This window comes from Lontra canadensis, unplaced genomic scaffold (assembly GCF_010015895.1).
Source record: "Lontra canadensis isolate GAN:19392208 unplaced genomic scaffold, GSC_riverotter_1.0 scaffold144, whole genome shotgun sequence".
Lineage (NCBI taxonomy): Eukaryota > Metazoa > Chordata > Mammalia > Carnivora > Mustelidae > Lontra > Lontra canadensis.
The window spans coordinates 829,569-956,974 of NW_022631138.1; the positions used below are offsets into that span (position 1 = coordinate 829,569).

The window sequence follows — 127,406 nt, forward strand, 5'->3', positions numbered from 1 at the left end:
GAATTTGAAATATGACAAATTTTACATTCTTTGAAATGTTGCAATGCTGTTTACGGACTTAGATTTCTTCCTAAAGCCCCAAGTTGAAAGCAGGTATGCAGTTACATACAAGCATCTGAGGGTCCCAAAGCTCTAATACATTACTTACATAAAATTCCAGAGATGAGAGTCCTTCTTGACACCCAGATCCTAATAACTAAATATTTCTGAACTCATGTACAGTCCTCTAACATGGACATTTGGGTGCCTGCTGGGAAGAGCAGTCACCTGACCTTGGGGACAATTCCATTCACTAGACTGAGGAATCATCTAAAAGTCTGGATCAGGGGTGTCTGGGTGGCTCTGTTAGTCGGGCATCAGCCTTCAGCTTGGGTCATGGTCCCAGGGTCCTGGGATCAAGCCCCACGTTGGGATCCCTGCCCAGTGGGGAGTCCGCTTCTCCCTCCCCCTCTGCCTGCCGCTCCCCCTGCTTGTGCTCTCTCTGTCAAATAAGTAAATAAATTTTTAAAAAAGATTTTATTTATTTGACAGAAAGAGACACAGCAAGAGAGTGGAACACAAGCAGGGGGAGTGGGAGAGGGAGAGAGGCAGGGTTCCCGCTGAGCAGGGAACCTGATGCAGGGCTCGATTCCAGGACTCTGGGATCATGACCTGAGCTGAAGGCAGATGTTTAATGACTGAGCCACCCAGGTGCCCCAGTAAATTAAAAAAAAAAAAAAAAAGTCTGGATCAGGAATTGATTGTAGCCCATTCAAGCAAGCAAACTTACATAAAAAAATATGTACCTAAATACCAGCATGAGTTCTTTTGATAAGACTCTATTTCGATGTTTCATACCAATTCCACTTTTACTATCTCCCTAATACTTTCGAATTATTTTTATTATAATTAAATGTACCTATAAAGATAATGTAATGAATGTTTTCACTAAGCCCCACGTAGTTTTCCCACTTTGTCCCAACGTGCAATAAACTTTATTAATTTCTGTGTGTTCCCGGATGGCAAAGGGTCGGGAAGATGTAAGGTTGGTGTAGCAGGTTCCGACCCCTAACCCACCCCACCTTACTTCATTCCTACAGCAGAGCGGCCAGAAGGAGAGCAAACGGCCCAGGCCAAAGCCTCTGACTTCGGGCCAACTGCTTCTCAAAAAACATGAACAGAAAAAGGAATGGCCTGTAGTAACCATTTATGCTTTAGTGTGAATTTATTTCTAGAGCATCCTTTCACCTCTACTTGTGAAATAAAAGGCGAATGTTTCATTTAAACTTCACCAGTCAGATCCCAGGAGTTTGGCTGGTTTCAACCATGCAAGTGTTTTGACTAGAGCTCTAGAATACTCTGGTCTAATTCAACACAGAGAACACAGGTCTGTTGGGAATGGTTTGCACCGGAGGCCTGAGTGGAGCCAGCTGCTTCCTGGGGGAGGCCCACTGCTTTACAGACAAATCTGCCCCCAGAGCTGGGGCCATTCACACCCTGCTTTATCTGGCTGTCTTCTGGAACACGTGGGAGGTATGACTAGCCCGTTTGTCACACAAGCCAACCTGGTTACCGTTGGCTCCTCAAACAGGGCTGCTCTGAGCTCCGGGACCCATCCTTACACTGTTCCCTATCCTAACTGCCCTCCCTACCTGGCCGCATCTTATCCTTTAAAACTCTAGCCGGTGGCTCTAGGCCTGGAAAGGGTATGTGGCTGATGGCTGATCATTCTGGTAACTTCCTCCAGGTCCCATTTTCTAGGCAACCCCTCATAAATTCCGCCCCTCTACTTCCAGCTGGAGTCACTGCCTTGTCCCTATAGGACATGAGCCCTCTGGTCCCTACCATACCCACCCCACGTTCTTAAGAGCAGGCGGGCTGGGCCCAGGGCTGAGCATGCAGGAGATGTACAGCAAAAATGCCTGCAACACAACTAAACCTGAATTTTTGCTGCAAGCAGACATCACGGTTGCTCCCAGAAGGTATGTGCTCCTGCAGAGCTCTGCCCTTGCCTGAAGATCCCAGCTTCTCCCACTGCTGTGTCTCCTGAATCCATACCAAAGGAGCCTGGCTTGGCGGGACCCCTGGGATTCGACTCGGGAGGCAAGCACTGCCCTCTTAGTACGTGAAAGTGGCTTGGGGGTCTCCCTCTTCGATTCTCCTTTCAACCCTCCCTGTCTGCCTCCCTAGGACGAGGAAGTGGCCCCAGACAGCCTTTGTGGACACCTTCACACGCACCTCAGTACACAGCGAAGTAGCCTGAGGCAGACAGAAGGCACGTACCCAAAACCGTGGGTGTTGGTGCGTGCTGGAGTAGCTTTTCCCTCCCTGGTGAGATTCCCCAAAGATCCCACCTGGGTCCTGCAACTTCTGATGGGCCACCGGCTGTCACCGGGACCTCTGTGGGTATTAGAGTGGATCCCAGACGCCACCCAGTGGCGTATCTGGGTAATTGCACTGAACGCTTTCATCCCTTTTCCCATCTCCATCTGGCTCCCGAATGATTATCCATTAAAAAAGAGTCTTAAGGGGCACCTGGGTGGCTCAGTGGTTAAAGCCTCTGCCTTCGGCTCAGGTCATGATCTCAGGGTCATGGATTCGAGCCTCACATGGGGCTCTCTGCTCAGCAGGGAGCCTGCCTCCTCCTCCTCTCTCTCTCTGCTTGCCTCTCTGCCTACTTGTGATCTGTCTGTCAAATAAATAAAAATCTGTAAAATAAATAAATAAAATTTTTTTTAAAAAAATGAGTCTTAACTCAGGAAGGAGAAATAGTTCCATCATCTTAATGGTGGTGAGGTTGTTTTCTATCATTGCGGAAGGAAGGGACGTGACCTCAGGGGTGTCTCATGGGTTCCTGCCAGTTTCGATCAAACAAGTCTATGTTTCGAGGGCTCCCAAACCTACTGCCCATGCTGTTTCTCCCTGTGCCCCACAGCCGCCCCTTTCCCTGTGTGCTCCTTGAGATGACCTGACATAAACACGCCTTGACAGTCCTACAGATTGGTATGAACACTTTTTAACCCAGCTGGACCTGGAACCAACTTCCCCTTGGCATGACCTCATGCTGATATCTCTCCATCTTGAAGTGTTATCCTTAGACATTATGGTGTGGGGGAACCCACGAATCCCAGCTTATGGAGAGGACAGGTTCGGAAGCAGCAGCATGCCTTGCCTGAGTTCACAGAAAGATGCGGAAGCAGCATCCTCTGGACTCTCCTCCCTGCCCTCCACTATCTCCCAATTCAGGATCCGGGGCAGGTACCTTGTGGAGTTGACCTTGAGACAACTGTCCGCTGCATTTCCTTCTTCCCAGAGGTCAGAGTGGGTGCCCATGTAAGGAATCAACACCTGACAAAGAGCAGCTGCCCCCAGCTCCAGGGCTTTCCATGCAGAGAATACAGAGGACCCTGCCTCGTCACACTCAAGGACACAGCTGTACCTGGCCCACAATCCTCGTGCTTCTCAAGCTTGGGTCAGACAGTTTTGGAGGCCAGGTTTGAGTAGCTGCCTCAGAAGGGTTCCCTGATAGAGGGTCATTAATCTTTTCATTAGCCCTACTGCGTGCTGGACTCAGAACCAGCAAGGTAGCCAAGCCGGGTAGCTCTGATCAGACATGGCGCTGCCTGGCTCGGGGCCCCACAGCCTGCCAGAGATGGCCTGGCCCTGGTGGTGGTGACTGGACTTACCTCACTGTGGTTGAGGTTCTAGGGTTTTAGGATGCAAGGAGCTAAACTGCCCCATGGGAGTCCGGGAGTAGAGGACCGAACAGAGAACAACTTTTTCTGCTCAGGATGTCAGACTGTGGGTTGGAGGTGAAGACAGGGAGGGCTCAGGAACCAGCTCTGCCTTCAGTCCCTGCAGACTGGCTATGGCCTTTGCAAGTCCTCATCCTGGTCAACCGTACAGGAGCAGAACTGAGACTGGTGGGCGCCAGCCAGGGAGGGTAGGGTAGGGCAATGATGGTAAAATATCCAAAAGCCAAAGCCCTGCCCTTGAAGGTCTCGTAGTCTAGTCAGGGAGACCCTGAGGCACATGGGGCAACTCTGCAACAGCGGCACACACCCCTGGAGCAGAGGCAAGCCAAGGAGAGAGTAATTAACTCTAGGGGACAAGAAAGATCTCTTGCAAGGCTAACAAGGGTTTTTCCTGTGCAAGAGGGACTGGGCCTTCGTGTTCCCAGGAGGAGGGAACATAATGTCTGGCACGGGCATGGAGGCAACAGCAGGACTGAGCTGGCCCCGTCCTGACATGGCGCCACCATGGGGGCAGGGAGGGACAGAATTTGACCCATGGCTGGAAGAATGGCCAAGTGTTCCTGGGGGTGGTCCCTGGCTATGGGAACCCAGGTCCCACGATACCCAGTGATGAGGGACTGGAAGGTCTCTGGGCTTGGGAAGAGCCCTACAGACAGGAAGCTGGCCTCCAGGACGGGAAGGTGCTGGCAGACTGGGTGGTACGGCCACTGTAGTGAACTTGGGGGAGCTGGGGCTCAGGGTCTGGTCCACTGTGGGTCATGGATGGGTGCCTTGCATTGTGGCAAGCGAGAAGGATGGCACTCTGTCAGGAAGAGTGGGAATGACACAGAGGGCGGGGCAAGGGGTTCACTGTGTCTATGGGGGCCTCTTCGCCTCCCAGGCCCAGCTAGTGCACCTCCAGCTTTGCCTAAGCTGGGAATTTGGTTTCTGGAACTTGCACTCAAACTGTCCTTACTGAAGTGGAAATGGCACAGGCTCCAAGCCCTGGAGACAAACTCGGCCTCCCTTGCAGCTGCCCCAGGAGCAAGGCTGGTGGGCTGGGCCCTCAGACCCTCCCCTGGGTGTTTGGGTGAAACTGCTCTCAGGATGTGTGGGCCAGTTCCAGCTGCTAACATCACAAAAGTGACCAACTTAATACTTCTTACTGTACAAACAACTTTTATTTGGATATGGCTACTTGGTAAATATTGAACAGTAATCATCCCGGGCAATAAAATGAGGGGTAAATGGTGGCTTTTCAAGATAACGTGGTGGTTGGAGAGTTGAGTGGTCAACAAGAAGAAGCCAGAATTTTCTCTTTGGTGGCTCCCTGTACCTGCCCCCCACCCCCACCAGGAACAGCAAAAAAATTGGTACAAAACTGTAAGCCCCAGAATCGGCTGAAACTAGTTCCTTTCTTGTAATAATTTATTTCATTTCAAACTAGAGCAGACACGTGTGGTTGTGGGACTGCGTCCCACTCGCCGGGGTCAGGAGGCCTGGTGCTCAGACAGAGGATGGGGGCTGGAAGCCTTGCATGGAGGAACACAGGCCAGAGGGCGCAGCTTCCTTCTGAAAACCATTTACTTTGACATCAAGCACCTTGATTTTACATTTCTGTATGCATAACACCCCCCCTTTTGTTTGAAAATGACCCCAAATCTTGGAGGCCTTTGCATGTTGGGGTTTGCAAACCCTTCCCCGAATGAGGCCTCACGCAGCTGGTGCCACTTGGGGGGACGCAGGAGGCCACGGGGGCACATGGAAGAGCACGGACCCTGGGACAGGAGTCCTTTCTGGCCTCCTGACATATCCCACAGTGTGGGACAGAAGCCCATAGAAGAATCCTTGCCTGGAACGTCCTGCCTCATTTCCTTGATGGTCTTTTCTGAGGGAAAAGGTGGCTTCGCGTCCTCAGGAAGCAGGTTTCTGGAGGCCTGGCACAGGTGTCCTGCAGCCTTGCAGTTTTCTGACAGGCTTGACTTGTGGAGAAGCAGGCCGCCCCTTCCCCCCATCCTGCCCCTCCCCCAGGTCTTACTACATAACAATTTTGTAGTCAGTCACTTATTTTCCTCACAAAACTATCCTCAAAGTTGCTTTTATGAAGATTTTCCTTGGATCCCAAAACTGGGGAGAAAAGGGAAGGAGGAGTGGAATGGGGGGGAGTGGGCTGTGTGGCTCGTCCCCCATCAGCTCCCTGGGGGGCATGGGAGAGCGGATTTGGACCACCGCTCCAAAACAAGGTCAGAACCATGCGTCAGGAACAAGGTCTGTGGGTCTTCTTCTGAAGGCATCGGCAGCACCATTTTGATTTTAACAAAACAAGACTAAGTGTTCCCTTAAACCTGCTCTGGGGGAACCTCACTGCTGAGGTAGAATCCCCAAACAGGTGTGACAAATGGCAGACATGGGATTCTCCCCAGTGAGGATGTTGGATACCAGTTTTCCAGGAGAGTGAGGTTCCTTGGGAGAAGGGACAGTTACTTGCCCAGGCAAAACCCAAACCAACCAAACAAGCAAACAACACCCCCGCCCCCCAATCTTTTTCATATTCTCCATAATGAATTAAAATGTCCAAACGGAGACGCCAGAGTGCGACTTCGTCCCTCAGTGTGAGAAGCTGGTCTGTCCTCAGCCCCCTGAGGGTCTTGCTGATGTTCTGTTTGTCACCCACGCGGCCGACGTTGAGTGCGAGCTTCAGGAGCCCATATTAGGTGCTGCTGGGGTTCCCCACCCCGCGCCCGGCTCCTGCCGCTTCAGTGGTAGTAGATGCTGAAGGCGTGGAGGATGTAGAGCAGGGCAGTGATGAAGGCGAAGAACTGGAAGGAGACGGGAGGCTCCTGTGTCAGCGATGGCCAGGGCCAACGGCCGTCCCCACCCCTTCCCTGCAGGTCGGGAGGTCGAGTGTCCTGACCCTGCTCCCCCTGCCTGCCCCACACCCTGCCCTGCCCCACTCCTCTCCTTGATATTCGCCGTCCCCGGGCACCCTCCTGGGTTCTGGCTCCGACTCTCCTGGGCACACGTGTCCTCCTGATCCTGGGCAGAGAGCAGGCTAGCTCCATCCCTGCCCTGGGTCCTGTCTCCCTCACTGTCCCCTTGTCCCAGCCTGGCTGGACTCCAATGACTTCCCCTACGTGTCCACCCAGTAGCCCAGCACCCTGCTCTGAGCGCCCTGCTTGCCAGCACCCCGTGAGGGCTCTGGAGGCCCCTCCAGCTCTCAGTGGTCCAGAACGGACTGCTGAGCTTTCCTCTCCAGCCTCACTCGCTCAGGGGGTCTTCAGGAACCCCATCTCATCCCGCTGCCTGACAGAAACCAGCCTGACGCCTCCCTTCCCCCACGGCCACGTCCAAAGCCATCCCCAAACTCATCTGCATGTACTGCCTGACCACCTCTTGTACGCTCACTTCTCCCTTGTCTCGGCTGCCGTCATCCCTCCCCAAGATTTCTCCGGGCCTCAGCTCGCCCACTTCTGCTCCCTCATCCCGTCTAATCTGTCCCAAGAGGAAGATGTGATGGAGCCGCTCCTGTCATATGTTTGAAACTGTGTGAGGAGTCCCTGCTTCTCAGGATAGAGGCCACTGCCCTTAACAGGCCTTCCAGGGCTGGATGACCATTCCAGCCTCGAATCGCCCCACTGTCCGCTCACACCCTGTCCTCATTCATCCACTCACTCGTTCAACAAACATCTTTCAAGCACCTGCTGTACTTCAAAAATGACAGTTGCCCTAACAGCGAACAAAACGTTCAAAAATATCTACCCTCACGGTGCTCACATTCCAGCGGCAGGAGCAGAAAGCAAGCAAGATAAACCGGGAGAGTAGCAGGTTCGATGGGGATAAGTGCCCGGGAGAAAATAAGCCAGAGACAAACAGGGAGGGGGAAGGACGAGGCGTCCCCGAGAAGGTGGTCTGCTGGTGAGAAGGGAACAGAAGGTGGCAAGGGGTTTGGCTCCTGGAGCAGGGGTGTCCCTGCGAGGGAGAGGCGAGAGCAGGTGTCGTGTGTTCAGGCGTGGCTGGAGGCGGCCGGCGGCTGGAGCAGACCGACAGTGAGCAGCAGGACAGAGCTCAGAGGGCACCGGGCCAGACTGTGGAAGGGCGGCGTGTGGATCCTGCTGGAGCCAGGAGTTCAGGGGAGTTAGAATAGTTTGACGAGGAGGGAAAGGAGGCAGACGGGCCGCAAAGGCAGCTGAATACGTGTAGCCGTCCTTTGTGCCTGCCGGGCACCCCATTCTTACTGTGGAGAATGGCCCCCCACGCCCCACCCCTTCCTCCTGCCACCTGATCCTTGCAGGAGCCCCGACACTGACACAGGCCATGACCTTTCTGGTGCCAGTGACTGGTTGCTGTGGGGCTTACCACAGTGTGGGTGTTAGATCCTTTCTGAGAAGTTTTCAAGGGGGGAATAAGGAAGGTCACAGGCTACTAGAGGAGGAAGCTGCTGGCTGTGAGCGAGCTGCCACGTGAGGGCGCCATTCCCCCACAGGAGAAGAGAGGTCGCCGCTGGCTAGGAAGGCAGGTGAACCGGCGGGGTCTCTGGTCCTAGTGGACCTAAGGCCTTGAGGGTCCTGCTCTCCCTACGGCTGGCTGGACCACCTGGCCCCTGGATTCCATCAGCCAACAGTTATCCCTGTGCACTTCCATCACTGAAATAAAAGGACACTGACTCCGTTCGGCCACGCTGAGGAATTCCGGCTCCATTCCGCAAGCAGAGGGGCCATGGAAGAGCTTTCAATAGGAGAGAGAGAAGCGTTCCAATTTGTGTTTTAGAAAAAAGGTTCTGAGGGTGGTATAGCGGGTGTATGGGTGAGTAAGCCTGAGGCGGGAAAAGCAGAAAGTGAGAGATGACCCCTGAACCTGAACAGCACATGGCTGTTGACATGTGCGTGTGTGCACACACAAACACACACACAGACACAGACACACATAAACAGGCACAGACACATATAGATACAGACAGACAGACACATACAGACACAGACAGACACACATAGATAGGCATAGATACACACAGACACACATAGACAGACAGAGACACACCCAGACACAGATACACAGACACATAGACAGACGCAGACACAAACACAGACACACACGTCTACAGTACACACACAGAGATACAGATAGACACACACACACACATACACACACACACACACACACACACACACAAACATATACACACAGCTTCTCCTGTCCTCCAAGGCCCCGTCAGCCTGAGGCTTGGTGTCATCTGTCCGCAGGGGCAGAATGGAATCTCTGGCAAGGTGTCCCCCCAACCCAGCGGCTCTGAGTTCTGTCCCACGCTTACCGAGGCTGCGGTGTTGATGAAGTAGTTCTTCAGGTCGTGCATCTCAGACATGATGGTGGCGTGTGCCTGCAGGACCGCGGCACTCATGTACAGGATGCCGGTGGTGCCGTGGTACAGGCTGTCCTGGAAAGGCAGAGGGGGCCATGGCCGGCGTCGCGGGGGCACGGAAGCAGGTGGACACTTGCCCCTCGCACCATACAGCAGGGAGGAGCAGGCCAAAGAGCCCGGCCTGTACCCCAGACTCCTGCTCTTTCCTTCTGCAGTGTTTCTGATAAACTCAAGATGCAGTGAACCATGGCGGATTAACAAAATGCCAATAGTGACAGCCATCCGAGCCAGCATTTGGCTGAGTGCTTATTCGTGCTAAGCCTTTCCTCCTGTACCTCATGTAAGCTTGCCAGCTATGGGGTCGGCACCACTTAACATTAGTGCCATTTTGAAGAAGTAGGAGCTCAAGGTCAAGGTCTAGGAATAAAGAGCCAAGTCAGGATTTGAACCTAGGCCAGATGAACTCCAAGCTTGTGCTCTTAACCATTAGCGTTACGAAGACCTGCTATGTCCTAACAGTATGTCATGCCACCTCATTCATTCCCACAGCTAACGCCAAAAGGCTGCAGCTCTGGGTACCCCGATGTGCAGGTGATGAGACTGGGGCTGAGCTAACACGTGGCGGAGTGGGTAGAGTCAGGCTTATCCGACTCCAGATTCCAGCGGCTGAGTCTCTGCGCTGAACGCTCAGCCGCGTGCTTTCTTCAACCCGAGAATGTCAGGCAGTCATTTAAAAGGGCTATCAATTCCGGAAGGAATGTCATCACTGGCGTTTTACAATCTCTAATGAGATACTCAGTTTGGGGGAAGCTCATGAAGAGGTGAAAAAAAGCATGAGGGAAATAGTTGATGGGGTGTAAGCCTGTCACACTGGAGATGTTAATGCCAGAAAAGTTCACCCATCTGTCATTCAGGGACTTGGAGGAGCAAGTCACATCACACTGGGAAGAAGCAAACAAAACCCAAAAACATCAGACCTTCTATAGGACAGCTGACCCGCCTTCTTCAACCAGTCACTGGCAGGGAGAGCCATTCTGGGTTATAGGTACCCAAGAACCATGACTGCCAAGGGCAACGCATGGCCCCTGGGAGGGTCCCGATCAAACAGGTCAATGGTAAAGAGACTTTTCAGGTGTAACCGAGTAAATCTGATCATGCCTGGGTCTTAGGTGATACGGAGGAATGATTGTTAGTAACTTTATATAAGCATGATGACCTAAGAATCTGTGCATATTTTTTTGGAGTCATACTGAAGTGTGTAGAATGGAACAACATGATGTTTTGGGTTTGCTTTAAAATTCTTTAGGAAAAAAAGTCTAGGTGCAGCAAGTGTGGGAAAATGTTAATAGTGCAGGAATCTGGGTTGTGGTTTCTGGAGGGTCTATGATGTGATGTTTACTACTTTTGTGTATGTTTTAAAATGTTCCATACGAAACTTTTTAAATGGTTTTCAAGATACGGGAAATGAAAGCAATTTAATGACATAATGTTAATGAAAGAATTGACACCAAAATTGTTGGTTCAGCATGATTATATATACACTTTTACATAAAATGCACAAGGAATAGGGGAATCGCTATAGGACTGGGGTGATTCCCCCCCCCCACTATCATGTCCTTCAATCCAACTCCAATGATTTAACCATAAATAAAGCTTAAGGGGAAATGAGTCAAGATGTGCTTGATAGAGAATATGTAGGAAGGAAGACAATGGAGGGGAATACGACGAAACATTTACTGTGACAAAGGAGTGCTTTCATTCTGCCTTACTAGTAAACGCATTAAGATAAAAAAGCCTTGGTTCCATAGTGGCCCAGCCATGACAAGGCCTCTGGTCCCTGGTGTCTGGTCTCTGGTCCCAGCCTGCCCCCCCACCCCCCGTGCCCAACTCCCGTCCCAGCCCAGAAGGACCTTTGTCCTCACAATGCCCAGAACGGACATCTGGAGAAGCCCCAGGGTCTGGATCACTCCCTCCGGTTCTTACCAGGACTTGCCAGGACTCATATCTTTTGTAAAATCCAAACAGGTAAGACAACAGGAACATCAGGGAGATGAGAAAGGAGGTGATCGAGACATACATCACCCATCCTTGCAGCAACGGATTTGCTACGTGGGTGACAGCTACCAGGATCCAGACCCAGCAGCCAAATATCTGCAAGAAGAAACCATAAAAGAACTTTAAGTTGCTCATGTAGGGCGTACTTCCCTTTGCACAGCATCTCTCTTCTCTTCCATCTGGTTAAAAGCTCTTCAGGTGAAGTTAGGTGGAACAAGAGGGAAATGGGGAAGGAAGCCTGGCCCCGGGAGAAGAGTAGATTTTTTTCTTTTTTTGAAAAGTCAAGTGGTTAACATAGAGGTATTAAAAAATAAAAGAAGACTTGACATCCTCAGTGGACCACCTCCCTTTTACCCCCAACCCCACGCCATTGTGTGGCATGTTTTCTGTTGCTCCTTTTCACTATGGAATACTATTTCCTTTTCCTGGCTCCCTTTACCTACTCACAGTGCCAGCCTGGCCCTGTGGGCATTTGGTTTGGGCCCCTGGGTTATAGTATCTGACACCCTGGGCAATACCATTCCAGTTTGATCACCTCTCAGCCCTGTCCAGGCTGTTACTATCCCCTTGGTGGAGAAACCAACCCTTCTCCCTGTTCTCTCTGGGCTCTGCATTTGTTTGCTCTTGTGCTGGGTTTATACCCATATGGGTCAGGCCAGGGAAAGAATTAAGTAAATGTCCACATGGTAGCATGTCCAGTTAGAGGCCTGAGGGAGCACCAAGTGGTTTTGTTGTTATTAGTTTGTCTCAGAGTTTCTTTCTTTTTTTAAAAGATTATTTATTTATTTATTTGACAGAGAGAGAGAGAGAGAGAGAGATAACAAGTAGGTAGAGAGGCAGGCAGAGAGAGAGGGGGAAGCAGGCTCCCTGCTGAGCAGAGATTCCCCATGCAGGGCTCGATCCCAGGACCCTGAGACCTTGGCCTGAGCCAAAGGCAGAGGCCTAACACTCTGAGCCACCCAGGCACCCCTGTTTCAGACTTTCTAGGCTCCTCTCCTTCCTGGGTTCTCCTTAGGATGTCCCTGTGAGCCTCCTCGGTCCTCCCTCTTCTCACTCCTGTTAAATCTATGGACCCTATTAAATCTGTGCTCCTGTTCAATCTAAGCACCATATAGGCCGGCAATCTCAGGCCTTCAGTCCCACACATTCACTGGCCCACTTGGAAGTCTCCATTCAGATATTCCACTGCAGGGGCCAACCATGCTCTGGCAGGACCCTGAGGATGAATGCCTTATTAAATTTTGTACCCTGAGCACCTCATTCACCCCTCAAGCTCCTCAAAAGCAACAAATTACAAAATCTGAACTCATTGCCATTCCTCAAATCCCTCAGAACCTATTCTCCTCAGCACCTTCTGAAAATGACCCTTCTGAGGGAGAGAGAGATGGGATTGAGAATGAATGTACTGAGACCTCCAAAGACAGTGGTAAAGTTCTATTTCTTAGATGGCACAGTGGGTAATTTTTTCTTTTATAAAGCAACAAAATAATTTTGAAAAAAAAAAAGAGAGAGAGAGAATGGTTTGGACAATGAGACCACTGGAGATTTGGAATAATGGGGAGAGGGAGCCATCCTTGGTGTGGAGGAATCACACTGCCAGATTTTAAAACTTTCTGTAAAGTTACAGTAATCAAAAGAGTTGTCTGTGCAGGTGGCTCACATTTCTGCCCATCTCAGGAGATAGCTCATCCCCTTCCCCAGTTCTGTTGATTCCACACAAATTTTAGAAGCAGATTTTTTGTATCTACAATATCTATCTGTTGGGATTTTGGGTTAAATCTATAGATCAGTTTGGGGGAGAATTGACATCTTTACTATGATGAGTTTTCCAATCCATGAACATGGTATACTTCTCCAATAATTGAGATGTTCTTTGACTTCTTTTATCAATATTTTGTTCTTTTTAGCATACTGATACTATACACACTTCCTATATGTATGCCTAAACATTTCGTTTTGGGAAGCTATTGTCAATAGTATCATTTTTTACAAATTTCATTTCCTAAGTGTTCAATACCAGTAGATAGAAACATGATCAATTTTTTGTGTATTAATATTGTATCTTACAACTTGCTAAACTCACTTATCAGCTCAAGAAGGGTTTTTTGTTGTTGCAGTTGTTGTTGTTGTCATTTGGCATATTCCTTGGGATTTTTTATGTATCTCATTAGGTTTTAATTTTTTATGATTACAGATAGGATTGAGTTTACTGGGGCTCCTGGGTGGCTCAGTGGGTTAAAGCCTCTGCCTTCAGCTCAGGTCATGATCCCAGGGTCCTAGGATCGAGCCCCGCATCGGGCTCTCTGTTCAGTGGGGAGCCTGCTTCTCCCTCTTTCTGCCTGTTTCTCTGCCTGCTTGTGATCTCGGTCTGTCAAACAAATAAAATCTTAAAAAAAAAAAAAGATTGAATTTACTTTCATGTTTTTTATCTTCTGTAACATTGTAAGCTGTTTTTTATTGGTTACAAATTTCTTGTGGGTTTGCCTCTTTCTTACTGATTCAGAGTGATTCTTTCTCATAGTGTGGATCTCATTGACTGTTACAATTATTGCAAATATGTTCCTTCAGGATGTGTCTCACACATTTTGATGAAATGAGTTCTTAATTTTAACGTAATTGAATATGTTCATCTGTTCCTTTATAGACGGATTCCATACAGATGGAATTTAAGAAATCTTTCCCTGCCTTGAATCATGAAGATATTCTTGTATCTCAGATATTCCTCCTAGGATCACTTTCTTTCTTCCTGCAGTACAATCATTAGTAGTTTCTTTAGGAAAGGTCAGTTGGTAGTATTCAGTTTGTCATAAAAATGTTATTTTTGCCCTGATCATTGTTTTCTTTCAGCACTTTTAAGATATTTTCCCACTGTGTTCTACAACCTTCTATATTATTCCATTGTTCCAGCTGCCATTGTTCCTGCTGCTCTTCTGGAGGAATCTACCTTCGGTGTCTGGTTGCTTTGGGAGTCTTCTGTCTTTGGCCTTCTGCAGTTTATGCAGTAGTTATACCATGTATTGAAGTGTGGGTGTCTTTATATTAATTTTTCTTGGTATCAATTTCATATTCAATAGCTGATAATTCCATTTCCTCAGTCTTGGTATTGTTTCTGCAGTTTTGAATGACTGTGGAGGCAGCTTATTTCTGAATGATGCCAGATGAAACAAGTCCACACAACTTCTGTCTAGCTCAGCTGAAAGATATGCAATGTTCGGCTCTGATTTTCATAACATATCCCTGGCTTTATGGGACTAGCAGTTCTCATCTTACAAATAAACAATACATAGACAGAGATATGACAAACGTCCCCTGCGAGGCTTCTACTGCTGTTGCCCTGGAGATGAAAAGCACTTTTGAATTTATAGAGATTTCGTAGGTTCTTAAGAAGAGAAAAGGAACAGGAGATGAGAAGCCAAAATCGACTAAGAGGGAGACAACAAAGTTCTTATGGGCTGGACACCACTGGAAGCTTGGACTCCAATTAAAACACCAGCTCCGGGAGCACATTTCCCCAGATTTATTTTATTTCATTTATTTTTAAAAGATTTATTGTTGTTGTTGTTTATTTATTTGAGAGAGAGAGAATGAGAGAGAGAGAGCACATGAGAGGTCAGCAGACTCCCCACTGAGGAGGGAGCCTGATGTGGGACTTGATTCCAGGACTCCAGGATTATGACCTGAGCCAAAGGCAGCTGCTGAACCAACTGAGCCGCCTAGGTGCCCTATTTTAGAGAGAGTGAGAGAGAGAGAGAGAGAGAGCGCGAGCATGAGCTGGGTTCAGGGGGCAGAGACAGAGGGAGAGAGAGAGAGAATCGTAAGCATCAATATGGGGCTTGATCTCATGACCCTGAGATTATGACTTGAGCCAAAATCAAGAGTGGATGCTTAACCACCCAGGTGCCCACACATTCTCCCAGATCTTAATAATCCAGAATTTCGGAAATCTTAGGTTGGGCCTGGGCCTGACTGTGAGTGAGTTGGCAGCTTGCTCTAAAGAACGGTTGTTAAAGGACAGAAGCCACTGCCCCCACCCCAGAACTGGGCTCTTTTGTATTGATCTCAGTGACAGGGGCTGCACCTGCCAAGCATCCTCCCTACCCACACTTGGGACTTGCATAAAATTGCCGGCGCACTGTCAACACCCAAACAGTGCTGGCTTTTCGTGCGAATGGTATTTGGGATTTAGTGACTGCACCAGAACTTGTAAAATTTGGGGCTCACACCAGACCTCTGAGGGCAGAGAATGCTCTGGGCCGTTCTCCACTACACGCCGGGTGCCTAGCATGGGGCCTGAACCAAAGTGGGTGGGGATGGAGTCAAAGAACATTCTTTAGAACGAATCTGTGGTGACATCACCACCGCCTCACCAGGTGCTTTACAGCTGCGTATCTTTCAGGCTCAAATGGCCTCATTTAGTCTCCACGCAATTTTAACTCGCTCGGGTTTTCTGAGACCAGAGAGCGACCACTTGATTCCTGCCCCTGATCACTGCCAGTTCACCTCTGCTAGACCTGGGGGGGTGGGCCAGGGGCCTCAGGGCCACTGTGCTTGTCAGTGCCTGCAGAGGGGTCCGCCCCGGCCCCCCCTCCTACCATCAGAGGCTGCTCTGGGCAGACATTGCCAAATGTACACTATTTACACGTCGGTGCTAAATTCTCACCACAGGGTGTGAGGTGATGCGGTCCTGGAGGGGCCCGAGGCTAAGGTCACACAGGACGTGGGGTAAGACAGCTCTGGACCTCTTCTCACAACCGAGCTCACCCTTGAGGGCGGTGGCCTGTGAGCATTTAGGTATCTACTCAAATTGCATGAGAATTTTCTGAAATGGCTTTAGTGTTGCATAATCCACGTGACACAGAGGAATGTTATTTTTTTATTTCCACACCCTCTACCTTCTGGACAGAAGGAGGAACCAGGGCCAAGGGCAAACTCCAGGTAAATTTAAACCCAGTATTTGTTATCTCATTTCTGCCCCGAGCAGTCTAGGTTGGATTCTTTTAAAGGTAAGGCAGTTTCAAGTTGTTGTCTTTATTTATTTATTTTTTTAACTCTTATTTAGCTTTCCAAATTTTCTTGGCAGGCTAAACTGCTCTTTTATTTTAACCTTCAGTTTGTATTTCCCAAGAGCAGGAGATATTTTGAGATGTTTGGGGCTGGCCCTCAAACTGGAAGAATGGTTGATTGTAGTAAGATATCGGGATCGAGCGGATTCCAAGAGCAGCTTTGTTCAGAACCTCTTTCTTCCTTCCTTCCTTCCTTTCTTTCTTTCTTTCTTTCTTTCTTTCTTTCTTTCTCTTTCTTTCTTTCTTTCTTTCTTAAATATTTTATTTATTTATTTGACAGAGACACACAGTGAGAGAGGGAACACAAGCAGGGGAAGTGGGAGAGGGGGAAGCAGGCTTCCCTCGGAGCAGGGAGCACAATGTGGGGCTAGATCCCAGGACCCTGGGATCATGACCTGAGCCGAAGGCAGACCCTTAACGACTGAGCCACCCAGGTGCCCCTCAGAACCTATTTCTTATGAACAAACACAGATCAGTCGTCTATCCATTGTCCAAAGGCTGACTCGAAATTTGAAGAGATCTGTTCAGGTGGGATGGAGCTTAACATTTGGTTTGGCCACTGATTCTTCCCTGGAGCAATGGCGAACAGCTCCTTGGGTGTGGAGAGCTGGTTAAAGCACTAGGATACAAGAGCAGAGCCGCATTGTCGAGACAGTTCTCTGGGAGAAATGCTGATTCCAGGGCCAGGGCAGAGAAGTTCGGCCCAAGCATCTTACCACACCAGACAGTGAGAGAACTTTTAAAGGTACCCAGGGTTAGGTCAGGAGGATTCAGAAGGCTCTTGATGACCAAAGATGGGATAATAGAACCTCAAATAAGGAGGACAGTCATGGATCGAAATGTAGCAACGAACTTGAAATCCACGGGCTGAAAACGATACTTCGAGAAAAGCGCAGTTTGGGTCACTTTTGGGGTGGGGGGATGCTTATTATTTTGGAAGGCAGCTATGCTCATCATTATACCACCAGTGTTTATTACTATGCAAACTGCTTCACAAGGAAAAGAATCAACAAAAAATATGGGGTAGGGGTAAGGAGATTCTGAAAGACATGTGTACCTGGGGCTTCCCCTTAGAGCTGTGCTTTGAGTCCTGTCACTCCCAGACTCTTTGAGAAATCACTGGGGTCTGGATCCTGCCCCAGAGATTCTGCCTGAGCCAGTGAGAGAGATTTTCTTTTTAAAAGTTCCCCAGAGGGTGCAGTTTGGTCTGAGAACCCCTGGAGCTTGTCTCTTTGTTTCCCATCCTACCCACTGGTTGATGTGGCTGGGCACACAGTACCGTTCCTCCCTCTGGGTTCTGATTCCAGCTCTGCCTGCTGGGCGGATTACTTGACTCATCAGTACCTCCATGTCGCAGTCCACCAAACAGACGAGGTGGGGATCACCGCTTTCATCTGATTCTTATGAGAACTAGCTAAGTCCTCCTGGCACACAGAGAGTCTGGGGTAACCACTGTTGACCATGCTAGCCATAACCATATGGAATGGTACAGAAGACAGGAGAGAACGTTCCCCAACAAAGACCCAGAGGAGGGAGTGTCCAAGGCCAGTCTTCCTGAGGTAAGGGAAGTTCGCTTCTGGGAGAGCTGGGAGACCAATCAGCTGGGTGAGTGAGAGAACATTCAGGGGCTCAAATCCTTCTGAGGGGTTGATGAAAGTTTTCATCACCTAGAAAGATGTACCTATGTACATGCACGATTTTTATCTACAGATCTGGGGACTCACAGACCCTCAAAGCCCCTGTATAGCTCCCAGGTTGAAATCCATTGCCATCTCCAGGTTAAGTAAGAGTGCCATCAACTGCTGTATTATTTTGACAGTATCAATCAAAACATGAAACACACATATTGTGTGATCCAATAATTTCACTTTTTGGAATCTGTCCTATAAATAACACACAGGAACAAAATGATAAATGTACAACATTGTTTATTGGAGCCTTTCTGGTTACAGAAAAGATAAGATACATCCTAAATATTCAACCAGAGAGGACCAGTCAAAGCAATTATGTCTGCCCAGTGGAACACTCGGCAGCCTTCAAAAAGAATGAAAAAAAAAAAAATCCTTGTATACCAAATGGAACAAACTCAAGAACGGTATAAGGCTCAGACCAGTGTGTCCAATGTGCTACGATTTATGTAGATAAAGGAGAAAATGTGTGTGTGTGTGTGTGTGTGTGTGTGTGTATCTGCTTTTGTTTATAGACACACAGACAATTTCCAGATTGAGACCCAATAAACCAATCATGTCCCAGGCTCCCGGGAGAACTGCTCGACAGGGTTTTGAGTGTTTAAATGAATCAAAAAGAACCCCCCAATGTTTACATTTACGAAGATAGAAGATGCTGTGCTGGATGTTGGAGGCTTGCTTCAAAGGTCAGGACTTTTTAATGGGAAAGTCAGGAGAACCACCGGTTCTTTGGGGAGGATGACTCTGTCCACCCGGATGGAGCATCTGGGAGCTGAGGCCTCCGATGTGCAGGGCAGAGGAATGTCATGCCCTGAGAGGTTCTAGAGAAAGACGCTGCCCTCGATATGACCCCATGTGAAAGGCCAAGCAAGGTAAAAAGGAGGCCTGGTTTCTGATGTGCACCGCCCGGGCTCCTGGCTGGGGCAGGGCGGTGTGGGCTCGGGCGGGGCAGGTCAGGGGCTGGGAGCCTGGGAGGAGCACCAGGGCGATACCCCGGTGGCAGGTTTTTCTGCATAGCTGGGCAGTATCTCAGCATGGCGGAGTTCCCCACCAGCACTGCCATCCTCTTCTTGCCACCTGTCTTCACGTTCAGGAAGTGCTGCCTCTCCTTCCCTTCCCTGGAACTTGTCGGAACGCACGCAGGCTCTCCCACAAAGCCTCAGAAACTTCAGGCTGGGAGGGAAAGGCCCAAATCGGGACAGTGAGGTCTAGGAGGTCCCAGGTATCAAGCGATGTTCTGGCCTTGCCCACGGTGGGAACCGGGACTCCCTGAAGACTCCCTTGGGATGAAGGACTCCATAGTGCCTTACACTCAGGAGCCCTTGGCCCATGAGGTGTAAGTGCGGCGTCTCTTGGCCATCGCAGACCTCTCTTTTAGAAAATTGTATAAAATACGCAGAACGAAATTTACCATCTTAACCTTTTTTTTTTTTTTTGGTCATCTTAACCATTTTTAAGTGTACAGTTCAATGGCATTAATTCCCAGGATTGTGCGGCTGTCACCACCATTCATGTCCGGAATGCTTTCCATCTTGCACAACTGAAAACTCTGTGCCCGTCGCACATTCACTCGCCACGTCTCCCCTTCCCCCCAGTCCCTGTCTTTCTTATTTTTGTATTTATGTATTTATTATTTAGTTTTTTGTAAGTAGGCTCCTCAAAGCATGGAGTCCAGATGGGGCTGAGATCAACACCTGAGCTAATACCAGGAGTCAGATGCTTCACTGACGGAGTCATCCACGTGCTCCCCTGTCCCAATTTTTGGTCTCTGTGAATTTGTTCACTCTAAGTAGATCCCGTGAGTGGAACCATATAGGATTTGTCTTCTTGAGACTGGCTCATTTCACTGAACAGAATGTCCTCAAGGTTCATTCATGTTGTGGTCTGTGTCAGACTTTCCTTCCTTTTTAAAGACTGAATGATGTTCCGTTACGTGAATATACCACATATCTGTTTTTCTTAGCCATTCGTCCATTGACGGATGCATGGGCTGCTTCCACTTTTTGGCTGTTGTGAATAGTGCTGCTAAGAACTTGAAGGTTACGGTACGGTATGGTGATGAACACAGCATAATAATAATGATGATGATAATAAGTAATGAAAAAAATAAAAGGGAAACACAAGACAAAACCCATCCTGGGACTGTGCTTTGGACCCCACAAAATACACCTTCAAACAGATACACCCCCGTGTTTGTGCCACTGTGGCTGGAGACAGTGTGCCTTGGGAGCGTGACATTGTCAACTCAAAATGCCTCAACCCCACGGCGGTTTTAATGACTCCAACCAAAACTATATGGCAGGAGGTAGAGCTGTTGCTAGTTTTCAATGGGAAGATTTTAAATTGGTTATAAAAATAATTGTAATAGTAGAGGAATTTTCTGTTATGTTACCTTCCCTCCTAAGCCCTGTGTTTAGGCATACATATTTTCTATAAAGGTATAAAGCATGATGAACATACGTTTTGTATTCTACTTTTAATATTTTGTATTTTGCTACAGGGCTTCAATAAAATTGATTCTTGTTACTCAAGATAGTTCTACAGAGTTGGCCTGAACACAGAATCCATGAACCCCAGACCCTTGCTCCCAAGGTAAAGAGGAATTAAGTTTCCTGCAAACCTTTGGCCACAGTATTTTCAACAACTGATTAACACATACCTTTACTTTAGGTGTGTTTCTGTTTAAAGACACCTCATTTAATATATAGTGTTGGTTCACTAACCCCGGATTCTTGGCCAACAGCACTATACACTCAACGAACGTGTGTTGTCACTGAAAGGCAAATAAATCACAGCCTTCCCAAGCTGAAACACTAGGTCAAACTTCAGCACTAACTCAGGGGCTATTTTAAACAGCAAAATCACCAACAAAAAGCCCCCAAATATGAAAGACGTGGCACCAGATAAACTTTGAAAAGGACACTTGCTTGCAGTGTGAGAGCGGAAACAGGGAGAGTGTCAACTGGTTTGGCCTCAAGCGGGAACACACACACATCAGACAACCCACACTTCCTGCTGCTCTGCACACGAAAGTGCAGTGAGTACTGATTTGCGGGTTGCAAAGAAATTTCAGTGAAAAGGTAAATTTGCAAATAGAGAATCCGTGCGTAACGAGGATCGACTGTACATTTTTCTTTTAGAGAGAGAGAGAGAGCATGAGTCGGGGTGGAGGGGCAAAATGAGAGAGAGAGAGAATCTCAAGCAGACTCCCCACTGGGCACAGACCCTGACTTAGGGCTCGGTGCCAGGACGCCAAGATCACCACCTGAGCTGAAATCAGGAGTTGGACGCTTAACTGACTGAGCCACCCAGGTGCCCCAAGGATTGATTGCACTTTCCAAGCCACAGTTACATTCCGCCAAGTCCGTAAACATCATGTACCCCATTAGGCCCCTGTCTCTAGCTTTCCCCAACATAGACGATGCCCCAGTGAATAATGTTGCAGAGATGGTTGTCTCCATTTAAATTGTGTCCTCAAACTCCCCAACTGGGCTTACTGGTAGGAGATATGGGAAGGAACAGGGTGTAGGGGGTGACTTTCTGACATTCACTAGGCTCATTACTTGCCCTGGCTGGGACACTAGTGTGACTTCGCCCAGCTCTTCCAGGGGGACGCCTTTGGGGGACCCCTGGGAAAGGGATCTTTCTGCCTCAGGAGACCCAGATGAGATAGTCCCCGTTCTCACTCTGGCCATTGCTGTGCCTGGTAGTAGGCCTGGAACTATGAAATGGAAGAGGAGAGAGGCGGCGAGAAAAAGCCTGGGTCCTGGGGACACAGCTCTGATGCGGAAAAATCAGTGCTGAGGTACAGCTGGCGGGCTCTGACTTCCTAGCACGTGACATAGTCCCCCTCCCTTCTGTCCAAGCCAGCTGGGGCCAGCGACAGCCCTTGTCACAGCACTGCTAGGGACCAGCTGGGACCCAGGACCTCACCCCTCTTCGAACACCTGGCTGGCTCCCAGTGCCCCTCAGACCAAACTCAGGCCGCGGCCCAGCAAGCCCAGCCTGCCTCACCCTCTCCTTCTGGGTGGGTCTCCCTGAGCCTCAATCAGCATCCCCAGCCCTGGGGCTTCCCAACGTGGGCTGAGATTCACTCGTGGGTGGTGAAATCCATTTAGTTAGCAACAGCATTAAAAGATTAAGTAGACTAGATTAGCAAACTGGAGTACATTGCCCATGGGAAAGGGAAAGAGTGTCCTGAATCTGTTCTTTCAACACATACACACACACACACACACACACACACACACGTGTGTACCAGGTTGCCATGAAAATCTCTCTCTTCTGTGGGCCATAGGCGGTGTGTGGAGACCTTTGCTCCAGAACGCCTTCCTTCCTCTAGCCAAGGACCTCTGCCTGTGCTAGTGTGCACCCCCGTCCCCGTTCTTTCCTCCATGGCTCTGTCCCTGGGACTGAAGACAGCCTGGCTGCTGCAGCAGGAGCCCCCCAGGGACCTGGGGCCACAGTGGGGCCTGTGTGGGGAGTGGGCAGTGGGCAGGGGGAGCCTGGGACAGGAAGGGAGCAGAAACGCTGCTGACAGGACAAGGACATGAAGTATCCCATATCTGCAGTGACAGAAACTCAGTGTGGAGGAGCTGGGGCCCTCACAGCTGGGTGGTGCTGGCCTCCTCTCCTCTAGGGCGCCTCGGGAGCCAGGCGCTCCTGGGCCGCTTGACCGGTGGCGGGCCTCTATGCGGGCAGCCTGGAGACCCTAGCGCCCATGCGGGTGCTGTCCACAGCCCACGAGGTGGCTCCCAGGCCTGAACCTGGGGCCTGGCAGCCTGTGAAGCTTCTAGACAAGAATCCTTCCCTCCTTCTTACAGGGGAGGAGACCTGAGAGGCCAAGGGACCTACCCAGTTACCCCTGGGAGCACGCCAGGCCTGGACTGGACTCCTGTACCCAGACACATCTAGCATTGTATGGGAGTTCAATGCTCCTTAATTTCACCTAGGACACTTCCAAACACTGAGTCACTACATCCTGATTCAGAGTGAGAATTTTCTCTGTGGCTTTAAGGTTAGCAGGAAATTATGGCCCAGGCCCCCTGGCCTCCAGTGAAGGCCCGTGTCTTATCCGGTCCACTCCAGGAACAATAGTGCTGGCCAGAGCTCCATCCACCATCGCTCCTGGCAGAAGGAGTCCTATAACGAGCCCTTGGTACCTATAAGTGCTCTCAGGACGGGGCTGGCCGCAGGCCAGGGAAAGGCTGTGCCTACCTTGGGATTTGTGCTCGGGAGAGGCAGGATGCCAAGGCCCAGGAGGGGCTGGTGAGTCAGCGGGGCCTCCTCTGCCTTCCTCTCCTCCCTCCTGGCTTCCTCCCCCAGGACCGCGCCCACCCATTTAGACCTCAGTACCCTCATGGACCCAGCTTTTTATTGACTGAGCAGTACAGATTTACAGAAAGTATGATAATAAAAACATTCTTATCCATCCAAAGTCTAAAGAGTTTTTTCCTTCTTATCTCTTAAGACAAAACAAAACAAAGCTAAGACTTTAGGGAAAAAATGTTTCTACTTTTTTTTTTTTTTAAACTTGTGTACCTTAGACAAGTTAGCAAGTAGAGATAAAAGATGAAAAAGCAGATAAATGCATCCCACTCCCCAGTCCCCATGGTGGCCTGGTGGACAGGCTCCCTCCCACCATGTTCTCTTTCTCCTTGGTTTCCACAATTTATTAATCTCGTGTTCCTTCACATGTTTCCAGAAGGTTGCTAGATGAACCCAAGAGTTGGGCTCAGGGGAGGTGCCCCACCTCCTGCTTCCCTCAGGAACCCACAGACATTTGGCGACCAATGGCTATGATCCTGAACTTTGTCAGGCGCTGAGGACCCAAGGAGATGACCATTCATTCATCTAGTCCTCACTGACTCCTGCTCAGCTCCTCCTCCCCCACTTGTCTATGACCAGACCTTTCAGGGCAGAACCCAGACCAGGATCACCTCCTCCAGGAAGCCATTCTTGACTGCGAAGTCCCCAGTGCACCTCTTGGTGACCTCCCTCATGGTTACTGTCTTTCTCCTCTACCTTCTCCCCAGGCCCCAAGCTCCTGGATGGACTCTGCCCTGTGGTTTTTGTGTCCCCTGTGCAGGACACAGAGCTTAGCACAAAGTGGGTGGTCTGTACATGCTGCTGGCTTGAGGAGGCGGCGGGAGGTGGGCTGCTGGACCCTCCACTCCCTAGCTGCTCAGTCTCGTCATCTGTCTGGGCCTGATTCCTATGCAGGTGGCACCAGCTGACAACTTCAGGGCCTGCCACTGTGTCTCAACCACAGACTGGCATTTTCTGCCAGGAGCCAGGACAGAATGGAGACAAACACCCATTTGTTTCATCCCCTCCCTTTTCCTGCTCCATTACCTCACAGGCTCGAGAAATTCTCCAGATTGGCTGCATCTTTCCTCAGAGAGAGGAGAGGATTCCCTGGGAGGTTTCCTACCCCTTTGCCTTCTCCCCTGGCGTGTAGGAAGGACTAGACAAACACGTGCTGTCAGTGAGGGTGGTGTTCCACTAGGCACACTGCACCCCCCCACATCCATCCAGCATCCCCTGGGCCAAGAGAGGGTACAGAAGGGCATGGTGGGTGGGGGCAGGTACTGTGAGCAGCACAGAAGCAGAAAAGCAAAGCTCAGAGAATCCCTTTGGGGAGAGGAGCTGAGGTGGGCTTCCTTGATATAGGTCAGAAGACTCTGGATTTCCAAACCTAGGGTATCTGGGCCTACTCTCTGACCCACGTGGAACCTTCTAGGTATAGCTTGAGGCAGGAGAGTGGGCCCAAGAAGCCTTAAGAAGCTGTGCCGCCTCGGTATAGGGCCAGGCCCTGTGTGGGCCCCAAGCAGACATTTTTATTCTGGCTGAGACGGGGGAGATCTGACCTAGTGGTGACATCTGAGGGGCAGGGCTGGCTGGCACGGGTAGGAGGATGCAAGGGAGGGACTAGGAGAGAAGAGAGGGGTAAAGGCCAGGGAACCTGGGTGTGGCCTCTCCACCCCGCCCTATTCTGGCCTGCTTCCTGCTACTTGCCAATCTGGACAACACTCCAGAAACTTCTCCTGCCTCCCACAGATCTGCCTTACCCCAGGGGAAAGTCCTCTAGGCAAAAGCTCCTGGAAGGGCACTGGCAGCAGGCGGGGCACTTCTTACTGGTGAGACTGCTTATCTGGGGCTCCCTGCATTCCAGCAGGTCAGAATGTGCCAGGCCCCTCCCTGCTACCCAGGGAGGCCCTGGGTTATTTCTTTTGGAGCACCTGTTAGTTAAGTGAAATCCTCCCGGTGGGCCGACCTGCCGGCCGTAGCTGGGTGTCTACCTTCTCAGAACTGAGAGAGTCCGCTAGTTCAGAGAAAGCTGTGCATGGTTTGGCCATGGTCAGGGGAAGGAAAGGACCAAAAGTCCAGACTCAGGCAGAGGGGAATGTGGAGATGGGGATGGTGCCAGTTCATTCCCAGGGTCTCGCGGCTCCAGCCCACCCTTCTGTGGTCTGCTCTGTGACAGGGACAGGAACTCTGTAAGCCACAATGCTCAGCTCCCTTAGAAGTTGGATTTTTGCTAGGATCTGGCAAAGGGGCGCGGGGCTGGAAGGGACCTGGAATGGGAGGAGAGGGATGGGTACTTCCTGTTGCCTGGTCCAGGTCTTGCTATCACTCCAGCAGCAGCAGTAGCACTTGGCTCCAACCCCAAGGTCCCTGTGTCCCTCCTCTGTCGTGCCCATTCCCTCACAGCACCCGCCACATAGAGGCCAGAGAAGCAGCAGGCGGGTCTTACTCTGGAGGCCCGAGCACTGGTCCCCCTCCCTAGACTCCAAACACTTCATGTGCTTCTTCTCTGGCTTTAGCATCTCCTTTCTGCTCGTTCGGCTTCTCAACGGTGGCAGAAACATTTCCCTGTACTGAATCTCCTCTGTGGGCAGCACCCATGGCGACCTCTGTCTCCTCCCGTGCCCTGACAGCACCCTGACAGCGCAGCTCCATTCGCGAGTCTCCTGGACTAGTCTCCGTCCGCCCCATGAGTCGTCACCCCCAGAAGGTAGGGGTGGTGTCTGCCTTTGTCTTTATATCCCCATGCTTGGCCCCAAGTAGGTGCTCAGTAAGTACTTGCTGAGGGAATACACAGGATTAAACATGGCCATCTCCTCTTTCCTCACAGCCGGATTTCTTCTATCTGTGATCCTCCTGGTCAGAGGAAGTGCTTGTCTGAACCAGCACACATCTAATCCCTCAATCCATACCGTTCAAGAAGACCAAGACTCCGCCTTGAGCAAGCTTAACCTGACAACTCCCGAGCTCTCAGAGCCTTCAGCAGTTGGGGCTGTGTGCCCTGGCTTTTCACTCTTTCCTATCTTGGGGTGTTCGCCACATGTTCACACGCCGCTCCCTTAAGACGGGGGTCCTAATTTACCTCATCCCCCTTCTTAAGACCTTCACGCTCCTGTGGCCCCTGAGAGCAGAGCGCTGGTTCGCATCTCAGTGAACACCTGTTGGTTCACAGTTGGAAGTTGCTCACAGGAGACCCACACTTTCTACGGAAAGGTCCAGACGACCAACAACAATAAAATACGTGGGCTCACATTTCTAGAGTGGTTGGACATGCTATTGTGTCTTGGAAATGTCCTTATTGAACCCCCAGAGCTGTCTAATGAGATCTTTACTGCTACTCTTTCCATTACTGCGGCTCAGAGTGGTTAAAGAATCTGCCCAGGTTCTCACAGTGATGAAGCAGCACAGCCAGGCTCTTGACCCAGCACCGACTGATTCTGTTACTGAACTTGAGCACACTGGCATCCTTGAGAGTAAGGCTGGGGCTGGTGAAGGGCAGTCAGTGTGGGTCCAGGCAACCTAGGGAGGTTGACATCGACTGCTTCTCACATTGCCCCTCCTGCCCTTCCCTCCCAGGGCCTTGCTCCTCCCCTGCCTCACACTCTGCAATCTTTTTTTTTTTTTTAAAGATTTTAATTATTTATTTGACAGAGAGAGATCACAAGCAGGCAGAGAGGCAGGCAGAGAGAGAGGGGGAAGCAGGTTCCCCGCAGAGCAGAGAGCCCGAGGTGGGGCTCGATCCCAGGACCCTGGGATCATAACCTGAGCCGAAGGCAGAGGCTTCACCCACTAAGCCACCCAGGCGCTCTAATGCTCTGCAATCTTTCCTCCCTGTCCCTGTTTTCTCATCCAGGAGGCATCCTGGGAGCACGGTGGTGGGAACCAATGGCACCCTGGGCCTGGAGATCGCTAGCTCCCTTGTCCTACAGGAGCAGGGTGGGGGTAAGTTGCATGGTGGTGAGGTGGGGTGTGTAAAGGAGGGACAAAAGCAACAAAGATGATGTAAAGATTACAAAGATGAAGTAAAACGGGTAAACTGAATAAACTTTTGGGTAAGCACTCCCCACAGTATGGAGAATTGAATGGGAAGCACTGAAAACAGGGGAAAAGATTTCTCCTTTTGGAAACTCAATGCACGGGAATGATGTGAGAGGGGAGGGTGTCTACTCTCAGCCCCCACGGTAACTTCAGTCAGCACGGGTGACCAGAGACAGCTCTGGGGGTCAGGAAGTTTTCAGATAGGCTTTTATTTATTTATTTATTTTACAGGGTGGGGAGGGGCAGAGGGAAAGGAAGAGAAAGAATCCCAAGCAGACTCTCTGCTAAGCTAAGCCGAGAGCCCCATGAGGGGCTAGATCCCATGATCCTGAGATCATGACCTGAGCTGAAATCAAGAGTCAGTTATTTAACCAACTGAGCCCCCCCAGATGCCTCTCAGACAGGCTTTTACATATAAACAGAGCAGAAGAAGAAGCAGGGTAAAAATAAGGTGAAGCTTATATATTTATACATATACATATACATATGTATATATGTATATATATATGTATATATATATGTATATAAATATATATATGTATATATATGTATATAAATATATATACATATATTTATACATATACATATATACATATATATACTATATACTATATATATATAAACTTATATACTCTATCTATATATATATATATATATATATACACTTATATATACTTACTATATTAAGTAAAATATAAAGGTGAACTTCCCCAGCTCAAGGATTCTGGAATGAGCTTCTAGGGGAATCAGAGTATTTCCCTCTGGCCACCAAGCACGCAAGTTAAGAAGCTGAGAACATTAAACACCAGTGTGTCTGAATTGTTTCACCTTTTACTGGCTGACTCTAGAAATCTTAGCTGTTTCTTTTTAAATAAACATCGAATCAATTAAGTTAACTAATGAAGAGATTAAAGTCAAAAAACATCTTGGATTCTGATTCATATAGCACTCCCCAGGTCACAGTCGCCTGGGTCAGCTCTCGGCATTCCCCGTCCACTTATAAAAAAGCTGATGAGTTAGCTCACAGCACACAGGCAATCTCCATCCCTTAGCCACCTGCACACTGTGTGCTCAGAAGAGCGGGCATTGGGGGTGGGGGGAGGGGCGTGCGGTGCTGTGACTCACCTGGTCCCCAGCCCCGCCCAGCACTAGCACCAGCAGGCTCTCACACTCTCCGAATGAAAGACAGACGGAACACACCATGCCCGTTCTCACCTTAAAATGCACTGTTCCACACCTGGAGATTACGTTTTGAAATCTGTATCATTTTCAAGTGAGAAATCTGAACTCAACAGTAAACCGAACAAAATATGAATTTTAGTGTTAAAAATCTCAATCTCTTTCACTGCTGGTAGGAAAGGAAAATGGTGCTGGCATTCTGGAAAACAGTTTGTCAGTTTCTTAATAAAACGAGAGCGTACACTTATTGTATGCAACCCAACAATCACACTCGGGCACTCTCCTGGAGGGGTGAAAGCAAGACCCACACTAATGTATGCGAATGTTCCTAGGATTAGATTTAGAAGAGTTAAAAACTGTAAGCAACCATGGTGTGTCTCAACGGGTCCATGGTGAAACCAACAATGGTATGTCCATGCCATGGAATACTATGCAGCCATCAAAGGAACTACTGACGCACAAAACTTGGGCAGACGTCCAAGGGTGTTATGCTGTGTGTGAGAGGCCAGTCTCAAAAGGCCACATACTCTGTGACTCCATTTATTTATATAACTTTTTTTAAAAAAGATTTATTTATTTATTTTAGAGAGAGAGAAAGAGAGCGAGCATGAGCATGGGGAGGGGCAGAGGGAGAGAGGATCTCAGGCAGACTTTGAATTGAGGGTGGAACCCAACACGGGGCTCGATCTCAGCACGCTGAGATCACAACTTGAACTGAAACCAAGAGTCGGACGCTTAACCGACTGAGCCCCCCTGGCACCCCTGTTTATATAACTTTTTCTTGAAATAACAAAATTATAGAGATGAAATTAGTGGCTTCCAGGGGTTCTGGAGGGGATAAGGGAAGACTGGGTGGGGACTGGTTGACTGTAAAAAGGAAGCGGGAGGAAGATCTCTGTGGTGACGGAATAGTTCTCTTGATCGTGGTGGTGGTGTGAGAAGATGGCACAGACAGGTGGACATACCTGACCAACGTGGGTTACTTGGTTTTGATGGGACAAGCATTACAAAACCATTGGGAGAAGGTGGGGGAAGTCTATGGGAGACCTCTCTGAACTATATTCACAACTGCCTATGAATCTCTAATTACTGCAAAATAAATGTTTAAAATGTGCATTTTAACACTAAAGAGTCTAAAATAAAGCAACTTTGGCAAAGATCTGTATGAGCAGACTCCGGGGGCCGAGCCGGTAGGGAACATGCAGACCCTCTTGCCACCCTAGTTTGTCACTGTCGTTACTGCGAAAGAGCCCGAGCCGGCCCCCTGCTGCTCTCCAGACCTCACAGTGGGAGCTTGGTGAGCAGGGGCTGGAGGGAAGTGAGCCTGCAGACACCACCAATGTCCACCCTGGGCCACCCCTGTCACAGACTACATCTGAATCCAGGAATGGATTTCACTTGCTAATTGCCCTTTTTCCCTGGCCTGAGCTCCTGGTTTTAGGATCCACTCTCTAGACTCATGTCCTTAGAAAAACATATGGCTGCCTAGGATGCCTCAGGCCCCAGGACTGAGAATCTGCTGGGACCCCAAGGCCTAGTGCTCCGTGGCCAGCCCCAGTGTGTGGCAGCAGGCAGCGTGGCCAGGTGACCAGGGACAGAGAGGTTCCTGGTAGGCTGATTCTCACCCTCCTCTCCAGCCCAGCGTATCTTCTGCTCAGTGGGATCAGAATCAACCAACCAACTTGATATTCTCCCTCCTCTCCCGTTTACCTCTCATCCCTGGCCCCAGATACGAGGCAGGCATACTTGAGTCTATAGTCTGTGCTAGGAACACTCACTTAAGAAGAAGATGATGCAAAATAGCATGTACAGAATAACTCTGTTAAATACAAACGTATATGCACATGAATATGGATTATATTATTATCCATATGTATAAATTATACTTACTTCTATACATATTTTCTGAATATTCCACAATGAATAAGGATCACTTGTGAATTAAAACTAAAATCGTAGGGGCACCTGGGTGGTGCAGTCGGTTAAGGGTCCCAATCTTGAGTTCGGCTCAGGTCGTGATCTCAAGGTCCTACGATCGAGCCCCATGTCAGCTTCCCTACTCAGCGTGTGGTCTACTTGAGATTTTCTCTCCCTCTCCCTCTGCCCCTCCCACTCATGCTCTCTCTTTCTAAATAAATAAATAAATAAATAAATCTTTAAAAAAAAACCCCTAAAATTGTAAATAAGGAAACATCAGACAAGGCCAAATGAAAGGACATTTGCAAAATAACTGATCTCTGTTCTTCAAAAGTGTAAAGATACAGACTGAAGGAGTCAGAGGAGGTAAGACTCCCAAATGCAATGCTGAATCCTGGACTGGAAACTGGACCAGAAAAATGACATGAGGGGCACCTGGGTGGCTCAGTGGGTTAAAGCCTCTGCCTTCGGCTCAGGTCATGATTCCAGGGTCTTAGGATCAAGCCCCACATCGGGCTCTCTGCTCAGCAGGGAGCCTGTTCCTGCCTCTCTCTCTGCCTGCCTCTCTGCTTACTTGTGATCTCTCTCTCTGTCAAGAAGATAGATAAATAAAATCTTAAAAAAAAAAAAAGAAAAATGACATGGGGGGGGGCAATCAGCACAATTTGAATGAAGTTTTTTAGAGCAGCTGATCAATGAAAGTATCCGTGCTGATTTCCTGATTTTGATAGTTGTATTGCCCAAGATGTAGCCTTTAAGGAAAGCTGAGTAAAGAGTGTATGGAACACTCTGTCCTATTCACACAGCTTTGCTATAAATCTAAAATTACTTCCAAAGAAAAATAAATGAGTACAACTGAGCCAGTGACAGTTGTATCTAGGAGTATCTAGGAGTCCCACCTCCTAGATACTTAAGGCTCCAGAGCACCCGCCTATGCATACAGAGCCCAGCCCCATGGGGCCGGGTGCAGGCAATGGGCCCATCATGACAAGGTTATCCCGGGTCTTTCCGGGTTCTGTTAGCCCCTTCCCTCCAGGCTCCTGCCTGCTGGGCTCTCCTGGACTCCAGGCCTTCCCTGTTCTTGGCCCCCAGCCTGGAAATCCAGCCTGTCCTTTGAGGTCCAGCACCAAAATCAGCCCCTCCATGGTAGGTCTGGACCCCTCCCTGACTTGACAAGGTCAGATTGTCTCTCCTTGCTGATGTCACAGCCCAGGACAGTCACTGTCTCAAACACAGTCTGACCGTGGAGGAGTGCTCAGGAATCTGTCTCTGGCATTCAGGGAACCTGGGAAGGCAGGGCCCTCCACCAGGGGCTTGCAAGATTGGGATTAAGCCTGTGCTCAGTATGCAGTGGTGATGTGAACCGCAATCCTTGAGATTCATGTGGTTGTTCTGAGGTGAGGGACACGCCTGGGTCCGAGCACAGAGAACTTGTGAGAGCACTCAGATGTCATCAGTCTGGCGGGATGCCTGTGCTTATGCCCTCCCCCACTCCTCCCTGCCCTCGGGGGGCAGGCTTGGCAGAAACCTGCCTTTTGGGTGGGGTTTTAGCCGGAGCCACCCAAATGCTGGGTGCACACTGCCTGGTGTCCCTTTCTTGGTGCCATCCATGGGCTTGCTTTAACCTGTTTGCCACAGGGTCACTCGCTCGGTCCCAGCCTTCAGGCAGATGACGAGAGGGGGCTGGTCACGTCAGATTGAAAGCTGGAACAACCTTCCACCTTCCCCTCCCAGACCTGGGGTCAGCACTGCCAAATTCAGAGCCAGTAAGCGTGTCACCCACAAGCTAGATATTTTAGGACGTGTTCAAAACACAAACAGATTCCTTTGCCCTGAATGGTTCCCCAGAATTCAGTGGCCCTGTGAGTAGAAAGGGGATGGTGGTGGCTGGCTCAGATGGACACCGTGTCTACAGAGCCCGGCAGACTGCCACATGCAAGAGCCACTCCCAGCCCCTGGCAGGGGTTCGAGTGGCAACCCAGCTGCAGGGCATCTCAGAGAATGTCACACAGTGACAGGTCCCCGTGTGCCACAGGGGTGCCTCACACAAATGTTTTATGGCAGATGTTGTCACAAACTACCTCTTGCACAGAGTCTACAAGTCAAAGTTCAAAGTCAGCGCACATGACTATTAATACTGTAAGACCTCCTCTCAGAAGGAAAGACAGAGTCACCCCCCACCCACCACCGTTTTTGAACTTTAGAAAAAGCAGAAACAAGCAAGTAGTTGGAGAGAAGACATCATAGAAAAGTCCATTGCCAGCATCTTTCTGAGGACCCGGGACACTTTAGCAGCATCCCCCTTACCCCTCACTGACCCCTCCGATCACCAGGGGCCTGCCTGTCACCTACAGTGAGTGGGTTTGTTTTGGAAGCAGGAAACCCACCCCATACTGCAGGAGTTGGGAGGAGCACCTGGAGGGATTAGGGACCACCCCGGGTGAGTCTGGTGGGGGAGATCGGAAACCACCGCAGCCAGAGCCCCGTCCCCCTTTCCTGGGGAGTGCTGGCTTCTCCCCGGCCCTCCCCTTCCGCAGATGACCCACGCGGCAGCACTCACCAGCTCGGGCAAGAAGAAGGCGTAGGGGATGGTGAAGAACAGCAGGACCCCCAGGGGCACCTGGGGCGGGGCGTAGCTGGTGGGGGGCGGCAGGTCCGGGGAGGCCATCTCTCGCCCGCTGCCTGGTGCCCTTGGCTCCGCACGGGTGGCCCGCGCCGCCGTCAAATATCACCTCCTGCCCGACACACCCATCGGACGTCGCCTGGGAGGAAAAAAAAAAAGTTCCAGCCGAGCAGGTCCTTCCACTGGCTGCAGCCAACAGACTCCTCAGTGAAACGCGAATGCGGATTCAGATTTGCATCCGATGGGCCCTGGCTCCCAGGGCAGAGACACTGAGGCACTGAGGGCAGGAATCTCTTTCTACCCTTTTCCCCCTCGAGAATTTTGAATCCGGGAGCGGATTACTCCAGGGATGCCAGCTACAGCCACCACCCCTCCTGTGGCCAGAGTCTAGGCGAAGGCCACCTGCTTTGACCAGGATTGTTTTTGGAGGACCTACTATGAGCTAAGCGATCCGCAGGCAGACTCTGGAGCTCCCCACAGCGCGCTCAAGGCGATATCATCTCTTTCCCAAGTGAGGAGACAGAGAATCTGTTAGGTTTAGTTAAGGTCACAAAGCTGGTCACAGACAATGCTGGGTCTTAAATCCGGCCGACCCTGCTGCCTGGGGGGCCACCCTCTGTCTCAAACAGGGAGAGAAGCCGTCCTCGCTTCCAGCTCCTGTCCCCAGGAAACTGGCGTTTCCTTCTCTCCCTGCATCCCCTTCACCACCGTCCTCTCCTCTCTGCTCACACAGCAGATGGAGGAGTCCTCTCTCCCTAGGAGAAGTCCACCCCAGCAGGCACCTGAGAAGGGCTCAGTTGGCTGGGTGCTGTCCCAAGTTTGAGCCTTTCTTCCTCCCTGCCACGGCCCCCAGTCAGTATCGCCAGGAGCTGGGCTTGGGGCCAGGCAGTTCCTTCCTGCCCCCCGCCCACCCGCTGGCCACTCAGGGGGGCTGTGACCCAGTGGCCAAACAATTCCTCTCACTCTAAAGACAGGTCCTGGAGACTTGAGGCCTCTTCTCCTCTACCTTAGAGTTGACCGTCTGCAGAAAGGCCTGGAACCCCAAGAATCTGCTTGGGGTGCCTGGGATTGGGGTCATTTCTCCCTGCCCTCCATGGTCAATTTCAGCCCCGGGGAAGTCCAGTTTGGGAGATGCTCCTTCGTGAGGAGGGGATGTGGGAAGGATTACCATCCTGGGGTCACTAGTGTCTTCCACAAGAGGCCAGTATCTGTTCATTAGCAAGAGCTATGCATTCCAGGGCCTGCCCTCCCGGGCACAGGTCAGTCAGTGGGACAGCCAGCTGGGACTTTGCCTGGTCTAGGGACAGTGAGCGGAGAGTGGGGTTTTGGACAAATGAAGCCCAAAGCAAAGCGTTGCAAGGAGAGGCGAAGAGCACACTGACTAAACATCAAGCCAGCCTGGTCATTCCTTCCCGTCAGGCCCGCGGAGACCTGGGGGGAAAGTGAGGCCCTTATTCCATCTGCCATCTGACCCCACCTCATTCGCAGGATGAACTCAAGCTAAGCGGGCATTGCCTCAGGAATTCCACCTCTTGTCACCTCTCCTGCAGGTTGTATAAGCTCCATGACACGCTTCTGGCCTGTAGGATACTTGGACTTGACCACTGACAATACAGCATCCTAGGAGCAGCTTAGGGAAAGCAAGAAGGAACATGTGGTCCTTAGGCACAGTTCTCATCTATGAAGCAGCGGGAATAGTAGAACCTTAGATGCTGACAGAGCCTGAGCCACTTTCACTTCCTGAGGCAATTAGTGTATTAAGAAATGAAGATGGGGTGGCACCTGGGTGGCTCAGTCGGTTGAGTGTCTGCCTTCGGCTCAGGTCATGATCCCAGGGTTCTGGGATCCAGCCCTGCATCTGGCTCCCTGCTCAGCGGGAAACCTGCTTCTCCCTCTCCCACTTCCCCTGCTTGTGTTCCCTCTCCGGCTGTCTCTCTCTCCGTCAAATAAATAAATAAAATCTTAAAAAAAAGAGAGAAAGAGAAATCAACATGGAGGCTCTTGGGGGCCCAGTTGGTTGAGCGACCAACTCTTGATTTTGGCTCAGGTCATGATCTCAGGGTCGTGAGATGGAACCTTGATTCGGGCTCTGTGTCTAGCTTGGAGCCTGCTTGGGATTCTCTCTCTCCCTATCTCTGCCTCTCCTCCCCTCTCTCTTGCACTCTCTCCCACTAAGGAAAGAAAGAAAAGAAAAGAAAAGAAAAGAAAAGAAAAGAAAAGAAAAGAAAAGAAAAGAAAAGAAAAGAAAAGAAAAGAAAAGAAAGAAGAGAAGAGAAGAGAAAAGAAAAGAAAAGAAAAGAAAAGAAAGAAAGAAAGAAAAAAAGAAAGAAAGAGAGAGAGAGAAAGAAAGAAGAAAGAAGAAAGGAAGAAAGAAAGAAAGAAAGAAAGAAAGGAAGAAAGGAAGGAAGGGAGGAAGATGTGACAAAACGTGGTTATAAAAACCTGGGCATATTTTCAATATTTTACATATAACCAAGTGATGCTGTATCATCTGTGACAAAGCATAGCACACTCGACTTAGGCAGTTGGTGAGAAAGCTATAGGATTCATAATGCACCCTAGGGAGCCAGAACCCCACAGGGACAGCAGTTTAGAGCTGTAAGAACAGCTGCAACTGGGAAGAAATAGAAAACAGCTCACACGTTCCTGAAATGGTTCTGATTTTTGTATTGTATTCCTGGAGGAGGTATGACAGAACGCTCCAGGAGGCACTCCCGACGGCCGTCCTGCCGACATGTGTTTCAGAAGGAGGCAGTATCCCAGATGCATCAGGTCTGGCTGAGTATCAGCAAAGGGCTTCAGATAATCAGACCACGTGATCAGTGTGATACCAGTCCCCAACCCCTAACCCCACCCCCCACCCCCTTTGCCTAGGACGGCAGGGTGAGAGGAAGCTCTTGGAAATGATTCTTGGGTCATGTCTTCTTCCCCCTTCTGGGTTTTTTTTTTTTTTCCCCTTCTTTCTTTTTGGATCGGTTTTTATACTTCTAGCTTACGTCCCAGGACACTTCTTAACCAACGTACTGTTAAACATTCTATGTAAAAAGTTATATTATCAGAGAATGTATTAGGAAATAAATCTTTTTCATAGAAAAGCTTAAAGAAAAATGAACAAAAGGACACTTCTGCCATGCTTTCTGTGCCATAGAGCAGATTTAAGTTTTGTGCAAGTTAATATTTTTAAAGTAACAATAAAATTTTGAAGCAGGGTAAAGAGAGACATCTCTGGGGCTATGGGTATATAAGCCCTTGAAGACAAGGTCAGCAGTCTGCTGTGAGGCTGTGGGGGAATGCCAGGGCCCAGGAGAGGGGTCTTCCAGACTCTTCTGCAAAGCGCCTGCTGGTTTCCACTTCCTGGACGGAGAATTGGCATTAATCTTGAAAATTGCACAATAGTCCTCAACGCTCCTGATTCCTGTTATCGTGGTGTCCATGCTCTCTTTTGTTCATGAGGGTGGGTTAAAGGGGATGACGCATACGAAAGCACTTGGGACAGTTCAGGCATATGGCAGATGCTTAGTAAGTACTTGCTTATTTTTCTAATTCTAATCCTGAAATCACTTCTCTTCTGGCTTTCTTTCCTCTCCACAACAGAACCTCCCCTGTTCATACTTCCACCCTGATTTTTAAAAATAGTTTCAAAATTGTTTTTATTGGTGCATAATACCCTTATAGAAAAAGTACACAAAACACACAGACCATGAAACTGCCACCCAGGCATAGCCCGTTGCCAGACTCCCAGTCATTTCTCCCGCCCTCCTCCTAAATACCTGCTCTCAAGCCGTCTTAACCCTGTAGGCTGGTTTTGCCTGTTTTTGAATGGATTCCTTTGTGTCTGGCTTCTTTCACTCCTCAGCCTGAGGTCTCTGAAACTCATCCATCACTGTGTCCTGCTGTGGCTCATTCACTGCTGCCTGGTGTCCCACTTTATGAATATGGTAAAATTCATCAACCTGTTGTTTTTTGGACATTTGAGTTCTTTCAGTTGGGGTTCTAATGAAGAACAAGACTATGAACAATATTATGAACATTCTAGAACATGTCTTTCAGGGTATCTATGTATACATTTTTTTTTAAGATTTTATTTATTTGAGAGAGATGGGGAGAGTGAGTGAGCATGAGCAGGGGGAGGGGCAGAGGGAGAAGCAGACTCCCCACTGAGCGTGGAGCCTGATGCAGGACTCAATCCCAGGACCCTGAGATTATGACCTGAGCCAAAGTCAGATGCTTAACCCACTTGGCCACCCAGATGCCTCTGGGTCATGTGGTGTGTGTTTTTTGCAGATGACGTCAAGTTATTTTACAAAGTGGTTTAAACTATTTATATTCCCACCAGCAATGTATGCAAGTACTATTGCTAGTAACTGATATCTGCATGTGTATTATAAGACACTTGGTGTCTACATGGTATATATTTTTTCCAGCCTTTTATTTTGCTTCTCACCCTTTAGCTTTTACTTATGTTTATAGGGGTTTTGCTGCACTCGTGATTTAAATGGGTCTTTTTTCTTTCAAAAATCCCTTCTGAAGTCTGCTACTTTCAATAGGTTTAGACTTTACATTGAATAGAATTATTGGTATGTCTGGATTTAGGTCTACCATTTTATTTTTTTGTTTGTTTGCTTTGTGTTTCATTTCTTTGCTTCCTCTTTCCTGCATTCCTTTGGATTTTGGGAATATTTTAGTGTTCCACTTTAACTCGTCTACTGAGTTTTGACTACGTCTCTTCACACTGTTTATTTTGAAGTTTGCTCCAGGAGTTATACAATATTCGCAGTTAACTTTCCAGTCTACTCAGAATTAATATTTTGTCACTTCAGAGGAAGGGCAGAAACCTTATGACATGTAGGTCCGCTTTACCTTCTTGTTTTCCAGTCACAACTGTCGTTTGTAGTGTGTATATGCAAACATTCAAACTCCACCAGACAATGTTATGACTTTTGCTTTCAACTATCATACACGTTTTAAAGAACTTAGAGGAAAAATACTGAGTCCGTGCAATGAATGTTTTCTGTTTGGTTATTGTATTTATTCCCCAGACTTCAATTCAGTTGTTTTGTATTGTTTATTTCTCTGATGAGACTATCTTCCTATTTATTTCAAGATTTGCCTGTATATCTTGGAACATGATTATAATAGTTCCTTTAATGTCTCAATTTTAACTCTTGTGTCATCCCAGAATTATCTCTTGGTTGTCCTTTTGTCTTTTTGTTTGGGAGATATGGTGATTTTCCTGGGTCTTCAAATATCATGTAATTTTGGATTATATTTGGACCTTGGGAATACTGTTAGGAGATTCTGGGTCTTGTTTAAATCCTACACAAATGTTGATTTTTTGGTTTATCAGGCAAATGTCTGCTTAGGTTCCTGCTGCAAGTTGCTCTTTGTCATCTCTGGGCTGTAACCCCTGACCAATGTTTTCAAGGTTTTGCAGTGTGATTCCAACGTGCTCAGTGTGTGTGTGTGTGTGTGTGCACGTGTGCACACGTGTGCACTCTTCCGGGACTTGGGACCAATCTGGGACCCTGGAGCTCAGTTCCAAACCCTTTAGTATGCTGTGTAGGGTCAGTTTTGGGGGTAGCTCAGGCATTCATGGGCTATTTTAAGGAATTGTTTTCTCGAGCTCTCTTCTTTCCATGATTTCTCCAATGCTTTCCAATTCCCAGGAAACCCTGCTCCCCTCTCCTCTCACCTTGGTCTTCTGGCTAAAAAGTCAGGGTTTTAGTTTCTCTGCTCTGCCAACACACACACACCCACACCCACACACCCCAAGAGACAGAGGGATGGAAACCGAGACCGACAGAGACAGATGGGGGGGGAGCATCAGGGATTTCCCCCCAGTGCTCTTAGGACCCCCATTTCTATGGTGGGAGAGAAGGTCTCCCCTGAGTCCTCGTCACCTGTCTGGCTGTCACTGGCTTTCACCACTACTGTCACTAGATAGCTGGGGGCTGGGCTAGGGAAGAATGAGAAAAGCAAATAGAAACCTCTGACCAGGAGGGGCTCTCTTTCCCATCCCTCAGACCGAAACTGAGGGCTCCTTCTGCAGATAGGTTTGGTTTGTAAGCTGTGCACTGTTCTGGTTTCATGGTGTCTCTGAGCCAAGCCTGGGGATAGAAGAGGAAAGAAAATGGATAAGTCACCACTATTCTCTATTTGCCCGGAACCAGAACTACACCAGCCTGTTCGGATTCTCTGAACAGCATTTATCCCCACCTAGTATATTTCTTGTTTATGGATTCATTTGCATATTGTTTGCCTCCGTGCCCTTCCCACCCCTCCGTATGATGTTGGCTTCAGTCTTGTTCATATTGAAAACTGCCGAGAACACAGTTGGCACTCAATAAATGTTTTCGAATAACTGGGTCTACACTTTCAGTTATAACAACTCTGGAGACAACTGCTTATATTTCTGACTCCTCTGCCTCAACCTCTCTGCCCACCAATACACCATCTCATACATTTTTCAGAAAAGATTTACTGGTTGCCTGACATAAGGAGTAGGCCAGGAGAAAGCTAGAGATGGTTGGGGACAGGAGAGCCGCTGTAGCCACTTGGACTCTTCCTATTGCAAGGGTTAGGAGAACCATCTAATGTGAAAAATGGAGGGAATATATTACTTTAGGCAAGTGAGAAGTTCAGAGGGAAGGCTGCCTTCAGGTGAGGCTGGATCCAGTGACTCAAACAATGCTTCCGTGGGTCTAGATCCATTCTGCCTGTCAGCTCCGCCTGTCACAGTCCTTGCAGTTGGCCTTGTTCTTAACCCCATTCAGTGCTACCGCCACCTACACACAGTTGTAAACTCTGTCTTCCTGGTGGCAATGTTCCTGCAGCACACAGTGGCTTCAAGTCTCATCTGTCCCACTACACCAGGCAGCAGATGAAAGTGCTCTGGTGAGTAAATCTCCTGGGATTGATTTGCTCTCTGTTGGTCCATTCCCCAGTCCCCTGGTTGTGACAGGGGAATGGGATACGCTGATCCACTTGGGGCAATCAGAGCACCCCTGGAGCTGGGATAGAAGGGTGCATGTGTGCGTGTGTGCGTGCATGTGTGTGTCAACGCAGTTCCTCTAGAAAGAGAAGATGCATAAAGCTACCAGGAGAGAAGCATACAGATGCTGAGCAGCAAAAACCCCAGCTGGCTACTACAATAACTTTCCATGGCAGATAAAGGCACACAGCTCTTCCCCTTAATGCGACAGGGACACCCATACCCCTACTAGCTCCAGTCTCTTGATTCAGACACAGCTGGACTGTAGCGACTACTGTCTCTACAAATAAAGGTCACCTCGACTTTCAGATCAGGGAGTTAGCATGCACAAGGATAGGCCCACACTTGGGAGGGGGGCTCTGGTTCATGCTGTCTCTGAGGCCATTGGGCAGGACAGAGTCTGGCTCCCAGGATCTGTGTGGGCTCTGGGCAGGCACAGAACACGTCAGGGCCAAAGGGTAGCTTCAAGGAAAGAGGAAGGACTCACTGCGACAGAGATACCTACCTGGAGGAGAGCTCAGAAAGCTTGGAGCCTTTTTCAGCAATCCCCCAAAATGGCTTCTTCAAAAGGACAAAGTTCTGCAAAGTTAATCTCTGCTGACAAAGCCAGACACAAGTGAGCAGGTTAAGGTCCAGTCTGTCTTCCGAGCATGAGGAATAGACTAAGTGATAGACACACTACCAAAGTCCTGAAATTGAGCTGTATTCCATTAACGATTTTCACTTTAGGTTGCTGCCTACAGACCTGCGCGCCCTCATCTGGTGCGCCATTGGGGAGGCGTACAGCCCAAGGCCGCCATTTTCCTCAGTCAGAGGGCGCAGCCCTTCACCTGCCACTCACTTAGGGCCCCACTCACCTTCCCTCTCCAAATCTATTTGACGACTATGTTCGAGTATCAGCAGTTGACAGTGAGTCTGGTGTTGAAAGATACTCGGTTGTCAAACCCCTGCGTTCCTGAGCTGCAGAGTGGGTGGCGGGAGCTCGGATAATCAGGCACACGTCCGAACACTGACTGGAATCAAGCTGGTCCCCAAGGGTCAGACAGTGGAGTTGGGAGAGAAAGGAGGCAGATCAGGAAAAATAGCTACCCCGGCCACTTACTTGGGTCTGCTGTGGTGCTATGAACAGTCTGGGCCAAGGCAGTGTTGGAATGTGGTGAAACAACAATAAAAAGACACAAGGAGAGGCTCTTCTAAAGGCCTGTGCTCTTCCTTCGTGGTTTTTGTGTGTGATTACTGTCTACCTCATGCTTCGTAAGTTAGGACAGGGATCGGGTCAGGGCTGCCCCCCGCCCCGCCACCCCGCGTCCTCAAAGCTGAATTCTGTGCCCAGAGCATAGTAGGTGCTCAGGGAGTACCCGCTGAATGAATAAAGGAACGGAGGATACAAACCTCAGATGCACAGGGCCTTAAGGAAGGCGGGCGCAGGCTCTGGTTCTTTGCTTTGAGGAAACAAAACAGAAAGCAGCTGGGTGATAGCTAGCGCTGATCACCTCCACGCCCCAAGAGAACCTCCCAACTTGGAAGGCTTCACACAAGAGGAAGCGGGGCCAGGTCACGGCAAAGGATATCCTATAATCCTGCAAAGTGAAAAGCCCTTGGCTGGTGGATGACACTTCCAGATCCCTCCCTCTACTGATGGGTTTCCCAGATGCTACTTGGTTGGCAAGTTAAACCTGCTCTGTTTGCGTGTGGTGTATTTCCAATGGTTCCCTGCGAGTTGTTCTGGCCCCATACCTCACACCAGAAAATCCACTCGAGACTGAGACCGTCCCTGCTCTTCAGTCCACGCCCTGTCCCCTCACCATCCAGCCCATGCACACAGACAAAGGAATGATTTTTCACCTCCAGCGGATTTGAGGGATCTGACACTCAGTCATTCATAAGAGGCGGGGAGGTTGGGGGGAAGAGGGCCATGTAGTTTCCAGTGTCAAATCCCTGCCCTGCACCCCAGTGGTTCTGAGGCGCGGAGTCCCCATGGCCTCACAGGAAGACAACACATATGGGGTCATTCGCCAAAGGCCTGCTAACTCCCCATTGCTGCTCCCCCACTAAGGCTCTCACAATTAATTCTGTGTTGCCAAGTCACGCTCCTTGAAACAGACCCCAGGACTCACTTCCAGGATGTTTTTGGCTGCCTGACAACCTCTTCCTGTTTTGGAAGCTAGAAAGTGACATTTAAAAAGCCAGAGAGGTTTCATTATTTTTTTTTTTTTAAAAGATTCCATTGACCTAGGAGAGAATGTGGAGTCTCTCAATGGCAGAGACGGGCTCACCCCTGAGGAACTGTTGCCTCCACTTACATTAACTGCCTTCATGTCTCCTCGCTTTTTGGCCTAATCATTTTTAAACTGTTTTCTCCCATGTTCCCGTATTTTCCTCGTGTGTCAGAGACTATGAAGTTGCTCCTATTTGTTAATCATGACACATTTCAAATGAACACAGAAGACAGTCTGAAAATGCATTCCAAAGAAAGCTTGTTCTTTTCATGCGTACATTTCGCTGAAAGGAATTCACCAGCAATATTTTCTTTCATTCAAAATGCCCAACCTCTGGTTTAATACTAAGCAAAGTGATTAAAAAGAATAAAAAGGTAGAATAGGGAATTAAAGATTCTACAAAGCGGCCCCTGGGTGGCTCAGTGGATTAAAGCCTCTGCCTTTGGCTCAGGTCATGATCCCTGGGTCCTATGATCAAGTCCCATATTGGGCTCCCTGCTTAGCGGGGAGATTTCTCCATTTCTTTCTGCCCCTCTCCCCAGCTTGTGCTCTCTCTCTCTCCCACTCACTATCTTTCTCAAGCAAATAAATAAAATCTAAAAAAAGAGTAAAGATTCTACAAAAATATGACCTTCACAATGGAGAGTGACCTGGTTTCATGGTGCCTTCAAACAAGACTACAGGGACCTTAGATGAGGCAGCTTAGTGACAGAATGGGGAAAAGTCCCTGCACACACTCTCACCACCTCCATTTGGAAAGGCAGGAACCCCTTTCCCTTCAAGCAGGACTTGGGGAGGCAGTGCCTGGGAAGGGGATGGGCCAGCTGTATCATGATGGCCATATGAATGGTGTCTGGACGTCCAGTTGCCCACATGGCACAGAGGGGAGACAGAGAGATTTCCAGAAAACCCTTCTTGGAGTTTTAGTGAAATCACTTTTTCAAGGCCAAGTTTCCTTGTCAGATTTGTGGCTGGGAACCCTGTCACACCGTGTTAATTTCTGAGATGAAGGCCCAAGTTGGATTTAGATTAAGGGTCTAGGGCAAGCTAAGACGAAGCTGAGGAGTTACATGATATGATGGCTCTCTACCAGTAAATGCCTCTTCTAAGGCAGCTTGCAGGCAGAAAAAGTACCTCAGTTTGTACTCGGGCTATTTAGGTTAAACTCAAATTGGTCATGTTTTTTGTCAAATGGTCCACTCATGTTTTATTTGCACATGCAATTCCTCAACCTTTGTCTTGATGAGAGGAGTATCTTTGGTTGCAGAAAATTATACTTGATAGCTTTACTTGGGATATTAGCTGCACTGTTTACTAGCTCTGACTTTGGACAAGGTGCTTAACCTCCCTGACCTGTCGCTTCAGCAGTATTACAGGAACAAACCGGTACCTACTTCTGATAGTAGTTGTGGGGATTAACCTAGTTAGCTGTGAACATGCACAGTAGGAATTTCATAAATGCCAGCTGTACTATTACTACTAACAGTGAAGGCTTGGTACAACTCACCAGCAGTCAGAAGTTTATCTGAAATGCAACAAAACCTTTGTTCTTTGGCAGAGGGGTGGGTTAACTCATTCCTCAAAGCCTGAAAGCCTTTTTTTTTTTTTTTGAAAGAACACTATAATATGGACTTGAGATTGATTGATTGATTTTTAAAGATTTTATTTATTTATTTGACAGAGAGGCAGAGAGAGAACAAGCAGGCAGAGCAGCAGGCAGAGGGAGAGGGAGAAGCAGGCTTTCCGCTGAGCAGGGAGCCCGATGCGGGGCTCGATCCCAGGACTCTGAGATCATGACCTGAGCTGAAGGCAGACGCTTTACTGACTGAGCCACCCAGGTGCCCTGAGATTTATTTATTTTATTTGAGAGAAAGAGTGTGCACGTCTACGAGAGAGAGAGAGAGAGAGAGAGAGAGAAGAGGGGCAGAGGGAAAGACTCTTCAAGCAGACTCCCTGCTAAGTGTGGGGTCTGACGTGGGGCTGGATCCCACAACCCATGAGATCAGGACCTGAGCTGAAACCAAGAGTCAGGTGCTCAACCAGCTCAGCCACCAGGCGCCCCTGAGCACTTATACGGACTTGAAAAGGCAAAAACAGATCTCTCTTTTATATCTAATTAGGAAAAGCACTTTCAAATACTAGATTGTATTAAGTGATTAACAGCACAATTTTCTCTGATTTCCCCTTCATTTCACAGTATAAATTTTATTAGCAATAATCATACATTCATATATGCTAGATACTAGCCTCTTACCAGAGGTGATTTGCAATTATTTTCTCCCATTCTGTGGACTGTATTTTCACTTTCTTTTTCTGAATTATTTTTTTTCATCATGATGAGTGCACTCTTTAATTTTCATACCCTATTTCCCCTGTCCCCACTACTTTACTTAGGGTAACCATTACTTTGTTCTCTGTAGTTAAGATTCTCTTTCTTGGTTTGTCTCTCTTTTCTCCCTTGCTCACTTATTTTCTTAAGTTCCCCACGAGTGGGATCATATAGCATTTGTCTTTCTCTGACTAATTTACCTCAGCATTATACCCTCTAGATCCATCCATGTTGTTGCAAATGGCAGGATTTCATTCTTTTTTATGGCTGTAAAATATTCCATTGTATGTATATACCACATAATAAAATATTATTTTATATCATTATCCATATTCATCCAATATCATTATCCATTCATCTATTGATGGACACTTGGGCTCTTTCCGTAGTTTAGCTATTGTGAATAAATGTTGCTCTAAACATAGAGGTGTCCTTTGGAATTAGTTTTTGTGTTTTGGGAGTAAATACCCAATAGTGCAATTACTGGACTGTAGAGTAGTTCTATTTTTAATTTTTTGAGGAACTTCCGTACCGTTTTCCACAGTGGCTGTGCCAGTTTGCACTCCCACCAACAGTGCACAAGGGTTCCCCTTTCTCCACATCCTCATCAACACTTGTTTCTTGTGTTTTTGATTTTAGCTATTCTGATAGGTATGAGGTGATATTTCATTGTATTTTGATTTGCATTTCCCTGATAATGAGTGATGTGCAGCATCTTTTTTTGTGTCTTTTGGCCATCTGGATGTCGTCTGGAGAAATCTCTGTTCATGTCTTCTGACCATTTTTTAACTGGATTGTTTTTTGGGTACTAAGTTATACCAACTTTTTATATGTTTTGGATATTAACCCTTTATTGGATATCTCATTTGCAAGTATCTTCTCCCATTCGGTAGGTTGCCTTTTAGTTCTGTTGTTTCCTTCACTGTGCAGAAGCTTTTTATTTTGATGTAGTCCCAACAGCTTATTTGTATTTTCACTTTCTTGAATAATCATAAATTTAGCTTTTGATAAAATCTTGCTTTTATACAAATCTATGGATACAGTCAACTTAAATTTAAGTTAGTTGGTTTTGAAAAAAATTCTCTCTAAATTTCAATAATGGCACTCCATATAAAATGTATTTTATTGTGTTAACACATATTCAAATTATCAGGTAAGTATTTCTTATAGAATGTGGTCTGTACAAAAAAGAATAAAGCCCAAGTGATAACATGACAGTTACTTTTGGTCCTGTCATTTTATTCAGGTCATCAAGGAGGGTCCATCAGATTCAGTGGGAAGCTGAGAATCAAGGGCCACCACTGTCAGGCTGTGTTCTTTCTTATTTCACCCAAGAAGTCATATGTCTGCTCTGAAATGTCGAAAGGTTCGTGGACTCCATCTGGTGACAGCAGAGCTTGGAGGGCGCCCTCGTTTTCTTGGTTTTGCTTAAGGAAGTCAGCAATAACCTTCCACCGGGCAGCCTCTGTCTCCTCTTCTGCCCACCTGAACGGGGGCAGGAGTGTGGAGTGCAGAAGAGGGATCACACAGTCATGGTAGACGAGGAGAAACGTGGCCTTCAGGAACTCTTTGTCTCTCTGGGAAAACACCACCACCACAGATAAATGTGAAATGATCCATATCGTTACTTTTTAAGTGTTAAATACTATGAACTCCGTAAACTAAAATCCATCTAAGGGGTGGGGTGGAGGGTGCCATTAGTGTGTGGCAAGGAACAGGCTCTGAACCAGCTGCTCAGTCAGGAAACAGCACTCTCTGAAGGAGAAGCAAGCAAGAGTCACTATGGGGGAGAGATGAGCTGTTCCCCCTCGGAACCTGGGAAAGACTCGGGACCAGGGTGTCTCCTAAGCTCCCCTGAGGGTGTCTCACACATTCCATTGAGGACACCGGGGTGCTGAAATCTAATTCTGGTGACAAGGGTGTGGTTCTAGGTAAACATAACTAAAACACAATGTGAAGTCAGCTGTAGTCACTTAATTAGATTACAGCATATCAGAGACAATGTCAAGTTGATGTAAGAGAAGGGTGGCATGAAATCCAGAGAAAGGAGACCCCAGGAGTAAGAATGTGTAGACTCTTTCCAGAAAGCAAGAGTGCTGCAGTATGGACACGATCAGTCAAGCCCTGACACTGACAGGCTGGGGCGGGACTCTCAGGAAGCATGGCAGTCTGAAGGAGAGATATCTATACACAGCAGATCCACACATATGCGGCCCCTCCAAGCAGCCACGTGTGGGGGGGCCATTTCTACAGGTCTGAGGCCCAGCACCTTGTCCACTGCTGTCCTAGAAAAGCATTAAACCTGCCAGTTTTGGCAAAGGTCAAGTGAGATGGTACGGTCAAATGGAAGTGCAAATAAGGATACAACACAATTTAACAATAAATTGTGTGTGTATCTGCGTGTGTAAAACCACATATATTATGTATAATACACAGTTTATACTTCTTAAAAATTTTTGGGAGTTTTAGTTTGCTCTCCCATGTTCCTTGTAGATAATTAACACTTTAGACCTGAAGTCCAAAAACCATGGACCATGAGTCAAATGCAGCCCCTCTACCTGTTTTTGTAATAAAGTTTTAGAGAAACACAGGCTGGCTCAGAGTTCACACGCAGTCTGAGCTGCCTTCGTGCGGCACCGGCAGAGGTGAGTGTATTGTACCAGAGACCGTACAGCCTGCAAACTCCAAATATTTACTGTGTGACTCTTTATAGAAAAAGTTGGTCAACCCTGGGTCAGAGCTGTGAAGCCATTACTCACTGGTTAATACAAGCTCTGTTGGGTAATCACCAAGCTTCTATGGTGACATAAGCATGAGCCATACATTTTTTCAGTGTATTACACAGGGTAGGCCAATTTCCCTTTTCCTTCTCCTTACGTGATATGGACTTTGAGAGCTAGAAGAATTTTTTTAAAGTAAGAGAAAGAGGATAGTCAACTGGAGACTTTCTTTAGAAACTTCTCCTCGAATAACACTCAGTGATCTGAAACAATTGTTTTGATCAAGTGTTTCTTTGGGAAACATTGGGAATTGCTCACCCGTACTCTTCTTGGAACATGTCTCTGCAACCACGATGACACAGATTAACTGGCTAAGAGGGATTATGACTATGGTTACTTTGGCTAAGACAGAGGTATTATTAGCATGCGTAAGCAAACAGTGAGCACTGCAAATATTCAGTTCAGTGTGGAAAATCACATTACCTTCTCTGATCTTTTTAATGTGCTTTCTTTCTCAGCCCATGAACTCTAAAAGGCAAATCAATACGTTATATTAATCCCAGTGTTCACAAGCCTATGCCACACTTCTGCAACTTCATGATAATTAAATGTATGGACAGGGTTAAAAACACTCTACACAGGGCCCTACACGTGTAAGAAGTGAATCTGTAGGCACCTGCTGTTAACGACCAGAACCAGACCCACTGGGCAGTGAAAGCTACCGTGGAACCATCATGATTCTTCCAAGTTAGAACTAATTTAAGAAGAGTATCAGTGAAACATCAACATATCCATGAAAATGCAGAAACATAGTGCCTGAACAGTAAGATACTACTAAGGTTTTAAGGTCAGACAATAATGAAAATAGAGAACTTTGCCAAATACCACATTTCTCTGAAATTCTGTCTACGGTGATGATGACAGGGATCGGGGGAGAGAAAATGAAGTACAGCTTTGCAAACATCCCAATCTGCCCACAAAGCTTCATACAAGCTTCTTTAAAAAAATTAAAAGTAAAACAAAAACAAAAACCCAGCATTCAATTAATCCCACAGAAATATGAATTGAAGACTTTCTCAGCTCCAGTTCTGGGCAAACTGTGAGCAAGGGGGGAATGTGTCCATTACTCCAGGCCTCTGTTTTGTGCCTGCCTGCAGGAATTTTCCTTTTGGTGCCTAATGTCACAGATCCCATGAAAGCATCAGCCCTTGTCTCAGTACGGAGGTCCGGGGGTGAAGATGACATATGGCACCAAGAACAAGAGTATCCCTGAAATGAAGGAGACATTTCCTTCCAAGAGATCACAGGCTGTACCCCTAATGAGCCACGTCTTGGGATGGTCCCATTTACCATGATCTGTTACCATGAATGGTCAGTTATTACCATGGAAGAGCTACTTTATGAGACTGGGGTCCACCAACCTATTGACTGCTGCACCTGTGGGTCCTGGAGAGTTTGAAGAAGACCCTTAGAGAGCCAGTGTGCTTTACTAAACAGGCAGGTACTATTATTATTATTATTATTAAAATACCACCAACAAACTAAACTTAGCTAAGTTGACGCTAGGAGGCTCACATACTTGATGATGTAAACTTTAAAAAAGGTATCTGGCTTCACATGACCATCACTTAGCAACTTTAGACTTAACATCTGGTAAAATGTGCCTATTGTTTGTTGTGTCAAGGTCCCACTTCATTTTTCACTGAGCTACCAGCAAGCAGTAAGGTGTTTCACTTATAGTAACTCAGTGGTGAAGAACAAACATGTGTGTGTTGGGGGGGGCGGGGGGAGTCACTACTCTACACCAAGACCTACTTCTTCCTTCCTTCTGGAGCAAACAGAAGACTCCATCTCCCAGCTCTCTGGAAGTTAAGTGGGGACATATGACAGGTCAATGAAATGTGAGCAGAAATGGCCTATGCCCCCTCAGGGCAAAGGCAGCGGAAAGTCAAAGGACAATCCTCTATTCTCTTTTTTTTTCCTACATGTGCAACTGGCAACAGAGGAAGCCACTTGTTCTAGATGATGCTATAAGGAAGTGGAGCCTCCACCAGCCTGCATGCTTGCGTGACTATGGAGAAGGGTCCTCTACTGATTCATGCTGGAAAGTTACCATGAGTGAGAAATCAACCCGTATTAGCTACCACCTCTCAGGCCGGCTTATCCTAAGTAACAAGGTATGCTGTGAAGACAGGGCTCAAGAGTATAGGAATAAAACACTCTTTTTTTATTTTTATTATTTACTGTACAGATAATTAACTATGGAAAAGTGAGATACAGATAAACAAAATAACTCATGACCCAGAGGTCATCAATATTACCTTTCTAGAGTATATTCTTCAAGATAGTTTTATAGGCAGATATATAAATGTAAATAAATATATTTAAATACACTTACTACAACTCAAATGGTTTTTTTTTTGCCCCCACTTGAATAATGTCCGTGCACAACTTTACCGATATGCCTTTTCTTGAGCCTATGGGGGATCTGGACGCACCCAGAGCTGACCTGCAGTGCACTTGTCCGGGCTATCTGCTCATCAGGAAATGCCACTTTAGATGAGATTAGTGCTAAAGCTCCAGGTTCTAAGAGTGTTACACACCTGGAGAAAAATGCCAGCACCTACAGAGTGCCGTAGCCACAGTGAGCTCTTGCAAAATACTTGTTGAATGAATCAATGGACCTGTGTTCTGTATAATGAATAGATATTAGGATACTAATGAGTTTATAGAGGAAAAAAGAGAAATTCTGCATTACCTAATGCTAGTGTCAAATGAACTTGTCTGAAATTATGGATAGTCATATGCCATTAAGTCTTTTTGCAGAAAACTTTATTGTTACTGTTGACATGCCAAACCTAGTCAAACCAACACATGAAATCAGCTTGAAAGTCTAGTAAAAGTCTTTGTTGGTGATTGCTTCTATCTCTCTGTCAGGCCCACAGGATTTCTATCTTTATTGAAAGGAATTACCTCCTAGCACAGCTCACCTCCCTCCTGCACAGGTACTTTTCTGCCCATGTATCAGAGGCTTTCCGAAAGCAGAACAGATTACCCATCGCCTTCCATACACCCTCTTCACGGGCAATGTGAGACTCCGATCCACTTTGCCCACCTGCCAACGGCATTCTACAGGCCAAACTGGATCCTTTGCTCTTCTTAAGAGCAAACAGAATACTCTCTATTCCTTCCTGCTCCAAAATGTTGGCTCGTTGCTGATCCTTCTACCTGTGATGTCTTCTCTCTCATCTCAGCATGTCAAAATCTGACTTGGCCCCAGCTTTTTATTAGGTCTATCTCACCGAGGAGTTCTTATGAAATAAATTCCTGATCCTCATTTGCTGCCCTCTCTAAATCTTCAAGGACCTGAATTATACATCCCTGGTGGCACTTATCATGGAATTGGAGAACTATCCTGCAGGCATAATGGACTCCTATTATTTGTTGACTCTGATATCTTAAGTTCAAAAAATGGCTGAAATTAGAGATTTCATAGGTTTGAAACTAATACTCAGTTGCTATTTCATATAGCAGATAGTATATGTTGAATCAAAATAAAAAATGATACGCATGCCCTGATTCTTCACTGAAAGGTCAGTCGATTTATCTAACAAACCATTTTGGATTTTTGCTCTTAGGACACAATCAGTGGCTATCTTAAGTCACGGAATAAACAAGAGTCAACCATCAGGTTTCCATCATGATGTGTGCTACCCACCCTGAGTGCGTCCATCATGTCGGGCTGCTCCAAGAGCTTGGGGAAAGTGGCCAACACAGGGTTACTAATTAAATCTGAAATACAAAAGAACAAAAAGAATTTTATATAAACTTCATCCAATGTATTTGACTGCAACAGACATAAAAACATTCATTCAGATGAAAATTACTGTGCCACATGATTTGTCGATAACACATTCTACAGAGTCTGACCTCTAGGAGGGCTCAAAGCTGTCTGCTCAACTTCCAACCACCCCTACATTCATATCCCAGGGAGTTCTGAAATGAGTCTTGTACCAAGTAGATAGAGCTTTTAGGGTGAAAGTAAAGTAGCTCTGAACAGAATAAAACTAGAAAAATTTTGTTCTTCTTTCTTTGCTGTTTTCCAACCTCTCTTTCCTCCTTATGATATAACTGTGGTATGGTAAAGGAACTAGTTAGAGAACTTATACAACTCAACACCAAAAAGCCAAATAATCCAATTAAAAAATGGGCAGAAGACCCCAAAGATACAGATGTAGTGAAAAGAAGGGCCATCTGTACTCCAATGTTTATAGCAGCAACGGCCACGGTCGCCAAACTGTGGAAAGAACCAAGATGTCCTTCAACGGACGAATGGATAAGGAAGATGTGGTCCATATACACTATGGAGCATTATGCCTCCATCAGAAAGGATGAATACCCAACTTTTGTAGCAACATGGACAGGACTGGAAGAGATTATGCTGAGTGAAATAAGTCAAGCAGAGAGAGTCAATTATCATATGGTTTCACTTATTTGTGGAATATAACAAATAACATGGAGGACATGGGGAGATGGAGAGGAGAAGGGAATTGAGGGAAATTGGAAGGGGAGGTGAACCATGAGAGACTATGGACTCTGAAAAACAATCTGAGGGTTTTGAAGGGGTGGGGGATGGGAGGTTGGGGGAACGAGGTGGTGGGTATTAGAGAGGGCACGGATTGCATGGAGCACTGGGTGTGGTACAAAAACAATGAATACTGTTACGCTGAAAAGAAATTTAAAAAAAATGGGCAGAAGATATAAACAGACATTTCTCCAAAGATGACATACAGATGGACAGCAGACACATGAAAAGATGCTCAATATCACTAATCATCAAGGACATGAAAATCAAAACCACAGGAGAGGGGCACCTGGGTGGCTCAGTCAGTTAAGTGTCCAACTCTTGATTTCAGCTCAGATCATGATCTCAGAATCACAAGATCGAGCCCTGCATCAGGATCCATGCTGGGTGTGGAGTCTGCGTCAGATTTTTTTCTCTCCCTCCCCCTTTGTCCCTTCCCCACTCACTTGCACTCTTTCTCTCTCTCTCTAAAAAAAACAACAAACAACAATGAGATATCACCTCACACCTGTCGCAATGGCTAAAATAAAAAACACAAGAAACAAGAAGTACTGGCAAGGATGTGGAGAAAATAGAACCCCCATGCACTATTGGTGGGAATGCAAATTGGTGCAGATACTGTGGGAAACAATGTAGACGTTCTTCAAAAAGTTAAAAATGGAATTTTCATATGATCCAGCAATTCTGCTAGTAGGTATTTACCCAAAGAATCTGAAAACACTAATTTGAAAAGGTATACGTGCCCCCATGTTTACTGCAGCATTATTCACAATACCCAAATTATGGAAGCAGCCCAGTATCCACAGACGGATGAATGGATAAAGAAGAGATACACACACAGACATACACACATGAAAACACAAATACACAGGAATATTAGTCAGCCATAAAAAAGAACGAAATCTTGCCATCTGTAACAACATGGGTGGATCTAGAAGGTATAATGCTAAGCAAAGTAAGTCATATAATTTCACTCACATGTCGAAGTTAAGAAACAAAACAAATGAACAAAGAAAAAAAGAGACAAACTAAGAAACAAACTAAGAAAAAAAGAGACAAACTAAGAAACTATAGAGAACAGATGGTTACCAGATGGGAGATGGGTGGGGGGGATGGGTGAAATAGATGAAGGGATTGAAGAGTACACTTACGCACTGAGTAAGGTATAAAATTGTTGAATTGCTATACGATATACCTGAAACTAATATAACATTGTATATTAACTATACAGGAATTAAAAAAAAAAAGAGAGATGGAACCAGTTAGGTTCCCCTAACTGGCACCAGTTAGGCACCCCTGCTCTCAGAAGGCTGAGCAGGAACCAGTAAGTGCTGGGGGGCAGGAGATGCGGGACAGGCTACTCAGGCCTGATTCGCGTTCACCAGAGCTCAGGGAAGGAACCCAAAACTGGTGTTTGGGGTCAATGGATGGTGGTGGATGAAAATGAAAGGAATCAGGAGTTGAGGATTCTAGCCATAGGCCTAAATACCATGTAGGAGAATACTGATATTCCACAAGAAATAATGGCACATGAAAGCCCGTGCAAAGAAGCACAGCGGGAAGGACACTCCTGAAATGGCATGGGCAATACAGTCTACGGTCTTGTGTCCCCAGTAGAGAAAAATCCTTCCTCTAGGTCTTACCTTCCTCCAGGTTTATTCTGATGGTCAGATTCAAATGATGACAACAGTTCTGAGTCACCTCCTCCCAACAGAAAAGCTAATAAGCCTTATCCTAAGAAGCCATATCATTCATGAAGTTTTTCTAGAGTCATTGATATAAATTCGAAGGCAAGAGATGATGAAAAATCTTAAAGTGTCTTTCCCTTGGAGTTATAATTATTCCTTGAGAAATGGTGGTACTTCCCTGATGTACAGTTCCATTTCTATCTCCCTATCGGGTGCTAAGTTCCTGGGAAAGGACTCCAGTCTAACAACTCTACTTGTCCACAAGTGCTAGGGTTCTTGGTTTTACTCACTCTGCTCTAGCCACGCTGGCTTGTTTTCAACTGTGATGCCTCCAGTTTACTTGGGTTGTCTTGCCTCGGGTATTCAAGATACACTGGCCCCTCTGCCCAGACACGTTTTTCCCAGAGACCTCTAACTCCTCTCTCAGGCCTTATCTTAATTATTAATTGCCTAGAGACTTCCCCGAGTCTTCCTAGAGTATGCTTCTGTTGGCCTTCTTCCTTTAGAACACTTATTTTTAGAAGGTTGGAAAGGATTATTCATATAATTTTGTGTTTGAAGTCTGTCATTACACCAGAGTAGGGAGGCCCATGCCTGTCACATCCATCACTGGGCCTAGTACAATGCCTGGCATATAGGAGGCATGTGATACACATCTGCTTACTGATTCACTGAATTCAAAGACTATTCATTAAAATTAAGCTTTTTATTTTAGAGGCAATTTCTGAAAAAGATTTTAGTTATTTTCTCCAAGGGAGGGGGAGGTAGGAGCAGAGGGAGAGGGACAAGCAGACTCTGTGCTGAGCATGGAGCCCAACACGGGGCTCAGTCCCAGGACCATGAGATCATGACCTGAGCCAAAACCAAGAGTTGGATGCTAACCAACTGAGTCACCCAGGCACCCCTAGAGTTAATTACTATAACACACATATATCTTTTTTCAAGTTCAATCATGTATGACAACTCATTGATTTTTAAAATTATTTTTTAACAGTTTACTGGAAAAAGTTTCAAGCTCACAAAGAAGTTGCAAGAATAAAAATAGAACACCTGAATATCTCTTGCCTTTATTCAATTTTTCTTAATCTGTTGATATTTAAACTTCATGCATAAGAACCAGTTATTTTGGATGATTTTGGTCTCTTACCAAAAAGATGATGTACATGTCAAACATGTGGTAAAAACAGGTTATTCAAGCCATTGAGGGGAAAGAGAATTATTTCTGAGTTTTAAGATCTCAAATTTCCAGAATCTATAATGTGAAAATATGTATATTGTAAAGAACTGAATATATACTGAGCTCACACCAGATATACACAGGAGTGCAATGGAGTACGATGTGCATCTGAGGTATTTGATTAACACTGATGCTAGCCTAAATATTTTATTCCACATGTCACCTTCAGAAGCAGAAGATAAAGGATGGCATAGGTTACACATACTCAAAGCACGATGCATTATTGTACATAAGGAAATTGCAAAGACCCTTACCAGCACTTTGCATGGTCATCCTGTCTTTTAGGAGTACATCTCCAAGAATTTGGCGATAAAATATCAACAAATGAATGGAACACATACTTCCAATTAATGTTTCTGGCAGTAAACTGTTAAAGAAAAAGAACATGTATTCATTAAACAACCCCTTACAATCCAACTTATAGTGTTTCTGGAAATATATACTTACTACTTTAATGAACAATTCCAAGTTTTGCTTCATTACGGAAAAAAATGTTTAACAATTTTAAAGAAAATTTCCAGTATGAGTTGCCTACAGAAAACTAGTATTTCTTTTTATTTTTAAACTAGTATTTCTATGTGTACACCTTCAAGTCTGAACTCTGTTTTGCCATTCTGGTGTTTCCATTTTAGCATATACACCCATGTTAAATGTTAAATAAAAAAGAAAAGCCATCAATTACGTGTTTGGAGAAGAAAGGGACTAGTCAGCTGCAAGTTTTGACAAAGCTACGTGCCCACCCCTCCCAACATGATGAATGAACAGGAAACAGGAATTCAGACTATTCATGGTGCTGGGTGGAATCTGGGAGGGTGAGGCAGACCTGGACTGAATTCTGACTTTGCTTCTTCATAGCTCTTGTGGCTTTGGGTTAATTAATTATTGTCCTTGTGTTTTGGTTTCCTCATTTGTAGAAGGCAGACAGTAATACCTGCTGTAATGTCTGCTCCATAGTAAGGGCTCAAAAACCAAAGAAAATTTCAATATTGATGGTAAGTTGGTATCAGTTTAAAATAGATTGTTGTAACTTTAAGATGTTATATGTATTCCCCATGATAACCACAAAGAAAAAAAAATCTATAGAATATACACAAAAGAAATGAAAAAGGAATTAAAATGTGTCACTACGAAAAATTTATCAAACACAAAGGAAGGCATTAAGGGAAGAACTGAGGCACAGCCAGCCAGAAGTCTCCCAGAAGATGTACAAAAAACAAATAACAAAATAACAAGACCAAGTCGTTCCCTATCAGTGATTACTTTAAACATAAATGAATTAAACTCCCTAATCAAAAGACACAGATCAGCAGAATGAACAGAAAAACAGGATCTAACTATATTTTATCTACAAGAAGCTCACTTTAGATCTATGGACACTCATAGGTTGAAAATGAAAGGACAGACAAAGACACTCCATGCAAATAAGAGAGCAGGGGTGGCTACAATAATATCAGACAAAACAAACTTAAAGTTAAAAAAACTGTTAAAAGAGATGAAGGATATTATATGATGGTAAAAGGGTCGGTGCACAAAAAAGATATAAAAATTATAACATATGCAGCAAATATTCGAGATCCTAAATATATGAAGCAGACATCAACAACCATAGTAGGAGACTCTATTACACCACTTTCAATAAAGAACCACCAAACAAAAGATCAATAAGGAAATAGAAGACAACACTGCAGACCAACAGTAACTAAGACATACACAGAACACTTTGCTCAGTAATAGCACAACACACATTTTTCTCAAGTATACATGGAACATTCTCCAGGACAGGCTACATGATACCAGTCTTAATGTTAGGCTGTTAGGCTACATATTTTAGCTTACATATGTTAGGCTACAACACCAGTCTTAATAATTTAAAAGACTGAACTCATACAAAAGTATCTTTTCTGATCCCAATGGAATGAAATTAGAAATCAATAGCTGAAGGAAAACTAGAAAATTCACAAATATGTGGAGATTAAACATCATACTCTCAAGCAATCAATGGCACAAAGAGGAACTCACAAGGAAAATTAAAAAAATATCTTGAGACAAATAAAATGAAAACATAACATACCAAAACTTATGGGATGAAGTGAAAGCAGTGCTAAGAGGAAAGTTTATAGCTATAAATGCTTACAATCTTCTTTATTAAGAAAGATCTCAAATCAACCACCTAACTTTAAACCTTAAGGAAGTAGGACAGAAAAAAACAAATGAAACCTAAATGTAGCAAAAGGAAAGAAACAATAAAGATTAGAGCAGAGATGAACAAAACAAAAGAAAACAACAGAGAATATCAGTGAAAACAACAGTGGGCTCTTTGCAAAGATCAACAAAATTGACACCGTTAGCTAGAGGACTAAGAAAAAAGGAGAGAAGATCCAAGTTACAAAATCAGAAATGAAGAGATGTTACTACTGATTTTCCAAAAATAAAAAAAGGATTGTAAGATAGTACTAAGAGTAATTGTATATCCACAAGTTGGGTAATCTAGATGAGATGGACAAATTCCTAGAAACACAAAACCTACCAAGGCTGAATCAGGAATAAATAGAAAATCTGAATAAATTTATAACTAGTAAGGAGATTGAATCAATAATCAATAATCAAAGACCCAGTGAAAAAAAACCCATGACCAGATGGCTTCACTGGTTTATACACAGCATGAACAAGTGGAATCTATTCCAGGAATGCAAGGACAGTTCAACATTAAAAAATCAAATCAGTGTGATACGCGACATTAACAGAATGAAGGAAAAAACCCATAGGATCTTCTCAACTGATACTGACAAAGAATTTTACAAAATTCAATACCTTTTCATAATAAAAACACTCAACAATCTTAGGAATAGAAGAAAACTACCTCCATATAATTAAGGCCGTATATGAAAATCCCACAGCTAACATCATATTCAATGGTGAAAAGCCATTAGCTTTTTCTTTAAGATCAGAAATAACACAAGGATTCCTGCTTTCACTACTTTTATTCAACACAGTACTAGAAGTCCTAGCCAGAGCCCCAGGCAAAAAAAAAGGAACAAAAGGCATCCAAATTAGAAAAGAAGAAGTAAACTTATCTCTGTTCACAGACAACATGGTCTTATATATGGAAAACTCTAAAGATTCCACAAAAAACCTGTTCAAATAAACAAATTCAGCAAAGCTGAAGGATATAGAATTAGCATACAAAAATTAGTCATGTTTCTATACACTAATAAAGAACAACATGAAAAGAAAATTACAACCAGTTCCATACACAACAGCATCAAAAAGAAGAAAATATTTTTATAAAATAGAACCAAAATTTCAATATTATTTCAGAAATAATAATCTGGAAACATGACAAGTGAGTGAAAATCCTGACACACGACACGTGCTAAATGCCTCCTGTGAATTCACTGAGCACAAGATCTAAAGTTAGAAGATACTCAAGAAAATGTCTTGAATCATTCTAAATATACATTTTCTAAGTATTATTTTTGGAAATACATGAACTCTGTCATTAAGCATGAAGAATGACCACACAGGAAATCTTGAAAACCTTGCAAACCATGTGCTTAATCAAGGAGGAAGTATCTTCAGACTAAGAAATCCAACAAAAGTTAAAAAAGAGACTTTTAACTTTTGTAAATTAATCCTTTATTTTTTTTAAGATTTTATTTGTTTATTTGACACAGAGAGATCATTAATAGACAGAGAGGCAGGCAGAGAGAGAGGGGGAAGCAGGCTCCCTGCCGAGCAGAGAGCCCGATGCGGGGCTCGATCCCAGGACCCTGAGATCATGACCTGAGCTGAAGGCAGAGGCTTAACCCACTGAGCCACCCAGGCGCCCCAATCCTTTATTTTAATTCCAGAATAAGTGTTTTATTTTATTATTTTTTAAAAGACTTTTTTTTTTTTTGACAGAGAGAGGGAGAGAGAACACAAGCAGGCAGAGTGGCAGGCAGAGGGAGAGAGAGAAGCAGGCTCTCTGCTGAGCAAGGAGCCAGATGTGGGACTTGATCCCAGGACCCTGGGATCATGACCTGAGCCGAAGGCAGCCATTTAACCGACTGAGCCACCCAGGTGTCCCCAGAATAAGTATTTTAGAAGGGAGCATTGGTCGCAGAGGTTAACGGTCAGGCTTCCTGCCCTGAAAGAGGTTGGACGAGAACAGAATGAACGTAATCCCCGTGGTGATGCAAGAGCAATGGATTCCCCAGGCGTAGTTTCACGGAGTTTTGTAAGTATCCTTGACCACTTCTTAATCCCTGAACTTCTAGAAACATCTAAAAAATGCCAGACAGCTTCTCTGCCGTTCATATAGGGCATGTGGCACACAAAGTTAGAAATCATTGTTTTCCACTGCTGCTATGCTGCTATGATGCTGGTCTTGTGTCTGACCTGGATTTCAAAGACTGGCCGTGGAGAATCAGTTAGGCTCCCCTGAGGCCACCACTTGCCTGTTGAGGGCTCAACTGTGATTCCTAAGGTTTGTTCCACATCCTGCCCTCTGGTCTATGGCCATTTTGGGCAGTGTTTCAGCTGCATGCCCAAACCATGGCTCATGCTGAAGAATAGCCCATGATTTTGCTAGAGGAAGGGGTGTAACCTTCCTTCCATTTTTCCCTCTCCTCTCACAGACCCGCCTGCTTGGTCTGGCTGCCATCGTTACCAGCCTGCAGTAGAGGCCTTCGTTCCTCCCACAGCCGGGGCGCTCCCTTCCTTCGACATGAGGCAGGACTGCTGCACTTTATTAGTTTTTTTTTTTAGGGAAATCCTCTGAATTTCCCAAATCTAAGATGACCAGAAAATTCTGGGCTCCTGAGGTTGGCTCAGTTGAAGAAGTAAAAATGTGCTTCTTACTGATCTCACAGATAGACCAGCAAACTCTGACGGTGGAAGTGCAGTGAATGTAATCATGGGCCCCGGGCTAGTAACAGGATTACCTCATTTATTTTTAGAAACAATACAGTGGAAGTGAAAGAGGAAAAAAATGGGAGACATCATAAAAGGCAAAGACAAACAGGTTTATGGCAAATTTATACATATGCACACAGCCTACTTCTACAGACTGGTATTTTTTGGGATTCTGAACTCATGCACTGGGAATCTGGGTCGAAATTCAGTGCTTTCCCTCACCTGGGGCTTAAAAGCATACCTTTGGCCAAATCACATCAGGGTAAAAAAACCCCATTGAAAAATGCCTCCAAAATCAGAATGGCAAGTCTTGCGGAAACTGAAAGATCTCTTTGCTCCCTCTTTGATCTCATGCTGAGAGGGTCACCATGATTACAACTGTCTCCATGAAAGCAGTCCCACGGGCAGGATTCTGGTGCTATTTCTTTGGAAAGGAGACAAGTCTACATGGGTTAATTTTCATTTTTGAGGGTCTCTGGATATCCAATGGTATGCACAGGCAAGACTGCTGGCTGGTGAGAGGTTAGTATAAGCCAGCTAGCAAGGGCATGGGGAAAAATGGGCGGGAGGGCAAACTCTCACTGGGCTTCCCACCCTTGGGTCTGCGCGCATTGTTGTATGTCGCTTAGCATAATGTTAAAAGCCTCTGTTCTTTCTCCTTGAAGCAGAGGAGTCTGGCCAAACAAAGGTGAAGTTCTTGAGCAAAGGAGGATGGGGAGAGAGGTGGGATGTACTTTTGAAGGAGAGGAGGAGGGCTGCTGGTACCATTATGTGCCTTCCTCTCCCAGTCACTGGAAGGTGGCAGTCAGGGGTGGGGAAGGGGCTGAGATGGATCACCTCCAGGGTGTGCAGCTCAGGGCAGAGATGCCCCAAAACACGCATGCTGGTGTCCAGTCTCTCACTCTGGACCCACAGCACAGCCCTCACACCACAGCACCTGGGCTCTGCAGGGAGGCAGGGGCCTCTGGATTCTCTGTGCCCATGACCTGGTCTCTGTGAGAGCCAGCCCCAGCCTAGGCTGCACCAGAGAGTACCCCCAAGCCAGGCATATACATTTCTGGATCACGCGAAGTAGAGTGGCAATGGTCAGGTCCCCCTCTGGGCTGTAGGAGGAGAAAAGAGCACACACCAAGACAAGGTACAGGCATGTTAGGGACAGCAGGAGGCAGAGCAGAGGTCCTAAGAAGTACACTTTTACCTAGCAGGAAGATTTCCACTTAGAAATTCTTCAGCAAACATTTTTTGGGTACCTAGTGTGTACTGTGATCAAACAAGCACCTTGGTTCCTGGGGTCTGGAGGGCAAGGACTCGGGACCCCTCTCTGAGAACCAGCATACAGGGGCGCCTGGGTGGCTCAGTGGTTTAAAGCCTCTGCCTTCAGCTCAGGTCATGATCCCAGGGTCCTGGGATCGAGCCCCGCATCGGGCTTTCTGCTCAGCAGGAAGCCTGCTTCCCCCTCTCTCTCTGCCTGCCTCTCTGCTTACTTGTGATCTCTGTCAAATTAAAAAAAAAAAAAAAAAAAAAAAAAAAAGAACCAGCATACAGAACATTCACTGCTTTGGAAGCAAGGGGCCTGCCTACCTGACCTGTGTATAGCCCAGACAAATCTGATCTCTCGATTGTAAAAGTGTCTTGGAACCAGTATCTGGGGGCAAAGCAGCACTATTAAGATCTATGCTTGAAAGACACACTTGGGAGTACTTGGGGACTCTTGGAAGCTTACCAATGAGATGAGGAGTGGGAGGCTGCAGAAGCAGGAAGAATGAAGTCAAACAGGATTTTGGCTTTTCTTTTACAAAGACTGCTACTGTGCTTCTTTTTTTTAAATCTTGAAAAATAACAATTTTCCAAGGAAATACTGGCCAAAAAAAGGGAATTTGCAAGTGCTATAAACATCCGGGGGTGAGGGGAAGGACAGTCAAGAGAATGAATAATATCCATGAACACATTATTAATGGTTATTGAAAGATTTAATTGTCAATACTAGAATTATAAGACACATTTCAGTATCAGATATAAGAACAAGGAATATGGAAACTAGGAGCATGATCCAGAATGAGAAAAGCAACAATTCAGGAGGCTATGTCAAGTTTTCGTCTATTACTCTGTTTCTTAGTGATCAGCAAGCAAGAAGCAGGTAATGGTGGGACAGGTCAACTTCATCAGTTTCTGTTCCCAGGCCCTGCTCTTCCCTTCCACCCCTCTTGTCCACCATATGCCCTCTATACTTAGGTTCCTTTTCTCCATGGCTTCCCATCTTCACATGCGCACATCTCTCCCATCCTTCAAAGCCTGTTTCAAATCCCTCCTATTCTTACCAGCTATAGAGCCCATCTTCATTTAAACCAATTTTATGACATATTGTACCATGGACCTGGAATTATATTTGCATTAATCTATACATATGATAATAATAGTAAATAACTACAGCTAAAACTTACTGTGTTTTACTCTGTGCCATATCCTATAAAAACAATCTAGGTGTTTTATATACTTTCTTTTCATTGAACCTCATTATAGCTTCACGGAGTTGATATTATTATGCCCATTTAAAGATGGAGACATTGGGATCCTGAGAAAGATAGTTAAATAACTTGTTCAAGAGGCTACTGAGTTGGAAGGTGACAGATCTGGAACCTACTAGTGTAAAAGTTCCTTGCAATAGGTGATTAAAAGTACATTTATCATGATGTATGGAATGTATGGAAGTGTTAAATCACTATATTGTACACCTGAGATGGATGTAGTGCTGTATGTTAATTATACCGGCATTAAAAAAAATCTAAAAAGAGCTTTATAAATCAATAAGAGAAAACTAAAAAGTAAAATAAATTTTAAAAAGCCCCCTAAAGAAAATGCAAATTAAAACCACCATGAGATACCATTGCTCACTTACTAAAATTGCCATAATAGAAAAAAAATAGATAATACCAAGAATATGATTAATACATTACTGCTGGGAGTGTAAAATGCTATAGCCACTTTGGGAAACAGTTTGGCAGTTTTTTATAAAATTAGAAGGACACGAGATGACCCAGCAATCCTGCTCCTAGGTATTTACATCTCCGAGAAATAAAGTCAGATGGCCACACACAAGAAACTCATATGTAAATATTTAGAGTGGCTTTATACATAAATGCCCAAACTCAGAAACAATCCAGATGTCTATCACTTGGTGAATGCACACATGCATCATGGTCTATCCATCAAATGGAACACTATTTAGAACAAAGAAGAACAACTTCTGCTACATGCAATGGCACGGATGACCCTCCAGTGCAGCAGTATGCTGGGTGAAGGCAGGCAGACTCAGTAGGCTACATACTGAAGGACTCCATTTGTATGACATTCTGGAAAAGGCAAAACTGCTTGGAATAAAAATGGCCAATAGACACATGAAAAAATGTTCAGCATCACTTGGCATAAGGGAAATATAAATCAAAACCACAATGATACACCACCTCACACAGGTCAGAATGTCTAAAGTTACTAAGTCAGGAAACGGCAGATGTTGGTAAGGATGTGGAGAAAGGGGAATCCTTTTGCATTGTTGGTGGCAATGAAAATTGTCCAGCCACTATGGGAAACAGTATGGAGGGTCCTCAAAAGTTAAAAACAGAGCTCTCCTATGACCCAGGAATTACACTACTGGGTATTTATCGCTGATTGAAAGGGGCACCTGCACCCTGATATTTATAGCAGCAACATTCACAATAGCTAAACTATGGAAAGAGCCCAGATGTTCATTGACAGATGAATGGATAAAGAAGATGTGGTATGTCTGGGTGTGGTACATAAACAATGAATCTCAGAACACTGAAAAAAAATTAAATTACAACAAAAGAAAGAAAAAAATGATGTGGTATGTATGTATATACAATGGAATATTGCTCTGCCATCAGAAAATGAAATCTTACTATTTGCAACAACATGAAAAGAACTAGGGGGTGTTATGCTAAGCAAAATAAGTCAGTCAGAGAAAGGCAATTATCGTACAATTTCACTCATACGTGGAATTTAGGAAACAAAACAGAGGATTATAGGGGAAGGGAGGGGAAAAAAATAAGACAAAATCAGAGAGGGAGACAACCATGAGAGACTCTTAACTACAGGAAACAAACCGAGGGTTGCTGGAAGGAAGGTGGGAAGGGGGATCGGGTATAACTGGGGGACAGGCATTAAAGAGGGCACATGATGTGATGAGCCCTGTGACGAGCATAGTTCTATGCAGCTGATAAATCACTAAACTCTACCTCTGAAACTAAAAAGTGAAAACTGAAAAACAAAAACCAAATGGCTGGGAAAGAAGAGAGATGAGTGGCTGCCTGAGGCTGCGGCTGGGGAGCTGACCACAAAGGAGATAGCTGTTTAGAGTGAAGGGAATGTTCTCCATCTTGGTTGTGGTGGTAGTTACATGACTGTACACATTGATCAAGACTCAGAGAACTGTAAACCTAAAAAAGTAAGTTTTATTGCATGTAATATATACCTCAACTAACCTGATATTAAAAAAAAAATTCCCTGACGATAGGATCGTGGTTGTCAAGCTCAAATTAGCCAAGTTTCTCTACTATTTCTGACCAAATGTATCACTTGAGCTAACAGTAAACAAAAGAGTAAGCTGATTTGAATTTTCCTACCATTCCATTTCTCTTCTGATCCTTGGCAGATGAATTAAAGAGGAAAAAACTAACCAAAAAAAGATGACCATGCAGGAGGAGAAGCCAAAAGCAGAGATGGTCTATAAATGCTGAAGGACCTCAAGTTCACTGGCCAGGTGAGTGGGTACCAACCTCAGCAAGTCTCTTGATCTTCTGTTCAAAGATCTCAGTTTTACTAGGAGTTGAGGCTGCCTTCTCATTGTCATCATCTGATGGAAAACACTCCCATGTGCTTCCAAAAAAAAATCAAAAATAAATGTCAAAACTTGAAGTGCTTGAGACGGTGAGTATAATAAAACAACATACTTTTTACAATAAAACAAAGATTTGGGGTAAAAAAATCATAATTGTATGAAAAGGAGGAGTCCCTCACATACCTTGATTGAGCTGATAACAAGATAAGGCATGGCATTAAAGCCTCCCGGCCTCCCTAAGGGTATCTGACTGGCCCCTGGAGCTACCACAACACCAGATGCATTGGCAGCACTGTGGCCAGATTTTATAAAGGGAAAAAGGAAGTTTAAAAAGCATGCCCGCAGGGGCGGTTGGGTAGCTCAGTCATTAAGCATCTGCCTTCCGATCAGGTCATGATCCCAGGATCCTGGGATTGAGCCCTGCATCAGGCTCCCTGCTCAGTGGGAAGCCTGCTTCTCCCTCTCCCACTCCCCCTGCTTGTATTCCCTTTTTCACTGTCTCTGTCAAATAAATAAATAAAATCCCAATTTTTTTTTTTTTTTTTTTAAAAGCATGCCCAACTCCAGGTAGATCCAACTGCTTCCCAGGTCCCAAACCCTTTCCTGTTCAAGAAGGTGGGCCTGGCATTGCCAGGGCGGCAACAATGCTATGTGTTCTAAGTCATGAAACAAGGAGAGTCCAAAATCTGTCAGGAGCTGAGCTCTGCAAGGCAAGGATCGTATCTGTCTTACTTTCCATTTTCCCATTATGTAGCACAGTGCCTGGCCAATGAATGTATTAAAAGATGCTCAATATTTGTGGAAGGTAACTCGGCATGTATACCACAATTTGAAATGTCTACGTCTTTTAACCCAGCAACAGGCAACCTCGGAATTAGTCTATGTCATTAATTCTGTGCCGGTTGCAAGTATCAGCCCAGTGTTCAAGGAGAAGCATTAATCAACGGTCCTCAAGCTTACCAATTTCCTACATTAGAGTCTTGTATATGCTACCAAGAAAAGAAGCACTTAGATCAAAATAATTAGGATTTTACTGTCAAATGACTTATTTTAAAAAAATGTGAATTCAGTAAAGAATGTTATACTTATTAGAATATACTTTGCTGATGCATAGTCTGTGTACTTTTTCAGGAAAGGAGAGAAAGCAATGCCTAATAGTTGTACCTCTTCTGGATATGGAAGGGTCCACTTCAACACCTTTTTCATAAGGGGTGCCACCATTCAAGAAGAGTTCATATGTTCTATGAAAGAATAGCAAAGACCACATGTTTTCATTTTGAAACAATGAAATCAGTAGTGAAATATTTTTTTAGCACAGATAACATGCCCAGACATTTATTTGTCTCATTGGTAAATGAGAATGAAAGTTCTTGATTCCTCTAAATAAAGTTTTTTTCTTTTAACTTCTAACTGTAGAAAATACATTTTCCCCATTAAAATGAGAAAAAATAATGGATGCCATTAAAGGGCTTTGATTTTAATGACTTACGTTCAGGAATGTATTAATGATGTATTTTAAATATATTTTTCAAATGTTTAAATGGCATAGAAATGATAAGTAAAGAAAACAAAACAGGGGCGTCTGGGTGGCTCAGTCAGTTCCGCATCTGCCTTCGGCTCAGGTCATGATCTCGGGGTCCTGGGATCCGCCTAGTGGAGTCAGGCTCCCTGCTGAGTGGTGAGTCTGCTTTTCCCTTTTCCCCTGCGCTTCCTCTGCTCTTGCTCTCTCTCAAATAAATAAATAAAACCTTAAAAAAAAAAAAAAACCCAAACCAAAAAAAACCCTAAAACATCCGTCCCCACATCCCCTCTAGTGTGGTAAGGCCCTTGCCCTACCTTTTTCTATGCAAATGTAAACAAATATATATAAACAGTAGATCTCAAAACGGACACATTTTCTTTCCAAGTTGCCTATTACGTAAGTACAGAAAGTAGAAAATAAAAGCCCCCTTCAATCCCACTGTGGTACTCCCTAGTTCTGTTCCTCAGAGGCAACCTCTGGGAACACTTTACACAGGCCTGCCCACATATGCACACGAATACAGTTTTTCATGAACAAAAGTGGAGCCACAGTACACATACTATTCTGTAACTTGCTTTTTCCATATAATAATATACACCGGAAATGTTTCTGTATCAATACACGGGCTTCTACCTCACTTAGAAAAATAGCTGTGACTTCCCTTTTGGAAAGATGGAGTAGACATCCTTTTCCCTCCCACTAGGTACAGCTAAAAACCCTAGACATTCTTAAAAACAAAACAAAACTAGACAAATTTAAGTCACAAGCGGTCTGGACTTTTACGTTCTGGGAGGGCGTGCCCCTCCCCCGCTCACAGGGATGATGTGGGAGCAGGACAAGTGGAGTCTGGACTTTCACCCCTGCCCTGTGGTAAAGAGGCCATGCCCACCCCTGGGGTGTAAGCAGAAGTTATAGAAGGCAGGGAACATTATCTCAATTAATCCTCATAATAACCCTTAGGGGTAGGAACTTTTACAATCTCCCATTCTGAAGAGAGGAAATTGGGGCTTGCAGGCAAGAAACCTGGAACCTGGCTTATAGTTACACAGACAGATCCGGGGGCGAGCCCTGAATGGTATACTTCCAAACCTTGGATCTTAATTACCATCCTGATGACTGCCCATGTATATCTCCTCTGTGAATTTCTCGTTTATATCTTATTAGATTTTTTTGTGTATGCCCATTTAAAAACTTGGACTATCTTTTTCTTATTCATTTTTGAGAACCCATTTCATATAAGGGATAAAAATCTGACCATTATGTATATAACGCAGATATTTGGTACCTGTCAGCCTTTTGGTCTTAAATTTTAAATTCATTTACAGGGGGGCACCTGGGTGGCTCAGTTGTTAAGCATCTGCCTTCAGATCAGGTCATGATCCCAGGGTCCTGGGATCGAGCCCCGCATCGGGCCCCCTGCTCTGCAGGAAGCCTGCTTCTCCCTCTCCCACTCCCTCTGCTTCTGTTCCCTCTCTCGTTGTGTCTCTCTCTGCCAAATAAATAAATAAAAATCTTGAAAATAAAAAAGTCTGACACTCGTAAAAAAAAAAAAAAATTCATTTACAGGGACTTCCATTACAATTTCAGTGTATCACCTATAGGAGAAAGGTAGAGTCACAGAGGACCTGGGGACCCTGGACTTAGCTTTCCTACTCTTTGGAGAGAATCAGGTTCTGTTTCAGCACTGTGACATGTGCTAATACCATAGAAAATTACTGAAAAACATTTCCAGCAGACAGTAAACAACTTTTATTATTTGTTTGATTTTTTTTTTTTTTTTTTGAAAGAGAGAGAGAGCCAGCGAAGGAGCAAGCAGGGGTGGGAGAGGAACAGAGGGAGGAGAGGGAGAGAGAGAATCCCAAGCAGGCTCCACGCTCAGAGCAAAGCCAGATGCAGGGCTCAGTCTCACCATCTTGAGTTCATGACCTGCGCCACAACCAAGTCGGATGGATGCTCAAATGATTGAACCACCCAGGGCCCACTGCGTAAACATCTTTTAAAACACCTGTTCTGTAAGTGGCATTTCTTCCTCTTTAAGATGACCCTGTTCATGCTGTTTTCATATATCACTCAAAGAACATTAAAACTTCTCCCCCAAGTTTTTGAAATGCTAACTCATTACACACTCTGCAAACCTGACATATCCAGATTCTAAATAATGAATTTCTACAAAATTATTCATTTGGAAGGAATATATAGGCAACTTACTTCGCTGGAATAGGAATTCCACTGGCATCAAAAAGTTTAAGAAACACCCAGCCACAACTTAGTTCTCCTCTTTCACCGGTTGACTAGGAAATAAACAGGCATACAAAACTTAATATGTGAACCAGTCAAATTTAAAAGCACATACCAAGTCCTTTAAAGGGAACAAAATTAGCATTCACTTCTTGGACTAAAAAATTCTTCACAAGAAAATAAAGTGAAACACAGTGGGTCCCATTTTCCTTGCCAGCCAGATGGCAAAGGTAGTATGTAAAGTGAAAATCCTATCTTGTCAAATTACTTTTGAAAATCCCGGGGCACCTGGGTGGCTCAGTGGGTTAAAGCCTCTGCCTTTAGCTTGGGTCATGGTCCCAGCTTCCTGCGATCGAGCCCCACATTGGGCTCTCTGCTCTGCGGGTAGCCTGCTTCCTCCTCTCTCTCTGTCTGCCTCTCTGCTTGCTTGTGATTTCTGTCTGTCCAATAAATAAATAAAATCAAAAAAAAAAAAAAAGAAAGAAAAAAGAAAGAAAATCCCTTAAACCTGACAATGTGGCAACTGCTGCTATTGTTTCTTGAATGATATAAACATTCTGTGGAATGATCTAAACCGCATAAGTACTACATGGGACTATGCAGCTTTGTCTCAGTGAGAGATGGAATGCACAGATTAAATCATTTTTAATTTTTTAATCATCCATCAGATCTTTATCTCTACCTACTGAAGGCCACTGGGGACTTGCTTGGGGCCCTGCACCCCTCTCCTGTCCTACCCACCCATAACACAGATGGGTGCATCTACCTTAAAGAAATGAAAGGATGGTGTAATACTATTAATATAATAGCAGTTGGTTTTCTGGGTCACCTTGAGGCCAAGCATATATACTAGACCTAGCAAGGTATTATTAGAATGTGGAGACATTTATATTTTATATGTTATAAAAATAGTTTGCATATATAATATCATGTCAATTAAGTCCCTTAATTAGAGCTGTCAGCCACAAGGTTAAGTATACCCTGACCCTCTAGGACAGAGGTAAAACACCGTGGGAGTGCCACGGAACATCTCTCATCACTTTCTGTAAAGTCTCATCCTTTTCAAATCTTCATTCGAAGATCTGAAGTGCCCTCAAGCTATACATATAAACAAATATACTTTTATTGTAAGTGCTACTGAGAAAGCAGCACTATGTATAAACTAGAACCACAATTCCCATTCCTCAAGAGATTAAAATTTTATTACACATAAAAGCCTCATTTTACTTGTAAATATAGACTTTTTTTTTTTAACTTCCCTTTTACTGATACGTTAGAAAGGATTATCTTTCAACTGACATACATTGCGAATATAAGAAATTCCAAGTTCAAATAATATTCCAAGATCTGGAGATGAAGAATTGGATCTGATAAAACAATCGCCATCAAGCAAGCAAGGCAAGATGCCAGTAACCTGGAATGATAAAGAAAACGAAGTTACAAATAAAAATTTAAAATGGGAGGGAGGTTTCAGCTCTACTCATTTGTGCATAGTTTATACCTTTGCATCATAATAATGGTCCTTTTAAAGGAAACAGAGAGCAGATGGATGGGACCCATCCACAGCAATAATTTTACGTTAAAAAAATTTAAGTTTTGGGCACCTGGGTGGCTCAGTAGGTTAAGCCTCTGCCTTCTGCTCAGGTCATGATCTCAGGGGCGTGGGATCCAGCCCCGCATCAGGCTCTCTGCTCAGCAGGGAGCCTGCTTCCCCCTCTCTCACTATCTGCCTGCCTCTCTGCCTACTTATAATATCTGTCTGTCAAATAAATAAATAAATAAAACATTTAAAAAAAAAATTTAAGTTTTGTGTTGAGGGAAATACCTTTATCTTCATTCACTCTTTGGTGAGAATAGAGGCTAGTGTGAAACATGTATGGTACCTAAGTCCACAGAGGTGTTATAAAAATAGCTTGCATATATAATAAGATATTAATATTAATCCTTGTTTTTTGTAAACAGAACCAAAATTGAAGACTTCATGCACACATTTGCTCAACTTTTCCAAGGTGTGCCTTGCAAATTTTCCTTTCCTTTCTCTTTCGCTCATTCCTTTTCCTCTCTCTGGACAACCACACCCCTCTATCTTGCCTACAAAATTCTCCCCAGCCCTCAAAGTCTGTTTTCTCTTCTACAAAACCTTCCCTGAGCCTGAGGATTGGAATTAAGGTTACCCTCCCCTGCGCTTTCACAACCCTTGGGAGTCCCGCAACCATGACATTTTGCCCTTATGGTGGTTATCAACACACCCCACCCCCATAGGGCTATTCTAAGGATTAAATGAGCTCATACATCATGCCCAGGAGGCCCTACCACCATGCCTGGCACGTGGACACAGCTCCATAAACATAGGCTATTGTTATTATAGCCATATATGTTTCTTCTCTACCAACATGTAAGTTCCCACAGTGCCTAGGAAGAATGTCTTGCACCTAACAGATGCTTAATTTCTCTCAAAAAGGAACAATTTCTTAATATTTATTCTTCCAAACAGTTTGTTTTTACATCCAGAAAAAAATTAGAAAATTCAAACCTAAATGCTTCATAAACACAGAGATGCACCATCAGAACTGTGAGGTGTTATGCCGAGATACAAGCAGTAGGGCGCTTAGATCAAACTGGACTTTCAGGAGATGCGCGACAGGCAAGCGGGGGCACGTGCAGCACACACGCCAGGTGGCTGGGTCTCCTCTATGCTCTGTGTCCTCTCTTTGAACCCCTACTGCTTGAAGATCTTCAGGTGCAGTAAGAGAAAGGTTCACAGAGGGTTTTTAGGGTGCAGTGCCCCAAGGGAATTAGTTATGGGAAATGAATACTAAAGTCATGAAACTTTAGAGGTAGGAAAAAAGTTAAGTAAAATAAACCAGAGACAATATTATAACAAGAACATCCAGATATCAAATCTTCATGTTCACGTACATCTATGTCATAGAGACTCTGAGGTTTGAAGTCACCTAACCTCATTCCAGTCTTTTTTTTGTTCCAGGCTTGACAGTGACTGGATATAATGTACCAGCCCCGGGCGTCACCCTTGATTTTATCTGAAAAAAGCCCAGCTTTCATTAGCACAGTTGATTTCATTTGTGAAAAACACTTCCTAAATTTATCTCTCTGTTTTCATTTTCATCAGGGGGCATTTCCTAGAATTGAACCCCGAAATCCATGGAATGAGATGATTCATAGGAATTATTACTCTGATGAGTCAGAAACAAAAGTAATTTTTATGAAAGTCTTCAAAGAATATTAATCTAAAGATTCAAATCTGGCCCCATATATTCTGTGCTTAACATAAATACGTTATTACAGGGATACACATGGACAGCTTTGCTTCAGAAATTAATTGCCTATCACTTAACAGGTAAAAGATGTTCCTGTTTCATTCCATTCTCTTAGCAGATTCCTTACCTGGGGAGAAAAGGTCCACGTTTTGGGCTTTTTAGGTTGCCATGTGGCTCTGACTGTGTGGATATTGCTCAGAACCTGAAATGAGATTTCGAGATTTCCTTATTAGAGATGATGTTTTATAGAGCACTCTAAAACATCCTCACTTCTAGGGGTGCCTGGCTGGCTGGGTAGGTCAGGCATCTGATTTCTGATTTGGGGTCAGGTCATGATTGTAGGGTCCTAGAATCAAGCCCTGAGTTCCATGCTTGGGTGGGGATGGTCTGCTTGAAGATTTTTCTCCATCTCCCTCTGTCCCTCCCCCTGCTGTCTCAAATAAATAAAATTTAAAAAAAATTTAAAAAGAAAAAAAAAACAAACTGGTCACCACTTCTACAACCCAAACAGTTAACACTGAACAGGCCACATACTGCGCAGAGCCGAGGGCCTCCCGGGGGTTCTTTCACTTCTTAGTTTGTGCAACTCTGTGACTGTTTTCTTTTTACATCAAGGACATACAGAACTTTAAAAATGAGTAACAAAAAGCTATTGTGGTACTAATTTATAAAATAACAAAAGAACTGATAAATTCAGACTCAGATCTTGGCACTAGTAATAAATTATAGTAAGTGGAATGCTTACTATCTGGAACAGGTTTATCAGAAAAGGAAGTGAAATTCCAGATACAAATGACCTTTTAAGAAATGTGACCCAGAAGAGCATTTTATGGTAGCCCATCACCCTGCAACTAAGGACAGATAATGCTGATAATAGCCCAGATATACAGCCTCAGTTTTCTTCAAGATCTCTAGCCGCATACATTATATTCTTCCTGAGACTTATCTCTTGTAAAATGCTACTGTAAGAAGTCAGTCCTACAATGTACAAAAAACAATGAATACAAAAGAAGCAAAAACTGAAGAGTTCAAATTCCACAAAGATATGGCTAAAATTGCCATCTTCCAAAGAAACAGAAAACATAAAATTTTTATTTTATTTTATTTTATTTAAGGTTATCCATTTATTTTAAGTAATCTCTATACCCAATATGAGGCTTGAACTCATGACGCCAGGATCAAAAGTTGCATGCTCTTCTTCTTCTTCTTTTTTTTAAAGATTTTATTTATTTATTTGACAGAGAGAGATATCACACGTAGGCAGAGAGGCAGGCAGGGAGAGAGGGGGAAGCAGGCTCCCTTCCTGAGCAGAGAGCCCGACCCTGAGATCATGACCTGAGCCAAGGGCAGAGGTTTAACCCACTGAACCATCCAGGTGCCCCAAAAGTTGCATACTCTTCCATCTGAGCCAGCCAAGTGCCCCTATAATTTTTATTTTAGGTAACAGTATTTTAGTATAGCACTGTTAAAACTAAGCTTTAAAAATAAGTAGATAGGGGCAGCTGGGTGGCTCAGTTGGTTAAGCGACTGCCTTCAGCTCAGTTCATGATCCTGGAGTCCTGAGATTGAGTCCCACATCAGGCTCCCTGCGCGGCAGGGAGTCTGCTTCTCCTTCTGACCCTCCTCTCACTCTCTCTCTCTCATTCTCTCTCAAATAAATAAATAAAATCTTTAAAAAAATAAGTAGACATAGTTTCTACTTATGAGTCCTATGAGTTCAGATTCAAATCACTGCCCTCTATGTCCCTGTTGGTAGGCAACTAGGATTATCTTGTGGGCAGCAGAGTTGTTTTCCAAAAAAGAAAGCCCTCATTTCTTTCATATATATATATATATATATATACACACACACACACACACACACACATATAAGTTTATATATATATATATAAGCTAATATATATAGGAATTTATTTAAACTCTTCCTAAAACAATATATATTCTCAGCCTGGACTCTTGGAGTACAAACGTGTTTTGATTATTACCTGGTATTCAGTATAAGACTGTATCTTATCTACTCTAAGGTTCCTCTTAGTTTTTCAGGAAGTGTTTCCCACTTCTTATAATCAAAAAGTCCTTTGCAATCATTGAAACTGAGATCTCACACTATCTCTGCTTTTCTCTTTCCAACTTGGAGAATTCTGATTTTGATTCAGGAGAAGCTTCTTCTGCTTGACAATTCTACATCTTTCTTGACTTACAGATTCTGAGAGCTAAAGAGGACTTAGTCCAAATACCTCATCATACATTTGAGAAAACTGCAGCTAGACAGGATGAATGACTGGCTCAGAATCTCTCTGTTTTCTGCATAAAACCAGAACTCAAAGGATGAGGTAATCAAGGACTCAAAAAGTTTAGAACTTCCGCTTAGTAAACTGCATTGAGAATACATAAGGACTCCCAATCAAGATGGTGCGCTGAATTTATGGTCTAACATAGCTGCTCTGCTCCAAACATAAAGGAGTGGTGGTTAAAGAGAGAGAGTAGCACTCAAATGTAAGGTGAATACGTCAGTGGACCACACACAGAAAACAGAAAAAAGAAAGTTGCAGAGGGTACAAGGAAATGATGCCATTTTATAAGGCATGAGAATACTAAAAATTAGGCTGTATAAAATTAATAAAATAAAATTCAGGATAGGGGTTACCCATATGGAAGTTTGAGGAAAGCAAAAGGATGTGGGAGGGGTATACTGAGGGTTTCAATCATACTTGCAGCATTTATTTTTAAATTAATAGACTTTTTAAAGAGAAGTCTTAAGATTACGGAAAAATTGAGCAGAAAGCACTTATTTCTTTGTTTTAAAAGTCAGCGTATATATTACAAACTGTGGGGCTTCAACAGAACTCGGTGATAAGGCCATGGGTGCCTGTTATGTCATTCTTTGCAAACTTTTATATTGAAATAGTTCATTTTTTAAAAAAATATTTTATTTATTGATTTGACAGAGAGAGAGAGAAAGAGAGAGCACAAGCATGGGGAGGCAGAGGAGAGGGAGAAGCAGGCTCCTGGCCGAGCAGGGAGCCAGATGCAGAACCCAATCCTAGGCCCTTGACCCAAGTCGAAGGCAGATGCCTAACTGTCTGAGCCACCTAGGTGCCTGAAATAGTTCATATTTTAAAAAATACTGCTAATTCCAATAAAAATAAGATGGAGTATAAAACTGATATAAAAGGAAACAAGTAAACAAATTGGAAAATTATAATGTCCCAAAATAAGAAAGATTCTAAATATGAGATTTGGGCTTGTGTTCTATTTCTCTTATTATTGGCAAAACAGATGGGTAATTGGTTGATGTATTATTTTTTAATGGGTACTGAAGGGTTTTCAATTTATTTTTTCAAAAGGATGAAACACACAATGGTGGTAAGTCTGAAATGTGTCAAACATATCAGACAAGTTAAAAGAAACATACAGTGAACTCCCTTACACTCATCACCTAGATTCTACCATTAACATTTTACTATACTCGCTTTAACACATATATCATTTATCATCTATCCATCCTTCAATTCATCTTATTTTTTAATTTATTTTTTTTAAGAAGGCTGGAGCACAACATGAGGCCTGAACCCAGGACCCTAAGATCAAAATCTGAGCTGAAATCAAGAGTCAAGAAACGCAACCCACTGAGTCACCCAGGCTTCCCCATCTCATTTTTTGATGCACTGAAACCTGCAGACATTAGTAAACTTCTCCCTAAATTAGCATGCATAACTCGAGTTCATTATTTATTCACTTTTTGATGTAAAATTTGATATAATGAAATTTACAAGCCTTATTTTTATTTTATATGTAATGCCCAATAAGGAAACATGAAAGCAGACTGGCTAGGAATCATAGGTCCTGAAGAATGACTCAGTGAGTGCTGTCAATGGAGGCCTAGTGAGGAATCTGAACTTCTACTAGGGCTCCGAAGTCAGGAAGCACATTGTCCTCTCAGGGGTGTGAACAGAAGCCAAGTGGGGAACCTGGACTTCCATTCTCACTTGGAGTAATGAGGTGGCACCACCTTCCCTTGATAGCATGGTGTCAGAAGTGTGCTAAAGTGAAAATTAAAATAAGATCCAGAAACTCCTAACACCCACAATGCCCAAGATCCAATAAGAAAAAAAAACCCCACTCATCATACCACAAATCAGGAAAATCTCAACTTGAATGCAAAAAGACAATCAACAGACACCAACACTGAGATGACTTTGAAAAGAAAAATGTTGGAATTACCTGACAAGCATTTTAAAGCAGACACTGAAAAATACTTCAGTAAGCAACTACAGACATGTCTGAAAAAATGTAAAATACAGAAGAAATACAAAGTGTCAAGAAAGAAATAAGGAAATCTCAACAAAGAAATAGAAGATAAAATGAAGAACCTAGTGGAAATTCTAGAACTGAAAAATATAATAACCACAGTTAAAAACACACATGTGCACAAACACACAACTGCTGGACAGACTCAAATGCTGAATAAAAAAGAGAGAAAAGAATTAGTGAAGTTGAAGATAGGAAAATATAAATTATGCATTCTGAACAACTAAGATAAAATTGATGGAAAAAAGTAAACAGAGCCTCAGGAATGGGTGGGACTATAACAAAAGATCTCACGTTCATGTCATCAGAGTCCTAGAAAAGAGTCTGGAGCTAGGAAAGTGTTCAAGAATATAATGGCTAAAATATCCCCAAGTTTGGCAAAGGACACAATCCTACAGTTCAAGAAGCTGAGCAAACCTTAAACAGGATAAACCCAAGAAATCCATGCCCAAGAACAAGTACAAAAACTAAACACACATTTCTTGAAAGCAGTGAGAAATAACACTTAGATTTACCAACAGGGAAACACATTCTAGTGACAGTGGATTTCCCATCAGAAACCATAGAAGGAAGTGGAACAATATTTCTCAAGTGCTTAAAAAAAAAAAAAAAACGCCAGAATTCCATATCTAGTGAAAATATTCTTCAGGAATGAAAGGGAAACACATTCTTGGATAAAGAAAAACGAAGAGAAATTGTAGCTGACACAAAAAATGGTTAAAGGGAATTCTCTAAACAGGATATGATCTTTGAACATCAGGAAGGGAGGAAGGAAGAACAATGAAAAGAGTAAAAGTGACGGTAAATACCCTCTTGAGTGTTCTAAATTATGCTTAGTTGCTGAAGTAAATACAATACTGTGTGATGTGGTTGTCAGTGTATGTAGCGTTTTAATAACAAGGCTTTTTAAATGGAACTAGGGAAGCCCTCAAGTAAAGAGCAATGAGTATTTATGTAACGATTAAATATCTTCTAAAACTTGTCCATTGGAAATCCAATATAAATTAGTTACATAAATTCACTTCTATTATTTTTAAATGAATCACTTCTATTAATCTGATTTAATTAATCTGATTATTTAAATAAAATTTCAGTCTTTAGGTTCTCATATATGAGACTAGGAAGAGCTAAAGTGAAGTGTCAAACCAGATCTGAGCAAAGAAGGCAATTCATCTTTTCTTGGTCATTGATGACACCTACTGGCTTCTTAGTGGCAGTGGCTTTGTACAGGGCGTGTAGAAAATGAGGGAGGGATCACTATAATGGCACAAGTACAGAAAAAAAGAAAGAAAGGCACTGGGAGCAGGAAGTATACTCAGCATGCGCAAAGCTAAACCCACAAACTCCTCCAAACCTGATAGGCTCTTGATGTTCCTATCTCATTGAATGTCACGGCCATCCACCCAGATGCGGGTCATGGTGGACACCCCACTCTTCCTCACCCACCATTTGCAAGCCATTACCAAACTGTGGTTTTTACAGTCTAAACATCCTTCTGGCCATAGTTCTCCTCTCCATTTCTACCTCCCTAGTCTAAGTTGTTAGCCTCATATCTCATCTATCCACATGTGACATGTTCTATGTATGTTCTAAGTGTTTTACTGGCTATATTAACTCATTTCATCCTCAGAGGGGCCCCAAGAGATGTGTACCAGATGTCAAAGGGGAAAGGGAAAGGCCAAGTAATCTGGTCAGGGTCTTACACCAGGCTGGTGGAACCACAGTTAAACTGGGGCAAATGGCTCCAGATTTTTTTTTTTTTTTTTTTTGAGACAACATTGCTACTGACATTTGACCACCACACTTTGCCATAGCCCCTAAATGGTCTACTCATGTATCCTCTGGGCCCCCTCTAATTCATCTCCAAAGAAGAGCCAGAGATATTCTTAAAGCATAAATCTAAAACTGTATCACTTCCTCCAATGACTTTCCCTGTTTTTAGGAGAAAGACAAAGCTCCCTCACATCATGGCTTACAATGTCTTACACTGTGCTCCTTCCTGACATCTCCCATTTCATTCCATCCTATACTTCCCCTTGTTCTCTCCACTTGGCCACACTGGCCTTCCCTAAGTCGTTTCCCACTAAGGCCTTTGCTTGTGCTGCTCCTTTGGCCAGGTTCACACTCCCTTTTCCTTTCACCCTCTTAAGGCCTATTCATCCCTAGATCTCAACCTAAGCATCATCTTCTCAGGAGGGAGCTTAGACTATCAATTTGAAAATTCTTTTCTAATGTAACTGGAGTTGTAAATTTCCATCTAAGCAATGCTTTATCAACACTCCACAAATTATGTGACACGTTTTCACTTTTTGTTCAGCTCCACTATTTTCTAATTTCCCTGGAAACTTCCTTTTAATCCATTAATTTCCAAGTATTTAAGGATTTTTTTCAGTTATCTTTCTGTGACTGATTTCTAATTCAATTCCACGCAATCAAAGACAATTCATTGTATGATTTCAATTCTTTTAAATTTGTTCAGGGCCATCTCTCTTGGCGAATGTTCCACAAGCACTTGAACGAATGAGTATTTTATTATTTTGGGGTGAACTGCTGTACAAATGTTTATTAGATCCAGTTTGTCGATGGTGTTAATTCAGTTCTTCTATATACTTAACTAATTTTCTGTTTGCTTGTCCCACAGTTTCCTGAGAGAGAAGTGGTAAGTTTTCAACTATAACTATGGCTTTGCCTGTTTCTCCTTTCAGTTTATCAAGTTTTACTTCATGTATTTTGAAGCTCTAATGTTAGGTATATACATATTTAGAATTATTATGTCCTCTTGGTGAGCTGTCTCTTTTATCATATAATATGTTTCTTTATTCCTGCTAATTTTCCTTGTTCTGAATATTACTATCTTTTTGAATAATCTACCCTTTTCATCCTTCTCCTTTTAACCTGCCTATATTTATTATATTTAAGGTGGGTTTCTTATACATATATAGAAATGGATCTTTCTACATATACATATATAGTAGGCTCTCTCTCACTGTGATTTTAACTTGCATTTCCTTGAGGACTTCTTATATGTTATATACATATCTTTTTATGTCTCTTGGTTTTTGATATATTTGTTTAAGTGCCTGTTCTCAGGTCTTCTGCCAATTTAAAAAACTGAGTTGTCTTTTTTTCCTTGGACATTCTTAATTTGTTCCTGATCTTAGGGGGAAAGTATTCAAAATTTCACCAGGAAGTATGATGATGTCAGCTTTAGTTTTCTCTTATTGCCCTTTACCAATTTGAGGAAGTTCCCTTCTGTTCCTACTTTGTTGAGAATTTTTTAAAAATCATGAATGGGTATTGAAATTTGTCCAATGCCTTTTCTATATCTTTTGAGATGACCACGTAACTTTTCTACTTTGGTTCTGTTAATATGGCAAATTACAATGATTTATTTTCTAGTGTTAAATGTTGGTTACACAAGTATGTACAACTGAATTCCTGAAATAAACTCCAGTTAGTCATGATATAGTGTCCTTTTTATATATTGCTAGATTCAATGTGCTAATATTTTGTTTAGGGTTTTAGTGTCTACATTCATGAGGGATACTGGTCTTATAATTTCCCTTTCTTATAATGTCTTGTTATGTTTTGGTATCATGTTTTTCCTGGCCTTATAAAATGAGTTGGGAAGCATTTCCTCTTTATCTGTTCTTTGGAAGAGTTTATATACTATTGCTATTATTTCTTCCTTAAATGTTTAGAGAAATTCACCAGTGAAGCCATATGGGCCTAGAGTTCTCTTTGTTGGAAGATTTTTAATTACATTTTCAATTTTGTTTTTAACAGAGGTTGCACCTTTTCTATTTCTTCTTATGTCAGTTTTGGTAAATTATGATTTTCAAGGCATTTAGCTATTTATCTGCACTGTCAATTTATTGGCATAAGGATGTTTATGATATCCCTGTATCATCCTTTTAATGTCTGTGGATCTGTGGTGAGATCTCCATTTTCATGTCAGATAATGATCATTTGTTTTCTTTTTCTCTTTTTAAAATTTCTTTATCAGTGTTAATAAGCATTTTTCAATTTTATAATTTTCTAAAAAAAATAAACTTTTGCCTTTTAAAATTTTCTCTTTCATTCACCTGTTTTCTATTTCATTAAATTCTACTCTTTTTTGGCATTTTAATTTAGGTTTGTTTTATTTAAGCTTAGCTTTTTTTCATTGAATTCTACTCTTATCTCTAATATTTCCTCCATTCTACTTTCTTCTGGTTTAACTCACTCTTCCTTTTCTAGCCTCTTGAGTTGGTAGCTTAGATCACTGGTTTTAAATCCTTCTTTTTGTCTATTCAGTTAAAGCTATAAATTTCCAGCTAAGCACTGTATTTAAGCTGTATCTTATAAACAAAATCAATTAATTTTTAAAGAGTCATTTAGAGTCTTTGGTTTGGGGTAAAAATATTCTCTTAGGAATTGGGGAGGAGTGAAATGGAAAAGGACACAAAGAAACTCTGTAAGGCGATGGTAATGCTCCATATCTTGATTTGGGTGTTGTATATACAGGTATGTACATTTGTCAAAAACATAATACTCTGTACCCTCAAGACCTGAACCATGTACAATACTAGAAGATCAGCATCAGTACCTTTTTCATAAGTGAGAAATCTAAGGCTTCAGAGGAGTTCACTGTGATATATAGATATGAACATCATGCACTTAGCAATGGAAAGAGCCAGGAATTAAGCCTATGTCATCAGAACCCTTATGGTTTACATTCTACCACATATTATTTTATATGTATACACACATATATACAGCGAGAGAGAAAGAGAAAGAGAAATTAAGAGGGAGACAAAGACACAGACATACCCCAAGCAGTGCATGTTTAATATGTGGCTTTAAGAATATTATCTTTCCAACTGCTGTGAACTGATTTACTCCTCAGTAAACTCACCTTATTACCATCAAATAGACAGAGGCGTACATGTCTACTGAGAACCTGGATGCTCATTCCTGGAAGAGGAATCATTTTACAGCTCCAGAGGGTCAGAATGAATGAAACACGACTTGGTCTTGACCTAATCTAAGAGCGAAATTAGTTATAAAAAAGGTTTATTTTATGGTTTATAAGACAAATTCATTTTCAAGGCATCTTTTATAAATACTTAAAATGTACATACAATAAAAAAGGATGAAAGAAAAAAAATTTATACCTAAATATACATATGAAAAGTTTCAATAGACTGTTCAACTTAAAATAAAAACCTTAGGTAAATTTTCCATAAACCTTTATATTTGAAATATTTGCATTTTGGGGGTAAATACACAAAAATCATAATGAAAAAACAGTACAATCAGGTAAAATGGAGGATGTGACTATGGAATCAGTGTATTCCGGGTTCATTCTTAGAGTTCATATACAATGTGGGTAAGTGTAGAAGGTCACCATAGCATAATAACCAGTGACACCCAGCATTAGTATTATCCAGCTGGCTCCTCCTTGTTTTAATTCTAAGCATGTACCTACAATGTTCCTTGGCTTCTTACACAGATGTTTTGACAGAATGCACTGACCGTTGGATAAGATTATTCAGTTCTATTTCACAAGTATAGTTAAGAAGGTCAATGAATAAATTGGCATCAGGTTTCTTATTTAAAAACATCTTTAACTCTTAACATTCTGCTTTATGGTCATTGGCCTTTTCATTCAAAGACCTTATATCATGGAAAAAGTAAGACAATATCTAACAGTTTGCAACCTTTTCAATTTAAGAAATGAGAGCTGAATATTTAGCTCTCCGGGTACAAGTTCATGACATTGAATGCCATTATTCAAGTACTAGTACACTAAGCAGACTAAACACAACGTCTTTCCTGACTTGCAATAAAAGACACTTCACACTAAGAAGGTCCCAGGCAATGCTCAGGGTGAGAGGGGAAAGTTCTACACCACCTCTCCCCACAAAACCTAAACATACTGGGCCCTCTTATTCTTCCCTTGAGGCTCTGAAGAGGAAGGGAGAAAAGGCAGAAGGTAAACAGGAAAGAGAGTGACGTACTCTAATGTGGTTCATATCTGCTAAAAAGGAGGAGAGTGGAATTATATATCCAGGGTATTTCTTACTTCAAGTACTCAGGATACCAGGAATCTTTTACCTTAAGCTCCCCGCAAAAAAGTATAATCATAAAAATCTTTCAACTTTCTCATTTCCATTTAATTAAAAAAAATTATCACTACTAGTGATATTGGCTAACATTTATTAAGTTATCATGTGCCAGACACTGTTCTAAGCCCTCCACACATATAATGTAATTCTCATAATAACCCTATGTTAGAGGTATTATTATCATTCCCTTTTATACAGATGCAAAGAATGAGTAAAAGACATACTTCATATTACTTCTTTTGTAACAATGGAAGAAGAGAGCAACAGTTTTGTTGTCTTAGTAATGAAAAGATCACTGAGTAATTAAAAATTAAAATAGAGAAAATTTTTTTATTTTCTAGAATGCATTAATCAATTTACACGTTATCTGTATTACAGCCATAACCAAATCTGGAAAGGTATAACTCTGCTGATAGCAACCATACTCACAGTGCCTGTTTTAGCATCCCACATTAGATCCCTGAAGGCCAGTTGTGAAGGAGTGAGCTCTGGCTGTAAGAAGTAACTTGCTTGAAACTGATTCCCTGAAAAAATAATTTTTCCTTTATTTTCTTACAAAGAAAGGAATGAAATACAAAGCCAAAAATGTATAATGTTATGCAACAAATTTAGGAAACAGACATCCAAAATCTCAAGTTGCCTACTAGGAACTTGCTTTCTAAGACTTGTATGCCAATGGCGATTTCCTTACCGGTAAGAATATCTGTAGAAAAAGTAAAGACAGAAGCACATAAGAGCTGATCTTAAAGTAGCTTTAAGAAAGACCTTAAAAACTTTTAGGCCAACAGCATGCCCTGTGATAAAGATGATCCATTCAAATATTTTTGTAAAAAGCAGAAAATGTATAAACACTCTTTAGAAAAATATATGATTATTAATTTTACTTAACACAAAACCATTATTATACTGTTTTCTCATACTTTAGTTATGAAGAATAAGGATTACAAAATCATTTATTCATTTGAGAAATAATTTCTGAGTTCCCACTGTGTGCTAGGCACTCTGCCAGGACCTGAAAATACATATGTGAATCAGAGAAATACAGTCCCTGTCATTTACAGTTGGGTGGGGGAAATAATTTAAAAAAAATAAGTAGAAGAAAGAATAAAAAAATTATAAACTAACAAGATCCATGAAGGGTGCTCAAGTGGAAGGGTGTTACTGAAAGAACACATCTCTTGGAAGATGGAATTCCCTGGGATGCAAAGAATGAGAAGTTGCTGGGCATTCAGGGAGGGCTGAGAAGAGCCTTCCCAGAAGAGGAGCCTCTAAGCAGCCTTTCCACAAATAACTCAACAACTCAGGATATATAGGAGATCCTCCCCCAACATTATTTCTCTTTAATGAGCTTATGGACAAATGTTGTTAAGTACAGAAAAATCCAAGAACAAATAAGAAAACAGAAATGCAAATGGGTAATAACTCTTCAGAAAAGTCTTCGTGCAAAGAAAAGGAGAGAAAGGGAGGCTTTGGCTAACGTGGGATAGGGTGAGAAGAGCTGGGTCCTAAGGGTATCAGGCATGCTCGTAGACTGATGAGGGCAGGAACTGGTGCGGGAAAGGTGGGCTCAAAATACACAAAAGGGCTCACAATTAAAACAGTCATATTTTTGAAAAAAAGCAAAGGGTCTAGAAGTCAGAGCACAGGTAAACAGACCGGCATCTAACCAGATCAGGGAAGGATCTACCCTAGGAAAGACGAAGGAATAGAGGAGTACCAAAGAGATGTGATATTCAACAACTTTCTAAACAGCTTATTTTGGTTAAAACAATAACATCAGACATAAAACTTCCCTGCTTAACTACAAGCTTGTGGTGGCTCAGCAACAACTGTTACCTTCCTCCAGAAGCTGGAAGAGTGTGGAGGGCCTGAACCCTGCAGGAATAGCTCCCATTGTGGTCAACACATCAACAGTGTTTATCTGCTGAAGACAGTAAAGACAAAAAACTGAGTTGTTTCCTCATCTCCATAATACTTTCTCTTAACACTATAGCAACTACGATGCAGAAAAGGAAAACACGAACATGCAGACTTGAGTGGACAAATACAGCAATTTAAGCCTAAAGTCCAGAGGATGCCATCCATCACTGAATCCTAGTAACTTCCAAGAACCTCAGCCCCATGCAGTGCCTGGTGGGCAGAGCTCTGTGCTCCAGACCAGGTGCTTCTTGTACATCTTTCATCAAAATGTCCCTACTCTGGTCCCGCCCTGTGGTGTACTGCCACGTAACAGACGAGTGAACATCAGAAACTGATATGCACTGAAGAATTCATGGCCTTTTTGTATATGTGTACATACACACACACAAACATATGAGCACGTCCATGTAAGCAATAGGTAGGGTAAGAGGTCAGGAAGCGTATTGACTAAACTATTAATGGTGATTAGTTATGGGAGGGAAGGAGTGGATTTTCATTTTGTTATGTAACTCTTTTAAATGATAGGAATATGGATAATTTCTTACTTTCTTGAGCTTTTTGGAATTTTTTAAAAAAAGATTTTATTTATTTATTTGACAGAGAGTGACGCAGTGAGAGAGGGAACACAAACAGAGGGAGAGGGAGAAGCAGGCTTCCCACTGAGCAGGGAGCCTGATGCAGGACTCGATCTCAGGACCCTGGGATCATGACTGAGCTGAAAGCAGACGCTTAATGACTGAGCCACCTAGGTGCATCTGGAATTTTTCATATTAAAGGAATTTAACATCAGCCTTTATCCAAATGGTAGAAAATTCAGGCAGAATCAACAAGATATAGTTGCAAGCCCTCAAATCTACTCTTCTTATAGAAAAGGCCTAAGGAGAAATACTACTTGGAGCACAGCTTATTAAGCCAAAGCCACATGTTTTATGCTCTGTACATTACATGCCTTGTACCCTATTTAAGATCCGATGTTATCTTCTAAAGTCTCCATCCTGTTTTGATTCTGCACTCTCTCAGAACTGTTAGGTAACAAAACATGACATCATTAACAGAACAGGTGATACCAACCTCTGAGATAGCTTTTCGGACAGCATTCCAGCGAGAATCAGTTCTGGGAGGGCCAAAATAGTAAGGTGAGTGCACAGACAGCTCATGCTTATTGACTCAATTTTGGAGCATCATCAATCAAGAACAAAGCACTTAATTGTCAATAAGTTCTAAAAATTTATAAGTCTCTAAATGAAACCAAGAAAGAATAATACTATGCACTAAAAATAATGATGAAATTAAAGTAGTACTGATCTTTAAGCAAATAGTAACACAAAAAGCACTGTTCTCAAACTGTAAGTTGTCTCTGTTTCAAAAATTCTTGAATTATTTACAACAGTAAAAATAAACAAAAAGTTTCTTAAACTCACTCTGATATCCTCTCACACCTTTTACCTTTGTTTAACTTCTTCCCCCTCTGCTGTTTGGTCCTCCACCTCCACATCTTCTTCGCTGCCTTCTTCACTTGAGTCTTGGCTGCCTTCTTTATTATAGGGCTGGAAAATTATCAAAATATGAAGTGCTTTTTACCTAACGCAAAAATCAACCAATAAAGATATTTTCAAAAAGGCTCAACTATAGATGGGAATATATACAATGGGTATATCAAAAATCAGTGGGAAAAAGATTTCAACATATTGTCAATAACTTCACTATCTGAAAAAATTATAAGGATAGAGATAGAGAGCAAGTTTAATCAAAATAAATTCCCAGTGGAATTTATTACAATGAATAAAAAAAGAAGGTAGAAATAAAAGAAGTTAGAAGTGTTAAAGTGTTAAGAAAAGTGTTAGAAAAAAGTAATGTTGAGACAGGGATATCCTTGCCAATTATAATGCCGAAACCAAAAGCATAAACGGAAACACTGACAGACTTAGCAACATAAAAAATAGACTGGTTCTAAGTCAACAAAGAAAATACCTGTCACAGATTTCCAAGGCTTAATATCCTTAGTCTGAAAATATTATGATACTCTTATAAATCAATACAATTTAAACAAATCTGTTAGAAAAATGGTCAAAAGAACTGAAAAGGCAATTTACAAAGAAGACGTAGAAATGGTCATAAAGTGTATTAAATGATGCTCTACCTTATTAGCAGTACAATGAATGCAAATAAAAACAATAACGGGCCTCTTTCTTGCCTACCACACTGGCAGCCATCCACAGCACATGTGTGGGGAAAAAGTACTCCCAGATGCTGGGGAGGAGGGAACAAACAAGCACGACTTTTCTGAAAGGCAACATGGCAAACTAAATGAAAATAAATGTGTAAATCTTTTGAACCAGCAATGAGCACCCGGAAGTTTGTCTGAGCGCAACAAACCAGACAAATCTACAAAGATGTCTGTGTTGACTGATCACAACACAGGTTGCTGGTTGTCTCCCACCTAATCTCTTCTTTTCTAATAGGATCCCTGATTTTAGCAATGAGCCAGCTAAAAGTCTACATTTTTCAAACCCTCCATTGTGTCTAGGTGTTAACAAGAGACTCAATTCTGATCAAGGAGATATCATTGGAAGTTTTTTGTATAAATTGTATAAATTCTAGGAAATACCTTTTGGTCTCTTATTCCCCTTTCTTCTTTCGCTTCTTCGAATCATTAAAAGATCTGGCAGCCAACTAATCTATCTCTTTAGATACCCCTTGGAAAACCTGTTTCCCACTTAATTACAGAGTAAAGTATTAGATGGTCCTTCACCATCCCTTCACTGCCTTCATCCACACTTCTTCCATGCACATGAGAAATATGCTTCCACCTTACTTAAGCCACTATTTGGGGGGATCTTTTGTATCTCCTAGTGGAAGCTAACTATAGCTCCATCTGACATAATTTATAGTTCTTAGAGGCTGGAAGCAACATGTCCACCTACATGACATTGGAATCCTATGCTACCAATGAAAAGGATGATTCAAACTTGAACTGTATAAAATACCTGTTATGTGTGGCTACTGACACTTGAAGTGTGACTAGTTCAAACTGAGATGTGCTATTTAGGTGTAAAATACGCACTGGAATTTGAAGACTTGGTGTAAAAAAAAGAAAATGTTTTAAAATATTGATTATAAGTTGAAATGATAATATTTTGATATATTAGATAATATAAATACATTATTTAAAATATCACCTGTTTTTTTCCTTTTTGTAAATGCATGTGGTCTAATAAAAAATATGTATATATTTGGTCTTTATTCCCAGTTCTTGGCAAGAGTTCCTGGAACTCTTAGAACTTCCTGAGTGATAGGAGTGTCTTATGTTATTCATAACATAACATAAGCCCCCTTCAACCAGACTTGAGTTTATGCTAATGAGGTGATGGAGTGGGGGTGGGGCCCAGGCTGCCAGAGGAATCAACCATGTGCTTAGGTTAGAACTTTCAGCACCCCACCACTACCACCCTCTTCACCTTCAGCGAGGATAAAGGAGTAGGAAACTGAATTCAATCACCAATGGCCAATCACTTAATCAATCGTGCCATGCCTATGTAACAAAACCTCCACTGAAACCTCTGAAAGACAGGGTTTCGGAAGCCTTTCAGGTTGGTGACCACGAAGAAGTGTGCTGGGTGATGGGGGTGGGGTGGCCCCAGAAAAGGCATGGAAAATCCAGGTCCCACTCCTTCCATCTCCCCATACCTTGCCCTATCCATGCCTTCCATTTGGCTGTTCCTGAGCTGCAGCCTTATGATAAACTGGTAAACACAAGTAAGGTGTTTTCCTGAGCTCTGTGAGTCCCTAGAGCAAGTTATCAAGCTTGAGGAGGCCTGTGGAAACTAAATTTACAGCTGGTCACTCAGAAGCACAGGTGGCCCATGGTACTTGGGATTGGCATCTGAATTAGAGCAGCTTGTGGGGTGAGCCCTTAACCTGACAGGTCTGCACGAACTCCAGGAGTTAGTGTCAGAATTAAATTGAATTACTGGACACCTGATTGGTTTCAGAGAACTGGTGTGGAAAACAACATGTATTTGGTGTTAGAAAAAAATCACACAATTAAGTGTTAGAAGTGGTGTCAGAAAAAAAGACATCTCAGTGTGGTTATGAGAAAATTTAAAATTATATTTGTAGTTTGCATTATTTTCCTATTGGACAGCGCTGATCCAGAGAGATATCTACATATCTCTCTGGATCACCACAAAGAAAATGACCATGTTATATAATGAAATATTTCTAAAAAATAAAAAGGGCGGCAAACATGCATATATGTACGTGTACATCCTGGTAAGGGATCATATATTAATGGAAGTTAACTGTGGCTTCGTTTGACAACAAACAATATACTCTTACTAATTTTTCTGATCAGCATGAATCCACAAAGCACTTTGTGTTATAACATTCTAGGCCTCACATGCATAACAGCACTTCACAGACCCCTAGCACTGTTAACACACAAGGTTTTTCCCAGGCCCTCTCCCTCTAAAATTGAAGTAAATTCTATATCCCAAGTCATTCACTAGTCAATTGATCAAAGACTACACTGAACGTTTTATTAAAAATGAAGACAAGTTTTGAAAAAAAATTTTAAATGGAAAAATGTTTTCAAAGGAGAAAAAGGGAAAGAATAAACAATAAAGACTAACCTCCACATAGGTTCTGGGAATGAGACCTTTGTTTCCTTTGGCATTCTTAGCTATCCACCAACCATCAGGTTTTTTTTCAATTATAAGGAGAATTTCCCCTTTCTTAAATCAAAACAAAGTAAGACATTTTAAATTAAAATTGACCCCTAAGTCAGAAATTATCAACACTGAAACTATTTTCTAAAATAGAATAGCATTTAATTTCACCATTCTCCTACCAGGTAACTTTGATGACATAATTTTACATGATTACTGCCGGTAAATCATAATTTTTACTTATTTTATTAAAACAGATGGAGTCTTTAAAAACAATACCAGGAATATGTAATATAGGCATATAGGTAGAGTTTTCTTATTCTGTCAGGTACACAAACTTATCCTTAGGTTAGGTTTTAGTCTTGTTTCTACCTTAAATGTAAGATCCCCAGCTTGCTGAGCAGCAAAATCTCCAACAGCAATGTATTCTTTACTTGTCTGGCTGTGGGATTCATTTTCCTGTTTCTCTTCCTCTTCTGTTTCTTCTTCCTCCCCACCACTTTCTTCACTCTCTTCTTCTTCATCATCATCTTCTTCTTCTTCAGCTTCTTCATCTTCATCAGCAGAATCGTCATCTTCCTCTCTTTCAGGAGGTGCCTTGATTCTGTGAAAAACAGTTCTATAAGAAGGATCACTTGAAATAACGTCTAAGAACAGATCGAGTATGAGGACAGCTTCTACATATAGAAGATCCTGACTATATTTGGAACTGGGTAAATAAAGGAAATAAGGAGAAAGCACAACTCATGGTTTCTACCATCTAACGAACAATGTGTGACTTGAAGGACTGAGTGGGGAAGGGGTTACTCTATCTGAGGCACATGTGGGACGCCGTGGAGCATGCATGGAACTTGAGGGTATGGGATGTGTATTCAAGTCTTGGATTCATCCATTCAGCAAATGCTGCTCGAGCACTGTAACACATGGTTAGAGCATGGGCTCTGAGTTCACATCTGGCACCGTTGTCTCCTTGTTGAGTGACCTGGCATAGCTTTCTTTTAAGTTTTCCATTCCTCATTGGTAAAGTGAAGGTAATAATAGAACCTGCCTCACAGGACAATCATGAAGGTTACATGAGTTACAAATCCGAAGAAGGTGCCTGCCTTTCGCAAGTCTTTAATAGAGGTCAGCTATGATGATGATGTATGTCAGGTTCATGTCAACCAACCTGGATACAAAACCTGGCAAGCCAGGTGAACAATTCCCTGTCCTCAAGGAGCTTACAGATAGACAATCTAGAAAATGGATCATTACAATATAGTTTGATAGGTACATTAGAGGTATACACAGGATATTAAGGAAACACACAGAGGGACACTCAACCTACACTACATGGGTAGGGATGGGGAAAGGCTTAGAATTAGGTCTGGAGGGATGACTTGGAATTAATGAATTCAAAAGGAAGTAGAAAGGAGGGGGAGGGAGTGGTGAAAGGAGGATCAAGTTGGGGGAACCTCAAGTAGCTCACGAATGGTAGGACAAGTTTTAAAGAAATGAGTAAGAAAGAGATGAGGCTGAAAAGAGGTGAGCAGAATGCAGCCCAAGTGAGCTTTCTTTCTAACACGGTCTCTAAAAATGAAGTAAGAGAAGGCCATGATCTCATCTGTACTTTGGAAAGATGACTAGGCTACAATGTGGGGAACAGATTGGAAAAAGGGCTAAAGGCAAAGACAATTGGGAAAAGTGAAACAAGACAACAGTATAAACTAAAAAAAAGCCAAAACCAAACACCAAAAACCAAAAACCAAAAACAAAAAAACAGCCTTAGGATGAAGAGAAAGACATTTGGAAAGATATTAAGGAGGTACAATGGGAGGTGAGGGAAGAGAGAGGAACTAAAATAATACCAGTGTGGATGAGTCACTAAATCTCTCTTTGTTCATTCAACACTCAGCAAAGTCATCAAACGTCATCAAACATAGTGTGACAGACACTATGTGCTGGGATACGACAAAGAATAAAACAGAGATCTTTGTTCTCTGAAAGCACTAGAGAAACTTATCTTAACAATGGGGATAAAGGGGTGCCTGGGTGGCTCAGTGGGTTAAGCCTCTGCCTTCGGCTCAGGTCATGATCTCCCGGTCCTGGGATTGAGCCCCGCATCGGACTCTCTGCTCAGTAGGGAGCCTACTTCCCCCCCACTCTCTGACTGCTGCTCTGCCTACCTGTGATCTCTGTCAAATAAATAAATAAATAAAATCTTAAAAAAAAAAACAAAACGGGGATAACAATGCACTTAGACTGATGCAAATGAACATTGCTAAATATAAAACCAGCCAGTTATGAGATAGTCTCCAGAATAAAGAGTACTGGGTTCACATAGTATAAAATAGTTGTAGGATACACTCATACTACAGTGACCTAAACATAAACAGTAACTTAATGAAGTTTTTATACCATAAAAATAAAAATCCACAAAATATGTCACATTGATTTTCAATGTGCCCTATTCTTTTTTTAGGAGATCTTTCGCACATATTTTATGAGTCAATTATTCTAAAATGTTGCCAAGGATAAGGGGAACTTCACATGATTATTCATGGTTCTTCTTCACTGTGGTAAGACAGTGAATTTCAATTATTGATTTTTGAATGTTAAACTAACCCTGTGTTCTAGAATAAATTCCACTTAGTTATGCTGTATTGTTATTTTGAAATGACACTGGATTCTGTTTGCTAATATTTTCTATTGGGTTTGTTCATGTGTTCATGAGGCCCTTGCCATTTTTCTTACGATATTGTTGTCAAGTTTTGATACTTAAAGCTCATAAAATGACTTGGGAAATGTTCTTCTACTCTCGATAAAGGTTTGTAATCCTGGTATTATTTTTTTAAATGTTTGCAGCAATCCATCAGTAAAACCACATGAGAGTTGATTCCGTGGGAAGGTTTTTAATCATACATTCAACTTCTTAATAGATATTTTAGCAGGACTATTAAGATTTTTCTCTTCAGCTTATGTCAAGTACTTTTTATTTTTCAAGGAAATTATTATTTTTTATTTAATTATTCTTATTAATATATATTATTTGCCCTACGGGTAAAAGTCTGTGAATCATCAGTCTTACACAATTCATAGCACTCACCATAGCACATACCCTCCCCAATGTCCATAACCCAACCACCGTCTCACTACCTCCCACCCCCCCCAGCAACCCTCAGTTTGTTTTGTGAGATTAAGAGTCTCTTATGATTTGTCTCCCTCCCGATCCTATCTTGTTTCATTTTTTCTCAAGAAAATTATTTTATCTAGATTTTCAAACGTATTGTCATAAACTTACTCATAATATCTTCACGGCATCCTTTTAATTTCTATAACATTTGTAGTGATTAGTTTTCATCCCTGGTTTTTTTTTGTTGTTGTTGTTGTTTTCCCTTCTCTTCCTCTTTTCTTGATCAGTCTTGCTAAGAATTTATCCATTTAACTAATTCTTCCAAAGAACCAACTTTTGGCATTATTGATGTTATCTATTGTATGTCTTTTTATTATTTCCTGTTTTCTGCTCTTATTTCTATAATTTCCTCCTTTCTACTTGCCTTGGGTTTAATCTCTTGTTTTTCTTCTGTTTTCTTAAGTTGGAAACTTCAGTAACTGATACTCAACTTTTCTTCTTTTCTAAGGTATGCACTTAAAGCTATAAATTTTGTTAGCAGCCATTTCTCTGCTTGATTCCTCCTTATCCTTCCAAGCTATTCATCTCTTCCAGCAAATTCTGTAATAAGTCGGCAACAGTTGTTGTATAGTTCTTGTTTGTTAATTTTCACATTTGGGTCTTCTGAGCTTCTACTGATTATTTTTTCTCTTTATTAAATATATGATATTTTCCACCTCTTTGAATCTATATATTGAATCAGACTGAGAAACTTCTCAGTCATTATTTCATCAGATACTTTTACAGTTGTAGAATGTTCATTTTCTATATCTGAATGTTCTTAAAATACTTAAAATACTTTTTTCCATCTCATCCATCTTTTCTTCTTTTAACATATTAATCATTATTTAGAAGTCCTTGTCAGCTAACTGTATTACCTAGTTCGGATCTAAGTCTGCTTTTATTGATTGTCTTATTATTCAATTGCTGATTATTTATTCACCCCTACTCTATTTTTTTTTTTTGAGAATTTATTTATTTATTTGACAGAGAGCGAGAGATCACAAGTAGGCAGAGAGAGGGGGAAGCAGGCTCCCCGCTGAGCAGAGAGCCCGATACAGGGCTCGATCCCAGGACCCTGAGATCATGACCTGAGCCGAAGGCAGAGGATTAACTCACTGAGCCACCCAGGTGCCCCATCACCCCTACTCTTTTGTATTTCCAGTAATTCCTTTATTAGGGGATATTACAGATGAGACATTTAGAGACTTTGTATTATGTCATCTTTATCGAGTGTTGAATTTTATTCTGTTACACAGTTAAATTATCATGTTCCTGTTAAGGTCTAGTTTTAGGCTTGGACAAGATCTACTTCAGTCTTGTCTTTGTTTCAAGATCACAGTTCTCAGTATTAGGGTATTTTCATTACTCTTAATAAGAGCAATGACAATGACTACAGCACTAAGGCCTTCTGTGATCTCCACTAAATGCCTGAAGCATTCACCAAAATCTCTTTATTCTAGCTGGGTACAAACTCCAATATTTCTCCAGGATTTTCTGACTTCCAGAATCTTTTAAAATCTCAGCCTCCTAGCAGGTACTTTCTGGCAGTGCTTCTGGAATCACAGTCTGTGTAGCCCAGGAATCTATTCAGATTTCTGTAGTTGTCTCTTACAACTCCCTTCTCTCTCCCACAAGTCCCAATGGCCTTGGGAACTCCAAAATTTGATCTCTGATCCTGAGTTCAGTGACACTGCTGCTCCCTGTTTCGGATCCACCTTTCTGTGCCACAGCCCATAAATTTTCCCCAGGGAGAGGATCTGGGTGAATGTTGAACTCCGTTCCTGTGTTTTCCTGTATTAAGGACATCAGCCCTGCTGGACTAATGTTCAGTGACTTTGACCAGCTGTTTCGTATATTTTGTCCAGATTTTATAGTTATTTATAGTAGGAAGGTTAAGTCCAAAACCAGCTACATTGTCATTCTCAGTACTAGAAGTTAGTAGAAATTCTAGAATCCTTGGATCTACATCCTTTGGCATTTTCCCCAGGATATAGTGTAAAAGTATGTAAACAGTACTTGAAGAGTCTAAATTTTTTTCCTTTTTGCTTTCCACAAATTGGGTTTGTTTATACCATCAAGTTTTCTTTCTACTCTGCAAAGGCTGTTATTAACATCTACTATAGCAGAAAAGCAATGCATGCTTCTGCCTCTAATTTTTAAGGAATATTTATGAAAGAAGCAAATAAACAATCCAAATAATTTCTTTTTATGTATCTACACTGACATTAAAGGCATTGTCCTTATTTTCTAACATTTGTTTATTTAGCTATTGAGATAGTTTTTTGTTTCCCCAACTAGATGAGTAATTACCTAAGGGCAGAGACTGTGACTTTCACTTCTTTACATCTTTTATAGGCTCTAAGACTTTCTACTCTACATAATAAATAAATGTCAACTAATTATACTTGTTATCACCATTTGTTTATATCTACACTCTTAATATGTCTTTATTCTGAGTCAAACATTAAAACTATTGGTTACGTAATATCTGAGACAAAGAAAGTAAGGAAAGAAGCATACTCAGTTATATTTTCTCTACTTATGGACACAGCGAGTTCCTGCAGTTGGTGGGTAAGCTTATCCAAAAGATTGTGCTCCTCCTCTTTTTTCTGATTATAGTTCCCAACAGGGGCAGGTTCATCAGCCTATGAAAGAATATAAGTTTATTTCACCGAAGAATTTATTTCAGTTTCCTATTATACTTATTTTAGAAGGAAAAAAAAAAATACACCCTTAAGTTCTAGAAGACAAAGTAAATGTCAAAATGAGATTAGGCCTACCTTAGAGAAATAAGATGAAAAGAAATAGATTATTATGTTGAAATGTAACCCAAATGAAGAAATAAGATTATACTACTTGGTTTTTTGTTTTGTTTTCTTGCTAGCTATTCCAGACTCTCTACAGTCAGTAAGAGATAGGTTCTAGACAGAAGATAGGCCTTGGAGTCAAAAAGACAGGTGCCAATCCCAGGTTCTGCCACTTATGGGCAATGAGACATGGAGAAAGCTGCTTCACCTCTGGGAGACTCGGTTTCCCCACCCATGGAAGGGCATAATTAGATTTCAAATTTAGGGTCAGCCTGCCTCCTAAATTTAAGAGTTCTGTGTCGCTGATATGCCGAAGAGATGCTTAAGACACAGGTAGGGAGATGACATTTAGATGCCTTCCACTTTAAATGCTCTGTGAGTCTCTGGCCCTGGACACTTGGCTGAAGCTCAGGCTCATACTACTAGGGAAAATCCTGAAGGAACTTCCAAGAGTAAATTCTAGTTCCTCCTATTTTCTGCAGAGTCACTGATATTAGAGCCGCCATGATACAAGAAGCTTCTTTACCACTTACCCTCAGGGCCAAGTTATGTACTCTCCCCACAGGGTAGTGAAAATCAAGACAATTCTAAACTATAAAACACAATACTCACACAATGCAAAAATAAAAATAGCTTCTTCCTGGATTTTCTGGGTCGTCAGTGCTGGGTAAGTTCACCAAAGCTGAACTTTTCTCAGCATTCAGAGGCCTGCCTCTTCTGCCCCAACCACTCACTCAGTAAGCCAGCTGGGTAAGCTGGCCCTGGTCACAGTTAGACTTCACCACCACTAAAGCAAACCCAGAAACTTACCTGCTCTAATGAATTCCCACTTAATGATAACATCTGTATACAAACAGGTTTTCTGTAATATCATTAACCGTAATACTCACTTTGTTTAATTTTTGAAGAGCATTTTTATTTTCATCTATTGCTTGTTTTAACTGGACACATCTAAATTTTTGAAAAGAAAGAAAAAAATATTAATTTTTCTCTTGTCAAACTAGAGCATTGTTCTATAGAATTACACATAAGTCTTCAAGCTGGCAAGGCAATTACTATATGCATGACGTTGAAAAGTTCACCCATCACTGCTTTCCCACCCACCAGCTCAAGTGATCCTCACACGCTCTAAGGCACACAGGTATGACAGCCTCGGCTCCGAAAGCTTAAGTGACTCTGAGTTTCAGTTTCCCATCTCTAAAATAAGGAAAACACTGGACTTCAAAATGCTTCTTCAGCTCTAAAATTCCATAAACCCACGATCTAGCCAAGGAGGTACCCCTAAGGACGATAATGACAAAGTGTACTGAGCATCACGGATAATGCTAGGCGCTTCCCAAGTGCCACCTGATTTGAGCCTCACTCCAATCTCACACCGGCAGAAGGAAGGTGAGCTTCTAAGGAGGGGCCACAGCTGGTCGGTAGTGGACACACGTGAAGACAGGGTTTAGGATTCTATAGCTGGCCTCTTCCCATGGCAGCATGCATTCCCCCTTTGAGCTTGGCCTATCTAGATGGGTACCCTGTTTTAATTATTCCACAGACAGCTCATATACTGTAGCTTAAGTCGTAGACCCAAGTAAGAAGTATGAAAATGACTGAAAATGGGCCACCTCTAATAATGACAGTTCTCAAAATTCAAACGCTTTCTAAAAAAAGAAGCCAGGACCCTGAGACCATGACCTGAGCCAAAGGCAGAGGCTTCAACCCACTGAGCCACCCAGGCGCCCCGAAGTCTGACTTTTAAAAGAGTCTGTTTACAGAAAATCTGAGCCCTCTAGCTTCCCTTTTCTCTTATCTTGCCTCCCTCTGCTCTCCCTCTTTACTAGAGAATTCGTCTCTAAAAAATAAAATTGATGAATGACCTGAGGACAACTACAGCTGCCAAATAAGTTTTCTATACACCAGATTTAAAGCCCACGCTATTCTGGCTTTGGGCACCCCTTAGGCTAACACCTAGCTCCCAGCCCCCTGGAAATCCCCGCCCACATACAAAGAACTTCACTATTCAGGGGATAATACTGTAGGAAAGAGACCTATATACACAACAGTAGAAGAATCCTGGACTGCTATCTAGAAAATCAAATAAAAAAAATTTAAAAATAATCAAATCAGTCCCCCATTCTTTTTTTTTTTCAGTCTCTCATTCTTAAATAAAAATGAATAACCCAAGGACCACCAGATAGAATAAAGTAAGCCAGTAGCATGGAAGATAAGAAATTTACAACACATTTTACAAGTCCAGAGGAACCAAAGACAAGAGAATCACCCAAGTGTAAACAAAAAGACAAAGAAACAAAAACTTCCAAAGGGGAGATAAGAGACCAAGAAGAATAGCCCAGGAGGTTCAATATCTGACTCAAAGGTGTTTCAGGAAGAAACGGACAAATACAAGTTTAAAAAAAAAAAAAAAAAAAGGGAATGATCTTTTAGTAAAAGAAAATCTCCCAGAGCTCATGAGAGACAAGAGTTTCAAGTTGAAAAGACCCACTGAGTGTTTAGCAAGATAAAAAAACGACACCTAAATACATCGTGATGGGCACCTGGGTGGCTCAGTGGGTTAAGCCTTTGCCTTTGGGTTGGGTCGTGATCCCAGGGTCCTGGGATCGAGCCCGGCATCGGGCTCTCTGCTCAGTGGGGAGCCTGCTTCCCCCTCTCTCTCTCTGCCTACTTGTGATCTCCCTCCCTCTGTTAAATAAATAAAATTAAAAAAAATACATTGTGATGAAATTTCAAAACACCAAGGCTGAAAAGAAAAGCCCCAAACAGGTCAATTATAAAGGAACAATCATCAAACTTATTCATGTCGCTGAGTACAAAGAAACCTGACAATGTCTTCAAAGGTCTAAGTAGAAATTATTTTTACTGTATATCCAGCCAATTATTAATCAAACACCGGGGCTAACTGATATTTTTAGACATACAAATGTCAATGTGAATTTTTAAATGACTGTGATGCAGATCTTTTTATACACGAAGATTATTCACAGTTACTTGGGTTTAAAAATAATTATTAGGGGGCACCTGGGTGACTCAGTGGGTTAAAGCCTCTGCCTTTGGCTCAGGTCATGATCCCAGGGTCCTGGGATCAAGCCCCGCATCGGGCTCTCTGCTCAGCAGGGAGCCTGCTTCCCTGCCCCTCTCTCTCTGCCTCTCTGCCTACTTGTGACCTCTGTCAAGTAAATAAATAAAAGCTTTTTAAAAAATAATAATTATCAGTTTATTAAAATAAAATTTAAAAACTTAGTTTTTCTCTGGGACTTTAAATTCAGCCTATAAATCTTACTCTATTTTAAAATCTAGTAAGGCAAGTATAAGCACCTTCACTTTTTCTTTCTTTATTATTTGATTAATTCAATTTGAACTGAATTTCTTAAACAGTCAATCCTAATAACTGTAGTTAATTAAGTTTCCTTCTACATTTTAAAATTCACTTCAATTTTATTTTGCTTGTAAGCACTTTGAATGTCTAAATTAAGTAAAACTTTTTCAAATGGTTCAGGTGAATCATTTAAACAATAAAATGAATTTCATGTTCTTTTGAATGTTATACACTCTTAACTACCCAAAGCACACAGATTATCTTAATAATGTCCTAAATTGAATACAACAGTATGAATGGACTAATTCGATTTAGTTCATCATGCCTATGTCATTTCAAACTTGATTTAATTTTAATCTCTCTTAGGGAGATTAAATTGTCAAAACAAAACAAAAAAACACCCACCAAAAGAACAGTTTTCCTATGTCAAGGGAGTTAAGGTCTCCATCTCAAGCAAGGTAGAACTGCTAATATTTTCTGACCAGGTCCCAGGATCTGAGACTACCGTAGGCCAAGGATCAACCACAACTCTACCTCAGCCACTCTATGGACACTGAGCAGTTTTTATAGCTGTGGTCACAACAGCAAGTCCATAAACTTCAGGTTTAGCTTACTTTTTCCTAGATCCAAGTTATACCATGATGTAATCCTTCCATTTGATTCAAGTGGACCAAAGCCTCCAACTCCAATGAGACTCAGTGAAATTCTCTCTTTTACTTGACTGAATTCTGCAGTTCTCAGCAGTCTTCAAATATTTTAATTGCCTGCCCACTTTAATGTTTTATAGCAATCAGGGTAGACATATAACAAACCACTGTGGGAAACTTAATTTTCTCACCTATATTAATAAGTATCTCATGGTATTATTGTGAAAATTAATCAAGAAAGATTTTAGAGTGTGGACCACACACTGCTTGGGACATACAGAGTACAGAATAAAAGTAAGCTGCTGCTTTTTAACATTTGTAATTCTCTATTTAATCTCACCATTCCATCACTATTTAGACCTGGGAGATAAAATTACAAGGAATACTTTTATTTTTTTAATTTTTTTTAATATTTTATTTATTGATTTGACAGAGAGAGATCACAAGTAGAGAGGCAGGCAGAGAGAGAGAGAGGGAAGCAGGCTCCCCGCTGAGCAGAGAGCCCGATGCAGGACTCGATCCCAGGACCCTGAGATCATGACCTGAGCCGAAGGCAGCGGCTTAACCCACTGAGCCACCCAGGCGCCCCCAAGAAATACTTTTAAATACATTTTGGAAAGTTGCATTCACTGTTCCTCAGTATTATTTCCCATTATTGTGTCTTTTTAGAAATTGTAGCATAAATAAAGAAAGAAATAACACCTCAAACAATTTCTATGCTATAAATACTGCCCACTGAAGTGTAAGTATGGTTTCTGGGAAGTTTATATAATTTAGTAGATTTTACCTTTGGTAAATATCTCTCCTTTTACTGGCATCTAGAACTCCCTTCAATCGACTCTCAGAAAGCAAGCTATCAACCTACAATAAATAGAGACTGTTAGAATATATTGTTAAATACCATATAACCTTAGGAAATAAAATATTAATTCTCTTTTCCTAATATTTCACAAGGAACGTTTTTAAGCATACAATGAAGTTTATAAATAATTTCACAGAGAACCCCCATATACCCACTACCTAGACTCTACTATTAACATATTACTATACCTTTTTGATCTGTCTATTCATCAATCCATCTTATTTTTTATGTATTTCAAAGTAAACTGCAATCCTCATCAATGATGCACCACGGGTATCACTAATGAGAATTCAATGTTCAGTAAAAAATTGACATATGATGAAACGCACATATCTTAATATATATATTTGCTGAGTTTTGGCAAATGCATACACTCATGTAACTCTAACCCCTATCAACATATAGAAAATCACCATTACCAAGAAGGATCCCAGAAAGGATGTACTCTTTTGTACCATCCTTTCAATCAGCATGTTTCTGAGATACTGCCATAGAGAATCATTAGTTCATTCCTTCATACTGCTCAGTAGTATTGTATGAATATGCCACAGTTAGTTTATCTTCATTCTTATATCTTACAGCCTGACTTAGCATTTTCTAAACACTACATGTAACTTTGCCAATATATCCCCAAAAGAAATATGTACATATGTTCTTTTCTAAAGATGATGTGGATACATATCATGTATACCCATATTATTATGTGGGTGCTTATTTCTTTGGGGTTTTTTTCCTAAAGATAATGTGGAGAAGATAAAGCAGATGAAAGAAGAGAAAATGAAATTCACTCATTTCTTCTCTACTCTTCCTATTCTGCATCTGAGTGTTAGTTACAAATTCACAGCTGTTGACAGAGTCAGTCATAACAGGCATGGCCCAGTTGGGGTCTTGATTACTTGTCCACCACTTGGACACTAAGTTGGAAATCTGTTCATTTTTGCTTCAGGTGTAGGCTGCAGAGACAGGGAAAACCTAGCTTCCACTATCAAAGAGCCCCTCCAAGAAGACCCTAGGGCCAAGTCTTCTGCAATTTGACTAACTTTTGTAATTGCTTTGTTTCATCTTTGTTTTAGTAATAATTTTTTGCAGTTTACTTCTGAAACTTTCCTGGTTCTCCCAATGTCCCATGAAATTTAAAATCAGATACAGAACCATATTAAGCATCTAGCCAAAGCTCACATAAGTCAAAGCCTCATCAAGTTTTATTTCTACCAGAAGAGTATTTTGTTTTTATTGAACCACTATAAAATCTAAAAGTCACTTAAGAAATATTTATCTACCAAATCTTTGTACTTTTAATTTTTATTTATTTTTTAAGATTGTATTTATTTATTTGAGATAGAGAAGAGACAGAGGGACAGAGACAGAGGGAGAGGGAGAAGCAGGCTCCCCACTGAGCAGGGTGCCTGATGCGGTACTCAATCCCAGGACCCTAGGGTCATGACCTGAGCCAAAGGCAGACACTTAACCCACTGAGCCTCAGGCACCCCAAATCTTTGTATTTTTTTTTAAATCTTTGTACTTTTTAAATGAGTCCGAAACAGGACCAAATATGAGCACTCAGTAAATCTCTTGTCTGTCGAAGATTAGAAAATAATTTTATTATTTGTTATTTGTATTATTTATTTGATCTAGTAATAGATCAAATGAAAAAAAAAAGTAAAATTAGCAAAGCAAAATAAGAATTTTGGAAAATAAACTAACAAACCAGTAATTACTTCCTACTTTTTCTTTATTGTTTAAAGCCATATACAGTTGGTGTTCAAAATTATGAAAATAGCAAAAAGTATGAAGAGAAACATAATAAACATCAGCATTCTAGCGCACAGAGTTACTATCCTGGGATGTTTCCTTCACTCTTTCTTCTATGTATATTAGATATAAAATAATTTTATTGAAATGCTGTATATTCAATTTTATATTTTATAGTCTTTTCTAACTAAGATTTATCACAATATTTTCCCTAACATGCTAAAATCTTTCAACAAAATTTTAATCATACTATTATATCCTATCCTAAGTTATTTATCCATTCCCCTCTTACTGATCATTTAAATGATATCCAGTCTTTTCTAAGTAACACTATGACGAACATTTAACACATTAATCTCTGTCCCAATAAATTTTTTATTATTATGTATGGCAAATCCCTGGAAATGTAATTACCGAGCCCAGGAGCGTGAATATTTGCTACATCTTGTTAAACTGCTTTCCAGAAATGCTGTCCCTTACACTCTGGAGCAGCGTGTATCAGTGCGTGTTTCATCACACCCTCCCCAGTACTGAGCACACATTTTTAAATATTTGTTATATTTTATTTCCTTCGCAGTTACTTGATTATTTTTTAAGTGAACTTTTCTCATGTTTATGAGTTCCTTGCACTTCTTTAGTTCATCCTTTGCTAATCTGTCGTATCCTGGTATTTTTCTTACGTATTCGGATTATTCTTTGACGCCTATTTCGTTTGAGTTCAAGGGAAGCAAAAACAGCCCCTACTGGAAGACGGCTCGAAGGTAAAGGGGCAATGGAGAGTGGAGGAAAGCAACAGACGCAGAGATGGTTGGAAAAGGTTGTTAAGATTAGATTTGGAGGTGAGGTGGGTTAAGGGAGTTGTCAGGTTGGAGACCGAGATGTTAGGAGGAGGGGGACGGCGCTTAGTCGATGGGTCAAGATTTTCGGGAGGTTCAGCTTCCCCGGGGGTTGAGTTTAGGAGCAGGAGAGGTTAGAATCGGGGTTAGTGCCGGGACGCTGGGGTGGAGGAGGGAGCGCTATAACTCGGGAAGGTACGTGGGTTGGAGATAGGCTGCCAGGATTAGGGTGCACCCCAGATCTCGCCCGCCGCCGGTGCCCAGGCCCCCGGTTGGACAGCCAGACGCTACCTGTAGCTTCAATTCCTGACTTCGGCGCTGCAGGGCCTGGAGAGGATAGCGCTGCCGCCTGGCCAGCATCTCTCTCGCCTTCGCGCTGAGCGCGCACCGGTCGCCAGGGAAACCACGGCGGCGGCGTGGGAAGGTGACGCAATCACTGCGCGTCCGCTTTGCAAAAAAAGAACCTGGAGGTCGTCGTGTGTTGTGGTGGCCGCTCCGCAGCTCCTAGGCTCAGATTAGGCCCGTTGCCCAGGTAGTCCTCTTTTACCGGCCAGTTCTGCAGGGTTGGGGTGGAGATGGGAGAGAATACCCGACGGTGTCGGGAGCTACATGTCCTACGGTACCTCAGTATTACCACGCCATTACTGTCGGGGTTCTCCCGTGTTACGGCATTTGTTTTCTGATGCCAGTTTTGCTAAACGAATCTTAAGGTATAATTTAAGTATCTTAAACTCTTAAATTAACTGCAAGAATAGCTTTCCTATGTGGCCTTCATGGGATACATGATTTTGTCGCATAGTCTCATTTCAAAGGACATTTTTTAGGTTTTTTTGCCGTTTGGGGAAATGCTGGTTCCGTTTCATTTTAGTTTTGCTTGTTGTCCATCCTGAGTTCTGGGACGACGGTGATTTTGTCTGTTCAGCAAGTATGTGAGCAAATAATTATGATCTTCTCAGGGAGATTGTAATACCATTTTCCCAGGTGGTATTGAATCCTTTAAGTCCCAGTTCCCAAACTTTGCACTACACCGAAGAAGAATGATGATGATGGAGCTCACTTTTCAAATGATGAACTACACTAAATGAATGCTCTTCAGCACAGAAAACAGGTTGATTCCACAGGCCCAATTACTATGCTAGTTATTTGTGTACTTTTTTCTTCAAATATACATAGAGAAAAGTGACAAGTGTCCCCCTCATTGAATTTTCATATTGAGCACACCCTCATATCACATCACCCAGAATGGGATACAGATTATCAGTACCCTAAGTAGTCTTCCCTTCCTAATTCCTACCCACCTCCCTATGCCATAAGTAAACACTGTCCTAACTTCTAACAACAAAAACTTGATTTGCCTCTTTTAAAACTGTACAATGGAACCATGCAGTGTGTCCTGGCATCTTGTTAGGCCTTTTTCAGTCAACACGTAAGATGCACCTCTATCATGGTATGTAGTTGCAATTTGTTAAGTTCCCATTGCTCTCTGGCATTTTATGTGTATGATACTCTCAGTATACTTACTTATTCCACTGTTGCTGGACGTGTGGGTAGTTTTCAGTTGAGGCTGTTATAAACAGAGCTGTTGCTTACATATATGCACAGTACAAGCATATGTACACAGTGCTGGGCCACAGGGCATGTTTTATGTTCCGCTTTAGTAGATACTATTTTCCCAAAGTTGTACCAATTTACTCTATGGGTTTTTGTTCTTAACCTTGACAAACTTGGTATTATCTGCTTTTTTTGGTTCATGTCTTTATTTTGAATTAACTTCTCCATTATGACTCATGATACTTTAAAATTCACTTAAATAGCCAGATATAGTATTTTCATTAAAAAGGTTTGTAACAGGGGCCCCTGGGTGGCTCGGTTGGTTAAGCATTTGACTTCAGCTCAGTTCATGATCTCAGGGTTCTGGGATATGCCCCACATTGGACTCTGTGCTCAGCAGAGAGCCTGCTTCTCCCTCTCTCTTTGCCCTCCCCCTGCTTGTGTGCAGGCACTCTCTCTCTCCCAAATAGATAAATAACATTTTTAAGAAAGGAGATGTAACAGGGCTTACTTGGGCGGCACATATACTAAAATTGAACTGATACAGAGAAGCTTACCATGGCCCCTGTGCAAGGATGACATGCAAATTCATGAAGCATTCTATATTTTTAAAAAAGAATTGTAACAAATGAGAAAGGATTGCTATAAAATATTTTTAAATGGATTTATCAGTACTTCTAAGCGATATTATAAGAGCTTACCAAAATTCATTTATGAAATCCTTATTTAAATATATGTATCTATAAATTAGAAAAAATACTCTATATCTGATTTGAAAGGATTTCCATATTTTAAATGGAAAAGTTACAGGGTCATGAATATAGTATAAGTCTATCTTGGTAAAAATAAACAAAACCCCTACGTGTTTTGTATGTATAAGCAATGGGGAAGGATGCAAAAAAGCTTCCTACTGCTGTTCACCTCAGGTGGAAAGATGACTTTAATTTTATACATTTTCTACCATATTCAGGGTTATAACCATTTATTCCTTTGAATCTTGGATCAGCATCAACATCACTTAGGAGCTTGTTAGAAATGCATATTCTCAGGCCCCACCATAGACTTAAGGCATCAGAACCTGTATTTTAATAATACCCTTGTGTTTCATGTGTACATTTAAGACTGAAAAATACTATTTAAGTGTTCAGTGTGCTATAGGGATGAGATTACTCAGCTGTCTGTTTCATTAATTTGTATTTCTTTTGATTTGTAATGATCAGCAGTCATCTTAACAGTAGTCATTGCTTCTTTCTTGTTATCCCTTGATGCCATTATGAAAATCAAAGTGATGTGGGAAACAAAGGCAAAAGAAAACCTGAATTTCCTTACTATTTACATTGACAAGTCTCTGAAACAGGCAGTGACCTTCCTTTAGGAACAGTTTCCTCAGTGTTAATACTTTGCTAAGGGCAAAGGGCAATCATTAGCCTGAACCCCAGGATCCTGTAAGTCTACTTTAACATACGAAAATTACTTTGGAAACTTCCTTCATCTCTACCTCACAAGATACATGTTGGCAATTATCCCCGAAGCATATGACCCAACATCTGAAGGGTCTCATGACTGAGTTTTGTTTTTTTTTTTTAATAATAGTGTTTTTGTTTTTGTTTTCTAACACATAATGTATTATTTGCCCCAGGGGTACAGGTCTGTGAATCAATAGGCTTACACAATTCACAGCACTTACCATAGCACATACCCTCCCCAGTGTCGATAACCCAGCCACCCTATCCCTACCTCCCCACCCCCCAGCAACCCTGTTTGTTTCGTGAGATTAAGAGTCTCTTATGGGGGCCCCTGGGTGGCTCAGTAGGTTAAAGCCTTTGCCTTCCCTCCCATGATCCCAGGGTCCTGGGATTGAGCCTTTGCCTTCACCTCCCATGATCCCAGGGTCCTGGGATTGAGCCCCTCATCAGGCTCTCTGCTCAGCAGGGAGCCTGCTTTCCCCTCTCTCACTCTACCTGCCTCTCTGGCTACTTGTGATCTCTGTCTGTCAAATAAATAAATACAATCTTAAAAAAAAAAAAAAAAAGTCTCTTATGGTTTGTCTCCCTCCCTATCCCATCTTGTTTCATTTTTTTCTTCCCTACCCTATACAACCCCCAGCCCTGCCTCTCAAATTCCTCATATCAGAGATCATATGATAATTGTCATGACTGAGTTTTAACTAAACAGTAATAAATGACCTTTTGCTAACAATAGCTAACCCCTTCAAGATCCTGGAAACCTTGTTTTCAAAATTCCTTAGAGACTTACCCTATCCCTAACCCAATCCCAACTTGAAAGGATATAATTGCCACCTCGCATGACCCTAGTGCAGCTCTTTCTGCCCATGGGTCCTGCCCCCATGCTTTAATAAAACCACCTTTTTGGACCACAGATATCTCAAGAATTCTTTCTTAGCCATCAGCTCTGAACTGTAACATCTATCCTGCATCAAAAGTAACCTAAAACAAGAATGTCTTGCAGTGAGGTAGCTGAAACCAAGCAAAACATGGTGACTATTTCTCCTAAGAACAAGCTATTTTGTAAAACTCATTATGATTTTCTTCCATTGGTGTGTTAAAATGAATACCAACTTTGTCTTGCTACCTTATAGGAGACCCTGAAAAAGAAATTAATAGCTTTTTTGAGAGACTCATTATGTAGAACTAGTGGAACCACATCATTAGGAACCTACTAAAAAGAGATTACTGCAGAGAACAGAGAAAGTTGGCTATTTCAGGATCTTAAAACAATTCACCTTAAGATACAAGTGTCAAATATGTGAGCACCTTGGTGGAAAGCAGTGGTTGGACCTGTGATGCAAGATGTTTAAGGCACTGGCCTCAAAGAGCTTATGACCTACGGTGACAGACGAGAATCATGTAGCTGTACCACCTACCAAGTGTTGTCATAGAAGTGTCACTTGATGTGCAGAATTTCCTGCCAAGTGAACAGTACACATTGCATTTGAGTTCTTGAGTAAGATTATCGAATGAAAACACCCACTAGGCAGTTTAAATGTGAAGCTGGAAATAAAAAGATCAGGTGGGACAGAAATATCTTGGAGGGTGTTCTGCTTGGATATAATAGTTAATCCTAGGGACTGGTTGGGTAGTCAAAAGGAAAGGACAGAGTAGAGGACCAAGGATTGAAATTGAAGGAACCCACAAAATTGAAGGAACTACTACTGCTGGAGTAGTAAAAGTTGGGAAACGCAAAAGTTTTAAATTATTAGGGAAGTGTAGGTAGAATTTCAAGGAGACACTGACATTATCAAATACTCTGAAGGTGAAAATTAATTATTCAGAAATGGCCATTGGATAACAAAAGCTCTCAGGGGGTACAGATTGCAGACTGCAGCAGGTAAATGGGAAAACATTTAGGAAGAAGGTGATAGTGGACCACTTTTTCTAATTAGCAAATGATGGGGTCAACTAAAGATTTTTTTTTTTTTTTTAAAGTCAAGATCTTGACTGTATGTTTGTAAATAGAGGGAAAGCAGGGAGAGACTGCAGATGCTAGACAGAAATGGTGTAGTAGAGAACAAGGAAGGACCTTAGCAGGGGTGGGATGCAGAATTCACCCTCTTCTGAGAAAGGATAACTAATGAGATAAAGCCTCAAAACCAATGGTTTTCAACCTCTGCTGGGCATCACAATCACCTGTGGAGCTTTAAAAATCTAATGCCCAGGCACACCCCAAACTATGGAAATCCAAATCTGTGGGGAGTGGATCAGTATTTTTAAATCTCTCTAGATGGTTATGTTGTGCAGCCCTGTTGAAAACCACTGCCCTCAACAGCGCTATTGACAGGAAACGATAAGGAAACTCCTACTTAATGGCTTTTACCTTTTCATATGGTTGAGAAGCAAACTGCAGGCCAGATGGGAAGAGCTCTAAGAACCAAAATTTTAATCCTTGCATTCACAGAATGAAAACAAGAATTGGAAGTAATAGAGCATGATGGCCCAGTAAAATGGAAAAAAAAAGTTTTGTGTGGAAACAACTTTTCTAGCTTTTCTTATGTTAATATGGAGTTGCTGTTAAATGTGCTGAGACACAAAATTAATCTTTACAAGAATGAGCAAGAACGCTGTTATAGAAAACACTTCTTGCAAATCGAAAACAACCAAGGACTTAGTCACTAACTCTTGATTTTTAGATAATAGTTGGACTATATCACTAAGCTTTAGTCAAGAGGGACTTTCCTTTAATGACATATAAATGAAATTTTTGCCAGTAATATTCGGAGTATGTTATCATTCTATACTTGGGACATATACCTTACCCTTAACTCAGTTATTTTTACACAGCCACTTGTTTTCCTGAACAGATCCAGTAACAGTTGGCCAGAAGGATTCACATGGTCACTAGGCCAACTCTCCTTTGCAGCTGTACTAAAGAACTGGCATAGATTCCTTAAGAACGAGGCTATCTCCTCAAAAACACTAATAGATCTGTTTTGAGAATCCAGATCTTTTGATGAAGTAAACTGCTTGGCAAGATACTCCTTTCCTTTTGATGGAAGATTCAGAGATGTTTAAAATTTTTTTATTTTGAAAATAAAATTGACTCATAAAGTGCAAGGAGAAATTAGATCCGTCCAGTGCTCTATATCCATCTTCGACAAACAGCTGGAAACAGAAAAGAGAAAAATAATCAGAAATATACAACCGTTAACTTCAAATTATTCTACTGTGTAGTTAAGAACTATTAACTATAAGATTTGATGTTACAGATAATTAAATGTGCACAGCTCTGATGATAAAGCTACCACTAGATAAGCTACCACTAGATGCAAGGCTCCTAACTTCCAGGCCACGGGTCTTTCCACTTTACCAGGCTGCTAACAACCAAAGAATTCGGATTGGAGATTACAAAACGTGAATGCAAAGATGTACTATGGTCTACCAAGGATATTATCGAAAAGAATGATAACGGGGTAGGAGGTGGCAGGAATACCTCCACGGTCCCTTTTCTTTCTTCTTTTCCTTCTTTCCAGGATTTCCCTTTTTGAAGTTTAACGCCAAGGTGCAACAATGTTGCACATGGTAAGACATTCCCACTAAAGGCAGTTCGCGCAGTGAACTGAACTAGAAAGGCAAAACTGGGGAAAAGTTACTGGGGGAAAGCAAAACCCCCTCAAAATCCTTGGGGCAAGATTTTCGCCCACTCCCAACGTCTCCTCTTACTCACAGCCCCTTAAGTACTACTCACCAACTCTCCAAAAAGAACAAGGCGCTGCAGGCGGTGAGTGTGAAGCTGGCCTGAGCCCCGGCGTGGGCGAGGCGAAGGAGGGCGCCGACAGCGCGGGGTCTCAGGCCAGGTCCAGCTTTTTCTGAGTCGTCGCCAGCTTGTCCTGCAGCCTCCGCTTCCTCCAGTCCAGGTAGCGCCTCCGCAGCCGGTTCGCCTGCCAGCCCACGAGCACTCCGGACGCGAAAGCCACCAGCACAGACAGCTGCAGCGTCCGCTCGGACACGTCCGCCATGGCAGCCAGCAGCGTGGAGCCCGACCTACGGCGCGGCAGCGGGGTCAAACGGCGCCCCGCGTTCCCAGGCGGCGCGCGCGGCGGTGCGTGCGCAGTGCGCAGCGCGGCCAGCGGCGCGTCGGCTCAAAACAGCTTCGTCTGCTCTCCTCTTGCTGAAGTCTGGCCGGCCTGTGGGCGTCCCCCGCCCCGGCTTCCCTTCATCTGGGCCACCGCAGGGGTTACTGTTGGGCGTTAGACAGCTGTTGTCTTGCCTTATTAGCTAACTTTGATGCTGTGCATTTCCACATTGTAAGATCAACACCAGTCTTTTCTCTCAGCAGTAGACTGCGAGCCGCATATGTAACTCAGTTTACTGGTAACCTATTAAAAAAAAAAATTCTAAAACTAAAATTATTTTAGTAATATATTTTGTTTAGTCCAAAAGATACAGGATGTTATTTCAACACGTAATCAATATAAAAATGATTAATGAGATTTTTTTATACTAAGTGTTTGAAATCTGGTGGTTTTATAATTAACAGCATATCAATGGGAACACTAAATTTCAGTGGAAATACTTGATCGGTCTCTAGATTTCATAAAAGTTCATTGAAAAATTAGATTCATATACCCAGGTTGTTCCAAAGACACATACAAATTTCTCCAATAACTGAATTGAATATCAATTTTTAAATTTAATTTAAATTCATTAAATTTGTAAAAGAAGTTCAAAGTTCCACTCTTCCATTACACCCGTCACAGATGGGGCTAGTGGCTACAATATTGGATAGTGAAGTCTAGAGTGCCATGCTATACCAGACCTATGGTTAAAAAAATTCTAATGATAAAAGTCATTGTAGTAGACCCTAATGTGGTCCCCTATGATTTCCATTTCCCAATGTGCATGCCTTTGTGTAGTTTCTTCTCATTGAGTGTGGGCTTGACCTGTGACTTGCTTCTAACTGATAGAATAAAGCAAAGGTGCTGGGATGTCACTCCTGGGATTCCTTTATGCTCTACAACATTTCTTTTCAACAGACTGCTGACTCTTCTTGTGGGCCTAATGAAGTGAGTGAACGTGTTGGAGAAGCTCATGTAGCCACTGCAGGTGGCTTCTAGAAACAGCAGGATGCCTCCAGCCAACAGCCAAAAAGCTGGAGCCTTCAGTTCTGTGGTCCAAGGAAATAAACTGCCCACAACCTGAATAAGTTTGGAAGCAGAATCTCCCCCAGTTCACCCTCCAAGTAAGAACACACACAGCCTGGCAGATGCCTTGATTGTAGCCTTGTGAGAACTGAACAGAGGACCATGTGCCTGGACTCCTAACCCACGCAAAGCTGATTTTATAGATGTGAGTGTTTTAAGTCACTACATTTGTGGTAATTTGTTACACATTGTGGTAATTTGTAAAACCAGTACAGTCAGGAAAGAGAGACTAGCATGTGGAGTCCAAACTCTTTTAGACTGGAGGCTGGCTGACTTCATATTAGCACATTGATTTTCATACTTGAGGTAGAATGCATCTTGGCAGACAGACAATAAAGATGGTTTTGGGTCCAATGCGAATTCACATCTGCCATGCTTCATTATCATCTATTTGGCAAACATTTACTGAATGCTGCAGGAGGCATTGGGAATGTGCATACAGCACATCTATGCTCAGACAGCTTGGTGCAGAGTGAAAGATGGAAGAACAATTAGACACGTCCTGATGAACTGGAATATTTAGTTAAGTATGTAGCTTAGACTTAAAAAAAGAAGGAAACCCTCAGAATCACTCTCTCTTATAATCCATCTAATCTGTCAACCAAATCTGTTGGTTATATTTTCAAAATATGGCCAGAATTAAGCCACTTCTCATTTGACTGCTGCCACTGGTTCCAAACTGCCATCATCTCCTACCTAAGTCACTGCAATAGCCCCTTCAGGTTTCTGTGCTTCTGTATCTGTCCACCACATTCTATTCTCAATGCAGCCACCAGAGTGAACCTTAGTGGTCAGGAGTTGGGTCCCTTACTCTTTTGCTCAAACCAAGGCTCTCGCAGTGGTCCACAGAGCTCTGCATGACCAGTTTCTCTCCAATCCTTACTTCTCTCACCGACGTGCTCCTTGTTTCTTGTGCTCACCAGGCCTGCTGCTGCCTAAGAACATTTGCATATGTTAGGGTGCCTGGGTGGCTCAGTAGGTTGGGCATCTGGCTCCTGATTTCGGCTCAGGTCATGATCTCAGGGTGCTAGGATCGAGCCCTGCTTTGGGGTCCATGCTCAGTGCAGAGTCTGCTTGAGGATTCTCTCTCTCTCTCCCTCTGCCCCTCCCTCCAATTACACACACACTCTCTCTTTCTCTCTCTCAAATAAATATCCTAAAAATAAAAGAGAACACTTGCATGTGCCGTCCCCCTGCCTGGCATATGGAATACTCTTCTCCCAGGTGCCTGTATGACTAATTTCCTCACTGTTTTTAGGTTCTTGTCAGTTGCCACCTTCTCAACAAGACCTACATGACTATTTAAAAATCACAAATGAACCAACTCCTGCTCTCTGGCACTCCTGACCTCCTTTTCCCTGCTCTCTTCTCCTCCTCTGTAGTATTTATAGCTTTCCACCTACGGTAGGATTTATAGTATTTATTTGTATTTATTACACTTATTGTTTATTGCCTGTCTGCTGCTACAATGTAAGCTACTCAAGGGCAGGGATTTTTGTCTCAGTTGTGTACTGGTGGATCCCAAGTGCCTGCCACAGGGGCTGGTACCTAACACACAGCCAGTAAATATTTGGGGTTGATGACAGCAAGGAGTGGTCAGGGAAGTCTTAACGTGTGTGTCTGAACTGAATCATGAAAGGTAAATAAGATCATTAGAAGGAATGAAATTTCCCTGGATCTCAGTTTTTTTTTTATTTGTAAAATGAAGTTTGGTATGATTCAGTAGCTCTAAGGCTTTCTTATTTTATTTATATTTTTTACGTAGGCTCTATGTCCAGCACAGAGCCCAGTGCGGGGCTCAAACTCATGACCTTGAGATCAAGACCTGAAGTGAGGGGTGCCTGGGTGGCTCAGTGGGTTAAGCCTCTGCCTTCGGCTCGGGTCATGATCTCAGGGTCCTGGGATCGAGTCCTGCATCAGGCTTTCTGCTTGGCAGGGAGCCTTGCTTCCTCCTCTCTCTCTCTCTCTCTGCCTGCCTCTCTGCCTACTTGTGATCTCTGTCAAATAAATAAATAAATAAAATCTTTAAAAAGAAAAAAAAAAAAGACCTGAACTGAGATCAGGAGGTGGATACCTAACTGACTGAGACACCCAGGTGCCCCTAAGACTATTTTTAGTTCTAGCAGCCTGAAGTTGTATGCTTGGGCCACTGGTATTATTGCAAATTTAAACCTCACTTGGAATTCTTACCTCATCCCTAAGTGGCCTTTGGGCTAAAAACAACCAGATCATGTGCACACATGCACCTCATCAAGCCGTGAATGTGGGAAAACCTTAGGTGAATAGAGCTGGCAGAGACCATAGAAATGTCCTTTTTTTTTTTTTTTTTTTTGCAAGAGCAAACTTTAGCCAAAGGGGAGAATACAGCTGCTGGGAAGGAGGCAGGGGTATAAGATTTTAAATCCCTTTTAAAGAGTCAGTGCGTCCCTGCCTTGAGACTGTATTTTTTTCCCCATGGTGCATCATTTCCATGTGACATGTTAGCAGACTTGATAATGGTCAACCAGCTTTGAGGTGATGATTAAATTTGGATTAACAGGCTGAACAGTTAAGTGTAATGAGTTAATTGATCACATGAGTGTCTTCTGAATGATACATTAACTGCCATTATTGAGTTTGCTTTTTGAAGTACTTGCCCAGGGAAAAGGTTTTGCCATTTACAGTATTAGACCTTTATTACTTTTAAATTCTTTTAAAGCATATAAATGGAATTGATTTCCTCTGCAACTCCAGGACCCTAAGTAACAAAGCAGTCATTTTATACCCTGAAGCCTCCAAAAGGGTGAAGCTTTTCCATGATTAACATGGAGCATTCATCCTCTTAGGTCCTTGAGGTCTGGCGCAGAAGAACTCTGGCTGGCTCTGTTCGCCTGAGCCACAAGCACACAGCCCTGTGTCTCAGGAGTTTTAACTGTCAGACCCTTTGTTTCCCATTCTCTTCCCTGGAGTTTTTGGAAGTGGGAGAAAAAAGTCTTGTGTGATTGGGCCTTGTGCTGAACTCACTCACCTGACTTCACCAGAGCACACTCCAAGAGCCTGGGACTTGGTCAAGGTGGGCAAGCAAAGTAAATGCACCTGGTTGTGTGATTTCTTCTCTCACTTTTTAAAAAAAATTTTAAAATTTTTATTGGGTTATGTTAGTCACCATAAAATACATCATTAGTGGGGCGCCTGGGTGGCTCAGTGGGTTAAAGCCTCTGCCTTCAGCTCAGGTCATGGTCCCGGGGTCCTGGGATCGAGCCCTGCATCGGGCTCTCTGCTCAGCGGAGAGCCTGCTTTCCCCTCTCTCTCTGCCTGTCTCTCTGCCTACTTGTGATTTCTGTCTGTCAAATAAATTAAAAAAATCTTTAAAAAACATACATCATTAGTTTCTGATGCAGGTTGTGTGATTTCTAAGTGAGAATCATTTCCTCCCCAGTGCATAGGCAAGAATGAAAGCGATACTGTGGGGAAAGGTGAGCCTCGAGCCTTCTCTGTCAGGAGCTGTAACACACTGCAAGTCCGCCTCTCTAATCTGTCATTCTGGAAACGCGCACAGTAGAATGGCTTCCTATAATCCTTTCAGAAAGGACAGGAGACTTCTTCCGAATAAGACCCCAACCTGTGTCCTCCTAATTCGAGGTAAGTGGTCATCTACGAGTCACTCTATTCCAGTAAGTATTTCCTGAGTGCATGCCATGGCTGGATATTTAGGGCAACATACGCCATGTGGAGACAATCTCAAGCATCTCCTGTGGAGGAGAGAGAATGACAACAATCAAATCCTCACACAAATAAATATAGCACTTCAGACACAGATGAGTGCTTAGATGAAAGAGTACTGTGTGTCATGCTTGAGGGAACACAGCAGAGCCTCAGTGTGGTTGGGAGGATGGGAGCTGTCAAGAAAGGCCTCCAATGGACTTTGCCCTTAGAACCCCACTGGAGACACACAAGCAGAGAAGGGAGGGAGAGGCCTGCTCTTGGCCCAGGCGATGTACTGGTGACTGTTGTGAGGCCACAAGAAGCCAACTCAGTGAGAATCTGAGTGGCAGGCATGGAAGAGAGGCAGGAGAAGTAGGTAGGCCTTGCAGGCCATGTCAGGGCTTTGGATTTTACTTAGAGTAAAGTAGGCAGCTGTTTCTGTGAGCAGAGTCTTGCATGGTTCTCTTTACATATTGATAAAATTAATCTGGCTTCTGTTGGAGAATGGATCAGAAGGTGCTGTGGATGCAAGCAGGGAAACTGGTTAGAAAACTACTCCACTGGTTCAGACAAGAGACAGTGGTGGTGTAGTCTATGGTAGTGGATGTTGGGCAGATTTGAGGGTGACCATATTTTCTTGCAGGTCTATAAAGGTGTCCCATCATTGATACTACAATAGCTTTGAGTGGAGACCACTGGTAGCCATACTTGTGGGGAGCACAGCGTAAAAAATACACCAGTGGAATCACTACATTATACACCGGAAACTAATGTATCATTGTCTGTCAACTTCAATGAAAAAAGGAAGAAGAAAAAGATGCTCTAGTTATCTTCTGGCTTGCTTCATTTAATTTTTAAATTTTTTTTGTTTTTTAATTTAAATTCAATTAATTTACATTTAATGTATTATTAGTTTCAGAGTAGAGCTCAGTGATTCATCAGTCTTATATAATACCCAGTGCTCATTACATCCCATGCCCTCCTTAGTGTCCACCACCCAGTTACCCCTTTGCCCCCTTCCCTCCAGCAACCCTCAGTTTGTTTCCTATGATTAAGAATCTCTGATAGTTTGTTTCCCTCTCTGATTTCACTTGCTTAATTTTAGAAAAGAAGTCTTTATCTGTATGTAATGAATCTTTTCTTCCTCTGGCTGCTTTAAAGACTGTATCACAAGGTTTTAGTAATTCAGTTATGATATTTTGTATGGTTTTTCCAAGTTCATTCTGTTTGGAATGTGTCAAGTCTCTTGAATCTGTGGGCTTAATAGCTTTCACCAAGTTTAGGAGAGTTTTGACCATTTTTTCTTCAAATCTTTTTATGCCTCCTTCCCCCCACCCCCGAGAGTGCAGTTCCGTGTATATGACGTGTGATATTATTCCATAGGTCATGGACGCATTTTTCCCTCCTTGTGCAGCAACCTCATCTCTGGTACTTTGCCCTTCAAGTTCCAGCCACCTCTTCTTTCCAGAACTCCAGTCTCCATCACCTCAACTTAGCAAGACTCTGAGCCAAGCTCTGGTTTTGCCCTCCCTGCACTGTGCCCTTAGAATCCCTCAAAACTCTCTCCAGGAGGTAATAGGACAAGAATAGGGCTGATCTCATGTGTTTCCTTTCTTTCAGGAATCTCAGTCCTGTTTTCTCTGTTGTACCACGTCTGAAACTGATGTATGCCTTTTATCCACTTTTTAATAATTGTTTCCAGCGGGAGGGCAGTTCCTATAGCTGTTAATCTTTCATGGGTGGAGTGGACATGGTTACATGTTTTGTGTATTTTGGTATGTTTATTTGGTTAATGTTTGGCTTCCCACATTAGACTGTTGGTGGTGACCATTTTTATTTCTGTTTATCATTATTTCTTCATAATATGTGCTCAATCAGTACTTATTGAATGAAAATTTATTTTTAGATAAAAAACATTTATTTGCAATGAAAAATTGCCATATGTAACTTTAAAAAGTTGACAAATACCATCAACAACACAAAATCAAGCAAATAATAAAATGTTACAATTATAATTAAGAAAGAGGGCACTCATTACTAACTAAAACAAAGATATTTTGGATTTTTTTGTTCTGTAAGCAAGTCAGAACTATACTTGTAAAGCACAGTCTATCAGCTGTGCAGAGTGTTGGCCCTTTCGGGGTTTCAGGACATACAGAATTCAGGGATTGATGGATTTTCAAAAGTGATAATGTTAAGGATTTTAAAAAAAAAAACCTCTTAGCTGTGAAAGCAAGGGATTCATTGATGACTGGCTAGCTTGCAGAAGTTTGCCCATTGAAAAGAGACTCTTGCTAATTGATTTCTTTTCAAGAAGTGTGATTATTGATACGATATTGGTATGGATTGAGCAGGATGCATTTAAAACTGGTTATAGTAGTACTGTTTTGGTCAGATAATAATTTTTTGTAGGGGGACAGAAAATTTTTTTCCTCATTCCTCTTTTTAATCTTCCATTCATTAGAATTGCAGGAAAAACTCTAGGAATTAGACAGAGTTCTACCACTGTTACTGATCCTTCTTGAAGATGACGTTTCATTTCTAGAAGTCTGATTATCAGTTGAGTATCAACCATCATGTTTTCATCTTGTTTTGTCTTTGATCGATGTGCCTTTTTGACTCTGGGCAACAGAAGTTAAACAACTGTAAGACAAACATGAATAATTAATATTATTATAGGATGGAACTAGAAGGCACATAGAAGTCATGACCCAGTATTTCCTAGGCTTGAAGACAAACTCCACCAACTTCCTGAGCCAACCTTGAATAGTCAGGTTTTCCCCTTAAGTGTCCCCTTTTCCCTTAAGTTTGGTTATGGATTGTTCCATCTCACCTGTGGGACAAAATGTAGGTAATATGGAGTATGAGCAATAGTGCAAACTCCAAGGTTATTCTACTCTCTGTAACTAACCACTATTGAGCTCTAAGGGCTGGACTCATTTATTGTGTCAGTCAAAGTGAGGTTCTAGTTGTTGATGATCACCTCACGTTGGGCGAATTTTATAGGCAGCATCACAATCCTTAGGAGGCTATTAACAAAATACTATTTGTGTCTCCAGAAAAAATAATAAATTGCTACTTTGAGAATGTTACTACATGAGAAGGCAAAAGTAATAGTATTTTGTAATTAATTAAGTACTGTTCTGCATGTGGTACCATCAGATTTAAAAGGTCCAGCATAAGATCTGAAGATGTGTCTACTAATTTAGCTAAGGCTGTGTTTGCTCTAAGACCAATAGGATATGCCTTAACCACTGGATCAAAAGACAAGTTAATCATAGGCCGTGGATCTTCGGTAAGTGCTGTGTGTTGATAGCTTTAGATTGGGACCTAATCTTTCCTTTTGTGTACATACAAAAAGGAAGTTTTATGATAATCCAGGGGAGGTAGTTTAGGTAGTTGTAGATGGATGCTGTGAGACCATAGAAAGCCTTTTCCATTGATGCTTTTTCCATTCTATGAAAGAGGTTCTAAGAAGTTCGATGTAGTCAAATGGTATCAAGTTCTTGCTATTTCAGAAAAGTTTGGTACCCATTGTGCATAATACCCAGTGAATCTCAGAAGTTCTTCTTACTATCTTCTAGTGGTTGGTTTTGGGTAATTATGATTAATTTGTAATCTCTCCTTAAATACTGTCTTTCCTTCTGCTGACATGTCTTGGCCAGGTCAGTGAGCAGATACTTACAGTGAGTGTTAGAATCCACATCAGGGGAACCTCAGATGAGGTCATTTACATGTTGGATCAGAGCAATCACCTATAGGAATAGCATCTCCCTAGGGTCTTTGTTTTTTTTTTAAATTTAAGATTTTATTTATTTGAGAGAGAGAGAGAGGCAAGAGCAGGGGGTGAGGGGCAGAGGGAGAGGGAGAAGCAGGCTTCCTGCTGAGCAGGGAGCCCAACACAGTGCTCTGTGCCAGGACTCTGGGATCATGACCTGAGCCAAAGGTGGACGCTTAACCGACTGAGTACCCAGGCAGTCTTGGTTTAACTAAGATGAGGCTTCAGTGAATTTCTGGGTCCAAGTGAACTATTACTTTTCCCAGGTGAAAGCAAGTAATGACTAATTTTTATATACTGGGACACTGAACAAAAGTATAAATCTATTACGGTGAGGAGAGGATGGTGTTTAGGTTAGGCATTACTAGGAAGTGAAGTGTAATTATTTTGCTAATTGCATACAGGTCTCAAACAACTCATTCTTAACCATTAGGTATTTTAACAGTGAAGCAGATGTATTACATGAACTGGTACAAGGTGGAATGAGTTGGTTACTGTAATGCTCACCAGAAGCTGGTCTTAGGTTTAACTAGCCAGTCATACTCAATGACTGTAATAGTCCATGCTTGGCATTGGGCTCACCAAGAAGGATAAAGGTCTGGATACAGTGCACTGACCTGGCAGTCAGGCGTGTTTCTTCAGCAGTAGTCTTGTAGCTGAGCACAGAGTTGTTCAAGTGGACGCTTAAATGTGAGAAGATGAGGTCATAAAGGTGGTGTGAGAGCCAAGCTCATGTCCCAACTAGAAACCAGTATCCTGCACACAGTTCTGCAGGCAGGGCTTCCAGGGCCACAAGGCCCAGTTCCAAGTCACCCCAGGGAAGCCCAGAGCAACAGCCTTCTGCCAGGCATTTCCACAGCAGTCCTGGTCCTTGTAATCTGGAGGCATTTCACCAGTCAGGGCTCCTTTTTACCATAAAGAGTGTAGACAGCCCAGCTCAGTGAGGTTTCTAATGAAAGGGACTAGGAAGGTAACCCAAGCTCAATTTTGCTTGTACAGAGGATTTTTGCTAACCTTTTGCTCACAGGTACAGTTGGCATAAGATCTTTCTTTGCTTCAACTTTGAGAAGATGCTAACATAGAACAGCATAAATTCCAGCCTAAATGTGGTGAATTAATTTTTGACAAGGAGGGCAGTTTGGTAGGTGTAGGATAGTTTTCAGTAAATGGTGCTTGAAACTGGACATCCATAAGGAAATATGGACCTTGAACCTCAACTCATACTGTGTATACAACTAATTCAAGAGATGTCATAGGCCTAAATATAAAGCATAAAGCTATAGACTTTTAGAAGAAAGCATAACAGAGAATCTTCATGAACTTTGGTTAAGCAAGGACTCTTTTTTTTTTTTTAAGATTTTATTTATTTGACAGAGAGCGAGAGCACAAGCAGGTGGAGAGGCCAGCAGAGGGAGAAGGAAGCTCCCCACTGAGCAGAGAGTTTGACATGGGGCTCAGTCCCAGGACCCTGGGATCATGACCTGAACCAAGAAGGCAGATGCTTAACCAACTGAGCCACTTAAGAGCCCCAAAGAATCCTTATTATGATACCAAAAGCACAATCATTAATTGAACTTAATGAAAATTACACAATTTTGTTCTGCCAAAGATACTATTAAGAAAATAAAAAGACAAGCCAAAAGTTGGGGAAAATATTTGAAAATCTCATATCCAACAAAAACTATATGCAGAATGCGTAAGGAACTCTCAAAACTCAACACTAGAAAACAAAAAGCCATATAAAACTGGGAGAGATTTTAACAGACACTTTACCAGAGAAGATACACAGAAGACAGGTGCATGAAATAATGTGCAAAGTCATTAGTCATTAGGGACATGCAAATTAAAACCATGATGATGTAACACTACACACCTATTAGAACAGCTGAATCATTTTTTTCAGATGACGATACCAAACATGTTGGCAGGGGTTCTGAGAAACCCAAACTCTCATACACTGTCAGTGGGAATGCAAGATGGTATAGTGACTCCAAGAGAAGTTTGTCAATCTTTTGTAAAAGTTAATCATGCACTGACTGGTTGACCAGTAATTCCATTCTTAGGAATTTGCCCTAGAGAAATGAAAATTTATATTTACCCCAAATCTGTACATTAATGTTTTTAGCACCTTTATTCACAGTAGTCAAAAACTGGAAAGACCCGCATGTCCTGTCACAGGTGAATGGATGAGTAAACTGTGGTACATCCAAACAACACAAAGACATCCAGCAGTAAAAAGGAATTACTCTCGATGCACACAGCAGCTGAGATGAGTCTCTAAAGCATTTTGCTATGTGAAAGAAACCAGACTCAAAGCCACATGATTCCATGTCTATGACACTCTGGAAAAGGCCAAACTATAGATTGGAGAACACGTCAGCAGTTGCTGAGGGTTCAGGAAGGCGGACTTGACCACAAAGGAGTTTTTGAGGGTCATAGAACTTTCTGTATTCCAGCTGTCGTGTTGGCTACTCAAATCTCTGTGTGTGTTAAAACTTTAAAAAAATTACCAACTTTTTTAAAGTTAATTTGATATGTTAACTTAAAAAATAAAAAATAAAAGACAAACCCAACTAATTTGAAACCATGTCCACATGAAACAGTTACACGAATATGGTTCATAGCCACTTTATTCATTACTGCTAAAACTTGAAAGCAACCGAGATGTCCTTCAATAAGTGAAAGGATAAGCAAGCTGTGCTTCTTCCATACAATGGAATATTATTGCAATGAAAAGAAATGAGCTATCAGGCCATGGGAAGACATGGATTAACCCTAAATGCATGTTGCTAAGTGTAAGACGCTGCTCTGATAGCCTGTGTATGGCAGGATTCCAGTCATACACCTTCTGGCAAAGGCAAAACTAAAGAGACTGTAAGAGATCAGTAGTTACCATGGGTTTCAGGGGAGGGAGAAGGGTTGAGTAGGTAAAGCATAGTGGATTTATTAGGGTGATAAAGTATTACATATGATACAGTAATGGTGGGTCCATGACATTATGCATTTGTCAATGCATAGACTTTTATAGCATGAAGACTGGATTGTAATGTATGCAATATTTAAAAAATTTTTAACTTTGGTAAATGTATGTAACACATATTTGTCATTTTTACCATTTTTAAAGATTTATTTATTTGTTTGAGGGAGAGAAGACGCCAGTGGGGGTAGAGGTGGAAGGAGAGGGAGACAAGCAGACTCCCCGCTAAGCAGAGAGCCTGATGCGGGTGTCAGTTCAGGGCTTAATCCCGGGACCTTGAGATCATGACCCAAGCTGAAACCAAGAGTTGGTTGCTTAACCAACTGAGCCGCCTAGGCACCCCCATTTTTATCATTTTTAAGTGGCAGTGATTATGTTCACAGTGTTGTGTAGCCATTCCAAATCCATTCCGATATCCATTTCCAGATCTTTTTCATCATCACGAACAGAAAATGTGTCCCCGTTAAATAACTCTCCCTTCTCCCTTTTTTCCAGCTCCTAGTAGACTCTATTATACTTTCTATCTCTATGAATTTACCTACTCTAGGTACCTCCTGTAAGTAGAATCACATGGTATTTGTTTTTCTGTATCTGGCTTATTTAATGTAACGTTTTAAAGGTTTATCCATATTAAAGCATGTTTCAGAATTTAACTCTTTTTCACAACTAAGTAATATTCTACAGTTTATGTAAATACCACATTTTCTTTGTTCATTCACCAACAGATGGGTGGGTTGTTTCCACCTTTTGGCCATTATGAATACTACCGTTGTGAACATGGACATCCAGGTATATGTTTGAGTCCTACTTTCAGATCTTTTGAGCATATACCCAGAAGTAGAATTGCTGGATCATATGGTAATTCTATGTTTAGCTTTTTGAGGAAACCCCACTGTGTTTTCCACAGAGGTTGCTCCATTTTACATTCCCACTAACAATGTACCAACATTCCAATTTCTCCATCCTTGCCAACCCTTGTTATTTTCCTTTTTTTTTTTTTTTGTTATAGCCATCCTAATGGGTATGAGTTAGTATCTCATTGTGGTTTTAACTTTCATTCCCTGATTAATGATGTTGAACATATTTGCATGTGCTATTGGCCATTTGGCCATTTCTTTGGAGAAAAGTCTATTCAAGATTTTTGCCCATTTTTGCATTGCATTGTTTGCATTTTATTGTTGTTGCATTTAGTAGTTCTTTATATATTTTGGATATTGATCCCTTATCAGATATACACTTTGCAAATGTCTTCTCCCATTCTGTGGGTTGTCTTTTTACTATCTTAATAATATCCTTTGATGAGCAAAAGTTTTACATTTTGATCAAGTCCAATTTACCTATTTTGTTGTTGCCTGTGTTTTTGGTGTCATATTCAAGAAATCATTGCAAGTCCAATGTCATAAAGACATTCCCCTATGTTTTTCATCCATTTTGAGTTAATTTTTATATATGGTATGAGGTAAGAGTCTATCTTCATTCTTTTGCTTGTGGATAGACAGTTGTCCCAGCATCATTTGTCCTCTCTCATTGAATGGTCTTGGTTCTTGCTGAAAATCCATTGGATTATATATGTGAGAATCTATTTGTAGACTTTGTATTCTATTCCTTTGATTTATCTGTCTGTTCTTATGCTAGTACTACAATGTATGGTTACTGTAGGTTTGTTGTAATTTTAAAAATCAGGAAATATGACCATGCTGGGCATGGAGCCTACTTAAAAAAAAAAATCAGGAAGTATGAGTCCTCCAAATTTGTTCTATTTTTTATTTTGTTGTGGATATCCTCCAGAATGCAAAGGGGTATATCATTGTGATTTTGATTTGCATTCTCCTAATGATGAGTGATACTGAATATTTTCATGTGCTTATTAGCCATTTCTTTATCTTCTTTAGAGAAAAGTCCTTTCCCCACTTTGAAAACTTGGGTTCCTGTTTTTTGTTGTTGTTGATGATGAATTGTAAGAGTTCTCTACATTTTGAATACTAGACCCTTATGAGATACAGGTTTTCCCCACTATCCAAAAGCAGAATGTTCCTATGAAATCTGCAATGCTGTAAAATGAATAGGCAGTTACAATTTTTTAAAAAGATTTTATTTATTTGACAGAAATCAAAAGTAGGCAGAGAGGAAGACGGGGTGTGAGTAGGGAAGCAGGCTCCCTGCTGAGCAGAGAGACCAATGCAGGGCTTGATCCCAGGACCCTGAGATCATGACCTGAGCCAAAGGCAGAGGCTTAACCTACTGAGCCACCCAGGCACCCCAAAAAGTAGTTACTATTAATTTACAGTTGACCCTTGAACAGCATGGGGGGGTGAGGGGTGCCAACCCCTGTGCAGTCAAAAATCCATATATAAATTTTGACTCCCAAAAAGATAAGTACTAATAGCCTGCCATTGACTGGAAGCCTTACCAATATCAAAGTTAACACACATTGTGCATGTTATGTGTGTTATATACTGTATTCTTACAATAAAGTGAGCTGGAAAGAAGAAAATACTATTAAGAAAATCATAAGAGAAATTACAGTATTGTACTTGTCTCAGTATTGTATTTGTCTTAAAAAAATCTACGTGTAAGTTCGGTCCACACAGTTCAAATCCACGTTGTTCAAGGATCAACTAATATGGAAACATTTCTGAGTGTTCCCAGGCCCCCAAAATAACATCTTAGGCTTTTCAGATACCTTAGGACACATTTTGCTAGTGGATGCACAAAATAAGTTGCCATAGAGCACGTGTGCTCAAAGACATAGCTGCTAAGTATGGCGGCTGAGATGCTGAGTGTAGTTCCTAGGGAAGGTGCTTGGCGGCGCCACTCTCGCTGCTCAGGGTACACTCTGCCTCTACAGCAGCCCATGGCAAAACCAGTGCTGAATGCTATTTTTGCTTTTCACCTTTTTCATAAAAATGAAAATCCTTTTCAGATTTATTTTGGTTAGTGAAAACAGGTACTAATGTAGGTCTCTCAAAGAAGCTAAGTGGCCTGATAAGAACTTTCAAAAAGCAGAGGATACCTGTGCATGATTTCAGATACAGTGTTTTCCTCCATTCTGTGGGTTGCCTTTTCACAAACTAAATAATGTTCTTTCATGCACAAAATTTTTAATTTTGATGAAGCCTAATTTATCTATTTTTTTCTTGTTTATCGATTTCCTTTGGTTGTTTGTGCTTCTGGTGTCATATTAGAGATGCCATTGCCAAATCCAAGGTCATAAAGATTTGCCCCTGTGTTTTCCTTCTAAGTGTTTTATAATTTTGGCTTTTAAATATGTCTTTTACTCATTTTGATTTAATATTTGTATATGGGGTGAATTAAGTGTCCACTTTCATTCTTTTACATATAGACATTTAGTTGTCCCAGCATCATTTGTTAAAGTGAAGGGTCTTTCGGGGCGCCTGGGTGGCTCAGTGGGTTAAGCCTCTGCCTTTGGCTCAGGTCATGATCTCAGGGTCCTGGGATTGAGCCCCGCATCAGGCTCTCTGCTCAGTAGGGAGCCTGCTTCCCACGCCCCCCCCACCCCCGCCTGCCTGTCTGCCCACTTGTGATCTCTGTCAAATAAATAAATAAAATCTTAAAAAAAAAAAAAGTGAATGGTCTTTCCCACACTTAATGGTCTTGATACCCTTATCAAAAATCAATCTCCTTTCTTTTTTTCAGTAAAATTTTATTGTTTCCTATAAGGAGGTCTTACACATATTTGTTAGATGTATCTTATTTTAAAAATTTTAATATGGGAAATTTCAAATATATATAAAAACAGATGTACTCATCATTCATCCTCCACAACTCATGGCCAATCTCATTACATCTTATTCTTACACATTTCTCTACCTCCATCTTATTTGTGTAAGTCAAGTTTAGTGAAGTATACTTAACATGCCACAAAATGTACCCTTTTTATAATTTGATGAGATATGACCTATGTATTCAGTCACATAAGCCAGCATAACCAATATATAGAATATTTCCAACACCCCACAAACTTTATGACCCCTGTATAGCCAGATCTCTTCCTTAATCCCAGCTCCTGGAAAACACCAATTGGATTTCTGTCCTTATAGTTTTGTCTTTTCTTGTATTGGGCCTCAATTTTGTTTATAAAATTCCCAATTTTTTAATGGACCAGTGTATTAGACAACATGCTTTATTTTTGGACTCTCTTATGGTTCAAAGGATACATAGCTAGGTCAGCTTGGAGCTCTGGCAACAGCCCTTCTGTTTGAAGGAGAATAAACAAGTAACCATCTTCCTGTCAGGGCAGAGGCAAAATACAAAATGGGGCTCTGGGTCCCCTAAGGAAGGGGAGGAGGGAGCCTTGAGAAGATAGTGTCCTTTGAGAACAGCCTTCCACATCCCCCTTTCTGTGGTTAATTGCAGAGTATTGATTGAAACCATTTCATACCACTTCTAAAAATTCTCACTCAACAAATACTTTTTGAAAACCTTCTATTTTTCAGGCATTGGTACAGATGTTTGGGAAATATCTGTGGACAAAATAAAGATTTCCACCCTGATGGACATTAAATTCTCTCTGGCATAAACAGACACTAAACAATAAACCTAAGAAGTTAAACATCATATGGTACAGTAGAGGGTTTGTGGACAACGCAGAAAAGTAAAAGATCAGGAAAGGAGGGCAGCGGGAGGGCAGGGGTGGATTGAAAAGTTAAGTAAGACAGCCAGGGCCTGTCTCCCTGAGAAAGTGGGATCCCAACAAACCCTAGAAGGGATGGAGAGTTGGGCAGGTTGGTGCTGGGGAATGAGTAACCCAGGCTGAGGGAATGGTTGGTGCTAAGGCCCTGTGGAGGGTTTGAGAATCGGAAAGGAAGCCAATGAGACTAGAGCAGAGTGAATGAGAAGGGGGAGAAAGAGATGGGGTCAAAGACTGAGCAGGTCTTGCAGGTGCACTGTCTCGTAGATGAGTTGAGATTAGCCCTCTATTGTCAACGATGTTGTTTTTACCCACATATCCTGATTACTGCATTGCAGTGTTTAAAATACTGTACAAATCCCATGTGATTCAAGGAGATAATTGGCAAATAGAATTAGGCAGAATCCTTGGGTTAAATACAGATTGACTTTTTCTCAACTGAAACTACCTAACAGCTCCTTCTATACAGAGCAGAGCAGAGTGATAATTCCCAGCCTTTGTGCCAGTAGGTCTGGGTTTGTGATCCCAGTGTCACTACTTTCAAGCTGTGTGAGCTGGGGCAGGTTGATTCTCCTTTCTGAGCCCGTTTCCTTGGTTCCAAAGTGGGGATATGGTAATTACCATGACAGTACCTGTACTGTCATGGTACAGTACATGGTACATGATAGTACCTATCATGGGCTTAATTGTGCCCCCCCCAACCAAATTCATATATTGAAGTCACAGCCCCCAGTACCTCAGAATGGGACCCTATTAGGAGTTAGGGCCTTTACAAATAATAAAGTGAGGTCATGAGTGTAGGCCCTATTCCAGTAAGATTGCTGTATTTATATGAAGTAGACATTGGGAGGCAGACACGCAAAGAGGAAAGACCAGGTGGGGAAACAGGGAGACGGTGGCCATCTGCAAACCAAGGACACAGGCCTCAGATGAAACCATCCCTCTAACACCTTGATCTTGGACTTCTGGCTTCCAGAATTGCAAGAAAGCAAATTTCTAATGTTTAAGCCCCCTCATCTGTGGTATTTTGTCATGGCGGCCCCAGCAAACTTACACGGTACCCCAAGGGTACTGTTACAAGGTGTACTTTTTGGTAACCAGAGTCTAAAGGCTGTGCTTTCTAAGTTTGTTTCATTCTTTCCCTGCAGATGTGCATTCCCCCACCAGCAGCGACGCTACCAGGAATAGACATTCTCAGGCACAATTACCAAAATTTTAATATTTTTCCATTACAGAAAATATTTTTTTCATTCAATAGGCAAAATTGTTATTTAAACTCCATCTTTACATCCTTGTTTTTTACTGTATGTAAACACATGAAAGTAAAATAGAAATATAGTTAAAAATGAAACCTTGTAGGAAAGTACACAAGAAAAAAGTCTCTCCCTCCAAGCTTCTGCTCCCCACTGTGTGCTCAAAGGTGAGCACTGATGACAGTTTACTTATGTATCCTCCCAGGAACATATTTTATTCATTTATTAGAAAGTATAGGTAAATGCATCCTTTAAAAAAATTTCTACAGGGACACCTGGGTGGCTCAGTTGGTTAAGTGTCTGCCTTCGGCTCAGGTCACGATCCCAGAGTCCTGGGATCAAGTCCCGCATTGGGCTCCTTGCTCAGCAGGGATCCTGCTTCTCCTCTGCCTGCTCTGCCTGTTCTGCCTGCAGCTTTCCCTGTTTCTGCTCTCTCTGTGACAAATGAAGAAATAAAATCTTAAAAAAATAAAAAACTTCTACAAAAGATACCAAACCCTCTGGAGGGTACAACTCTCCTTCCCCATTTACTATCTTACAGATTTTTCCCTATCAGCAATACAGATCAACTGCATTCTGTCTCCTGGGCTGCATAATATAGCTCACATAACTCTAAGTTCAAAGGTCAGATGGTTCTGGGGAGGAAGGGGCCAAAAGTAGTCTTTCCATGAGGCCATCAGAGACCTGGCTGCTGTGCCTGGCTGCTGTGCAGCGTCATCCCCACCCGAGACTGACTGCAAGATGCTTGCCTGTGGCTGTTGGGAATACATGTTTTTATATTTACATTCATAGGACAAGGGGAGGGGAGACAGCGAAAGAAGCCACTCCTTGTGGACCATAGCTTCTTGTAGGCAGGCTGAGCTACTACTGAGGCTGATAACTGTTGCCAGGAAAAGACCCTGCATAGATTGGCCTAGCCAAGCAGGATCATCCTCTAGTGGGAGAGGGGTTGGAGGCCTGACCGAGTCC

The 127,406-nt window shown here is 42.7% G+C and overlaps 3 protein-coding genes and 1 non-coding gene across 6 annotated transcripts; 1 reads left to right on the forward strand and 3 right to left on the reverse strand.

Moving 5' to 3' along the window:
- Window positions 1-5,795: 5,795 nt before the first annotated feature.
- MALL (mal, T cell differentiation protein like) lies at window positions 5,796-33,765 on the reverse strand. 2 transcript variants are annotated; one of them, XM_032843905.1, is made up of 5 exons: window positions 33,722-33,765; window positions 32,877-33,078; window positions 11,053-11,220; window positions 9,022-9,144; window positions 5,796-6,532 (listed from the first exon to the last, which is right to left on the reverse strand). In XM_032843905.1, the coding sequence occupies exons 2-5, from the start codon at window positions 32,982-32,984 to the stop codon at window positions 6,470-6,472; spliced, it is 462 nt and encodes a 153-aa protein (XP_032699796.1). In that variant the 5' UTR covers window positions 32,985-33,078; window positions 33,722-33,765; the 3' UTR covers window positions 5,796-6,469. The 2 variants fall into 2 exon arrangements, with proteins under 2 accessions (XP_032699796.1, XP_032699797.1); XM_032843906.1 differs by lacking the exon at window positions 33,722-33,765 and adding an exon at window positions 33,376-33,448.
- Window positions 33,766-45,583: 11,818 nt separating this feature from the next.
- On the reverse strand, window positions 45,584-102,303 carry NPHP1 (nephrocystin 1). Of its 2 annotated transcripts, none has more exons than XM_032843869.1 (20): window positions 102,177-102,303; window positions 99,223-99,296; window positions 95,357-95,417; window positions 94,180-94,304; window positions 88,878-89,109; window positions 88,470-88,571; window positions 85,285-85,385; window positions 84,910-84,952; window positions 83,755-83,839; window positions 82,348-82,442; window positions 80,706-80,834; window positions 71,625-71,699; window positions 69,523-69,633; window positions 68,190-68,272; window positions 65,624-65,700; window positions 64,398-64,497; window positions 54,963-55,075; window positions 50,917-50,990; window positions 47,682-47,726; window positions 45,584-46,055 (listed from the first exon to the last, which is right to left on the reverse strand). In XM_032843869.1, exons 1-20 carry the CDS (start codon window positions 102,243-102,245, stop codon window positions 45,783-45,785), a joined length of 2,067 nt encoding a protein of 688 aa, XP_032699760.1. In that variant the 5' UTR covers window positions 102,246-102,303; the 3' UTR covers window positions 45,584-45,782. The 2 variants fall into 2 exon arrangements, with proteins under 2 accessions (XP_032699760.1, XP_032699759.1); XM_032843868.1 differs by having other exon boundaries at window positions 83,755-83,842.
- A 1,636-nt stretch (window positions 102,304-103,939) lies between these two features.
- LOC116858970 lies at window positions 103,940-104,046 on the forward strand. The gene has a single exon (XR_004381051.1). It is a non-coding gene; the product is annotated as a U6 spliceosomal RNA (small nuclear RNA).
- A 3,910-nt stretch (window positions 104,047-107,956) lies between these two features.
- On the reverse strand, window positions 107,957-110,411 carry MTLN (mitoregulin). Its single transcript, XM_032843913.1, is given in 6 exon segments — window positions 107,957-108,055; window positions 108,639-109,014; window positions 109,017-109,048; window positions 109,051-109,077; window positions 109,080-109,130; window positions 110,396-110,411. Coding segments are annotated over 5 exon segments (402 nt in total). The 3' UTR covers window positions 107,957-108,055; window positions 108,639-108,738.
- Between the last annotated feature and the right edge of the window lie 16,995 nt (window positions 110,412-127,406).

Excerpts from the sequence above, each read along its gene's own strand:
- NPHP1 (XM_032843868.1), bottom strand. The coding sequence starts at position 102,245 with ATGCTGGCCAGGCGGCAGCGCTATCCTCTCCAGGCCCTGCAGCGCCGA. Across the intron at positions 88,572-88,877 it reads CTGGGGATCTTACATTTAAG|AAAGGGGAAATTCTCCTTAT; the intron begins GTAGAAACAAGA and ends TTTTGATTTAAG. Across the intron at positions 55,076-64,397 it reads AGATCAAGAGACTTGCTGAG|TTTACTGCCAGAAACATTAA; the intron begins GTTGGTACCCAC and ends TTTCTTTAACAG.
- MALL (XM_032843905.1), bottom strand. The coding sequence starts at position 32,984 with ATGGCCTCCCCGGACCTGCCGCCCCCCACCAGCTACGCCCCGCCCCAG. Across the intron at positions 11,221-32,876 it reads CCTTCTTCTTGCCCGAGCTG|ATATTTGGCTGCTGGGTCTG; the intron begins GTGAGTGCTGCC and ends TTCTTCTTGCAG. Across the intron at positions 6,533-9,021 it reads TCATCAACACCGCAGCCTCG|TTCTTCGCCTTCATCACTGC; the intron begins GTAAGCGTGGGA and ends GTCTCCTTCCAG.